Below are 143700 nucleotides of genomic sequence, written 5' to 3'. Positions count from 1 at the left end.
ATATTTACACCTAGATTATTTCCTTGAATATATATATATATATATATATATATATATTGACTAAACTAATATTGTAAGAAATACAATTGGAAATAGGACCTTGATTTGGTCAATTAATCAGAAAGATTATTTCCTGATTTCTGTGAATCATGTCAGGATTCTCAACAATCCTATTTCCAATTGTATTTCTAAAAAAAAATAATTCTACTTAAACACAAATTAGGAAAACCCATGACCTAATCCAACTCTAATTTAAACTGAATTTGGCTCCACAATCTCAACAATCTCCCACTTGGAGACTAATTCAACATGTCTTCAATTCTTCACTTCCATCAGCAGCAGCATCAACTTCTCTTTCTTCAAGCGAGAAGTCCAACTGAAGTTGTACACAACTTCAGTTTCTCAATGGTAACCACCTTCGTAAACATATCAGTTGGAGTTTTACTCCCTTCAATTTTCTCGAGAGCTATAACTCCTTCCAAAACTGAGCATATGAAATGGTAACGAACTTCTATGTGTTTTGTCCTAGCATCTTTGTTAGGTGAACTACACTTTGATTATCACAATACAAATCGCTTCTCTCATAATTCTGACCCAATTCTTCTAGGAACCGTTGTAACCATATTAGCTCTTTACTAGCTTCTGTCATAGTAACATACTCTACCTTTGTAGTAGAAAGAGCGACAATCTTCTGTAATTTTGAAACCCAACTGACTATTATACCACCTAACGTAAAGACATAACTTATGGTACTCTTGTGGTTATCAATGTCACCAGTCATATCAGTATCCACATAACCTTGTAACTCTAAGTCTGACTTCCTAAAGCATAATGTTGAATCTTTAATACCTTTCAAATATCCAAGAATCCACTTTATTGCTTCCCAATGTTGCTTTCTCGGATTGATCATGTATCTACTATTAGTATATGCCGTAGGAACCAATCGTGTTGTCGGTTTCAGAGCATTATATCTTGTAAATACTCTTTTGAGAATGGAAGAAAGAGTTTTGTTTTCACATGTTGTTTACTGCTTCATTTATACTATTTATAATGCATGTGAAATATTCGGATGATACAGATCTTTTGAAGATCAAATCATCGAAGCATTCCCTACATAAGTAATGTTAATTAGGCAATAACATTGCATAGTAGACATGTTGAATGCCCCCAGTGAATATCATGTGATGGTATTAGTGTGGGTGATTATAAGAGGTATATCACAAGGCATTAGCATGGATAAAAGGTTGATGAACTGTTTATTAAATATGACCGATTACAATGAATCACATGGATATTTAGAATGTGGTCAATGATACATCGTAGGATCGTATACCACTAATCCTTAGACCTGAGACATCATGGTTGGACTCGACATAGGATGCATATGATTCATATGGTGTATATACACGAGACTAATCATGTTTTGTGTAAGAAGCTGGTTTGGTCATATGTTATTCATGTACGAGGACAAGTGATGGTCAAGATGAGATTCGTTGACTTGAAATAGTTTAGTCCCGAGTTCCCAGACGAATGTCAATAAACATTGGAAAAATGAAATCTCTGGCCATAGTACAAAATAGTCATATGAAAAGGAGTTTCATGATGACACGTTCCATTGTATTGATTGACAATTTAGATAAAGATTAAGTTAAGGGTTTTGACATATCATGAACCTATACTTAATCAGGATTAAACGACAGAGGGATTTTATTACATAAAACGTACAATCGGGAAAAAAAGGTTCATTGGAGTTTAACTTCATTGTGGCTTAGGGGTTATGGAGCATTGCTAGATGCCTACCATGATCGGTGGGAGTCTTGATCACAAAGAGTTATGAAAAAATATATCGGATTGCGATATTGGACCCACGGCTAGGTTACAGTGAACCTAAGTGGTCACGCTAAAAAACAAGTATGAGAAGAGAGAGTAATACATATCGTTAAAGGTTAATGATATTCAGATGTAAACGTGTGTGTCTGAATTTATGTATTTGTGAGAAATGATTACTCATGGAAGCTAGCACTTACTAAGGGTAATAAGGTAATCTATTCATCATTGGATTAGATTCAATTATGGACTAAAATATGTTATTAAATTGACTTCAGTAATGAGTCAAATATTAAATGGGATTATTTTATATGCCTTGATTATAAATTTGTTTAAATCAAGGATTTAATATTAAGAAGTTAATATTAAATTGAAATTGTTTCAAGGACTTAGGATCAATAACGATTTAATATTAAGAGTTAATATTAAATTGAAATTAGTTCAAAGACTTGAAATGAATTTGTATTAAGTGTTAATATAGGATTCATATTAATTCAAGGACTTGAGAACAATTTTAAATTATTACAAAATGGTCCTTGTATATAAATAAGTGGTATTCCCAAATTTAATCTAATATTCATTTTTTGATTGAAAATCTATCTCTTAAGCTCTCATGGCCAGCTCTCTCTCTTCTTCATCTTGGGGTGGACTTTACTTTGAGGATTTTCATCAAATTTGTTGAAGATCTTGAAATCCTTCTCAAGTTACAAAAGTTGTAAAGCATAAAAGGTAACAATTTCACCTTTTTAGTTTCAATAACATGTCATATGACCTTATACCATGTTTTACACCAATTTTACCGTTTCTAAGCATGAATTCTTTCACCTACTCACAACTCCCACTACATGTGCTATGTCTGGCCTTGAACACAACTTCAGTTTCTCAATGGTAACCACTTTCGTAAACATATCAGCTGGATTTTTACTCCTTTCAATCTTCTCGAGAGCTATAACTCCTTCTTCCAAAACTGAGCGTATGAAATGGTAACGAACTTCTATGTGTTTTGTCCTAGCATGGTAGACTGGGTTCTTTGCCAGGTGAATTGCACTTTGACTATCACAATACAAAGCGTTTCTCTCATAATTCTAACCCAATTCTTTTAGGAACCATTGTAACCATATTAGCTCATTACTAGCTTTTGTAATAGCAACATACTTCGCCTCTGTAATAGAAAGAGCAACAATCTTCTGTAACTTTAAAACCCAACTGATTGTTGTACCACCTAACGTAAAGACATAACCTGTGATACTTTTATAGTTATCAATGTCACCAGCCATATCAGCATCCACATTACCTTGTAGCTCTAAGTCTGACTTCCTAAAGTATAATGTTGAATCTTTAGTACCTTTCAAATATTTAAGAATCCACTTTACTGTTTCCCAATGTTGCTTTCCTGGATTGCTCATGTACCTACTCACAACTCCCTCTACATGTGTTATGTTTGGCCTTGTACACACCATGACATACATAAGACTACCAATCACTGATGCATAAGGTACCTTCGCCATGTAGTCTCGCTCATGCTCTATTGTAGGTGACTAATCTTTGGATAATTTAAAGTGACTAGCCAAAGGAGTACTTACTGGCTTTGCTCCATCCATGTTGAACCTATTGAGTATTTTCGTCACATACTCTTTTTGTGACAACTTCAAGAAACCCTTGGCTCTGGCTTTGGTAATCCTCATACCAAGGATTTGTTTTGCAGCTCTCAAATCCTTCATAGCAAACTCCTTTGACAATTGCCTTTTTAGCTTGTCTATTTCTTGTTTACAAGCCCTGCAATCACATGTCATCTACATATAATAATAGGATGATATAGGAGTTACCAAGTTTCTTGAAATAACAGCAATGGTCTATTTGGCATCTTAGGAAACCGTTACTACACATGAACCCATTAAACTTCTTATACCACTGTCTAGGCACCTGTTTTAGCTCATATAGGCTCTTTGGAAGTTTGTACACTATTCTCTTCTTTCCTTGTACTTTAAAAACCTGTGGCTGCTGTATATAAATTTCTTCATCCAGTTCTCCATGAAGAAACATTGTCTTTACATCTAACTGCTCAAGATGAATGTCTTCTTTTGCCATTAACCCAAGTACTGTTCTTATTGTAGTCAACTTGACAACTAGAGAGAAAATTTCAGTGTAATCAATGCCTTCTTTCTGCTGAAATCCTTTCACGACCAGTCTTGCTTTATATCGTTTGTTGTCATCATGTTCATCTTTCACCCGATAAACTCACTTGTTTTGCAATGCCTTCTTTCCTTACGGTAGCTCTGTCAACTGTCAGGTTTGATTTGTTAATAATGAGTCCATCTCATTTTTCATAGCTAGCTCCCACTTGATTGAGTCATCAACTTGCATTGCTTCCTCCTAACACTCTAGTTCACCACCATTAGTTAGTAAATATAATTCAATGAAGGGGAGTACCTTTGTGGTGGTCTTATAGTCTTGGAAGATCTTCTAGGTTCAAATACAAGCGTTTGTGGTTCAACTTTTGGAGCTATATTATCTTGATCTTCTTGGTCATTGTCTTGCATGTCATTCCTCAGGAAGTCTTTCAAAGGAACTACCTCTTGCTTCTTCACTTCAGTGTTTGGATTTTCTAACTTCATGTTGAGTCTATCCTTGTACATCACTTCTTCATTGAATATGAAATCTCTTCTTTTTTATAATCTTAAGGTTTTGGTCATCCCAAAAATGATAACCAAACTCAGCGTCACCATAACTAATAAAAAACATTTGTTAGAATTAGCATCAAGCTTACTTCTAAGAGTAAAGTCAATGTGAACATATGCTAAACAACCAAACACTCTTAAGAAAGAATAATTTACCTCTTTGCCACTCCAAACTTCTTCTGGGATCTTACAATTTAGTGGTACAAAGGGTCCTCTATTGAGCAAGTAGGTTGCAGTATTAATTGCGTCAGCCCAAAATGTTTGTGGTAGTCTAACATGCAATCTCATGCTTCTTGCACGCTCATTTAGGGTTCTGTTCATCCTTTCAACGACACCATTCTGTTAAGGAGTTGCAGAAATGGTCTTCTCCATCTTGATCCCATTATTGGTAAAATATTCCTTGAACCCTTGATCAATGTACTCTCCCCCATTGTCGGATCAGAAGCACTTCACCCTTAGGTTTGTCTCATTTTCAACCATGGCTCTCCACTTTTAAAAGTATCAAAAACATCAAATTTATTTTTCAGAAAATAAACTCATACCTTTTTGCTCGAGTCATTAATGAACGTCACATAGTACTTTGAGCCTCCAAGGGATGACACAAGAGCGGGTCCCCACACGTCTGTATGAACCAACTCTAACTTATTTGCCTTTGGTTCCCTTGCTACTTTGAAAGAATGTACTCTTCTCTATCTGCCAAAGATGCAATCTTCACACAAACTATGATAATCGACTTCAACTCTGGTAGTTTTCCCTTTGATTGAAGCTCCTTAATTCCTTTCACGCTCATATGCCCAAGTCTACAATGCCACAAACTCGAGGTAACACTAGCATCTACGACTACAATTGAATCTCTACAACTAGAAGTCATGTAAAGAGTTTCAGTTTTATTTCCACGAGCAACCACCATGGCTCCTTTAGTAACTTTCCATACACTACCTAGAAATGACACACTATGCCCTTCATCGTCAAGTTGCCCAACTTATATTAAATTGTCCATTAATTTTGGTACATGCCTTACTTTCTAGATTTTTCACACAGATCCATTAGTCATCTTCAACCTAACATCAACCATACCGACAATATCCAAAGGCTCTTCATCTGCTAGGTATACCTTTCCATGATTTCTAGCCACATAATTTTCTAGAATTTCACGGTGTGCAGTGGTATGAAATGAAGCTCCTGAATCTAAAACCCAAGAGTCAATAGAATTATCAATAAATAAAAGTAAAGCATCTTATACCTCTTCAGTTACGGCATTGGCGGCGTCATTATCGTTGTTCTCCTCTTTCTTTAATGCTTTGCAATTCCTCTGTATGTGGCCTTTGTTGCCACAATTCTAGCACTCAACTTTTTTTCCAAAGCTGGACTTGCTTCTTTCGTTCCTTCATTTTGATCTTCCTCTACCTCGGTTTAAATTTTTATCATAGCCCCTGCTTCTTGTTTCAACATTCAAAGCATTCAATGTTATCTCACCTGAATCTTTCCTGCGAACCTCCTCAGTGAGAATTTTATCCCTGATATCAGTGAGTTTTAATTTCACACTACCTGTTGAATTACTAACTACTACTCTCATATGCTCCCAACTATTTGGTAGAGAGGCCATAAGAATTAGGGCATGAACTTCTTCATCAAAATCAATTTTTACAAATGACAGTTGATTAATAATTGTATTAAAATCATACCTATGCTCTGTCACGGAAGCACCTTCTTTCATCTTAAGATTAAATAATTTTTTTTCATAAGATGTACCTTGTTATTCACAGAAGGCTTCTTATACATATTAGACAAGATCTTCATCAACCCTATTGTGGTTGTCTCCTTCACCACGTTACTTGCCACGTTCTTGGTCAATGTCAATTGAATGACTCTTAATACTTGTCTATCGAGGAGTGCCCAATCTTCATTTGACATTCTTTTGGGTTTTGCTCCTAAGAGAGGTAGATATAATTTTCTGCCATACAGATGATCTTCAATATGCATCTTCAGAATGCGTAATATGTTCCATCAAACTTGTTGATCCCAAGTGCAGATCCTTCTTCTTCTCTAACCATCACTTTCTTTCTCAAACCTTGCTCTGATACTAGTTGTTGGGGGGATTTAATTGAATATTAGCAAATCCTAAATCCCTGAAATAAAAAAATAGTGCAAACAAAGGACACAAAATAACCACCACAAACACAAGATTTATAGTGGTTCACTCTCCGTATGAGAGCTACGTCCACTTTCTCGCTGCAGAATTTCACTATGAAGAAGTAGAAAAGAAATTACAAGAATCTCTGAAGCCTCACAAATTGGCTCACTCACTAAATCTTATTTGGTGGCTCTCACTCTCTAATTGTGGCTTTGCCTTCTATTCTTTTTGTGATATCTAACTCTATGACTTAACCCCTTTTTATAGGTAATACATGGGACACAGTTCTTAATATGACTCAAATCACATATCCTAATAGGAATTATATTTTAATTTCTAATACAATTATAATCCTATTTCCAATTGTATTCCTAAAAGAAAATAATTCTACTTAAACATAAATTAGGAAAACCCATGTCCTAATCCAACTCTAATTTGGACTGAATTTGGCTCCACAATCTCAACAATATAGACATTTTTCAATATCAAAAATTCAATGTTGTGCAGTGTTGAAGCAAAAATACACCAACTAGAGCGATCTGATCGACCTTGATGAGATCGAAATTGATGTGTGCGTGATTATGGATAACCAGTAATGTATTAACGGAAAATGCAATAAAGTAAATGACACAATGAGCTTTTAAAGTGGTTTGACAAGTTATACTCTTGAGCGTACGTCCACTATTTTTGTATTTGTTGTGAGAACTTACAATAGTAATCCTATAACAATTTGTTAACCCCTTGCTCATCGTTGGAGGGGATTTATATACAAATTTTGTACAAAAGAAATAGCAAAAATAAAGGGATTACAATTAAGATTGAAATGCAACTTTGATATTCTCGCGATTGAGCGTTGAGGTTGCGCTAGAATTGTTGTCGATCTGATCCCTTCCGAGATATCCGGGATCTGAAGTTATTTGTGAGCTGGTTGATCAACTATAAGGATTGGTTGCGACTAACTTGTGCTAGGTCAAGCTACAACTCAACGAGCTTATGTTGGGTCGGATAATCGATCAAGTTGAACTGATTCTGGATCGAGCTATAACCTCGTAATTTTCTGAGCTTGATGGAAAAATCACACACAACAAGCAGAGATGTATACATTGACCTTTCTATTTAAAGAAATTTTGTACGTAATATAAAAATGGATTATTTTAGCTATTAATTTAATTATTCACTCAATTCTAATAAAGGCAAGCTGGATTCTTGATTTCAACGACCTTGCCTTGTGGTTATGGGCGAGTGTGTAACATAGAGGCTGAATATTTATTAAATTTTGATACATTCCTCCCTTCACCACAATATAGTATTAATGTATTTTTAAATTCATTAGTCTATAATATTAGGCTGATTGAACCTACTTTACAGATCTGTAGATTTAACTGGATTAATTAATTGAATTATTTTTGTACTTGAAGTATGAAATAGGTATTGATGTATATCAAGTTGTTGGATGATAAAGACATTTCTAATTTTGTATTCGAAAGGATGTGATTTTAATTCATAAGTTTTATGTCCACAAATAAAAAAAATATTTTAAATAATAAAAAAATGCGGTTCTCTTATCAATCTATATTTCATAAAATTAAAGAGAAAAAATATAATAATACAAGAGTAAAGATAATAATTATTTAATTCTAATTAAAAATCCAAAGCTATATTGCATTGACTAAATACCAATTCTAATTAGGGTAATACTACATGTACAAAGAACCATATAAAGATTTTTTTGTACAAAGTGATGTGTCAGGAGATTAATGAAAGACTGAATATGATGAGTTTGACTTTCTGTATTCACTCTTCTATTCATTTCCTGTCACCTCACTTTGTACAAATAGTCTTTGTAAATTTCTTTGTATGTTTAGCATTATTGTTCTAATTATAACTAGGATAGAGAATGAATCACCGGGGCCCTGGCTGTGACTTTCCAAAGCTGAAGGGGGGAAAGAAAACTGTTTGCTAGCTTCTTCAAGTTTTTGACACCTGTGACCGTTTGCAATCTTATAATGATCCGAGTCTTCCTCACCGTCAAAGACGGGAAGAAGAATCTGCGAATAAAATGATCAAAGGAGCATTTAGAAGCCTGTATATGCGCAACACGTTGTTATGTTTTATTAAGAATGTTAGCTGCTAGACACTCAATACATCTATTGTCTATATACACCATTCAATGTGAAAGCAAAAGAAGAATGCAGCGGCTGCAGCTGCAGGAGTAATTAAATTATTAATTATCAGTATTATGGATGAACATATGAACTTATCTCTTAAAACAAACCGTTTCTTTTTCTTTTGCACGATTAAAGGCGGGTATTACTATTAGTTAAATGAGTGAGTATGAAAGAAAGGAAACTTGTGAATTAATCCAGAAAAGACTGGACTTGATGAATCTGATAAGAAAAAAGGTACATAGCATAGACAGTGGTTGACGTTTGTTGTCTGCAAAATTTTCTAAAGCAAGCACTTCTCTTTTACAAAATGATAACTCCAACCCAACCTAACTCCAACCCAACCTTTTTGAATCTAAACGTTTACGTTTCAACTGGGGTAGGTTTTCACTGTTTTATCTTTTTAAGCACAATTTACCTTCCCCAGTTATTCAACTCAACACAAACCTAATCATATGATCAGTGTTATTATGTCGGTGGAATAGTCAAATTTTTATTTTCCAAAAATCTACAGTAAAGTGCTGCGTTTCGACTTGGTTGTTGGGTAACCAAATGATATGACAAAAGAAGTTTCGTATGATACTTGTTAATTTCCTACAAAAGCTCCACAAATCTTGGAAAAATTTGCATTTTATCACACGTGTCATTCACTTCTTCTCTCCATCTTAAGATGAAGGGAGTCGGTTATTAGGGTACTGTTAGTGTTACCCGCTCCACTTAGGCAATAATCGAATAGCCCATCTTATTAATAATTAAGAACAAATTAAAGCCAACATTGGTCATAAAGGGTGGTAATGTTACTAGCACATTATCATAGTATTGTCCTAATTAAAATGAGATATTAACTATTCTAAGAATTTATTTAAAGAGAAAAAGGAAGGGCTATTAATAAAACACTTAGTAGAGTTGGGGAACATTATTGGATTTACTTTACAAGAAAATACTTAATAAAGTTAGATATATAGTTTATTGTCATTTGATGTGGTTGACTTAATAACACCCGTGCTATTCTTTATAATTCATAGTAAATGACCAACATTGTTCATGAACTTTACACAAAGGGTGGGTTAATTTGAGAAATTTTAATAAGTAATTGACCCATTCCCACCCAAGGTTTGACAAAATCCCAAGTTGGTACCTCTGGTTACATTTATTTCAGATTCTCACCCTTAAAGCGACGGAAAAGTGTTTGATGTAATGGTAAAGGGATAAATTGGTCATTTTGCATGGACGGTGCATGTTAGCAGATTGTCGCCTCTAACAATCCTTTAGCGCACGTTAGCAGACGACGTCTCTGATGTTTTTTGCCCTTTTTCCGGTGAATCTTCCATCCAAAATCACCCTTGTCACCACCATTTGAACCCCCATCCTCCCCTCTACAAAACCTTACCCTTCGCAACCCCTTATCACTCGTCGATCGCCGGCCACAGCAGCCGTGACATGCGACTGGTTTTTGTCGGTTTTCGTCCGTTTTGAACGGCGAAAACCTTAACCACCACCACCATTTGACTCCTCGCATCCTCCCCTACAAAACCCCTAACCTTCCCAGCCACGGCAACTTATCGTTTGTCGTCCACCACTTCACCAAAAAACGGCCGATGAACACAAACTCTCGCCCGGCAAACGGCAACTAAACAGTTGCTGGGGACATAGGGCTTTTATAGAGGGACATAAGGCTTTTATAGAGTTGGAGACGCTGGTTGCAGTGGTGGTATCCAATTGGATTTTCGCCGTCGCAATCTAGCGAAGAACAGTGAAACCCTAAGCCTAATGGCGTCGACGATTATAGGGGCCATTGAGTGGGGAACCATAGGGATTTTGGATGACGGACTATAGGGAAAGTGATTAAGGTGACCAAGGGATTCGACGGCATCGGAAATAGCCCAGATCAGGCAAAAATCGAGAGGGTGTGCAATGACCAAGGGTGTTATTGAGATAATTTGAAAATAAAATGGTGAGTTATAATTTTACTAATTTAAGGGTTAAAACATAATTTATTAATTTAGGGTTAAAGACATTATAGTAGTTACACCCTCTATATCCTAAAAATTGCTAACAGTATTATTTTAAGAGTGAAAATCTTGAATAAATGTAACTAGGATACCAACTGGGATTTCGTCAAACATTGGGTGGAAATATTTCGTTTACTAAATTTTAATATGGATTCATGCATCATTAATGACAACACATGAAAAAGACGCAAGAAACTGAGAGGGTATAACCAGACAAATCTAAATTAAACCGTGTGCTGTATGCTAGAATTCTCTTTGTTAAATGGCAAGTTCGTAAATTCCCATGGGGAAAATTGTAGGAGTTAGTTGGGCCCGAATTGATATGCTGGGCCCAACATCTTGAAAATGTTGGAAATCATTTGTCTTTCCACGGGGACATGTGGGCTAACGTGAGTGGTCACCAAGCTTTGTCTGGACCATTTGGGACAGGGAGTATCTTAAGTCTCATGTATTACTGCATCAATTTTCTATGCAATCAATATGATTGAATTTGAAACTAATATGTTAAAATCTAAACCGAATTAAAATGTTAAAAAAAAAGTTGGATTTTGTTTTATGCTCATGTAAATAATAAAACGCCCAATGGTTTTCTGACAAATGGAGATTCTAATTTCTGGTAAAATCTATCCCTTTTATAAATGAATCTTTTGTTGATGATAATGCTTTGAAAAAGGAAGCAACTAGGAGACTTCCTTAGTCTATCAAGTGGGGCACTACCAATGTAATGTTTTCCAGAACTGGGAAATGGGTAATTTATTGATTATTTTCAAACTGGGAAATATAAAAAAACATTTAATGGTTCTGGTTTATGTTAAGGTATTTGCTCTGATTTGCTTCCATGTGGTGTGCCGCAACAGGCAACGCCCTTTAGACGAGTGTAAAGACTATGTCTCGTTTGTAGGTTGAAAAAGTTGAACCACCAATCTTGAATTAAGACCATATTATGACAATGGGCCATCGTCTATTACTAAATTAATTAAAGTTTATAATGCTTCCTTATAGGTATTCAATTCTTGTCATGTTCATTGAAAAGGAATTTTTAATAATTAACTCAATCCACTCTCATTCTATAGAAAGTTGAATTAGACTTATTTAAAATATCCAAGACTAACGATTAATCACAATCAAACCAATGATAATTTAATAGTATCTCCAAATGACTCTTTAGATGACCCAAACTCTTTATTATAAAAAGTTTATCCATAAAAATAATAATACAATTGACTATTTATTCTTTAAATATAAATTAAAAAGTTGGTTTAGCTCTCTACATCTAGAGAGTCAAATTTTACTCTTTATCCTTATTTTATTTAATAAATTACAAGTTTTTATGTCTTTTATTATTGATTCTTCCTCCTATTAAGTTTTTCTTTTATTTATTAAGTCTAATTTAAAGAGTTTATTAGATTTAAATACAAATTTTATTTTTTATATTTAAAAATTAATAAAAAAATTATTTATATGAAATATACTCTTTAAAATAACAACATCATTGAAACAATGTTTTAAAAGATAATATTAGTGGAACCTGAAACACAAACACGTACTATTTTAAGCATGAGAAACTAATGTAGCACGGAGTAAATTATTGTGGGCATTGGCTGGCCCCAGTTGTATAGTACTTTGGCACTTTGCCAAGCCATTTCATGATAAGATGCAACCCATAAATGGTACGATAAGCAACGTGGGTTAGAATTTAGGCTGGATTTTTTTTTTTTTTTTTACCTGCCCACCAATAATCAACAGGCAAGATAAGTGGACGGCCATGGCCCTCCTCCTCCTTTCTTCAAACACTGAATCTATTGCAAAATTATTCCAATCAAGATGGGGACCATAACACTGTTTTCATACTCAATAGGTGTATAAATGCTGTGTGTTTGTCATTTTCATAAAGCTATTAACTCTAAAGATTCATTATTTTGAGTAGGTATCCAAAGAGCGCCTAAAAAATTGACAAACTCGGAAAATATAGCAGTCCAAGACCCACTTAACAAATTCAAATGTATATGTTTTGCACGTGAGTTGTAACCTTAAGGTCCTCAACTACCATTGTGGACCAATGGATATTCCATTCCCTAATTAATTCATGACTCAAGTCAATCACATTGTTTATTGCTTTCAAATTTTATATAATTTTTTTTATCTGTTCATAAAATAATGTCAGCAATACTCATAACATACAATATAATTCATACTAAATTTGGTATTTTCTTAAGAAAAATGCATTTGTATATTCCAATAGAATCAATTTACCCAGCCCAGTACAACCACCCTTACAGGGCCCAAGCATATTCGATGAACAAGCCCATAGGTAAAATCCAGNAAAAAAAAAAAAAATATGAGTTAGCCCACCTACAAAGTTAAGAGTAATATTAAAATTAAATAATCTTAATATTTATTTATTTATTTATAATATCGTCAATATCCCATTACTATTATTCAATAATTTACTAAATTTATAATGTTTTTTCATAATATAATGTTTTTCATTTTTACTAACTAACATAGAAAATCAATATTCTTCATTAATTAAATACACAAAGAAAAAAAGATATCTTTACACTTGAACTAATAAATAATTCAGCAAAAACTTTGATTTAACTAAATTTTAATTTATAATAAACTAATTAAGAAATAAACTATTTAAGGGTATTTTCGTCTTTTCAATCAAATATTAACAGAAAACACTAATACAATCTGACGAAGGGTGGAAAAGTGTCATTTTGAAACTTAACGGGTAAAAAAGTGTCGTTTCGCCAAACCTTGGGTGAGAAAATGTCATTCCTCCAATAAGTTAACTTAACCTTATTGAAGTATTACTTAGAAATAGCATAAATAATCATATGAGTATTTTTAATTTCTTCCATTCTTCCCATCTTCTAGCTCACGAAATGTCTAATTTTGAGAAAATATTTATTAAAATTACTTATGACTAAACCCATAACATCTCAAAAGATCACTAGTTTATTTACTTTTCCTGTTGGAATTGAACACCGCTATCTAATTAATTTACAACGTACTATATATACAGTAGTACCAACATCTTATCTTCTGATGATTTTGTGAATATTTCTTAAGGTGTTTATTGTTCATATATAGATTTCGAAACCAAAAAATAACTGCATAGTTGGTAAGCTTTTGATCAATGGCATCAAAGCAGATCTTATATCCGTCAAGAGGTGAGTCAAATCGGACAAAGACATTGTCGGATGTGTATGGTATATCAGATATGATTCTACTCATCTTTTGGAAATTGACAGACACTGTAATGTTACTTTTAATTCGAAGATTACTGTGTATGTATATCTAACGGTAGTTTTAATTCGAAGACTATGGTATGTATGTATAAATTATAGTTTTTTATCAGGTAGATCACCCATATGATGAATTTAGTCTTAATCCTGAGTAATAAAACAAAAAAAAAAAAGGAGTGATTTCCTTTATAATAATATCTTTTGAAGTGAAGAACTATCGCTCTTTATAATTTAACTTTTATATGATTATATATGTATAATCAACCCCTTTTGAACATGAATCAAATCAGAGGTTTAATTCACAGAAAGAGAATGTAATAAAGTGAGAAAAGAAGAGAGTAAATAAATCAAAAGTAAAGAGGAGTCGTGTATGCATGAATAATGGACCAAAAAAATATCAGTAGTAAACAGTGATGCATGGTTAATTTTTCTTCTCCTCTATTATTAAACAAATCACGTCAGGGTTTCCTGCTCTACCAAACTCAAACAAAAAGAAAAAAAACAGAAAAGGTAAAGTGATAATACTCAAGGTTGCCCTTGCATGGTAAGACAAGTTACCAACCAGAAAGAGATGGAGGAAGATGGATATGGATGAAAATTGAAAACAAGCCAAGATTCTAATTTCTAAATGAGTAAAGCAAATTTTTATTATGATGTGCATGCAGAGAAGCATTTGGGAGAGAGGGGTGAGTGTGTGTACACTGTACAATATTAGAATTCCACACCGACTAGACACGCTCAAGTCTATTAGATTATAAGAGGGGGTAAACATTCTATTCAATAAGGCTTTATTAGATGATGAGTCAAGCTTATCTCAAATTATATAATGGTATCAAAACCCAAGTTCAGTTGAACTGAGTGTTTGATTAGCGGGTGAGGAGTTAGAGCCGACAATTACCTCTAATAATAGACATGACCCAACATATGAGCTTGATCATGAGAGAAAGTATTGGAGTCCTATATCGACAAAGCACGCTCAAGCCTACTAGGTTATAAAATGGGTAATCCTATTATCTAATAAGATCTTATTGGATAAGGAGTTGAACTCACCTTAAATTTGACCTATAAAAGAGAAGAGAAAAAAAAAAAAAGGAAGAGAGAGAGAGATAGGGAGAAGGGACACCAATTTTTATGTTCCCTATAAAAGCAACCTTGTGAAAAGATAGTAATTGCTTACCTGTTTCTCTATATGCTTAATTAGCTCCCCTTAATTTAAGGTTTGGTTTGTTGGATAAAGATGCTGTCTTTATCTCTTAATTTATCACCTCACTTAATTTAAATTGACACACCCACTTGTATTTTTTTTTATTTTTTAATCTTAAAAGATGTATGAACCAATTTACACATACCTTAACTAATCTCTTCAAACTTTGAAATTGTTGGTCTGGTAAAAGTTTTAGTAGCTACTTCTATTAACAACTGAGGAGAGATTCGAACTTAAAACTTTTTAGAGCATCTCTAAAGAACTCCATATATGATTCAAACTCTTCATTATAAATAGTTTGTCCATAAAAATAAGAGTTCAATAGACTCTTTATTCTTTAAATATAAATTAAAGAGTGAGTTATTCTCTACATCTAGATAATCAAATTTCACTCTCTATCCCTATTTTATTTAATAAATTATAAGTTTCCTTACATTTTATTATTAATTCTCTCTCTTATTAAGTTTCTCTCTTATTTATCAAGTCTAATTTAAAGAGTCTATTAGGTTTAAATATAATTTTTATTCTTTATATTTAGAAATTAATGAAAATATTCTTTATTTATGTGAAATATATCCTTTAAAATAAAAAAATACTATTGAAGATGCTTTTAAAGTCATTATCAAACCGCTCGACTATCTAGATAGAGATAGTTTCTTCTTCTTCCTACTATTTGTTTCCTTATTTTGTGTTACTTGTTAACCCTTCCCTTCCCTTGGTCCCAACACAATTAAACATAATTGATGTCGATGGGGTTTTTCACACCCCTATCATATCAACCTCTCATATCTTCAATACTTTCCTCCCTTTTGTTTTTTTATGCGTAAATGGTGCTTAGGTACCTAAGTTTGATATCCCGTGAGAAGGTTTTGTATGGTTTATGACTATTATTAAATATATTTGTGCATATATACATACAAGGATGTATGCATTGTAGTTTGAAGCTTGGTGAGAGTATTGAAAAGTGGAATTAAATCTTAAATATTTCTCATAATTCTAAATCTGAAAACCCATATGATGATGGATCATCATAAGATAATAGGAAGACACTAAAACATTATGGTATATGAATTGTTTACTCAAATTAGACCCCATTTAATGAAGGAAGGTCCATATTAATGGAGGTTGTTTTCTGTTTATTGAAAAGTATCATTAACTTTGATAATGGTTTCATTATTTATGATTGTCTTTTGGCTAAACAAAGGAAGAGTACATGTATATATACAAGTGGTGACCCAACAACTCCATATTGTTTATTCTTTTCCTAATCAATGATTGGTAAGAACGGGGCCTAGCTAAATGTTCCATCAAATGAACATTTCAAAACATTAATTTCAAAACAAATAATTGAGTTCCAAATGTGGAACTTTATCCCTAGAATCCAAAAGGGTTCGATTATTAACTCCGAACATATAAGGTTAGGCTATGCTTAATTATATTAGACTCAACAATCTAACATTTAATAAATAAATTAGAATATATTAGACTATGTTAAATATGCATGTAATTAAAGGGAAGCATATATAAACAACTATTTGGTGGCTTGATGGTGAAAGAACAAAGGGTAATCTATCATGCTCTCTCAAGTTCGAGCCTCCTTGATGGTAAAAGAGTAATAGGAGGATCTAACATACCCCTAATTATGGGTGGGCAAAATTTTAGGATAGAACTTGAACTGACGGGTATCCGGGTGTCGGCTCTGATTCCTCGGAACCAGTCGTAACAGGGTAGGTTTCGGTTCCAAAAAATTGGAACCGATACTGTACGGTTCCGGTCCCGGTTCCACATCAAAGGAACCGAAAACCAGGACTAAATTGATATAATATTAAAGAATAGGGGTTTTTTTTTATATATTTTGCATATGGGGTTTTTTATATTTTGCATATCATACAAATATATAAGAAAATTTTGATTTTTTTTTATCTTAGTATCAAAAGTCTTATTTATTTTCATTAAAAGATTAGTTTTTCAAAATATTCTTATTAATATTTAAGTTTTACTTATTACTTAATTAAGTTTTACTTATTTACGTTAAATAATAACTTTTAAATGTTTATTATCGGTGAAAACAAGCAATTAAATACTTGTAATCAAGTATCAAACATCAAGAAAATATAAACAAATATATTATTTAATGTTTTGCACTTAATTGTTAGGGGTGTAATTGTAATTTTATAAGGGTTTATTTTTCATTTTAAAAAAATAGGGGGTAATTGATATTTTTTAGGGTACCTGGAACCAGAACCGGAACCTGTAACACAAGTTCTGGTTCCAAGTTTTTAGGAATCGAAACCAACGGTTCCGATTCTGATTCAAAATCAAAGGAACTGGTCGGTTCCAATTCCGGTTCCTTTGATTTTGGACGGGTATCTGGACCCGTTCATTCCCTATCCTTAATAAGGGTGGCCATTGGAACTCTTACTCAACTGATAATTCTAAGATCCTAAGGGATTAGTTGAGGTACGTGCGAGCTGGCTTAGATACCTTCGATCATAAAAAAAAAGTTGTTCTAAGTCCTAAAAGATTAGTTGAAGTATACACAAACTGATCTAGATACTATCTGTCATTACTCATTAATTTAAAAAAAAAAAGGAAGTACATATATGTGCACTAGAATTGATTATTACGATGAAGCTTAGGAAGTGATTAACGAATGAGAGGTAGGGAACTAATAATTTATATAGCCGTATAAAGTTGAAGAATGGAGATGGTGATCATAAAATATTTTGACAATTTGTCCTTAGCGAAGACAAGGTCCACTTCATATTAAACTTTATATTAGGGAGGGGATGTATTTATACATCAAATTTATATATTAATATAAATTTATATGTCAAGGTCCCACGAACAGGCTGCAAAGCTAACAAGTTGGGTGCATGATTGAATTATCCTCAGGTCGTGTTGAAACATTTAATTATATAACATTATATTGTTGAATTTTATACAACAATTCATATGTGGTATATTTTGTCTCCCTCTTTGTCTAGCAAGCTAGTACTGTGCTTTGGTACTAAAAATGGGTTTCTTCAACATGTCAATAACAACAGTGAAGTACTATGCTTCATCCATATGTATAATAAATATATATGCTGCATCTTTTATCTCTTTTTTTTTAATCAGGGTGTTCAAGCCAGTTTATACACACCTTGATTATTAAAAAAGAGGACTATAACACGAAAACTTTTCAGAAGGTTACCCATCCTAATACTAATACTGTTCTTGCCCAAACATACTTCATTTCGAAGTTCTGATGAGATCCGATACATTAGTGTTGATATGGTTACACCCTATGCTACATCTTATTGATCATTCTCTTCTGCAAAAGTTTTGATTTCTTCTAAAATTCAAATAAGAAACCGTGATGTGAAAAATAAATATTGATTCTAGTTTTAAAAATCAGAGAGAGTGTTAGTGATAATCCTTGTTCACTCGACACATATCATAAAACGGTAGTACTTGTGGCGTAGTTGCAGTTGCTAGCACTTCTAAAATCAGAATATCCTCCTGTTGAAATTTTTTATAAATCTTATGCACATCTTATCTCATCTTAGCTCATCAAATCTCTATTTCTTTATCCATTAACTATATGAACAGGAAGGAAGTCCCTAGGTTGAAGTAAAAATATACAGCAGAAAAAATGAATGATATGATGGAGAATTAGAGTGAGCATGATTTCCATGAGGGGGAAGTAAAAGTTTGAAAAATCAAAAGGTGTCGACAAGATCACAGCTTTAAATCAAAGATGGGCAAAGGCGAAGGGAGCACATCATCTTTCAACTCACCACTCAAATCCACCACCCCCATTCTGATATGACCAATTTTTTCTCCATATTTAAAAGAAAGCAACATCGATCATCTGTCCCTTTCCACCAAGATTTTATTTTCATATTTCCATCAGAGAATAATGCTATCTAAATTATTGCCGCTTTAATTTTTTTAATCCATTTGACGTAATATCATCCTTATATATATATATATATACTTTCTTATACCAAGACACGGTTATCACTCATCAACAAGATTCATCGCTCTAGCTTTGACAATGATTTAGGTGAGTTTTTCACTTGTAATGACGTAATATACAAAGACTTTCTCTTATTCTCGTTGGGTTAAGGTTTTACTAAATATATTAATTTATGGTTGGTAGGAGATCATATATAACGAAAAACATACTTCCCAGATTAATAATTATTGATAGGTGATTTTGATACCAACGAAATACACGTGTCAAATGTTGAGTTGGCCTAAAAGACACAGGTAAATGGAAAGGAAAATGACACTAAATGCAGTGAGAAAGGAGTTTTAAAGTGGTTCGGATGCTAAGGAAGCAAATCCTATGTCCACTGATGTTTTTATTAATGATAAGGGTCGGGTCGTTTTAGACGGCTATCAAAGACTATCTATTCTAGAGAGAGAGAGTTTTGTCAAGAATAAAATGTGTGAATCCCCTTAATGAGAGAGGAGCTCCCATTTTATAGTGAGATGCCTTGAGGTAATGATTATTGAATCTGTAAGTTGGTGGGATGATCCGTGCAAATCCTTCTTTTAGAGTAATTCACGTGATTTGCTGCAGGGATTGGACACGCGGGATCATCACGACTCTTGGCCGGCCTGACGTGCTCCCATTATTCTGACGGAAGCAAGCTATGGGTGTTACCATGATCACACGACGCGGCTCCGCCAGAATGCCAGTAAGCTCTTCCTGAGGTTTGACCTTTCGCACTTAACGGGGTGCCACGTCAGCCTTATTTTCCCAGGCATAACAATAATATAAAGATAAAATCACGGTTTTATTAAATATATTAACTCATCGTGTTAGGAGATTGTGTAACAAAAAACATACATTCGAGATTAATAATATATAAATAAAATAACGTCACACAAAAGACACTATATTTACGTCGTTTGACATGACTCGTCTACATCTACGAATGAGAAAAATCTACTATAGTTTTATGAACACGATATAATAAGTATACAACACTATAAACCTGATACATAATCAACCTAGTACCTTGAGCAAAAACAATCTCAATTTCTAAGGCGCTCTATCATAGTGTTTAATAATCTTTACGTTAAATACCTTATGTTCTTACATTCTCTCGTAACCTTGAATTAGTTCGCACTTCTATATTTATATATAGTATATGAGACATTCTATTTTTAATATAATTCATATTTTAATTCTTAATAGACTCCTATAATTCTATTATCTAGAACTGTATTCATTATTAAATAGAAACAAATAGGAAAACAAGCCACAATATCCTAACAATCATAATCAAGATAAATATCAACGTTACAATCGAGGTTGCTTCATGTTTAAAATAGAGACGTAACCACTTGGTGTGTGACTAGATGACAAGACTTCTGGGTGAGTTATCCATAGATTTTATGTTCGAGTCCCACATAGTAATCACCTATTACATTTGTGACTTCCTTAATCTATAGTGTTTATAGAATATTTAATAGATTTTGAGGATTAATTAAGCATATAAATTGGTCTAAACATCCGTTGTCAAAAAAAAAAAAAAAAAAAAAAAAAGAGAGCGAGATGATGGTGGAAGAAAATCAATAGGATAAAAGCAAAGGAATGATAAAAAGGAAAAGAAATTTTGAAGTTAAAAAAAAGAAAAGGAACAAAGCACATCGGAAAGAGGAATCTTTAAACAGTGATGAATGATTACAAAAACAAAAAAAGAGAAAGAAAAGAGAACATTTTTACTGAGAATCATGAAATAAAAGAGACAAATAAAATTCTGAGATGCATGCAGTGAAAACTAGAAAATAAAAAAAAGGAAGAGAGAAGAAAGAAGAGAAAAACAGGGACAGGACAAGTTGTTTAAGTTTTAAGAGAAGAAGCCAGAGAAACCCATGTGCTTCCTCCTTGAGTTTGCATGAAATGTCTCACCAAATTTTAATGGTGCAGGCACTGGCATGAATCATTCATATGGGGTCCCGGTCCCTAGCTATTCCCTCTCTACATCTCATTAATAAATTATAAATTTAAGTCAGACTTACACGAAGAGAGAGACACCAGGCCTGGGACGTGGGCTTTCGTGGATGTGACTCTGCCTTGTTGCATTTGTCTCAGTTTACTTCCTTAAACCTGCTGGTTAATTATATATACGTATGCATAATACTGTATATATATATAGCCTAGAATTCCCCAGCATTATAATTGAGCTCAAAATGAGGCATCTGTCTCCCTTATCCTATCATCTTTTCATTATTGATGTGATGTATTTTTAGATGATTCACTGATGATTGATCAAGTTTAGGAGAGTTCATTCCAGGAGAAGATTCTATATATATATATATATATATATATATGATGTTCAAAGTCTTATCTGTGCTGAGAAAGACGGATCGTCTTAGTGAGAAAATGTTGAATGACATGTCGTCCAAACAGTCCAAACATCATGTTGTTACTTGTTCAATCAAAGATGGAATCTGTAAAGTTAAATTTATGAGCAGAAAATGAATTAGGGATAGGGCCAAGTTTCAGTTGCAGCCACAGCCACAGCTAGCCTCCCAACCAAATAGTAAACCAACCACACTTAATTCATAAATTTTGGTGTGTGAGTGTGACGAATATGTGGAGGACCATGATTAGAATGATAGCTTAAAGGTTCCATATTCTTCATTTTTATAATCAATCAAGATAATATACATTCTTTTTCAGATCAAATAGAAAAATTTCAAGTCTCTTTCATGTTATTGTCACCCATGAGTTGAATAAAATACTTGTCTATATAGAATTGATAAAGTACTTGATCAGCCTACTACGATCAACTACAAGAATTTCTCATTAAAACAATACCCAATTGATGCCTTATTGTCCTTTTTGTTGAAACCGGGTATCTTCATGTATAATATGAAAAATTCTTGAAATTTTTTAATGTATAAAGTATGAACTGAAGATGGTTAACCAGTTGCTAGCTTTGATTTGGAATTTGTTAAGCTAATCATCGGTTGCTATAGATAAGGGCTTACTCAATTTTGAGGATTTTAAGGGACAAAGTATTGGGCTAGGCCTAGTTCTATTCTGTATGATTCATTGTCCATGGTTTGTGGAACACCCACATCAACCAATTGCTGGTCCATTTTAGCCCAATTCAAGGTGCAGTCAAAATGAAAGCCTGCAAAATTGAACTTGGAGAAGAAAAGGTTTTGTTTGGAGCCTAGAGCCAATCCTTTTGTTTTGCAGCACCTGGAAATTGCAATTGATAATAATTTGGCAGGATGGCAGTGACAAAATCATATTGGTCTTGTGCTAACTTTTAGACTAAACACATTTGAGATTATGCAAAAAACCAAATACTCTTCAATAAAGGACTGCTCTTCACAAACTTATCAAACTAAGTTTTGATTCATTTCAATCTCTCAGTTCTTGACCCTAATACTAACAGTTGCATTTAGTTCTGCTGAATACAGGGGCATAGAGTAGATGTAGTTTTCCATTCAGCTTGAATTCAATCAAGAAATAATCACAAAAGGTTTCCAACAAGGAGCAGCAGATTTTTTATACACAACTTCAATGTACAAATTCATAGACACGGACAAGAGAAAGTGTTTTCTAAAAAATAGGTGTCTTACAAGCTGCTCAGAGATATCAAAATGAAAAAGTTCTGTCCTCAAGCACAAAGTTTCTATTGAGCTAAAGCTGTTCTGCACAATGCACAATATGTATAGATTTACAGTGACAACATTTGGATATCTATATCAGCATTTTAGTATCTACAACAGTTAAGCTACTCCTGTATTCCTGACTCAGGTAAATTATTGACATTAGTGGATGGAAGATAATCTTACAAAATCTTTCACTTTGGTTATTCAGCTTGAGATGCAGATGATACCATTGCTTCAACCGCGTCCAAAGTCTGTCCTTGATCAGCATTCATTATATGATCATGTCTGTTTGCTTGACAATCTATAATGGCAGGATGGCAATTTCCTTCCCGTGATGCTACCATTTTCCCATTTCCACCAATATCAGCGTGTGACGATGGCCCTGCTTGTGGATCAAAGCATGGTAGATCACTCTGACACCGAAGGCCAATTGTTCCACCAGTAGACAGCACACCACAATCATCTTCCTTCCAGACAGTAGAGGTATCACACTGCTTTTGGAATGGGAAAATACCCAACTCATCATCAATTTTTGCTTTAAGGTGTGCCAAAAGGCCTCTCAACCTCGCAACCTCAGCTTCAAGAATTGCTTGCCCCTGCAATTTCCTGACTAGTTGTTGGTTCAACAAGCGCAATTTCTTGACTTCCTCTTCTAAATAAGCTGTGTGGGCCTTCTTTTTCTCCCTATACTTTCGAACAGCTTCTCTGTTACCCTTTGGCCTTCTTGGTTTTAAACTAGAATGCTCCCCATCATTCGAGTGATCGTGATCGTGATCGTGATCTTCTTCAGATGGAATAACTCGAGTGTGTGTATGGTAGCATGTATGCGTATGAACCGCCAGATCAGGACCAGGTGGGTTGCAAGTGTGAGTGTGAGTACATGTTCTAGTGGTCTTCAACAATTCATCGAGAAATAAGTCTACAGAAGCAGAATTATCTGTATTTGGCATTAGAGCTTTATCTGAAAGCTCTACCTCTCCATTATCCATGTGTTTATGCATAACAACAAAAGTGAATGAACTTACCTGAAACACCCAATTATCTTCACACGACTACTCCAACAAGGCAATAATCTCTATGTAAGACTAAACTAATTAATGTTCTATAGAACCAATTCTTACTATTCTCAATCAAAAGTCAAAAGTATGATTCTGATAATGGAAATAATATTATTAATTTCAAGAATATATGCAAAGAATCACAGCCAGCATGCAGAACATTATCCATTAATTGTCCACAGCATCAATTGTCATATTTAACACACTAACAAGCACAGGAAAACCCTGAAATCAATCAAGAGTTGAGGGTCAAACATAAGAAAACTAAGCTTGATGAGTAATCTGAAGAATATCCAGATGGAGATTCTTGGCAAGAAGATAAAAGCAAAGCATAAAGGCAAGAGTTTTGAAGTGGAACTCAGTCAACTACTGAAGAGAATCGAAGCTTCAAGTGGGGCAAGATGATAAAGTTGTGGACTTGAACAGAACAAGAAATAGAAAAAAATCTGGATTCTTCGGTATAACTTTTGTAAGTTTACCTGATTTTTTTTCCAGTGAGATTCTATCACTATGATGATTTCACCCATCAGCCACCTTCACCCATTTCTGATTTACAATTGTACACTATTTTTTGGTTTTATCTGTTTAAAACATGTATGAAAGTCAACTTTAGGTAGCGTAACCTGGCCAAAAAAAAAAGAAAGCACAAGGGTAGAGATAACAGTGGTTCAGAAAATAAGAGAGAATTTTGTCATTGATTATTTTTTATTTGGCTTTCCATTGATTCTGTCGTCATTTTATATCATATTTCGAATGTCGAATCCATTGACTTTTTAGTCTTATAACTAATAATGTTATCCCCTATAGTTTTGGACTAAAGTGTTTTGTTTCTGTATTTTTCTAATATCTGAACAGTCCTTTCCATTGCACAAACAATTACAAGACATTCATTAACTAAGACTAATTATTCCCCTGGAATGGGAGGAGCAAATGCATGCTTTACAACAAGGCTGCGGCCCATTAAATGCATTTCTTTTAACCACCCCATTCAAATTCAGCTGAATAAAGAACATCTTGTTCTTCCAATTAGCATCAAAAGCATCTTTTAAGAAGGTGGGTGAGACTCTGCAGCTTAGATACTAAAAGTATAGGCCGAACGACTTGCGCATATTTAAGGTTTGTCAAAACGATAAGTTGGTATCTAAAAAGTTTTGAAATGACAAACATGTACCTTCCGTCATGTGTTATTAGTGATTTCTGTTTGTTAATAGTGAAAAGACTAAAATGCCCTTGAAGTTTGATATTTTAGTTTTTTAAAAATTTCTAAAAAACCCCTTAGGTTTGCTAATTTAACTAAACACCCCCATATATAAAAGGTTTGTTAAATGACAAAAACACCCCCACCACTGCAGTGCCAGATTCCAGCCACCACCATCGGAATCTGGCCGGAAATTGCGTTACGACACAGACCCTGTCGGATCTGTGTCATAACGCGCTGATCTGGCCTTTTTCGGCCAGATCCATGGTTGATCTAGCTGGAAAAGGCCAGATCTGGCCGTCGAGGCAACAGATGGAGTTATGCAGCCTTGACGGCCAGATCTGGCCTTTTTCGGCCAGATCCGTGGGTGATCTGGCCGGAAAATGCCAGATCTATGGCTAGATCTGGCCGTCATGGCCGCAAAACTCCATCTGTGGAGTCGACGGCCAGATCTAGCCGTAAATCTGGTCTTCTCTGGCCAGATCAGCCATGGATCTGGCCGAAAAAGGCCAGATCGGCGCTTTACGACACAGATCCGACGGGGTCTATGTCGTAACGTAATTTCTAGCAAGATTCCGACGGTGGTGGCTGGGATCTAGCCGCAGGTGGTGGGGGTGTTTTTGTCATTTAACAAACTTTTTATATATGAGGTGTTTAGTTAAATTAGCAAACCTAGGGAGTTTTTTAAAAATTTTTAAAAAACTAAAATATCAAACTTCAAGGGCATTTTAGTCTTTTCACTGTTAACAAACAGAAATCACTAACAGCACATGACGGAAGATACTTGTTTGTCGTTTCAAAACCTTTTGGGTACCAACTTATTGTTCTGGCAAACCTTGGGTATGCGCAAGTCATTTGGTCAAAAGTATATTCCAAAGAGATAAAAAAAAAATCACTTTAATTCTTTATGTATAGATTCACAAATGGAACATGATATTTTCATCCTCCTTATTTCAGTTTTGGCATATTTAAGATTGAGCTGGGATTAGTGCAATTCGGCTAATGTGGGTAAACTCTGAAACAAGATTTCAGGAGAGAAATAGAGAGTTGGTTAGCAAACTTAATTGGCTCAAAATGTTTGGTCAAACAAAGTTGACAATGAAGTATGAACAACATAACAAAGATTTAGGGAAATGCCACATTTTCAATATTGTCTTGACTAGCAAACGTGTTAACTCCGTATTGAAAATGTTAAGAGTTTCTTTTGCGTAAAGATAACTATCTCTTCTGGGTTCAACTTCTCTGTAACCAAAACTACAATATCATTTTACTTTGTTGCTCTCATTCTTTGTCATCTATCTTCTGGGGAAGACAGAAAGGTCAAAATCAAGACTAATTTATAGTGATTAGATCAAGAAAACTGGCTGGTTGCAAGCAACTACAAATGGTTCTTATTGCAGAAAATCATCCATCTCATTCAGAAAAAGAATCTGGTTAATCCATGAAATCATTGAGTTGGCGCTAGATTATGCACTCTGACATCCATGTCAAGGGGACAAATGTAAAGAGATAAATCAACCAAAGCTTCATCTCATAGTCACATGGCTATTTCTAGTTCTGCATTTTTCTTCCAAGCTGTGTCAAACTGTCAACAATTTCTCTTTCAAATTTAGCATATAAAATAATTTATAAGATTTAAAATAAAAGTTTAATTAATTTAAACAATTTTTTTTTAATTACAAATAGGGTTGGGTGACAAATGAAAGAACAACTGAAAGTACAAGCATTTAGATCACGAGGTACAAGTGCTCCAAGCGTGGTTGGATTTTTCTAGTAAAGCAACTATTTTTTTTTTTCAATATTCAACAGAAAATAAAGAAAATACAATAAAAGTTGGATTTTTTCTTGGCTTTGAGAGGAAGAAGAAGCTTTCAAGCAACCGAATTCTTCTCTCTATAAGTTCCATTGCAATCCTTCACACTCTAATGAAACTTCTGTCTCCAAATTAAAGGTAAAATAACCAGACATTTTATAGTATTTGTTTATTGATTACGTTTACTTGATTTTTATTTTTAAATTTTATTGGTCTGGTGATTTGTATGTTGTAGTAAGCAATTGTAAACAAGTGTATGAGCTTATACTTTTCTTCTCTCTCCTTTTTTTGGTGTGAATTCAAGGTTAGTTTATTTAAAATCTAGTTCTAGTAATTTCTGGTTATGTCTGGTTTGCTTTTTCTATTTTTCTTGAAAGTCTGTTTGGTTGCTAGGAAATGATGGAAAAGAAAGAAAATAAGACTTTAGAAATTTTTCATTGATAATTTTGAGTTGAGAAGGATGATTTGTTTTTTGATTTGGCCTAAGAATTGTGTTGGATTGGGTTGTGCTATTTTCTTAAGCTTTTGGTAACTAATATTATATGAATCATAACGTTAAATTTGTTTTTTGTTTTTTATTGTTCATTGTTTCCTGCAACTAGATAGAGGGTCAAGTTAAACTATTGCTCAAGTATTTGCTTTGGGTGATCATTACAGTAAAAAGTTTCTGGGTATGGAAATTATCTCATACAATTGCCCGCTGAGCTGTCATGTTGTAAACTTGAGGTGGAAATTTGTCGAGAGAAGTTCGAGTTCATGCCAGTCAAAGCTTACATCATTTAGGAAACACAATANAAAAGTATATTCCAAAGAGATAAAAAAAAAATCACTTTAATTCTTTATGTATAGATTCACAAATGGAACATGATATTTTCATCCTCCTTATTTCAGTTTTGGCATATTTAAGATTGAGCTGGCCTGGGATTAGTGCAATTCGGCTAATGTGGGTAAACTGTGAAACAAGATTTCAGGAGAGAAATAGAGAGTTGGTTAGCAAACTTAATTGGCTCAAAATGTTTGGTCAAACAAAGTTGACAATGAAGTATGAACAACATAACAAAGATTTAGGGAAATGCCACATTTTCAATATTGTCTTGACTAGCAAACGTGTTAACTCCGTATTGAAAATGTTGAGTTTCTTTTGCGTAAAGATAACTATCTCTTCTGGGTTCAATTTCTCTGTAACCAAAACTACAATATCATTTTACTTTGTTGCTCTCATTCTTTGTCATCTATCTTCTGGGGAAGACAGAAAGGTCAAAATCAAGACTAATTTATAGTGATTAGATCAAGAAAACAGGCTGGTTGCAAGCAACTACAAATGGTTCTTATTGCAGAAAATCATCCATCTCATTCAGAAGAAGAATCTGGTTAACCCATGAAATCATTGAGTTGGCGCTAGATTATGCACTCTGACATCCATGTCAAGGGGACAAATGTAAAGAGATAAAACAACCAAAGCTTCATCTGATAGTCACATGGCTATTTCTAGTTCTGCATTTTTCTTCCAAGCTGTGTCAAACTGTCAACAATTTCTCTTTCAAATTTAGCATATAACATAATTTATAAGATTTAAAATAAAAGTTTAATTAATTTAAATTTTTTTTTTTTTCAATTACAAATAGGGGTTGGGTGACAAATGAAAGAACAACTGAAAGTACAAGCATTTAGATCACGAGGTACAAGTGCTCCAAGCGTGGTTGGATTTTTCTAGTAAAGCAACTATTTTTTTTTTTCAATATTCAACAGAAAATAACGAAAATACAATAAAAGTTGGATTTTTTTCTTGGCTTTGAGAGGAAGAAGAAGCTTTCAAGCAACCGAATTCTTCTCTCTATAAGTTCCATAGCAATCCTTCACACTCTAATGAAACTTCTGTCTCCAAATTAAAGGTAAAATAACAAGACATTTTATAGTATTTCTTTATTGATTACGTTTACTTGATTTTTATTTTTAAATTTTATTGGTCTGGTGATTTGTATGTTGTAGTAAGCAATTGTAAACAAGTGTATGAGCTTATACTTTTCTTCTCTCTCCTTTTTTTGGTGTGAATTCAAGGTTAGTTTATTTAAAATCTAGTTCTAGTAATTTCTGGTTATGTCTGGTTTGCTTTTTCTATTTTTCTTGAAAGTCTGTTTGGTTGCTAGGAAATGATGGAAAAGAAAGAAAATAAGACTTTAGAAATTTTTCATTGATATTTTTGAGTTGAGAAGGATGATTTGTTTTTTGATTTGGCCTAAGAATTGTGTTGGATTGGGTTGTGCTATTTTCTTAAGCTTTTGGCAACTGATATTATATGAATCATGACGTTAAATTTGTTTTTTGTTTCTTATTGTTAATTGTTTTCTGCAACTAGATAGAGGGTCAAGTTAAACTATTGCTCAAGTATTTACTTTGGGTGATCATTACAGTAAAAAGTTTCTGGGTATGGAAATTATCTCATACAATTGCCCGCTGAGCAGTCATGTTGTAAACTTGAGATGGAAATTTGTCGAGAGAAGTTCGAGTTCATGCCAGTCAAAGCTTACATCATTTAGGAAACACAATATTTCGTGTACTAGGATTCATTTCAGAAGTGGGTTTCCAAGATATTCTGATAGTAACCAGTTATACTTAAAGAATCTTGATCATGGGAAAGGTTCTCATTCATTAAAAGCTGTTGAAGGGTTTAAAAAGGTCTTTTCAAAGGTATCGAGTGGGAACTATGATGGATATGTAATTGGTGGGGAAGAGGGTGCTGGAAATATTTCGAAAGATGGGGCACCGATACCCAAGGTTTTAATTCCAGGCTTGCCANCTGCAACTAGATAGAGGGTCAAGTTAAACTATTGCTCAAGTATTTGCTTTGGGTGATCATTACAGTAAAAAGTTTCTGGGTATGGAAATTATCTCATACAATTGCCCGCTGAGCTGTCATGTTGTAAACTTGAGGTGGAAATTTGTCGAGAGAAGTTCGAGTTCATGCCAGTCAAAGCTTACATCATTTAGGAAACACAATACTTTGTGTACTAGGATTTATTTCAGAAGTGGGTTTCCCAGATATTCTGATAGTAACCAGTCATTCTTAAAGAATCTTGCTCATGGGAAAGGTTCTCATTCATTAAAAGCTGTTGAAGGGTTTAAAAAGGTCTTTTCAAAGGTATCGAGTGGGAACTATGATGGATATGTAATTGGTGGGGAAGAGGGTGCTGGAAATATTTCGAAAGATGGGGCACTGATACCCAAGGTTTTAATTCCAGGCTTGCCAGATGAATCCAATGGTGAATGTGCTGCACCTATAAGTAGTTGCTTCTGGGAGTGGAAACCTAAATTTACTGTGCATTATGAGAAGGCAGGGTGTGAAAATGTAAATTCCCCACCTGTGCTGTTTCTTCCTGGCTTTGGGGTTGGTTCTTTTCATTATGAGAAGCAACTGAAAGATTTGGGCAGGGACTATAGAGTATGGGCAATTGACTTTCTTGGGCAAGGCATGTCATTGCCATTTGAAGATCCTACTGCACGGTCTAACAAAGGAGGTACAACAGAAAGGAAGGATAAAGTGTGGGGATTTGGAGATGACGTTGAACCATGGGCGAGTCAGCTTGTTTTTTCTATGGATTTATGGCAGGATCAGGTTCGTTATTTCATAGAAGAGGTCATTCGTGAACCAGTATATATTGTGGGGAACTCACTTGGAGGATTTGTTGCAGTTTACTTTGCTGCATGCAACCCTCAACTAGTGAAGGGTGTTACATTGCTTAATGCAACACCCTTTTGGGGATTTTTACCCAATCCTGTTAAGTCTCCCAGACTAGCAAAGATATTTCCATGGTCTGGAACATTTCCTCTTCCTGCAAGTGTGCGGAAGCTCACAGAATTGATGTAAGTTTTTCTTTAATTGGTTAATTAGATCATATGATGTTATTTGTGAACCTGTATACTTTTAATTCACCTGAGGTATTTTTCAATGAAGATCTGGTAAAGTATTCTTTTTTATGTTTTTAACTTGTAAATTCAGAAAAAATAGGTTTTATGGATGTTGGTAATGTTTAATAATATGTTATCTGGATAAAGCAATTGTATTTTCTCTTTTCCACTCTAGTTCAACTTATTGTTATTTTTTGTCATTGTAGTTGGCAGAAAATTAGTGATCCGGGAAGTATTGCCGAGGTACTTAAACAGGTTTATGTAGATCATTCTACTAATGCAGACAAAGTTTTCTCTCGTATTCTTGAGACAACCCAACATCCTGCAGCTGCTGCATCATTTGCGTCAATTATGTTTGCTCCACAGGGACAATTATCCTTCAGGGAGGCTTTATCTAGGTAAGTGGTACTGAAATCTCCAACTGTGAGAAAATATATTCCAGTCTTGTATTACCACTTTTCCTAGCTCCAAGTTAAGTGTTTCCAGTTCTTTATATATTTAGGTGTCAGATGAATGATGTTCCAATCTGTCTCATGTATGGAAAAGAAGACCCCTGGGTTAAGCCTATCTGGGGCCTTCAGGTGAAAAGGCAGCTGCCTGAAGCTCCATACTATGAGCTCAGTCCAGCTGGTCACTGCCCTCACGATGAAGTTCCTGAGGTATGTAGCTTGTTGCTAATCAGTGAAGCAGTGTATTTGATAAAGCGGTTGTCTTGCGCCAGTATTTTCCTCTTGGCCTTCTTTCTTTTCTTCTTTGACATTGGACTGTCATCGTTTATACAGGTTGTGAACTATTTGCTGCGTGGGTGGATAAAAAACCTGGAGTCCGAGGGTTCAGTGGTGTTACCTCTGCTTGACGACATAGACAGAATTCAGTATAGCATTGCCAAGGACTTGGAATTTGTTAGAGAAGGATCAAAAAAATCAGTAAGAGTACAATTCCATGGATCCAGTTTCTCACTCTGGAACCGGATTGGCTCCTTTATTACATCTCGCTTTCAGAAATTAGAGACTAAACCTTGATCACTGACACAGAGCTTACTTTTAGTTCTCCAGAAGTGATGTAAATTCTTAAATGTAACATATTTGTTTGATGTATCATAGAAAAGATATCAGATTAATTAAATGATTCATAGTATTAAATTATCTGAAAGTTGTTCTGTTGACTTGGGAGTTTTAACTTACTGTTCCAATCAGTTATTAAATATAACATCACATAAAATAACTGAAGCTCTTCATAGATTGACTGTGAGCATACATGAAATAACTTATTTTATCTAAAATGATGAGAAGATTATATGCCTGAAAAAAAAAATGTACTTTGCCAGTTTGCCCGAATGGTTGGAGTTGACTTTCAGCTAAATTATAAAGCTCTGACAATCTCTTTAGCTCTCCTTACTTTCTCCAAGAGTTTCCAAGTAATTTCAAGGAAACAATGTTACAAATACACCTTCACCTTTTATAATGCAGTGTCAGGGAACCTTCAGTTTTCATAATGCAGTTTCTAGGAACCTCGACTCTTTTATATAATGCATTTTCAAGGAGAGTGGGATTCTGGACCTTGTGCTAGCAGGAGCTTGAGAGAAATTTCTTGGTTACAATTATCATTTTTCCCTCTTTCTGTATCACCAACAAAATAGAGAAAAAAAAAAAAACAAGTGTCCCTTAATCTTAAATTCTTGTTTTAGATTAACACGTCACATTGATGATCTCCTGACTAAAGCTCAAAACAAATGTTTGCGAATTTCAAAGTAGACTGGTAATGGTGATGATCTTTTTGCATAATGGACAACAAAGGGGCCCCATCAAGCATTAAATTTAGATTAAGATTTATGAAATCCAAAACGCGGTATAGTTTGTCAGCGACCTTAAAGTCAAGTGCTTGCTATGCCCATGTAATGTGGTGTCTAGAGCCAAACAGTCAAACACTTAACAAAGAGGTTTTCATTTCCTCCCGATTCTCCTTTTCCCTAAGCATCAGTAATGGCGGAAGCAGTCCTTTCTGCTCTCCTTCAGGTGGTTTTTGAGAAATCCTCTCAAATCTTTGACGAGTGTGCAGCTTTATATGGCACTAGGAAAGAGATGAAAAGGCTTCAAGGTGTGCTGTCTACAATTCAAGCTGTCCTGGAAGATGCAGAAGATCGGCAAGTAACGGACAAGGCAGTGAAAATTTGGTTGCTAAAGCTTAAAGACGTAGCTTATGATCTTGATGACTTGTTGGATGAGTATATGACAGAAGCATTACGGCGCAAATTGAAGTTTCATGATCACATGGAGTTCAGGGGTTGCATCGTCAGTGAGGTACGCAATCTCTGTTCACCCTCAAATCCTTTACTCTACCATTATAGAATGAAAAACAAGTTGGAGAAGACGGTGGATAAATTAAATGGGATTGCGGATGAGAGGTTCAATTATCATCTGAGAGTTGTATCTACTGACCCTGGTGGGGAATCCTTTGCAAGACTGCAAACGGATTCATACTTAGTAGAATCTGAAGTTTTTGGTAGAGATGCGGACAAAGAAAAGATTGTACAGTTTCTTATTAGTCCAACCGGTAAAGAAGATGTTTCAGTACTTCCCATAGTTGGACTGGGCGGGATAGGAAAGACAACGCTTGCCAAGTTGGTCTACAATGATGAAAGGGTGCAGGAGCATTTTGAGCGAAGAATCTGGGTTTGTGTATCTGAAAACTTTGATGTGAAAAGGCTTATGAAAGCAGTTATAGAATCTGTGACAGGGAATAGATGTTACCTTCAAGAGATGGAAACAATTCACCGTCAAGTTCAAGAACTGACAATGGGGCAGAAAGTTTTACTAGTTTTGGATGATATATGGAATGATGATCACGAAAAGTGGGATAGATTGAAGAATTCTCTTAGGCATGGTTCTGAAGGGAGCAAAATCTTAGTAACAACTCGCAGTGAGAAGGTTGCACTGGTAATGGGCAGCGTCACTAGTTACTGCTTAGAGGGTCTGTCAGATGACGTCTGTTGGTCATTGTTTGAACAACGAGCATTCAGACGTGGAAAGCCAGATGAATCTTCAAATATAATAGCAATTGGAAAGGAAATTGTGAAAAAGTGCAGGGGTGTGCCTTTGGCAGCAAAGGCTTTAGGAAGCGTAATGTGCTTAAAGAAAAGGAGGAGTGAGTGGTTGTCTGTTAAAGACAGTGAAATATGGAATATTTTTGAGGAGGAAAATGGAATTTTATCGGTGTTAAGGCTAAGCTATGATAACTTACCATCACGTCTGAAGCAATGTTTTGCTTATTGCTCTCTGTTTCCGAAGGACTGGAGGATCAACAAGGAGAAACTAATCCAATTGTGGATGGCAGAAGGTTTTATTCAATCATCTCAAGGAAAGTCACTGGAAGAAGTTGGGAGTGAGTATTTCAATGAACTAATGTGGAGGTCTTTCTTTCATAATGCAACCAAAGACAGCAGTGGTAGCATAGTGGCCTGTGAAATGCATCATCTCCTTCATGATCTTGCAAAATCTGTGGCTAGTACCAGTTGCTTGACAGTGGATGCCGGCAGGAAAATGCATGTTCCTACCGGCACACGCTATATGTCAGTAGTTTGTACTGAGAATAAACTCCGAGTGGGTTCTAAAAAAGCTTGCAAGTTGCGCTCTCTTCTTCTGTTACATGGGCAGACGCAGATTGTCAAAGTATCTCGCAGTTTGATCTTGAAATTCAAATCTTTGCGTAGTTTATGTCTAAGCAGTACCAGAATAAAAAAGTTGTCCAAGTCAATTGGTGCAATGAAACATTTAAGGTACATTGACCTCTCAAATACCCTCCTCAAAAGGTTACCAAACTCTATCTGTAGCCTTGTCAATTTACAATCTTTAGTTCTTACACATTGCAACCGTCTGGAGAGTCTGCCTACAGGTATGAGAAAGTTGATCAACCTCAGGCATCTAAATCTAGATGGATGTGAACAGCTGACTGAACTGCCAAAGGGAATTGGAGAGCTAAGCTTGCTTCGAACATTACCATTATTCGTCGTTGGTCTGGAAACAGCATGTAGCATCGCTGAATTGGAGAATCTAGACCTCCAAGGAGAATTGAAGATCAAGAACCTTGAAAATTTGATGAATGCAACACTTGCCAAGTGTGCTAATTTGAAGGCAAAGAGAGATCTCCAGTCATTGAAGTTATTGTGGGGGCATACTGATGAGCTGAATGTAAGAGAAAATGTTGAGCGTGTTATTGAAGTCCTCCAACCAAATTCTGATGTAAGGAAGTTACTGATTGAGAACTATATGGGCTCAAAATTTCCCAGTTGGTTGATGAATCCATCTGTCATAAATCTTGTAGAACTCTCATTAATCAGATGCCAGAGATGTGTGGAACTGCCACCACTACCAAAGCTACCATTTCTTGAGGTTCTAACAATTGATGGAATGGATGCCACAATGTATTTCTGCAATGATTCCAGAGAATATTGTGTTACCAAATTTTTGTTGCTCAAAAAATTGGTAATCAAGAATATGCATAATCTGTTAGGATGGTCAGTCGTCGAAGGAAATATTGTACTTCCTTGCCTAGAGGAATTGGTGATTGAGAGTTGTCCGAGCTTGATCAAACTGCCAGATCTTCCATCTATCAAATCTTTGAAGCTGGATGATTGTCGATTTGACCTCTTAAGGATGGCAGCAAAGATAAGTTCTCTTTCCAATCTCGTTATGACTGACATCTCTGAGCTAATACATTTGCCAGACGGTTTGCTCAAAAACAATCCACATTTGTTGTCTCTGGAAATCAGAAACTGTACCCAGCTGAAAAATCTTTTTCGTGAGCTTGAGAATCTTAGTGCCCTTCAGTCATTAAGCATTACCGGCTGTCCGGAACTTGAAGCATTGTCTGCATTGGAAAGCCTCAGTTCTCTCAAATCCTTGGTGATAGATAGCTGCAATATTCTAGCTTCATATCTAGAAGATGGATTAAGAGGTTTAAACTCTCTTCAACATCTATCACTATCAAACTGTGAGGAGCTAGCAGCCTTGCCCGATGCAATGCAGCATTTTACAAGTCTCAAAATATTGCACATTTGGAGTTGTCCTCAATTGGAGACTCTGCCTGAATGGCTAGGAAACCTTGCTTCTCTCCGAGAGATGGAACTTTGGTACTGTGAAAACTTGCGTTGTCTTCCAGAATCCATGACTCAACTTACTGCTCTTCAGTTTCTGTCAATTTGGAGCTGTCCTCGCTTGACCGTGCTCTGTCAGAAAGAGGAAGGGACAGAATGGCGCAAGATACAGCACATTCCATTCATCAAGATAAATGGTCCTTACATTCAAGCCATAAGGGCCTAACTGGTAAGTGGTTTCTTTAAACAAATCTACAAAAATGAAAATTTTCCTGTGTTCTCATAGCATTTGAAAATTGAAATGAGTTCAGCATGAACTATAACTACAGTATTTAATAAGAAAAAAATTTAAACGGCCCGCCAAGATTCAACGTTAACGGCTCTTTGGGTTATGAACAAACCTATATAAACAGTGTTGAAATAAATATAAAGAACCACAAACGAGAGAGATGAGGCTTCTCTCTCAAACTTTTCGATCTGTGAAACTTTCAAACCCTAACCCATCAAAACCATCGTCATCATCTTCATCACCAATATCAAGGATATCAAAATCACAATTACAACCAAGTCCAAATTCGAAATCTAAATCAAGATCATGGTGTGTGTATCTCATTATCTCTACCAACACCCCCATCAAGACCTACGTTGGTGTCACCAGCAATTTCTCTCGCCGGTACGCTTGAATCTTTTGAATTTTTTTGAGAAATTACACCGTTTTTTTCACAATTTAGTTTATCGGGATTTATTTGAGAACTTATTGAAATTGGGCATCTGGGTATGATTCCAAAGTTTTATTTTTTCTTAAACAACTTGGATTTTTATTTGTTTGAACGGCTGAATCTGCATTCTAAACATTCTTTGTGTGTTGAGTTTGGGTATTTGTCAAGTCTGGATATCTGCTTACTTGGGTAGAACTGGATCAAATTGAGATGGTTTTTTCTTATTTAATGGCTGAATTGTGCTGTGTGTTACCCTTTTTGGCTGAGAAAAATTGCAAACAAACCTCGTTTGATTCATAATTTCGTTAAAACTTTTTGATCTAGGAGCCAGATGTTTGGGTGGCCTGAATGTATTTTCTACTTTTTTCATCTGCTGTCTTATTGTGTTATTCAGTAAAATAAGCATAATAAAATAAGCTGGGTACTCTTTGCAGCTTGAAACAACATAATGGTGAACTAAAAGGGGGAGCAAAAGCATCCCGTGCAGGAAGACCATGGGTTTGTGCATGCTTAATTCGAGGTTTCCACGATCAAAGTGAAGGTAATTTTTCTAATATATATCTGTTGCCTCGAAAGATTTTATTTTATTTATTTTATTTTTTTTTTGGTGGTTGATTGATAGAGAAGAAGGAATTTTATTCCTTTGAATATGTTGATGTTAAACAATATAGTTTCTGTCAAGTACTTGTTGAAAGACACGTTTATTGAATTATTTCATTGGAATGTTGCAGCTTTAACTGTATCTATAAATTTTCTCTCTGTGCTTTGCTTCTTTATATATAACAGTGGATTCTTGGAATTTTGTTGTCATCAAATTCCCCATTAGATTTGTTCCAACAAGTTTGGCAACTCTCTAAATGGCCATAATATTTCCAACCTTATCTCACATACGATCACCTTTGTTCTGCCTTTCTCTGTTCCCTCCTGGGATTTCCGCAACCACTTCCAGAATCTACAACAGTATCCGTTACTCCCTTTAAAGTCATCTTTCCAGAGAGGCTGCATTTATTTATCAAATTATTTGACATTGCTGATGATTCTGCAAGACCATTTTATGGCTGCTACAAGATATTTATAATTATGGAATTCCTTGACCAATGTTTTCTCATTAGCGATTGCCATGAATCTGGCTCTATTGAAGTGTTTGATGATTATATGCAATTTTTGTGGCCTGCCCTTGAATCTTTTGCTTTATAGAAAGGCTGAAAGCTCCATAACTTAGTCACAAATATTTACAATGATTATGACAAGAGTTAATAGGTATAGCTTTAACATGACCGTCACACAATGTTATTATCGGAAACTTTCTAATTTCTGTTGCTTCTTGAGATTCTACTTTATATATGATGTATGTTATTATCTTGTTTAGAGTGGCAGATACTACGAATTCTTATGCAATGTTTCCTTGAATTATATATGTAGCTTGTGAATTTGAATCAAAATGGAAAAATTTCTCACGGAAATTGCCACGCAAAAGGAATAGCGAAGACACGATGAAGCAGATGAATGATAGGTCACTGCCATTGCTGCAACACAGGCAAACAGCTCTAAATAGAGTGAAAGCATCTCTTGATTGCAGTCACTTAGAAATTGATTGGCAATTGAACCCTTTCTAAATTGTTGTAAGTATTCCACAGTGTCTCAATATTTCTTGACCCGATAACCTAATCAGTATGTTAAGTTAATGAAAAGTGTATAATGTAGGGTAAAGAAACACCCATGTCCATCATTCTTGTACACTGTATTAATTTTCTTTATCCCAATAATGAAAAGCATGTATTATTTTCATGTAGAAACAACAAAAATCAATTCTTCAATGGTACAAAAATAATTATAATCCGTGGATGAAGTTTAGAATCATTAATCCTTGTTTAATAAGGATTCAAATACTAATTAGATCTCTAATTCAACAAGGAATCAAATACTAATTCTCATGTATCTAATCCTTCTTCAATAAGGGATAAAACAAAACGGGTTGGTTTTATATATATATGCTTTGGCGTCAGGAGCTGAACAAGGTGTTTCTCATTATAGGCATAGGTTTAAAAATGTCGAAACCAGCTTCTTGTTCCTTTGATATGTGGCAACAAGACGAGATCGCCCCTCCAAGTCACCACACTGGTAAATTCTATATTCTATTGCGAGTTTATTTCATTGTTGAATACACTCCACAACACTACAAGATGAATGTTTATTCAAAGAAGAGTTATGGGTATCTTGAACGAAGTGACTTGGTAGACGACTTGAAGCTGCCTGAAACCATTTCAAGGATGATGAAACTCCTTCCTGTAACTGAAGAGGACAAAGAGAAGATCATAAAGATTGTTGGCTCCAAGGCTAAGTTGATGGATTGTAATGATTCTAATGCGGGTCGTGATGTTATATCTGCTGTTATGTCACTTGGGATTTTTTATAAACAAAAGTATAATCAAGAAGTGGAGCTTGCTTGGGCTACAAGATTGGGAAAGTCCCTAGGAGAATGCGTGCCGGCCATGGAATTAGCCGTTATGGATTTAAACAAGTTGGTGTTTGAGAAGAATTGTTGCCTTGAGAGTCAATGTGGGATTTGTTTAGAAGGGTTTTGTGAGGGAGAGGAGATTACTCGGTTGCCTTGCTCGCATGATTTTCATGGAGGTTGCATTGTGAAGTGGCTTAAAAAGAGTCACTTGTGTCCATTCTGTAGATTTCCACTGCAAGTTTGCGGAGAGACAGAAGCTTTATGCCCGTTCAAGGAGGAGAAGATGAGTAAGGATCGTGTGTATCGAAAACCAAGGAGGCGTGTTGGGCAGCCATGGCTCCGGAGTCGTCCTTATGGTGGGCTAAACATCGTTGATCCTCTTGGTTAGCCAAAATTAAATTGAAGGTCTCAAGCGTTGGTAGAAAATTTTGTGAATACAGCCAAGTCCAAAGTCCAAATCTAAATCAAGATCATCTGTCTATCTCATTCTCTCTACCAACGTCCCCATCAAGAACTACATTGGTGTCACCATCAATTTCTCTCGCCTGTACCCTTGAATTTGAAATCTATACAAGCTTATGTTATGAATTTGAATGTTTGTTCAGTCTAGCTATCCAGACTTGTAATGCTTATTTGGGTCAAAATGTTGATGTTAAACAACAGTTTCTGCCAAGTACTTGTTGAAAATCACTAGTTTATTGAAGTATTCGATCAGAATGTTGCTTATTTTGATGTATCTGGAAATTTTCTTTCTGTGCTCTGCTTGTTATTGACACGGTGAATTCTTGGAATTTGGTTCTCATCAATATCCCTATTACATTTGTTCGATTTTCAGTTTTCTCCTAGAACTTCTGCAACCATTTCCAGAACTCACCTATAATTCATCGCTCTCCTTCCAAGTCATTCTAAAAGATAAAGCAACTACCACAAATTGAAACAATTAAACTAAAACATAAATTGACGGATACGAAGATAAGAGTAATACTCTAACAAACACTTCTCACTAATTTTCTCTTACAAATACGATGTGTCAGCTAGTAATAGGTCTCACCTCACCAAATGTGAATTAATCAATTGCGAGCTATCATGTCACGTTTGTGAGAGAAAGTTAGAGAGAAGTGTTTATCAGCCTATCTTGATTCATGAAGATAAATGCCTCTCCTACCTAAGACAAAGAGTGAAAGCTTGAAGTTGTCATGCGGTGGGATGAAAACCGAGCCTAGACGCTCGAGCTCGGCTCAACTTTGGCTCGAATTCAACTCGGCATTAGTCGAGTCGAGTTCGAGTAGCTTAACTAATCCCACGAGTCGAGTTTGATTACTATATAAAAAACTCGACTAAAACTCGATTAACAAACTCGAATTTAATTTTTAGGTATCGAGTTCAAGTTTGAACTTGATTCATTAGGCTTAAACTCGAACTCAGCAATTGAGTCGAGTTCGAATACCCAACTCGATTTGATTTCACCCCTAGACTCATGCCACTGGTTATCCAAAAAAACATAACAGTCTTCTTTCTGTCTTTCTTTAAAGGGAGAACGACTTACACATACCCAAGGTTTGCCGTAACGACAAATTGGTACTTAAAAGGTTTTGAAACGATAAATAGATACCTTCCGTCATGTTCTGTTAATGATTTCTGTTTATTAATAGTGAAAAGACTTAAATGCCCTTAAAAGTTTGAATTTTAGTTTTTTATAAATTTAAAAATTTCTAAAAAACCCCCTAGGTTTACAAATTTAACTAAATAACCCAATATATAAAATTTTTGTAAAATAACAAAGACACCCCCGCGACCCTGCAATGCCAATTCCGGCCACCACCGCCGGAATCTGGCCGGAAAGTTGCATTACGACACAGACCCGTCGGATCTGTGTCGTAACGCGGCGATCTGGCTTTTTCCGACCAGATCAAAGCTTATTGAAATTGGGCATCTGGGTATGATTCCAAAGTTTTATTTTTTCTTAAACAACTTGGATTTTTATTTGTTTGAACGGCTGAATCTGCATTCTAAACATTCTTTGTGTGTTGAGTTTGGGTATTTGTCAAGTCTGGATATCTGCTTACTTGGGTAGAACTGGATCAAATTGAGATGGTTTTTTCTTATTTAATGGCTGAATTGTGCTGTGTGTTACCCTTTTTGGCTGAGAAAAATTGCAAACAAACCTCGTTTGATTCATAATTTCGTTAAAACTTTTTGATCTAGGAGCCAGATGTTTGGGTGGCCTGAATGTATTTTCTACTTTTTTCATCTGCTGTCTTATTGTGTTATTCAGTAAAATAAGCATAATAAAATAAGCTGGGTACTCTTTGCAGCTTGAAACAACATAATGGTGAACTAAAAGGGGGAGCAAAAGCATCCCGTGCAGGAAGACCATGGGTTTGTGCATGCTTAATTCGAGGTTTCCACGATCAAAGTGAAGGTAATTTTTCTAATATATATCTGTTGCCTCGAAAGATTTTATTTTATTTATTTTATTTTTTTTTTGGTGGTTGATTGATAGAGAAGAAGGAATTTTATTCCTTTGAATATGTTGATGTTAAACAATATAGTTTCTGTCAAGTACTTGTTGAAAGACACGTTTATTGAATTATTTCATTGGAATGTTGCAGCTTTAACTGTATCTATAAATTTTCTCTCTGTGCTTTGCTTCTTTATATATAACAGTGGATTCTTGGAATTTTGTTGTCATCAAATTCCCCATTAGATTTGTTCCAACAAGTTTGGCAACTCTCTAAATGGCCATAATATTTCCAACCTTATCTCACATACGATCACCTTTGTTCTGCCTTTCTCTGTTCCCTCCTGGGATTTCCGCAACCACTTCCAGAATCTACAACAGTATCCGTTACTCCCTTTAAAGTCATCTTTCCAGAGAGGCTGCATTTATTTATCAAATTATTTGACATTGCTGATGATTCTGCAAGACCATTTTATGGCTGCTACAAGATATTTATAATTATGGAATTCCTTGACCAATGTTTTCTCATTAGCGATTGCCATGAATCTGGCTCTATTGAAGTGTTTGATGATTATATGCAATTTTTGTGGCCTGCCCTTGAATCTTTTGCTTTATAGAAAGGCTGAAAGCTCCATAACTTAGTCACAAATATTTACAATGATTATGACAAGAGTTAATAGGTATAGCTTTAACATGACCGTCACACAATGTTATTATCGGAAACTTTCTAATTTCTGTTGCTTCTTGAGATTCTACTTTATATATGATGTATGTTATTATCTTGTTTAGAGTGGCAGATACTACGAATTCTTATGCAATGTTTCCTTGAATTATATATGTAGCTTGTGAATTTGAATCAAAATGGAAAAATTTCTCACGGAAATTGCCACGCAAAAGGAATAGCGAAGACACGATGAAGCAGATGAATGATAGGTCACTGCCATTGCTGCAACACAGGCAAACAGCTCTAAATAGAGTGAAAGCATCTCTTGATTGCAGTCACTTAGAAATTGATTGGCAATTGAACCCTTTCTAAATTGTTGTAAGTATTCCACAGTGTCTCAATATTTCTTGACCCGATAACCTAATCAGTATGTTAAGTTAATGAAAAGTGTATAATGTAGGGTAAAGAAACACCCATGTCCATCATTCTTGTACACTGTATTAATTTTCTTTATCCCAATAATGAAAAGCATGTATTATTTTCATGTAGAAACAACAAAAATCAATTCTTCAATGGTACAAAAATAATTATAATCCGTGGATGAAGTTTAGAATCATTAATCCTTGTTTAATAAGGATTCAAATACTAATTAGATCTCTAATTCAACAAGGAATCAAATACTAATTCTCATGTATCTAATCCTTCTTCAATAAGGGATAAAACAAAACGGGTTGGTTTTATATATATATGCTTTGGCGTCAGGAGCTGAACAAGGTGTTTCTCATTATAGGCATAGGTTTAAAAATGTCGAAACCAGCTTCTTGTTCCTTTGATATGTGGCAACAAGACGAGATCGCCCCTCCAAGTCACCACACTGGTAAATTCTATATTCTATTGCGAGTTTATTTCATTGTTGAATACACTCCACAACACTACAAGATGAATGTTTATTCAAAGAAGAGTTATGGGTATCTTGAACGAAGTGACTTGGTAGACGACTTGAAGCTGCCTGAAACCATTTCAAGGATGATGAAACTCCTTCCTGTAACTGAAGAGGACAAAGAGAAGATCATAAAGATTGTTGGCTCCAAGGCTAAGTTGATGGATTGTAATGATTCTAATGCGGGTCGTGATGTTATATCTGCTGTTATGTCACTTGGGATTTTTTATAAACAAAAGTATAATCAAGAAGTGGAGCTTGCTTGGGCTACAAGATTGGGAAAGTCCCTAGGAGAATGCGTGCCGGCCATGGAATTAGCCGTTATGGATTTAAACAAGTTGGTGTTTGAGAAGAATTGTTGCCTTGAGAGTCAATGTGGGATTTGTTTAGAAGGGTTTTGTGAGGGAGAGGAGATTACTCGGTTGCCTTGCTCGCATGATTTTCATGGAGGTTGCATTGTGAAGTGGCTTAAAAAGAGTCACTTGTGTCCATTCTGTAGATTTCCACTGCAAGTTTGCGGAGAGACAGAAGCTTTATGCCCGTTCAAGGAGGAGAAGATGAGTAAGGATCGTGTGTATCGAAAACCAAGGAGGCGTGTTGGGCAGCCATGGCTCCGGAGTCGTCCTTATGGTGGGCTAAACATCGTTGATCCTCTTGGTTAGCCAAAATTAAATTGAAGGTCTCAAGCGTTGGTAGAAAATTTTGTGAATACAGCCAAGTCCAAAGTCCAAATCTAAATCAAGATCATCTGTCTATCTCATTCTCTCTACCAACGTCCCCATCAAGAACTACATTGGTGTCACCATCAATTTCTCTCGCCTGTACCCTTGAATTTGAAATCTATACAAGCTTATGTTATGAATTTGAATGTTTGTTCAGTCTAGCTATCCAGACTTGTAATGCTTGTTTGGGTCAAAATGTTGATGTTAAACAACAGTTTCTGCCAAGTTCTTGTTGAAAATCACTAGCTTATTGAAGTATTCGATCAGAATGTTGCTTATTTTGATGTATCTGGAAATTTTCTTTCTGTGCTCTGCTTGTTATTGACACAGTGAATTCTTGGAATTTGGTTCTCATCAATATCCCTATTACATTTGTTCGATTTTCTGTTTTCTCCTAGAACTTCTGCAACCATTTCCAGAACTCACCTATAATTCATCGCTCTCTTTCCAAGTCATTCTAAAAGATAAAAGCAACTACCACAAATTGAAACAATTAAACTAAAACATAAATTGACGGATAGGAAGATAAGAGTAATACTCTGACAAACACTTCTCACTAATTTTCTCTTACAAACGCGACGTGTCAGCTCGTAATAGGTTTCACCTGACCAAATGTGAATTAATCAATTGCGAGCTATCATGTCACGTTTATAAGAGAAAGTTAAAGAGAAGTGTTTGTCAGTCTATCTTGATTCATGAAGATAAAGGCCTCTCCTACCTAAAACAAAGAGTGAAAGCTTGAAGTTGTCATGCGCTGGGATGAAAATCGAGCCTAGACGCTCGAGCTCGGCTCAACTTTGGCTTGAATTCAACTCGACATTAGTCGCGTCGAGTTCGAGTAGCTTAACTAATCCCACGAGTCGAGTTTGATCACTATACAAAAAACTTGACTAAAACTCGATTAACCAAGCTCGAATTCAACTTTTAGATATCGAGTTCAAGTTTGAACTTGATTCATTAGGCTTAAACTCGAACTCAGTATTGTAGCAATCGAGTCGAGTTTGAATATCCAACTTGATTTGATTTCACCCCTAGACTCATGCCACTGATTATCCAAAAAAAACATAACAGTCTTCTTTCTGTCTTTCTTTAAATCATCAATCGTGTATATATATATATATATTTCATTGTAAATTGACTTTGATATCTCTGACAAAAATGGGACGTTTGACAAAAAATTTCTTCATGTGATACTACCTTTAGAGATCGATGACAGGTAATTTGTAAGTGTTGGTGATTTTTTTATTTAATTTTCACCCAACAGGTGTTGTTATTTTTAGCCAATGATACTAATCAATCATTCAATTATTTAATCTTGATGAAATTTGACTTCTAAACCTGCATTAGATCAGAAGTTTGGTCAACTCGCCGACAAATTAAGTTGTGTAAACGTGACATGATGGTCTGTCTTTAGACATTAGTGGTTTCTTTTATTATTATGTTATTCTACATGTGATTCTTCATTTCCTCTATTGGCCAATCAATGCTAGTAATCTTAGAATTCCAGAAAAGCATACCAAGAAATTCTTTATTCTGAATTCCCAATGTTTTTATTATGACCTATTTCCTAATATGAACTTGTTGATGCATGAACATTGATTGGTCAAGAGATACACGTGATTATGGATAGAAAAATATGAAATAAATGCGATGAGAGCTTTTTAAAGTGGTTCGGATGCTAAGGTAATAAGTCCTACGTCCACTGATTTGTATTAGATTAGTGGGTCAAGTCGCAACAGCGAACTGACTTACAAATGATTAGGAAAAGTAAATACAAAGTTTGCAAGAGAGAGAGTTCAAATGTAAAAATGACCGAATCCCCTTAATGAAGGGGTTTTCCTCTTTTTATAACGAGATGAATGCGTGTAATCATTATTAAATCCTTAGGTGTGAATGTCAGGACATAATCCGACTTTACATCCCATTGCCCACTTCCCAAGCTGATTTCACGCGATTTGGAGCAGGGAAATGGACACATGGGAGCTCCATAGCGTTTGGCAGGTCTAACGTGTATTTACCGTTCTGACGGGAACAGATCACACTTCATCACGTGACTTTTCACGTCAGCCCTTGTTTTCCCAGGCATAACAGAACAAATCCAGTAATATAAACAATTGATCAAGAATCCTGTTTTTCTTTCTCATACTTTTTAACAAGATGGTAGAACATTCTTAATTCATACACTAACAAAAACAAGCCAGAGGATTTTTACGTCCACTGTAGATTTCCCCAAACCAGTAAGTATACACTTTAGACTTTCCATTGTAAAAAAGGTCCACTAAGTAGAGAAAAAACTAATACAAAAATCGGAATCCAATGACCAAAAAGGTTCAGTCGATCAGCAGCACCATCTCCAATTCAAGCCTACCCACTTTGATATTTTATTGACATATACTTTTATAACACGCTTTCATATGTGGGAAATTAACAGACTTTCCATTTTCTATATATATGCACTGACTTTGAGACTTGAGAGATGCACAAACTACTGATCTTGTTCTTTTATCAGCAGCAGAAATATTAAGATCTGAAATAAACAAGATTAATGGAAGGTGGTGAGAATGAGATCAAAAACTTTGTGAAGGTATGGCTGTCAGTTGCATTGTGTTTATGCTATTGTTATGTCATTGGTAAAATGGTTCCCAGAGGTGCAAAAAGACTCATTTTTGTGCTACCAATTGTGGCCGTTTTTCTTTATCTTCCCCTCGTTCTTTCTTCGGCTCATCTCGGTGGCATCACTGCGTTTTTCATTGCTTGGCTTGCCAATTTCAAGCTCTTACTCTTTGCCTTCGGCTTTGGCCCTTTATGTTCAGATCCATCCATCTCTCTCCCTCTTTTTATAACCGTCTCTTGCCTCCCCATCAAGATCCAACTCAGCCCACCTCAAAATGGCCATAGAAAACAAACCCCATCTCAAAAAACTCTTGAAAATGGTAAAAAAAAAGGCCCTATGAATTACGCAATAAAGGCTCTACTTTTGGCTGGTTTTGTAAAGGCTTATGATTATAGCGACCGTATGCACCCCAAAATGATCCTCCTTCTCTACGCTTTCCACGTTTATTTCCTGCTTGAACTCATCCTCGCCCTGAGTGCAGTCATGGCTCGAACCGTCCTTGGACTTGAGCTCGAGCGGCAGTTCAATGAGCCGTTTCTTTCCACTTCTCTTCAAGACTTTTGGGGCAATAGATGGAACCTTATGGTCTCTGGTATCCTGCGCCCTACCGTATACAAACCCATCCTCAATTTCTTCACACGTGTCGCTGGTCGGAAGTGGGCTCCACTCCCAGCAGTTTTCGGCACCTTTGTGGTATCCGGTTTCATGCACGAGCTTCAGTTTTTCTACCTGGGCCAGGGCCGGGTGAAGCCCAATTGGGAGATCACTTGGTTCTTTGTTCTTCATGGGTTTTGTTTAACGGCTGAGATTGCTCTAAAGAAGGCCGTAACCGGGAAGTTCCGGCTGCCGAGTTTGATATCGAGGCCGTTGACGGTTGTTTTCGTGATGGTCACCGGTTGCTGGCTGTTTTTCCCGCATTTTAGCCGGTATGAAGTTGATGTTAGGGCGTTTGAAGAGTACGCGGCTTTGGGAGCATACATGAAGAATGTGAGTCACAGTATAGTTAGTGTTATGTAAGGCAGAATTATACCATTTTTCTGAAATTTTGTAGCAAAAACACAAAATTTAATTTTATACATCAAAATAGGAGGTGGGTATTGCATCATTATCTCATATATGATTGTATGGAGAGGTCTAGGACTCATCTAACTTATGAGAAATCATGTTCATGGCCGCCCTGTATTTGTGATTATTGTTATCGCTTCTTCCTGAACTTGTAGTGGATGAAATTAATCCTGGTGTAAAGCTTAAATCTTGTCTTTTCATGTTAAGAAAGGACACATGCAATACTTATATAGTACATAAATACAAACTAGCAAGAACATATCATCGCAGATTCTAACTCTTCCCAGATATTAGTCGCCCAATTTTTGACAGACAATCTGCATGGTTGGCCTGGATTCTGGATTCACATTTAAGCATAAAAGGGCCACTTCCATGATGGATATTAGGTTCCCATGGAGACCAAGGGAGGGAGATGAGAGTCGTGAGTCTGACATATCATCAAGCAATACGTTCACATTTGAAGCTAAAGATGAAGGTGAGGAAATATAATCTCTTGGATGCTTCCCTGCAAGCACCTCCAAAGCTAACACTCCAAAGCTATAAACGTCACATTTTTCGGTTACTTTCATCGTGTAAGCGAGTTCTACAAAATGAAAAAAAGCATATGATAATCATATAACATCGATGTTTTATACGATAAATAAATTATATACCTGGTGCGAGATATCCATATGTACCCACGAGTTCGCTCCAATTAGACGAGTTTGGGTTGAGAAATTTGGCCGTTCCAAATTCTGAAACATGAGCTTCATATTCTTCATCCAACAACACATTTTTGCTTGATATATCTCGATGGACAATCGGTACCACACAATCATGATGCAGGTAACATAAAGCATTACTCACACCTTTTATGATATTTATTCTCTTACTCCAATCTAGTTCCATCGCAGCCGTTTTATTTATCAGGAGTTTGGCCAAGCAACCTCTTTCAAGGTATTCATAAATTAAAAATGAGTGACGGGCATGTGAACAAAATCCATACAGTTTTACAATATTCCGATGTCGTATTTGTGTCAATGCCATTACCTCAGTCGAGAACTCTTTTTGATTGTTGCTATCACTGATGATATGAGAGTGGATTTTCTTAACAGCTACAATGTCTCCCGATGATAGCTCAGCTTTGTAAACACTTCCAGATCCACCCTCTCCAGTGCAATACTTGGCATCAAAATTCTTTGTTGCTCTAAGGATCTCATCATACACCAGTTTTCCTTGGAACATTGATTTTGAAAGCAATTCTTCGTTGTTGTCATTGCTTTGTTGCATTTCTGGGAGTCTCTTCCTTCGTCGGAATCTACAGAAAATCAAAACTAGCCCACTTGAAAGAGCAAATGCTCCCAAAAGAGGAAGCACAATTACAAACATTATAGTCAAGCCTTTTCCCAAGGCATGTTTGTGTGACTTAACAGCTTTGCAAGGTTGTAATCCGCCATTAAAATCACCACACAGTCCTCTGTTTCCTTGTAATGCTTCCATGGGAGCATCTCGAAATGCTTTGCTATTGGGAACAGGACCCTGCAACTCATTAAAGGATATGTCAATGCATGATAAACCATGCATATTGTTGAAACAGCTTGGTATAAAACCAGAGAAGTTATTGTGAGAGAGATTCAGATTCTCCAAGCTCTCCAAACTGCACAACTGTGAGGGTATCTCTCCTTTCAGCAAGTTGTGACTTAAATCTAGCTCTGATAATTGAATTAACTTCCCTAATTGAACCGGAATTTTTTGATCAAACTGATTATGGCTCACATTCAAGTAGTGCAATTTCAACAGGCGTCCAAGAGTTTCTGGTATTCTCTTGGTCAATCTGTTTGCGGACAAGTCAAGGTACTCAAGTTCTGTGAGTAATCCAAGCTCTAAAGGTATTCCACCTGTAAGTTGATTTCCGCTCAAAATCAGATTATTTAGAAATGTCAACTTTCCAAGTTCATTTGGAATCTCCCCAGNATACAGTTTTACAATATTCCGATGTCGTATTTGTGTCAATGCCATTACCTCAGTCGAGAACTCTTTTTGATTGTTGCTATCACGGATGATATGAGAGTGGATTTTCTTAACAGCTACAATGTCTCCCGATGATAGCTCAGCTTTGTAAACACTTCCAGATCCACCCTCTCCAATGCAATACTTGGCATCAAAATTCTTTGTTGCTCTAAGGATCTCATCATACACCAGTTTTCCTTGGAACATTGATTTTGAAAGCAATTCTTCGTTGTTGTCATTGCTTTGTTGCATTTCTGGGAGTCTCTTCCTTCGTCGGAATCTACAGAAAATCACAACTAGCCCACTTGAAAGAGCAAATGCTCCCAAAAGAGGAAGCACAATTACAAACATTATAGTCAAGCCTTTTCCCAAGGCATGTTTGTGTGACTTAACAGCTTTGCAAGGTTGTAATCGGCCATTAAAATCACCACACAATCCTCTGTTTCCTTGTAATGCTTCCATGGGAGCATCTCGAAATGCTTTGCTATTGGGAACAGGACCCTGCAACTCATTAAAGGATATGTCAATGCATGATAAACCATGCATATTGTTGAAACAGCTTGGTATAAAACCAGAGAAGTTATTGTGAGAGAGATTCAGATTCTCCAAGCTCTCCAAACTGCACAACTGAGAGGGTATCTCTCCTTTCAGCAAGTTATGACTTAAATCTAGCTCTGATAATTGAATTAACTTTCCTAATTGAACCGGAATTCCTCGATCAAACTGATTATGGCTCACATTCAAGTAGTGCAATTTCAACAAGCGTCCAAGAGTTTCTGGAATTCTCTTGGTCAATCTTTTTGCGGACAAGTCAAGGTACTCAAGTTCTGTGAGTAATCCAAGCTCTAAAGGTATTCCACCTGTAAGTTGATTTCCGCTCAAAATCAGATTATTTAGAAATGTCAACTTTCCAAGTTCATTTGGAATCTCCCCAGCTAGATGATTTGAAGAAAGATTAAGGAGATGAAGTTGAGTCAGGTTTCCAATTTCTGGGGGAATGCCTCCACTAATATTATTTCCTGCTATTTTTAGGGTGCTCAATTGTTGAAACTTTCCCCAATTAGATGAGATTTCACCATGAAATCTATTGGAGCTGAGATCTAAGAACTCCAAGTTTGGATAGATGCCAAAATCTTTATATATGTTGCCAATGAGTTGGTTTCTATCCAAGCGGACTCTTACTAGGCTTGTACAATATTTAAAGCTTTCAGGGATTGGACCTGAAAAATGGTTGTCATTTATAGTAAAGAACTCAAGTGATCCACCCCGGCAAATATTTTGAGGCAAATTACCAGTGAAATGGTTTCCACCAAGAGAAAGCCTAGTTAATTTCTTAAAATTTCCAAAATCTTCAGGAAGGGAACCAGAAAGTTCATTTCTGAAGAGGTGCAAACCTTGTAAGTTGCTCAGATTTGTAAAAGAAAGAGGGATAGAACCACTTAGTTGATTTTGGCTTAATCCTAAATCGAGAAGTGACTTCAAATTTCCTACCTCTTCAGGAATGGAGCCAAAAAGTTGATTGTCGTCTAGAAGAAGACGAGTGAGGTTTCTCAAATCTCCTAGTGATGATGGGATTGAACCAGAAAGTTTATTTTTTTGAAGGCATAAACTGGTGAGGGACTCCAAATTTCCTATCTCGCAAGGAATGGAACCAGAAAGTTGATTGTCAGCCATGTGCAACTTACTTAGCTTTGTTAGGTTTGCAAAACCTGAAAAAATGGGACCATTTAGATGGTTTCCGCCAATGTAAAGTTTAACCAGATTAAAGAGATTTCCCATGTTTAAAGGAATGGCGCCAGAAAGTGAATTGTTATAAAGATACAAACAGGCCAAGTTGCTTAAATTACCCAAAGAAGCTGGTATTGAACCCTCCAAATGGTTACCATCCAGAGCAAGATCATTAAGAGAACCTAACTGACCTATTTCTTCTGGAATTGAGCCATTCAACTGATTCACAAAGAGGTGGAGGATTTGCAGACGGGGTAGGAGACCAATTTCTGGTGGTATTTTCCCAGAAAAGTAATTAGCTGACAAATTAAGGTACTTGAGTTTGGTGAGGTTACTGATTGGAGGTGGAATGGTACCAAAGAGTTGATTCAGGCTAAGATCAAGATATGCAAGATGGGGAAATAATGGGAATGAAAATTCATGAAGCGTACCTTTTAAACTTGTATTGGTCAGGTTAATTCTAACAATTCTTCCACCATGGTTGCAGGAGATACCAGACCAAGTACATGAGCTATTGCTAGTGGCATTAAGAGGATAAAGAAACCATGAAGGTAGGAGAGAAGGGCTATGATTTTGAAGGCTGGCTTTCCATTTTAACAGAGCATGAGCTTCTTCGATAGAATCAGAAGAAACAATTAGTGAATTATGATGTAGCATAACAAACAAGATCAGAGAAACAAGTGAGAATACTGTGTTTAAGGTTGGAAACCACATTATTTTCAGGCTGCTAATGGATTTCATAATTCAGGAGTCTGAATCTGATGTATATACAATTCATCTTCAACCTTGAAAAGTCTCCAACCATCTTTCAATCCGGGTTTTGTTTGTTGAGAAAGTTAATGTCCAAGTAAATCTTCTGCATTTACTGCTTGGCCTGTCCTTAATTTAGCCAAGAAAAGGACCACCATGAGCTCTTATATTACAGAAGAGAATATCTCTAAGCTCAAATGCATTAAATTTGAAGACTTGATTAAAAACGTCTTTATCTTGCAATTAATGTTTGGTCTAATTTAATATCTGATTGATGACATTCTAATTAACTTACAGACATAGCCAACTCCGGAGAGTTTCAGCAAGGCTACAGAGAAATTTTCTGCAAATTGGTCCTGCATGTGGGCACTGATTTCGACCATCCTCCCAATTAGAAAATTTGATATTAATGTTAAAGAATGGAAACCAACAACATTTTTAAGTCAAGGTCTTTATCTTCTTAAGACTATAGATGAGATTATTATCCTGTGAGTGACTGTGGTTTTAAATGAATTTTCATAAATCGGACTGTGGTTTTATCAATCAAATTATTCTAATTTTTAAACATCATATATTCAATTTTTGTAACAATTTTGGAATAGATGATCTCAAACTCTCAAGTTTTAGATGAAGTTTCTTTGAGAGTTGAGACCCACTTTTGATTGGGCCTCATGTGACGTCGCCTATGGCCCTATGCCAATTCAAATACATGAGCTTAGGTATGGCTAACCCTAATGGTTAAAGGGTTAGTCATCAGGGGAAGACTGGAAGAGGTATTTTTTTTATGTGAATTTTTCAATAATATATACTTAAATAAGGTTGTTTTATAGAAGTATAGCAGAAATGGACATGGTCACATGAAAAATAGTAGACTGTTCTTATGCCATAGGAGTTATTTTTATGAACATTTACTCATATGAGGTGAATATTTTCCTTAAGAGAAAGAAATATATAATTAATAACTTGTAGTACAAAAGAATTTATTAGACTTGTCTTTTTGTATGCCAGAAAGTGGTTACTAACCTGTCTTATTAAAGTTCTACCAGCCTTTTCCAGGAAAAAAATCCGTCAACTTTCTTGTCCTTAATTTAAGCAGCCCTAGAAGCCCTTGATTAATATAATATTAATCACTTCAAATCATCTACTTAATTCCATCTAATTACTTATATAATTAAGTTTAAGGTCATGCATGATAAACCACTAATAAAAACTTCCAGAAAAGCTGGAAAAAAAGTATCACCAAGGCTTCATGACTACTCAAAAGTAGTGAAATATGATCTTACATGCACAAGTTTCTTGTTCTTGAGGGAATCGAATTTCCTTTAAAAAAAAAAAAATTCTTTTGAAACTTTTCAATACATCTGTCATTGAACCAACTACTTATTTTGCTTTCAAGCATTTTTAAGAGCATGGCTTATTATTGAAGGTGAAATTCTTACGTTTATGTTCCTGTGATGATGGCTTGGTGAAGGATAACTTGTCCTTATCAAAGCAGAAATAAACATGTTCAAGTCATCTATGGAAGCAGTTGGATTGGCTTTAACAGAGAGATTTTTTTTGATAACGTCTAGTAGCTAAATCCATGATTTGGTTTGGATGTGACTTAACCGTGCTTCTAACCAATAGAAAGAAAGATTGGAGACGATAAATCAAGCCCCCTGTGTGCTAAAGACAAAGCTAGGTAGTTTTTGGATATGAATGAGCTGGACGTTTGGTGCCCATTGCCCAATTATGAAGCCACGTTTTGGTCCAGTTTGATTGATTGATTTTGAGGTGGGGTTTTCTTGAGGGGCCTCTCTCAATTGGTAATAATTATTTTTCTTGTATTCTATTTCTATACGTGTAAAATATGGGTTTTACCGGTCAATTTGTTGATAATGAAACTCTTATACAGAGATGTCCCTGTGATTATTATTCTTATCTTCTTCATTTTACAGGTTAAGTTGCTGATAATGAAAGATATTTAGATGAAATTTTGAAGACGTGATTGTGATTCAGTTTTAGTTTTATCCTTTTCTGTACTTGGTAGTATTGTAGAGTTCTACTTGTTTGACTGGTTATAATATGTTGTTTTTATACTACCAATCACATACACTTTTTAATGGCAACAAGAAGTAGCTTGGGAATTCCACTTTGGTGGGCTCCCTGTTCAACACCCCAAGATATCCCTTACCTTCATTTTTCATCAATCTCTCTCTCCCTTTCATGCACCGCATCTTTTAAAGCAGTTTCTTAATCTGACTTCAATCCCAACAAGGCAACAACTGTTTTTTAGTTTTACAACTCAATTTCAAGTCATTAAAACACAACAAACCCGAAGTTTTCAACTTTTGTAACAACAACTTGGTCTTGCCTGTTCTTTACTCGTTGTAATGAGCTCTTGATTTATATCTCATCAAAGCAGCAAATTATTACAAACCCATTTTGTAAGATCTCTTACCTCACCCAAAAATCAAATCTTGATGGGGTACCTTTCTTGCAAGGCTGACTCGGCTATCTCTGTAATCTCCACAAAGTCTGTTGCTTCACAGCAAACTCAGTCCTCAAAAACTAGTCAAAAGCAAGAGAAGCCTATCAAGATCCAACAGTTTTTTTACAGTGACCTTGAAGCGGCCACCAATGGTTTTTCTGACCAAAGACTTCTGGGTAAAGGCAGCCATGGATGTGTCTACAAGGCTGTTCTACGTGGTCGTCAAGTGGCTATCAAGAAACCCTCCAAGAATCAAGAGATCAGCCTTGAAGTTGATAATGAGATTGAAATCTTGTCCAATATTAATAGCCCTCGATTGGTGAATCTCTTGGGCTTTTCTAATGACTCAAAAGATCGTTTGTTGGTCGTTGAGTTTATGTCTAATGGTACTCTATACGATGTTCTTCATTCAAATCATAGGCCATTGAATTGGGGTAGAAGAATAAGGTTGGCTTTGCAAGTTGCTAAAGCTATTGAAATACTTCATTCAGAAAAGCCTCCAATTATTCATAGAGATATTAAGTCAGCAAATGTGTTGATTGATAGGAATTTCAATGCTAGATTAGGTGATTTTGGGTTGGCTTTAAGGTGTGGCGTTGACAATTATAGGCTTAGATCAACTCCACCTGCTGGGACTATTGGATATCTAGATCCATGTTATGTGACCCCTGATAATTTGAGTACAAAAACGGATGTGTTCAGTTTTGGAATTTTGTTGCTGGAGATTATTAGTGGAAGAAAAGCCATTGATGTTGGATTTTCTCCACCTTCCATTGTGGATTGGGCGACTCCTTTGATAAAGAAAGGGAAGATTGTTGCTGTCTTTGACCCGCGAATTCCACCTCCTAAGGATCCTATTGTTAGGAAACAATTAGCTGTGATTGCGGCAAGGTGTGTGAGGTCTTGTAGGGAAAGGAGGCCTACAATGAAAGAGGTTGTTGGTTGGTTAACTGGGTTGAGTAAATTGGTTCCTCTGCATTCGTGGAATGGGTTTAACAATCCATGTTTGATGGTGGAGACAATGGGGCGCCCGGTTGAAGTTAGAAAAACACCACAAGATGGTGTTGGAGGAGAGAGTTTGGATGTGGTAGACGGTAGATTCAATAGGATGACAATGAGAGACTCGCGGAGAGTGTATTCAGATTTGGGTTTGAGGAGCAATTTGATGGAACTCATGGCTGGTACTGATGAGGAGCAGGAATTTCGAGAAGGGGCTGACGGTGTTGAGCCAAATATGAAGTCAGCGAAACGGGTTTCTAGTTCAAGATTTGGTAGTGGAAGATACATTAACAAAGGGAGAGCTCAAGCACGGGCTCAAGTTAATGACAAAGGTGGCTTCTCCAGCTTCAGGAGAAACCAATCTGTTGGGGATGGTTCAGAATTGTTTTCAAGAAGAGCTGACAAGAATACTCAGTTGATTATTAGTTCTCGGGCAACTAATGAAGTGTAGTATTGCTGCAAACATTTGATTCAAGTGATTCGGGTATGGAGCAAAGTTGTGAATGTAAGCTTGTCATCCTTGCAAATAACATTCATGGTATCTAATTTCTCTGTGGGATTTTCTACCGTTTTGTCATTTTTTTCCAGTGTTCTTTCAATTGTTAATGTACTGTCAATTTTAGCATAGATATAGATCCAGTGGACATTTCTCATGTTCCCTATAGGTTGTTAATCCTTTTTGTTTTTCTCATCTTCATTCGGCAAAGCTTTTGTATGATAAAAAAACTCTGTTCTTACATACATAAAGCTGTATCAAAATTCATCAGCTGAGTGCTAATCCAATTATTGTTCTTCAACTGATTCCATACTGTTTTTGTATCAAACATTTAGTGTCTGCCAAATTGTTGCATAACTCACACTGTTTTTGCCCCCAGAGTCCGGGGAGATTAGTTCATGGCATGAATATGAAAGTGTTAAGACTTGAAGAATATTTTCCTAGATTATGTGACTCACTATGCACACTTCCAAACAATTTGTCTGGGTTTTTACCTGGACTCATTCAAGTAAGTTTTTTTTTTTTTTTTTTTTTTTTAAACTATCAGGATAACAAATATCCCGCATTTCCTGAAACTTAATTCTTGATATTCCTTTGTTTGTGTCTATCCACATGTGAGTATGTTATAGATGATATGGTTTTCAGAAATTCTGGAGCACAGGAATGAATAAGCTTATCTGATGAATAGAAGTCCAAATTGACAAGAAAAAACAGAGAGTAAAACAGATTTTCATATTTGATTCCTCAGGCTAGCTTCAACTTTGTCAGTATCTGTATATTTTCTTGTTGCAAAGGATCAATGTGGATCCTCGACTCTGTTCTCCGCAATCTCATGAAAACTGGGAAGTGCTACTTTACTTCAGTCATACACCAGTGGACCAGGAAAATTAGTCACACAGTAACATAACCAAGTTTTACTTATCTTAAGTTAAAAGAAAATGCTAAGGTGGTTGTAATATTCAAATGTGGATTTAAGATTTCTTCAACTTTGGATTTCTTATTTTTATTAGTAGTCTATCTCAGTCTATGGTGACCTGTTACAGAATCTAGTGGCATCTGGAGAACTTCTGCTGTCAAGTATAAACCATGTGCCATGAATAGCTTTGTTGTTATGTGGTTGGTGACCAATAAAACTGCTGTTCTGTAGCCATTGAGATCATTATGCTTGGTTAAACAAATTGTAAATCGCCATAATGGTTGTTGGTGTCTCTATAATTAGCTAATATTCCATCCCCTATAATGAACAAGTTATCTTATATAATTGAGATCATAATCTCTCTCTGCCTGCCCTCTATCGACCTAAAATTATCCATCCTTGAGAATGATCACAGAAGCACCTAACTCAAATCATGAGCCGGCATTAGCTCTCAGTTACCTCACCCTCTTGTTCAATTAAAAGTATTTGATACCCTTCTAGTTTCACTGCTTTGTTTTTGTTTACTATGAATGATAATGGCACTTTCACTTTGAACCTTTTTTCTTCTTTAACATTCCAAGTGAATTTAGGTAAAACCCTTTTGGTAATAATGTTGTTGTGTGATCTTTCCAATACAAATAAACCTTTTAGACCAAACCCAGATGGCAGAAAACTTGTTAGAACCTTTATTAAGCATACTGTGTTCTTGATTTAATTGCCATTTGGAATTCCAAGAAAGAAACTTGCAAACATAAAATTTGAGGCAATATTCACTTGCATCCAAAACAAGCCCTTTTTGTTTTGTTTCATTGTGATTAGAATTAAAACTTTAGTAATAAACTAATAATTAAAATTCACTGGGAGTCAATTACTGGATGCAAAATTTTCAGGTACAGTTTTTGAAGTCCAAGAAAGGGACTACACACTCTGCAAATGGCTATAAATTTCGTTGCAGCCAGAAACTCCAAATTACAAAAGACAAAAATGGTATCGATTTACCAAAGCAAGAAGAAGCTGGCCCAAGAATTTGTTTCATGCTTCTAAACAAGCAGAAAAGAGTGTGTGTCTGTAGCTGATAGCAACAAGCAGGAAAATTTATATTCTCTTTTTTTGCAAATTTCAAGGCTTTTTTACAGCTCAAACATGGCATATCCACGTGCTTCTTCTTTGAAATGGTGAAGGGTGTCCTGTGTTATAGTTGAATTATATGACCAAAACATAACATATTTTTCAAAGGGAAACACATCAATCAAATATTCAATCAGGGTAGACATTGTAATTAATTAGAATTTATGAGAAGAAGAGCCACTTTGGTGAAAAGGAGTTAGGTGTCATCATATGGTAGAAAAATGAGGTGGGTTTTACTTTTACTTTTACCAAAGCTAGGCAAAAATGTCAAAACTTATTTTGTAGTTAGCACTGTCGAGAGCCTGTTCTTATTCTTTTGTCTTTATATCTTTTGGCTCTCTGTATTTGAAATGAATCATATTTTTGAAGTGTTAAACTATTAATATCTTGTTCATCTAAATTCACAGTAGTTGACATCCACCCAGTAGAGTTTCTAGAAAAAAACAATAACTGTAACCTATAAAGAGTGTTGGATATTTTTCGGCACCAACCAATTGTCACGTGGGTTTTGTTCTTTGATGAATTAACGCACGTGATAATGGGTATATGAAATGAAATAAATGCTAGGAAAACTTTTAAAGTGGTTCGGATGCTAAGGTAGCAGTCCTACATCCACTGAGTTGTATTGATTTAGTGTTGGTCAGGTCGCTAAAGCTACTGACGTACAAAAAGTTATGAAAAGTGAGCTACCTTTCTCTTTTTACAAGTGAGAGAGTTGTCTTTTGGTCATGAATGAACCAACCCCCTTAATGGTGAGGTTTTCTACATTTTATATCGAATGGAAGCGTGTATCATCATTAAATCTATGGGTGGGTGTGATTGTCACCACGTCATCCATCTCACGTCCCGTTTTCCCTTTTTCCAAGCTGACTTTGCATGACTTGCTGCAGAGAGATGGACGCGTGTAAGCTCCATGTTTATTCGCAGGTCTGACGTGCGCACATTGCCCTGACAGGGCAGGTCCCCCGTAGCGTGACTCATCCTACGTCAGCCCATTGTTTTCCCGGGTATAACAGAAGCCCCCGTTTTTAAGGTTCGAGGAACGAGCCTTGGAAACTAAGTCACACTGGAGACTTTGGTCGCTACGACCTGGATGGGACGAGCTCGCCTAAAGGCCACACGAACACGGCTCTGCGCGACCTCGCGCGATCCCTTGCCCAAGCGACCTGACGATCTTTATCTCTGCGACCTGGCCTTGATGGACGCTCCTTAGTAGTTCAATGAATCTGTCCCTGCGCTGTCAGGCGCTCTGCATGCGTTACAGCGCGTGTCAGACACATTAAATGCGCGGTATGACCCGACGCCGTTTGACAGTATTGACCGTTTAACGCGTTTGAAACTGACAGCCCTAACTGCTGCATTTAATCGACGTGGGTTTGAAATGGCGCCCCTTTTTACGGCATTTAATGCGACGTGGGGCGCATTTAATGCGGAGGGTGAGGGAACTGCCGTTTCGACTCCGAGGGGTGGTAACCGTCGTTTCGCTATCCATATAAAAACTTGGTATTTTCAGATGAAGTCACCGAAATTTCTTTCGCTTTGAGTGACAAACTTTGGCAAACCAAGAACCATTTTCTCCCGATCGACGCTTTTCAGGCGACCGGAACGAGTCTCGGCCCTAGCTCCATATACCACAGAGTAAGGTTCTCTCTTTTTTTTTTTTTTTTTTTTTTTTTTTGTATGGTTTGGTCGAACCACGGCGTTGGGTCTTCCGTGTTTCACCGGAGTTTCGACGCCGTTATTGGTTCCGAGCCGTGGATGGCGGCTTGAATCACCTCTAGGTTTTAAGTATTTGTCCCTTGCTGCCGCACGGGACAAACAAGAGGCCCAAATACCATGTCTGTCGATGTTGCAGACTGGAATGGAACCGTCAACATCCAGGACCGAGGAGGAGCCAGCTCGTCCTCGCGGGAGCTCCCGAGGACGCAGCTCTCGACGTCTATTCGTTCCTTACTCCGAGGAATATGCCAGAATAAAGCGGCAGTTCGATATCCGTAACGGGTGTTCCCGACCACACTAGCCGTCACGGCGCCCACCGCGGGCCTTGCCGCGATCTCTGAGGAGACTTCAAGGGTGGAGGGAGATTCCCTTCCATCCTTTCATCAGGTCGGTCCTGGATCATTTCGGATCGCACCAATGCAGCTGACGCCAAACGCGTATGTCATCGCCGTTGCGATGTACATTGCGTGCTGCGAGAACGGTTTGGGCGAGCCGTCGGCACTGGAGCTCGGTGTCGCCTTACACCTGAAGAAGAGTAGGGACAAGGATTCTTACTACTTGTCTCGGCGACCTACATTGCTGCGGATACACAGCTATCCCACAATGCGGGGGCTTACGAGACAAAGTTTTTCTTTTCTTTTAAACGGTCACCGCCATTTCCAGGATCCAGTAGGTTTTCTTTGCTGGATTTGTTAATTGCTCGCACGTCGTTAGCTAACGACCTGTTTTCTTATGCAGTTAATAGAACGACCAACCAAGATTTACTCGCCACCCGAGCAGGCTCTTATCCTTCGGGATACTAGGCGGGACAGCGGGACGCGAGGAACTTGTGACGACCGCGAACCTGCGAAGTACGGTTTTTTCACCGACAAGGCATCATTAGAACCCTTGGACGTTGATTTATGCTGGTAACTTTTTGGTCGTGGTATAAATTCCCTTACTGACAAAGTTTAAATGCAGAGACCATGCCCCCAAAGGAGTCCGGGCAGTCCCGCCGAGCGCCATTGTTTCCCTCGATCAAGGAGGGAAAGGAAGGGAAAGGAGGCCGAGGCTGCTCGTGCCATTCCCGCACAACCGCTACGAACTTCTGCGCCTTCGCCCTCGCCCTGCACAAGAAGCGACCAGAACGAACAGGTCGCTCCAGCACCTCCTGCTCGCCCCAGGCGGAAGGCTCCGCCCAAAGGTCCAAAAGGAAACAGGTCCAGGTCGAAGAATCTGAGACCGAATCCGAGGAGGAGCCCCTCAGACGCCCAAGAACCAGGAGGCCGGGAAAGGAACCTGCGAGCGGGGCGGTGACTGCGCCAAGGCGAAGACGCCCCGTTCTGGCTCGTTCGGAGTCTGCCCGAGTACTTGCAGCCAATCGTATATGCCTGCTCGAGAGCAGCTATCGGGGTCGTATAATGAATTTGCAGACGCGGGTGACGACCTGATGGCCACCTCGTTTCAGCATCTGAGCAAGGTAAACCAGCTGTACCTTGAATTCCTATTTTGGCTTATTTAACTCGTATACTGCTCGCAGGGTTTGCTGCGATGAGGATGTCCATGGAGAAGACGCGGCTGGGGCCGCAAAGGGAACGAGCGCCCTGGAGGCGGGGTCGTGAAACGTAAGCAGAACTTGAGTCCATTGAGGCGGAAAGAACCCAAGCGTTTGAAGCAGCGAATAGGTATCTGAACCAGAAGGACGCTGCTCACGAACAGTAGACTTCCAAAGCAAGCTCGATCGGCGTGCCGAGGAATTCAAGAACTTCAAAGGACGACCGCCAGGCTTTCTAGAGAGGTCGGAAAAAGGACCAGAGCTTCAGGCGACCTTTGCACGGCTCAGCGAGCTGAAGAGATAGGCGGGTCTCCGAGCAGGAAAGGCTAGCTCTTGAGGCCGAGCTCCAGGAGAGTCAAGCGAAGGTCGCTTCTCTGACTGATGAAATGCAGAATCATCGGAGGAGCTGGAAGAGAGCCGCGGACTGGGCGATTGGGTGTATCTACACCCTGCGAGCTAGGAACCCGGACTGGACATGTCCGCCCTCCCGGAGGGTTGGCAGGCCCTTGCGGTTATGGCCGAAGAGGACGACCAGGCTGCCGCGGCCGCCAGGAGCCCACCAGGCGTGGTCTCTGGCTCGAAGGATCTCCCCGACCAACCTTAGGTGTGTGAACTGTCTTTGTTGTAATCGGGTTTTTTGAATTTTCCTTGTAAATGAAGTTATCTATTCAACTCACAGTTCGCTTTTTTCATATATTGCGTGTACATTTTACTTGTGATTTCATAATTGTCACAAACGCGAACAGAACACATACGAACTGTTTTAAGCGAACAAAGTAACACTTAAAAAGGAAATTTACAAAAAAGAGTTGAGTTCGGATTACTGATAGTACGGCCGAGGTGCTCGCGCATTCCAAGCTCGGGGTACTTTGGAACCGTTCATCCTTTTAGATGGTAGGTCCCCGGTCTGATTACCTTGTCGACCCGGTATGGACCTTCCCATTAGGTCCTAGTACCCCCGCACTCGGTTCTCTGGTCCCGAGGAAAACCTCCTTTACACAAGGTCTCCGACCTGAAAGTCTCTTCGTTTGACCTTTGAGTCGAAGAATCTTTTTGCTCGCTGTGTGTAGGCCGCTATCCTTAGCGAGGCCTTGTTGCGGTGCTCTTCGACCAGATCCAAACTTGCTCTCATTAGCGCTTCGTTTCCGTCCTCATCGTACAGTCCCTCCGAAGAGACCCGGTTCCGACCTCTACAGGGATCATGGCTTCACAGCCGTAAGCTAGCGAAAATGGAGTTTCCGAGGTGGAGGTCCTTGGAGTTGCCTGTACCGCCCACAAGACTTCGGGGAGGTCGTCAGCCCAATTTCTTTGGCTGCCCCGACTTGGCTTTCAAGGTGTGCTTATGGTCTGTTTACTGCTTCAACTTGGCCATTCCTGCGGTCTGGCGACTGAGGCAAATTTTTTATGGATGCCCAGCTCGTCCAGAACTGTTTGAACTCCTCATTATCGAACTGTTTTCCATTGTCTGAGATAAGGTGTAGGAATTCCGTAGCGGCACACTATGTTCTTGAAAACGAAGTCCTTTGCTTCCTGGTCGTGATCGCGGCTAACGTTCGGCTTCGACCCATTTAGTGAAGTAGTCTACCGCGACCACGCATACTTGACTCCTCCCTTTCCAACCGGCATGGGCCGATGAGTCGATCCCCCACATGGAAAACGGCCATGGGCTAGTCATAGTGATCAGCTCGTGAGATGGGGCTCGCGGATTGTTCGCGAACCGTTGGCATTTGTCGCATTTCTTGACGAAGTTGTTCGCATCTTCTTGGATGCGGGCCAGTTAATCCCTGGCGAACAATCTTGTTCGCCAGAGACCGAGCTGCTGTGTGGTTACCGCAGATCCCCTCATGAATTTCCCTCATGATGTAGTCTGCGTCCTCGCTGGTTACACATCGGAGGAGCGGGGCCTGAATCCCCTCCTGTACAATTGGTCCCCGATAGCGTAAAGCAGCAGACCTTGTTCGCAGGACCCTCACCTCGACTTTATCGTTGGGTAAGGTCCCGTCTTTGAGGTACTGTACAAGGGTTCATCCAGGAATCCGTCTGAACCTCGTTCACGGCCTGCTCGCCGAGCTGACAGTCGGAGCATTGACAAAACGAACAGGAATGTTATCAGGAGCCTCCGAATCTAGTGATGAGGCATCTTTGCCAAGGCGTCCGCTATTGAGTTGCTCTCCCTGGGATCTGAGCGATCTCAAAGTGCTTGAACGATCCCAAAGAGGCTTTAGCTTCTTTCAGGTAGCGATCATGTTCTCTTCCTTAGCTTGTACTCCCCTAGGATCTGGTTGACGACCAACATGGAGTCGCTATAAATACTGATCGCGGTCGCACCCATTTTCTAGCGAGTCGCAACCCGGCGAGCAGAGCCTCGTATTCGGACTCATTGTTGGTCCTTTAAACCCGAATCGGAGAATACCATGGATTCGGATCCCCTCGACTCACTAGGAGAAACCCGCACCAGCTCTTTTTCTGTTCGATGACCCGTCGACGTAGAGGTTCCACTCGACAGGTTTCGGATAGTTTCTTGCCCGACCTCGCTAGACTGCTGCTCGCTCGGGAGATAGGAGATTCCAGATAAAGTCTGCAACAGCTTGCCCTTTGATGGCCGACCTAGGCTTGTACCTTAAGTCGAACTGGCTCAATTCCATGGCCCATCTGAGCAGCTTACCCAGGCCTCTGGTTTCTGAGGACCTGCCTGAGAGGGTAGCTCGCTATTACATTAATCGGTGTGGCATGGAAGTGTCGCAACTTTCTGGACGCGACCAGCAGGGCAAAGCTATCGTTCCATTTCCGGGTACCGCATCTCGGCATCCGATAGACGCTTACTTGCATAGTATACCGGCCACTGAACTTTTTCCTCTTCTCGTATCAAAGCTGCGCTGACCCGAACTGAACACGGACGGGAGACGAGCAGGATTTCTTGTGGAAGTGGCTTAGAGAGGAGTGGTGGCTTCCCAAGATGCTCTTTTATACTTTGGAATGCCTGCTCGCATTCGGAAGTCCACTCGAATTTCTTATTGGCTTTCACTACGTTGAGAAATGGTAACAGCGGTCTGTTAGCCTCGATATGAAGCGACTAGTGCCGCTATTCGCCGTTCAACTCATGACCTGCTTTTTGCTGGTCGGACTTTTCATATCGAGTAGGGCTTGGATTTTTTCAGGGTTCACCTCTATGCCTCGCTGATTTACCATATCCCCTAGGAACTTTCCTGATGATACTCCGAACGAGCATTTAAGAGGGTTCAGCTTCATTCTGTAGAGTCGGAGTATGTCAACAATCTCAGCGAGATGCGAAATATGGTCCGTGGCGGCCTGGGATTTGACCACATGTCGTCCACGTAGACTTCCATTGTCCTTCCGATCTGGTCGAGAACATTCGGTGGACTAACCTCTGGTAGGTCGCACCTGCATTCTTGAGGCCGAAGGGCATGACCTTGTAGCAGTATAGCCCCCGGTCCGTGATGAAGGTAGTATGCTCCATCTGGCTTATACATCGGATTTGGTTGTATCCCGAATATGCATCCATAAAGCTTAACAGCTCGTGCCCCGAAGTGGCGTCAACGAGCTGGTCTATCTTGGGAGAGGGAAGCTTGTCTTTCGGCAAGCCTTATCAGGTCGCTGAAGTCTACACAGGTTCGCCACTTGCCGTTTGGCTTTTTGACCAGAACCGGTTAGCAACCCAGGTCGGATAGAGAGCCTCGCGAATAGACCCTTGCGGAGAAGGTTCTCCACTTCCGATTTTAACGCGGCGTACCGCTCCGGATCCATTGCCCTTCTCTTCTGGCGAACTGGCTTAGCTTCACTGTTGACGTTCAGTGTGACAAATAACGTTCGGGTCGATCCCGACCATGTCTGCATGCGACAGGCGAACAATCAATGTTCTCCTTCAAGAAGCTTATTAGCTCAGAGGCGAGCTCGGGGCTGAGACAGCTTCCGATCTTTAGCGTTCGGCTCGGTTCCTTTGGATCAACCGACACCTGCGACAGATCTCCACCGACCGCTCGGGGAATTTCCTGAACTCCGCGATCTATGTTATCCTCTGCCGGACCAGGCTGTGGCTCGGTCCGCTGATCGCCATAGCGTGGCGTGTGCACATCGCGTGACGCCCTCCTTTGTCGGCCACTGGACCGATTTTACATAGCATTCGCGAGATGCGCTCTGCATCCGCTTACCTCCCCTATCCCCGTTGGAGTGGGAACTTCATTTTGAGGTGATAAATGGAAGTGACTGCCCTGAAAGTTCTCATAGAGGTCGCCCTAAATCCCATTAAAGGCTGATGGGCAGTCCACGACCAAGAATTCTGTAACCCTGTCACTTCACGTAATCGCCGAGCGTGACTGGGAGCTGGATCGTTCCATTGGGATCAGGTGATCCCCTGTAAAACCATACAGGCATCGAGGCTGGCTTCAGGTCGGCCTCGACCAGTTCATTCTATCGAAAGCGGATTTGAACAGGATGTTCACAGCGCTTCCGTTGTCTACAAGCATTCGCAGACATTATGACACCCTATCAGGGGCGTGATTACCAGAGCATCCTCGTGAGGGTGGTGCAAGCGAGCTGCCTCTTTCTCACAGAAGGTGATCGGTTCCTCTTTTCGGGCTTTTGAGTCGCTCCGATGTATTCATTACCCTAATCGGTCGTGGCGAGCTTCGCGAGCATACTTTCCTGCGCTCCTCGGGTGTTTCCCGCGAGGTGAGGACCTCCAAAGATTATATTAACGCTGTCGTACCCGCTGCGATGACGGCGCTTCTTCTTTCGCTCCCCTTGGTTTTCTTTGGGGAGTCATCAATGTACTCTTTGAAGTGCCCCTTCTTGATGAGCTCTTCGATAGCCTGCTTTAGAGCTCGGCACTCATCAGTGAGGTGCCCATTACCCCGATGGTAACGGCAATACTTTTTGCTGTTCCTGGCCGTACAGGTGTTTTCATGGGCTCGGCTCCCGGCAAGCTGGCCTCCTCGGATTTGTCGAGAGTTGCGGATACGACACATTCAGCGGAGTATATTGGGTCGCGTCGCGATCGCGACGAGGAATAGGAGCATATGACTTTTTCTGCTCATAGCGGGGTTTTTTCCCTTTTCGCTGATCGGCGTATCTCCTTTGCGATCAGCTCGCCTGTTATCTTCCCGACCAGGCGTGCTGCTGGATGTGCCGTGGTCGCGACGACGGAGTGCTGCCAATGAATTCTCTATCCGGAGATGCTTTTCTGCCAGGCTATGAGACCTGTGTGAGGAAATGTTGTCCTCACCTGCAGTTCTTTCCACAGGTCGGTTTGCGGGCGAACTCCAGCTATTATAAGAGTTCGGATGACTCTTCTGGTGCGTGAGCCACTTTGTTGAGCTCCCTGTGGAAACGATCAATATAAGACTGCAGGGATTCGTCTCTCTCTTGCCTTATATTGCTGAGGTAGCTCAAAGGCATTGAAAATTTTCGGTTGGCTTGGAAATGCCGGAGGAACGCTGTGCTCATCTGAGCCCACGAACCAGATATCCCGCCGAGAGCACCTAAACCAACGCTTGGCATGAAGAGTCATGTCACGGCCAAGCAGCGGCACTTCGCAAGTCCGAAACCTGGTGGAGCTCCATCAGGTCGTTGAACTCATATAAGATCCTGCGGATCGTAGTTTCCATCGAACGGTCGCATATCTGGCATTCTGAACCCTGGTGGAAGCGGAGCAGCCAATATTTCAGGAGAAAACGGGGATCAGAGGCGACCTGCGCCTGCTCGTTTTGCTGCTCCTTTAGCCATCCAGAGCTCGCTGGAGCTCCTCAATCTGCGGTAAAGAGTCAAATGGGGGTCGTTTTCACCCATGCGAGCCCGGCCCTCTCGTTCGGTTCAGGACAGTTCGGAGGTCGGATTCCTCCTCACCTCGGCTCGCATTTCCAGCCGCGCTCGACACACGCTGACTAGAGACGCGCGAAGTGGGTGGATAACGCGGGGCACTTTCACGACCCTCGCGGTGGTATGAACCGCCCCGCGAGGTGTGGTGGCCACCCGCATGAGAACGACGGGATCGTTCTGCTGGTGGTGATCGAATCATCGCGCCCAGCATTTTCGCTCAGGTTTGGTTGCGACTTGGCGTGGGACAGCTCGGGATCTACTTTTTCACCGAGTCTCAGCTTTGCTGACACCCTGCTCGGGGCGCCCTTTGTATTCGCTGGCCCTTGGGAGCCTGTAGGCTTACTTTTTGCCACTTGCTTACCCTTGCGTTTACGCGCTGCAGTGCTCGCGCGGCGGGCTATCGCCCTTTGCCGCGCTTTCGCGCGACCTGCTGGCGTTTTTGGCGGTTGCACCGCACCGGCTGTCGCGGACGACATGCCTTGGTCCAGACGGTCTAACCTCTGGTTGACCGTCTGGAGAGTATTGTCGAACCTCTCCAGGTAGCTTCGGATGGCAGGGTCCAGTTGCGGAGCCGCCGGGGTATTCCCGACAGCATTTTGCGATACTGGAGGTATGCTGGAAGGGTTGTCCCTCGGGTCGCGGGGACTCCTTCTGCATGTTGATTCCCCTGCTCCGGTTCAGATTGGCGGGCCATTGTAGCTGTCAGACCAGTAGGTCCAAGGTTTTCCTGATGAAGGATAGACGCTAAATCAGCCCCTCCTTCTAGCGCCAAACTGTTGATGCTGTTTTTCGGCACCAACCAATTGTCACGTGGGTTTTGTTCTTTGATGAATTAACGCCCGTGATAATGGGTATATAATGAAATAAATGCTAGGAAAACTTAAAGTGGTTCGGATGCTAAGGTGCAAGTCCTACATCCACTGAGTTGTATTGATTTTAGTGTTGGTCAGGTCGCTAAAGCGTACTGACGTACAAAAGTTATGAAAAGTGAGCTACTCTTCTCTTTTTTACAAGTGAGAGAGTTGTCTTTTGGTCATGAATGAACCAACCCCCTTAATGGTGAGTTTTTCTACATTTTATATCGAATGGAAGCGTGTAACATCATTAATCTATGGGTTGGTGTGATTGTCAGCACGTCATCCATCTTCACGTCCCGTTTTCCCTTTTTCCAAGCTGACTTTGCATGACTTGCTGCAGAGAGATGGACGCGTGTAAGCTCCATGTTTATTCGCAGGTCTGACGTGCGCACATTGCCCTGACAGGGGCAGGTCACCCAGCGTGACTCATCCTACGTCAGCCCATTGTTTTCCCGGGTATAACAAAGAGTATTCAAATTTCAAACCCATATATTAGAGCTTTTAACCGTATGAGAATCAATGAGGGAATTCAAACCTAAATACCGTGAGAACGAATCACAGGTTTAACCATCCTGCTAACCCCTTGTAGGGCATTTAAGTATCAAAATTTACTTTACATGACGCGAACAACATGAATCCATTATTTTTCTGGTAAAAATTATGAACACTGCCTGGAGAAATAGAGGCATGGCAAAACCTTGAGGAAGAATGGAATGCATAAGCAAAATGAAAAGAGGAAAAAGTAAGCAATATTATTAAACCCGGATAGTTGATAGAATAGAATCACATGGGTGGTAAAATTGTTGGCCACACAGAAATAATAAAAACAAAAAAAAAAAAAAAAAGGTGACAAAAACCAGATCAACTAAACACTAGCGGACTTGAGGCCCCAAAAAAATTAAGAGCGAAAAAAAACATTTTATAAAACTAAATAAACCAAACTCTATTTGCTCAAAAATACTACAAAATATCAACTGAATAACAAAATCAATGGCCAAGTTCATTGATGTTCTGAAAACTATCTTCACTAACTGCCCTCCCAAATTGAGAATTTGATGTGAAACCCAGTCAATATCCTGTAAGTAAGAAAACCAAAGGACCAAAATCCTGTTGTTGCAATTGAGTGAGCAGTTCTTGTGTACATCCAATATAAGATCAGTGCCCCAAGTAGATCACCAAATATGTGAAAAAAAAAAGCAAAAAATATGCAAACAGGGGATTAATTCCCTGAGGATTCTGTCCGTTCTTAACTTAGTCTTACATTCTGCCTTGTCTTGATCATTCTTTTAAGTGTAGCTAGCCAGAAATTGCACTCATCCCACTCACTAGTGGTGAGAAGTACCTGTTCCACGCAGAGTGAAGAAATAAATAATCATTTGAGCTACCAACACTAGCAATAAAATAATAATAATAATCTTGTACTTCCTGTTTTTACCTGGATTTGTAGGGCTGTACCAAAATCATTATTGTCCAAAGCTTGGCAAAGCTGAACAAGCTTATCCGCGGCATTTTTAGAGATGTCCCCACTGTTAAGTTTGGCAAACAAGGCACCTATTTTCTTTGAATTATCTTCAATTTCACGCTTTTTGGCTGGATTAGCACGGGCACCTCCCAGTGCTTCTGCTGTCTCGTTATAAAGTCTTGTCAATGTCATGATGACTGGTTTTTGATGAGCTGCAGAAAACATGCAAAATCAACTCAAGTTCATAAGATTCATCAAATCAAGAAATAATTAAAGAATATGGAGAGCTAGCTAACAAAGCAGAGGCATTATTTCTCTTGTAAAACTGAAGAAATAGAAATATTCTTTAACCCGTAAAAGACCAGAATCAGGACTTCCGATGACTCTAAAAGTGAGCTACTTCATACCACATATTGTTACACAAACCAAATCATTTGCTTTTGTTCAACGCTCTCTTTGAAGAAGAGAAGGCAACAAGATACTTCTTTTCATTTGTTGTGACAAGCATATATACATCTATGGAAGACACAGATATTGTGGCAAAATACACGCCTACAGCCACCATCGATTGTGTATAATGCCTCAAAGGCGACTGGAGTTCTTTTACATTTCAAGTGATATTCCAACATGTTTATATGACATCAACTTTGGCCACAACCATCAGGGCTACCAGATCTGATTTTAAAAACCCTTGATATAAATTCATTTCTCCACCAACTAAAAAGAAAAAATAAATTACCAGGCACATTTGAAGTGTCAACGGTCTGTATTGTAGGTGGTGGTGCTGCAGGTGTTACAGCTGGTTGTACAGGTGCTGCCTGAGTAGGACTAGTTGGTTGCATTGATCCCATCCCAGGTCTTTGAACAACCCCTGAACCAGTCATTGGCATAAATCCCATCGGTGCAGTTGTGGGAGCCACAACCTTTGGGCCAGGAACAGATCCCAGATGTGATGGCCCATGTGCATCAGGCCCTGGCGGTACAGGATGATAACCTGGGTTAGAAGTTCCCTGAAAAAATTCATGCAAACAGTTTCTTCAGTATACCAGTCAGAAAACAATATATACCACAAAAAGACATTCAAATCTTAAGTAGATATACTGACAGGATACAATTGAGAACCCAATGTTGGTTGCTGATATTGATCTGCATTTCTCAGCACGGGAGGAGTTGAAGGAATAAAGGGTCTCATAGCAGGCTGTGTGGTAGCAGGAGAAGGAGCAAAATTTGGCTACATGAAAAGGGATATAAATTTGATTAATCATAGAAAAAAGATTCCACAGAATATATTTACTTTCACTGACAAGGTATATCTTACAAAACAAATCTGAGAAATGATAGTGCACTGTAAGCAAAAACTATACTCCAAAGCCACAAATTTTTCCAGATAAGTAACAAGAAAGAATCTTTTGTCCAATAGTGATTAATATGAAGATGAAAAGAAATAAACCAAGTAATTCGGAGTACCTGAGTTGCTGGAGATGGTATAAATAAGCTAGGTTGTTGCGCAGGCTGATACTGTACAGGAGCACCAAATCCTCTCCCATTCCCATAAGGAGCCAATGGTTGTTGATAATTGTCACCATAGCCAGGAACTGTCTGATGCAATTGGGCAGGTGCTGGTTCCTGAGCAATACACAAGACAAGACAAAAGTGTAATTCAGAGAAGACAGCACAAAATCGAACCTGAACTGTAACAAGAACAAAATTCTAGAAATAAACAGTAGATATAATCACCTGATAATATTGATGAGAGGAGTCAACCATGCCAAATTTGGATTGATCAACACCACCATGCACTGCTCTATCTTGTACTTCAGAGTTCTCATAAGCCATAGCAGTAGCTTCTTTCTCTGTAACAATGAATCAGAAGAAATAATCAGCTGGTATTAAATACTGCAAGTAGCAAGATATATGTGTGTGGGGGGGCTATAGACCTATAATAACCCTTGTTCCATCTAAACCATCACATGGAACCAGCTGAAACCAACAATGACAGTAATTTGGACTCATCAACTTGAGAAATATTATGTAATGGTCATTTTGTGAAACACAATTGGGAGATTAGTAATACAGACTGATAAAATAATAGGAAAGTTAGACGTACAAATTACACATACAGTTTGAGAAATACAAGGACTAGGAATACAAACCTCAGAAGGCACCAGGTTTATTCCCTTTAGGTTCAGAAAAGGATGCACCATGCTACCAACATTTTTAAGAAATTTGACTAGAAAATATTTGTGCTATTACACAAAACTCTGAATACATTTGATATCCAGTTCTCGAAAGAAAATAAGTGTTGTTGAAAAAGCACAGCTACCACCTCAATTAGAAGAAATTTAGATAATATGTCCATTAGTACCAAAAACAAGATAAAGCAGAAGCACATACCAGGTTCGATAGAGCAAGCAATACGATCTCTTAAGACCGTAAGTTCAGGTGACAATTCATCTGATCCCAAAAGTTTCAAGTACTCCATTGCAGTTGTTAGAAGCCCTTGGCTAGCTAAAATTTCAGCATACTTCTCAACAAGCTTGCACAGAGATGCGCTAAATCTCTTCTGTCCAGTTGCCAAAGCTAAAACAATAGTCTTCTCCATCAATTCCTAACCAAAAGAAACATTGTTCAAATATAACAACTTCCTACCAAAAGATGTGTTGAATATTACTAAAGGTAGCGCACATACCTGAAGAAGATCAACATAGGATTTCCCTTCATGCTCAGCTGCCAGGCTCCTTGACCAAATTTCCACTGTTTTGTCAATGTTATTTGCACATATATAGCAGAGAGTTGCCGCCAGTGTATTACCAGCTGCCATTAGCTTTGAAGCAAGTGCATCACAGAGCACAGTCCATTCCTCTCTCTGAGCAAACTGAATGAAGACAAGAAAGACATCAGTTGTCAGCAAGCACATAAATTTGAGACGAAATCTCAAACATTCTATGTGATAATTTTTTTTTTTTTTTTTCCATAAAGAGCTAATAATAATGTCACAAGTGACTAGGTAATCAATGGGATTGTATGACTTGCGCAAGTATAAGCAAAAGCACTAGGCCAAAATCAATTCAAGCAGATCATATCATCTGCTAAGTTTTTTCAGCAACATTCAGCATAAAAAGGTACAGTAACTCTCAAGCATTTTCAGAAAAGAGTAGGCCACTGATGTTATCAAGTCCAGCACCTCTAATTTTGCTCCAATGTTAAAGTATCGTGATATTTAGACGATCGTCAATATCAAGAAGAAGAAAATACAGATAATCTCATCAATGTAATATGCAATGCATTCTCACAGCATTATAAATTCTATATTTTCTTCCCAGAATTCAGAATCTTACCGTACAGAGAAGAGCAAGTGTTTCTTTCCAGAATTTCAGAGGCCTGGTGTTCACAAGGCTCAGGAGATCATTATTCACCATTGCAGACACAACCTGAAAGCAAACGATCAATGTTTAAGTTCTTTAAAGCACAAGCCCAGTTGCAAACATTCAATAATTCATGAGATGAAAATGTCGCTATCCAATCTTAATTAAGCAAAAAATCAACAGATCCGCTAAATACAAGAGTAAAATTTAAGCTACCTTTAGATAAGGTGAACGACTCATCTTGAGATATTGATCGCGTGTGCTCTCCCACAAGGCACCACCACCAACATGGGCAATAACTAAAGCATCAGCCATTTTATTTGCAGATATGCACTGTGCAACTGCCCCCTTGTAGTCTCCCACAACCAAAGCACGTTGAACACTGTCATCAAATGATGGATCAGAACTCTCCTCCAGTCGATCCGTTACTTCCTGCATTTCTTGTGCACTAAGAACAGAATCCTCAACAAAAGTATTGACAGAAGTTGATACAGGTGTGTCAGCTTTGGGACTTGGAAGATTATTAAAGAAATCTTCCCCATTATCAGTAGCAAAGATTGAGGCTCCTTTATCCCCCTCGTCTACCACTTTATCTGTTGCTGATTCCTCCAGTGTAACAGCATTTACTTCCTCGGAAAGATCATCTGGAACAGTATCTTTTTCCTCTTTAGGTAAACTAAAACCAAAGTGGGTAATCAACTTTGTCCTCGCATCATCTTCAAACATAACTTTCAAGAAACCCCAAGTTTCACGGTCATCCTCAGACCTGTTTGGAAACTCAAAGGAATGAATAGAGAGTTATAAGCAGGCAAAGAAGAAAGAAGATTTGTATCCAACACAACCAACATACTTGCTCTCTTGCGATTTTTTCTCACATAAAATCCTCAGTGAAGACCTCTCTCCATTCTGTATTGATTCTTCAAATTCAGATGAACGACTCACCAAACTGTCTTCTGTAACTAAGTTGTGCACAGAGATCTGAAAAAGAAACACAGAACAATAATAATTAGAGAAAAGTCACTGAAGCTGAAGTGAATAGGAACCTTGCAATAAAATTACCTCTGAAGCACCAGATGACTTGGGATGAAATGAAACAAGCTTTCCTCCAAAGCCAAAAGATGCTCCAATGGGACGTTTATACCACTTCGGGGCTCTCAAAGGAGCTGCATAGAAAGGATAGCATGTAAGGAGATTTGAAAACTTATTCTCTTGTGAACAACAAAAGCAAATACAGAACGGAAGCCACAAAGAGAGCTAGAAAATAAAATTTTAGAACATTAAAAAAAAGTTGCCCGTTATCTGATTTGAAAATTGCAATTTATTTCCAGTTGTAAACACTTTCAATCACCAACTCTCTACCAAATAGAAACTCAAAAATCAGCAATTACAATTATTTAAAACATATTATTTTGGTAAAATATGAGGCATTATCATTTTCATGCCTGTTTATTTTTTATATATGAAAAAATAACTAAATTACCTGCACCAAATTCATTCTCCCCCACACCATATCTGCTGCAACCCTGTGGAGTGAAAAATAAATACCCATGCAAAATAAGGCCAAAATGATTTCTATAACATCATCAAAGGAAACTATAATATTTCTCCTATGCTGAGTCAGGGAAACAAAGAAAAAAAATGAAAAAAGTTTATATAAAATACAACCCTTCTCAGTTATCAACAAGTTTTCAGATTCTATGTTTGGACAATCTTCTGGGACAGAAATCTAAAATTTCGTCTAACATACACAAATACAAGCCAGCCTTATTCACAAATTCAAAATAAGGTGCATAAAATACGAATGTATCTTCCAGAAAGAAGTTTCCATAATATTCCACTATTTTATAACATGAAACTTGAATATTGTCCACATTCAGAAAGTAGTTGGAATCCTTCAATATTACCATGTTATAGATATTTCACTGGTTTCATAGCAATGAGCTGAAAACAATTTCTTCTGGAAAGACACAGTAAGACCATACCTCAACATTATAAATTCCAATTTTTCCATCAAATGATGATGCAGATATCACTCCAGGTATCTTTGGATACCAATGCACATCAAAATTCCAGTTGTTTCCAGCTGGCAGTTCAGTGACAATCTGCATTGAAGTTTAAAAAATAATAATAATAATAATCAGTATAATAAATGTCACCATAGAAAAAAGTTCTGTCAACACATGAAGAACATCACAATAAAAATACATGCTGAAGAGTAATTCAGACCAAAAATTACATGGTTTCTAAAGGAAAGGAGGAGGACCAAAACTCACAAACAGATTCCCCTACCTCACCAGTAACTGTGTCCCAGCAAATGGTACGGTTATCCTTTGCACAAGTAAGCAAATAGGAACTGTCAATTGGACACCAGGACATTGCAATTACACCTGGTGAAAGATAAGCAGTTAAACATAAGAACCTTGAAACTAAGTACATTCCCCTATGAAAACATATAGTACTATTGACAATGGGGAACCTTCATTGCAATCAAGGAAAAGTGCAGTCTCAGAAAAGCAGTAAACATAAATTAACTAGCTAAAGTGTCACTGACAGGCAAGCTGGCAAAACATCAATAAATTTACAATGAGAATCATTTTGCAGAGCGTCATACCTTTCGTGTGCCCCACAAACTCCCTAACCGGTGACATGACATTCCGCATATCCCAAAGCTGCTCCCAAAAACATCATTAAAAGTTTACAAAGTTTAACATCAGTCCACAGGTAAAACTAATAATAATATTATAAGCATACAAGAGTGTGTGTGTGTGTGTGTGTGCATCATTACCCTCAGAGCAGGTGAACCATCTTCGTCAGATGCAACAACAAGCTGAGTGGCAACATCAGGATTCCACTGTAGAACTGAGCACCGCCTCCGAATTGAATCGGTAAAACTGCCAATTAACAGAAACACATTAATTACAAATTGCAAACACAATCATATGAAGGGAATCATGCAAAAATACACAGAAAGTTTAAGCAATAAACATTAAAATCAAGCCCTTACCTTATTACAGGTTTTTGCTTCTTTAGGTCCCAAACCACTGAAAATAGAAGAAAAATGTTCAAATTATCAATAAAAAGAATAATAAAGTAACAAATAAATCTAAGGTTTTCCATTTCCTCACCAGTTGTTCCATTATAGGAAGTGGATGCTAATATGTGTTGAACCTTGCTATTCCAAGAAAGAAAGGAAATTTCACCTTGAGCAGCAGAACCACTACCCTGCATAAAGATGTTACAGACCATGTCAGATCCCATGTAGATTTATATAAAGGAGAAAAATATCTCAGGTTAACCAAGGAAGACAGCAAAAGAAAAACACAAAAACAGGCAGTTTTTTAGATAGAGATCCTATGTCTAGTGTCAGATAAATATTCCTAGAACATTTCAATAGCAGCAAAAGGTGCTCAACTTTGAATATATTACAAAATTAATTACCCAAAAAAAAAATATATATATATATATTACAACATTAGCATTAAATCAAGTCAAATACAACAGCAAAGACACAATTAAACTATTATTTATAGATGCAGGTATCTTAAAATCGAGAAATATCCCCGGAAGTAGAGTATTCTTTTCAAGTAAATAATCCAATTACTCTAATTTACCCTGAAATCATAAAATGGTTCTGATGGAGGCGAGAGAAAAATATCCTCAAACAGATCTTTCCATAGTATTACAGCTTATAATGTAAAATTTTATCATATTATAGACACATTTCACAATCTCAGCAATTAAATATCTACAAAAGCTGGCAAAAGCAGAATTTCCTAAAGTGGTGAGCAGCAAGATGAATACATGAAAAACAAATTTATCCAGAGATATAGGAGGCAACTTACCTTGAGTGGAGGAAAATGAGAAGGTTGAGTTGGTTCTGCCAAATCCCAAATGCATATTTCACCATCATCGGCCCCAGAGGCAAGCAAGTTTGGGGCAATGGCATTAAATTCAAGACCACGAACCTGACATTGAGGAAACAAAATTACATAGAGAGAAATAAGTTTGTCATCCAATCATTACATATTTGAAGATCAAACAAAACACATCTAACACACAGAGAACAGTAACCTAATTAGAAAAAAAGAAACTCACAGGTCCTTTGTGCCTTGAAAGATGTCCAACAAGAGGATTTCCAGCTGTTCCAGCAGAACTGAGAAAAAAATTATAAATAAATCATTTTGGTCTCGAAGTACAAGAGCATTTTATTCCTACCATTGGCTAGTATAACTGAAAAGCATCCTTACAGCCAGACAACAGATTAATTACATACTGTTTTTAACATTTGAAGTAAAACATCATTGCCAAGCTGTAAAAACCCAAAATTTAAATGAGCACTATACACTAAAATCTACATAAACAAGAGTTCAAACTGCCATAATTACCAGTATTTCTGATTAATTGCAACAACAGCTTGTCTTGAGCTTTATAATAACAAACACAGGATAATGCTGAAATTAAACATGACGTGGATACTAAACTCAAAGTAACCCCTAGTTTGGAACTTGTGAACAAAGAGAGACTACAGTCTACAAAAGAAAAAAATCGAAGACATTTGAAATGCCTAAAATTTGCAATGAAGAAATATGGAGAAACAAATTAAGCACCTTAACGGCACAGGTTTACAAATGCAGTTACTATAAGTGATGAATTCCAATAGAACCCGTATGTCAAGAACTAAATAAACCATAATTCAAATTCATCAAATTTAACCAAATTTCATGCGGCTAACATCAATACAACGGCCTTACCAAATACAAACAAAAACAACAAATCAGAACCGAGCTAGATCAGTACAATTACCCAAATTTTCAATTCATTATATTTTTCAGAATGCAATAACCAAATCATAACATTACCCCCAATTCACCAAAATTTCCAACAAATAGAATTAAAATAAATCCGAAATTATTAAAATTTTCAACAAAATAATAATTAATTACCGGATCAGAGTGAGAGGGTTCCAGAGATCGATACTCCCATCGACGAGCCCACCAGCCACAAGCCCAAGGGAGAACTCCTCCGAACCGGATCCATTTTTACCCCAAGCAAGCCGGTTGAACCGTTCCGAGCTCGGCGACTCGCCAACCACGGGGAGATCACGATCTTCCGATTGAAAATCAAGTTTGAAGATCTCGAGATTGGCCGAGGAGCTAAATGACAGATCAACGGCTCCTGCCATCGTCCCCGCCGCCATGTAAGGCGCGTCCGGCGCCAACGCCACCGACGCCGATCTATTCACTCCTTTTATACACGCCATCGCACACAAAATTAACTACACCAATTTCGATCCGTGAGTAAGTTTGTGAATTCACCACGCGGATCTGAGAAATGATTATTTCTGGTTTTGAAGAATTTTAGGGTTTGATTTTGATTTTGATTTGATCTGATTTTTAAGACGAAGAAGAGAAGAGAGAGGTGTAACACTCTATCTCTCTTTCTTTCTATTATCTATCTCTCTCTGTGTGTCTCGACTCTTTCTGTGTGTGATTTTTGGTTTGTTGTTTTTAATAATTTATTTAATTCTACGTTTTTGATGAGTGGTTTTGTTCCGCTGTGGCTGTGCTCCATTTTTATTTGTGCTTTGTCTGTGTTGTACCTTGGGCGAGACTGAGCTTAAGAGGGTACTTTTGTACTGTTTGTATTAGATATTGTAAAGTATTTGGCTTTGTTCTTTATGTCCCATTATTTGCATAATGTATTGAAAACCCCTTATTGTTAGTGATAATTTTTTTTTTATATTCATTTAAAATATGTAAATCTATTTTTACCCATTTAGATCACTTAAGAAAATTAAAATGTTTCATTTACCTCTTTTCTTTTAATTATTTTGTTAAATTATTCTCTTAATTATAAAGGTGTTCAAATATGACCATGTGTAACATGGTGACTTAAGATACAGCATGACCATGCATTTCCATCTTCGACTAAACCGCATTATCATAATGAATTCTCTTTTATAGTTTTTAATTCATAAGATCGAGAAAATTAGGGCTAGAAAGAGGAAGAAAAGAGAAAGGAAAGAAAGATAGAAGAAAAAGAATGCCTTTAGACATTAGTTTTATGTTCACTTGAAATATTAAAATGCCCTTCAAAAGTTTTAAATGTCACCAAATTAGTAGTAACAATAAAGGGGTTTCTAATAATTTTAAAAAATACCAGGTACTAACAGGATTAAATGATTTCTCAAAAGGGTATATAAAATTTACCCAGAGTTTTTGATGTAGTCATGTTCTCCAATGAGCTCATGACGAGTGTATCATCTTAATTTATTTTTATGTTTCAATTAGTTAAAAACTGAACAGACAAAAAAGCCCTTAATTTTTCCCTAATTTTATGTGATTTAGTATAAAACAGTTTGTCTTTCAGAATAAAATTGAGGGCAAATAGGTAATAAAAAGAACTCGCTTCCACAGAAAGTTTCGGTATCAGCATTTGCAGAAAATCTATTCGTTTCAGCAAGGCTGAAGCGTGTTGTCAGCTTGTCCAATAGTATAGTGACAAGTGTAATTTTAATGTTTCATATTTACTTAAATGAAAGGGGTTGATAATGGCTGCACTTAATAACAAATATTAATACCGATAAAATAAATAATAACTTTTGCAAATAATATCTCAAAATTTTAATTTATAAACTACAATTCAATAAATAAATAAATTGCAGCCTTAAATTTTGATTTTTTTTTTCATATAGAGATGGCGCAGGGCCAGCGGGTTTCATATTTCCCGTCCCCGCCTTATCCCCGCTATGGGGATGATGGTCCACGCTTCGTGTTGGGAAGGAGGTCACGAGGATGATGGTCCATGCTTCCTGCGGGGAAGGGGTGACTCCCGTCCCCACCTTGCCTACTCCCAGCCTAGTCCTAGATGTAGGGTTTTTCCCAGCTTCATTCCTTACACCACGGGAAGAAAATCTCTGGACTACGTCGTTAGTGATTGGAGGCTGGAGAGGAAGGACAACATCGATGACTAGGTTGTGGCTATGGAGACTTGAGCAGCGACTGTGGGATGTTTAGGATTGAGTGAGTGTGGAAAAAGTGGAATATATATATGGAAGACATTTATGTAATTAAATAAATATACCAAAGGTTATTTTGTAATTTAAAAGGGTTTGGGGTGGGGCGGGGAGACATTTATCTCGTTGCTGCTAAGGCTACAAACGAACCGAATACGAATGAACACCCCCGTTCAAAAAATCGTTCGATAAGCACAGAAGGGTGTTCAAACTTGAACGAATACATAATGGCCATTCGAGTTCATTCAACTAATAAAACGAGCAGTTCGCGATCATTTGATTAATTGTTCGAATAACTTGTAAATACATGTTCGAATAACTCATTTGAATACCTGTTTTAAAATTTGGGTTGTGCGGGTAAGGGAAAATGTGGAATTGAGTTTGAATTTTTGTTTTAAAATTTGGGCTGGCCAGGTTTGTTTGTTGGTTATTTGGTTCATATATATGTGTGTGTATATATATATATATAGATAATGTGTAACTGTGTATATACAAAATTATCATGATACATATATATTAATAATAGATTAAATATGTTTAATATGTTATTAAATTATCAAAATTATAGGTTATCATATATATATTATCATTACATAAATTATCATAAATATTTTAAATATCTACATATATATTTTATATCAACACCCATAAATTTATAATGGAATAAGAGCAATGGCGGATCCAGCCACTTTTTGGGCCACCCTCAATTTTTTTTTTAATATTAATATGTATAATTTATATATTTTGGCCTACCCTATTAATGAACAAAAATAGTAATGTATAATAAATTTTTATTTTGGCCAACCCTAAAAAAAATTTTTGGATCCGCTATTGAATAAGAGTGTATTGTAATATATGATAAAAAAAATGTGTAATTAATTTGATTATAATATATATATTATATATTTTATTTCGCCCACTCTAAAAAAAATTCCTAGTCCGCTATTGAATAAGAGTGTATTGTAATATTGATAAAAAAATGTGTAATTAATTTGTTATATATTATAATGTAATTGTGTATATACAAATTATTATTATAAATATTAATCATATATTAAATATGTTTAATATGTTTTAAATTATCAATATTATATATTATTATTATCATTACTATCTACATATATATTTTGTATCAATACCCATAAATTCATAGTGATATGAGAGTCATTGTAATATATATCAATACAAATGTGTGATTATTTATGTTAATATATATATATTTTATATATTATATATATGATTGGTCATGGCATATATCATTTGATTATACAATATATTATATTCATAAATTCATCATACTATATTTAATTAAGTTATTATGTTATTAAATTTGTTATGCTATATATCACTTGATTACACAATATGTTACGTTCATCAATTTACCATACTATATTTATTATTTATTAATTGAAATGTTATCTCATAATATTTAATTATTGATTACATTTGAAAAAATATGAAGCTATTATGTTATTAGATTTGTAAAATTATATATCCCTTGATTTTACAATCTATTATATTATTAAATTTGTTATGCTATGTATCATAATAATTTATTATTTTTTAATTAAAATATTACATACTTATATATTTAATTATTGATGACATTTGAAAAAAAAAAAATTCAAACATATTATATATATAAAAAAACAAAAATATCATAATATTTTATTATTGATTACCATTGAAAAAAATTCATCCAAACTAAACTAAACATAATATAAAAAATAAAAAAACTGAAAAAATATAAATATAAATAACAATATACACCATGTTTTCGAACATAAACGAACAAATCAGCAAACAGATTGTTCACAAACGGATGGATCAGTCAAACGCAATATGTTCGCAAACATAATCAAACGAACACCCCATGTTCGAACTCGAATTGAACATATTATCGAACGAACATTGAACTGTTCACTAACAGTTTGTTATCGAGTTGAATTGAGCTATTATCGAATGAACATTGAGCTGTTTGCGAACATCTCAGTTCGTTTTAACCCTAGTCGTTGCTTTTTTGGGGAGGGACGGTGGTAGGATAGGTCCCCGAATTTCCTGGGACAGCACCTATCTCTAATTCAAGACATTAATATTTGGAGTTAACGACTTTTTCTCAACCAAATAATGGCTTGACACTTTTTCATATACCAGCTTTTAAAATACCACTTTATTACCCAAATTTATATTCTGGCAAAGAGTAGAGAGCAAAATCGGTATAAGCTATTGGGGTTTTTGAAAAGGAAAGACCGATAAGTCTTTTGGTGATGGAAGATTAGATTTGGATGGTTGGGATTGATCGAAATTTGACTTGAGAGGGGCAGTTGCACAAACCTTAATCGCTCAACTGCCGGCAATTAGCAGAGTCGACTAGAGTAAAGTTTGAGGGGTTTTGGTGAGTTATGATTGGCTAAGAGAATGATAGTAGTGTGGAGTCGCAACCATGCCGGAATCAGAAGCAGAATATAAGTTTGGATAATAAAGTAGTATTTTAAAAGTATGTGGGTGGGAAAGTTCATGAAGCCATTATTTGGGTGGAAAAAGGCGTTTACTCTTAATTTTTGTTATTAATTAATTTTAAAATAAAAATTAGATCATAAAATAAATTAAAAAGTGGAAAATTCTGGACAAAAATTGAAGTCAAAACATAAAATTATGCAATACGATCACACTTAAAATAACTGAAAACAAGTTAGAATCCTAAATTTATCAAAGCAAAAACATCAGTAATTAGGGTAGGATCTAATTAGTTGCATGATCATCGTCACCATTTCTGGTTTCAACTGGTGGGTTATGCCTGTCGAATGGGAGCTTTATTTGGCCCAAGGAACCAGCAGGAACAAGCTTAAGATTTTCACAGTTACATATCTCGATCATGAATCCATCTGGATCGTTGAAAAACAGCTGATCGATTGCAGTTCCACTTTCATCATCCTCCACTGTTCTCTTCATGTACTTTATGTTAAACTCCTTCAATCTCTTCTCGATTGCTCCCATGTCTTCACACTGCAAAAATACTTCAAATTCAAATTAAACAACAGTACTCATTTATGAAATATAATCTGATTATTAAAATCTAATTTAAATTAACCTGGAAAGAGATGTGGTTATCCATGGGATCCAGATGATCAGTATCAGGGAGCCTATCTTCATCCTTGGACTGCACCAGGTGAATTCCAACTCCATAGTTGAACAACCACGCACCATCGAAATCAAAAGCCGGTGGTCTTTCAATCAACACAAAACCAAGAACCTTGGTGTAGAAATCTATGGATTCCTTCACATTTCTGCACAGCCTCGACACGTGATTCAGAGCCATCAAAGGGAGTTCTTTTCCTTCATTGTTTTTCTCCTCAGCTTCCTCTTTGTCTCTTCTTGCTTGAACTTGATCCCCATTGGCCTTACTGTTCTCCCCCATCGTCCTGTGAATAGTACGTACGTACTTCAATAACTTGTTTAACTAATGTTGCTGCGTTTTCTGAAGAATGGTGTGGAGGCAGGACTAGGAACGAGGCGGCGGGCGACAGGTGGAGAGGACTGAGAGGACTGAGGAGGAGATAGAAGAAGACACGCGGAGGATTGCATGAAATGGACGCTTATATTTTGTCCAGCTGACAAGTTACATTCTGAGTTTCAGTGAAGATTTTCTATTCCAAGTTAGTTTAAAACAAAGAATTTAGAGTTCGGTGAATGAAGGCATCTCTATTTCAAGAAATACAGTATTTGTATTTGTATTATATAATTTGATTTGAATAATAAACTTCGTTAGTTACATTGAAACATGATATATTTTTATTTGAATACGCGTAACCAAATATATTCTCATTGACCCATCTCTCATAAAGACCAATCATTTAATATATATATATATATACACACACGATTTCTCCCCGACCCACCTCCCTAAAGACCTTATTCATCCACCTCTTATAAAAACCAATTATCCACTACGTATATGATTCCTTACCAACTGACCTCCTAGAAAGACTAATTATACAATATGTATATACGGTATCTTTCTAACCCATCTTCCATAAAAACCAATTATATAATATATCTCGCAAAAAGTTGACCTAATGGTCAAAGAGGTTTGCTCCCTTCCTTGGGTTCCTATGTTCAAACCTTGAGACCACCTATCACAATAATATTGTGACTTACCTGATCTATCATTTGAGCTTGTAGGGTGTTCAATAAATCTTGGAGATTAGTTAAAGTACGCTCAAACTAGCCAAAATATTCCGGTTACAAAAAAAAAAAAAAGAAACCTAATTATACAATATATATATATATATATACACACACACACACACACATACACGATTCCTCATCGACTCACCTACCATAAAGACCAATTATGCAATATATATTGTCAAGTGAACTTGAACTTGAATATTTAGGTAATCATTTTACGTGATTCGAATACAAAATCTTTGAATAATTTATAGCTTTGCCCTCCTACCACAAACCAGGGATTGTTATAACAGTAATGCTAGTTTTATAAAGATATATACAAAGAGAGCATATAAAGACAATCCCCACACTTGATTTTCATGATTTCTTTCTTTCTATCTTTTTCTTTTTTCGTTTTTTCTTTATTTTTTTCTTCTGAATAATTTATAACCCTCTTTATATGGGTCTTTATAAAGGTATCATTTTTCTTGTTATAATACACTATTATACATTATCATTGTATGATCCACTATTCTACACTATTGTTCGCATGATACACATATCCAATGAAAGGTCTCCGAGTGGTGGGACGTACGTAAAAAAACTTTTTCGATGAAAATAATGTACTTGGTTAAGTTGACTTAGGTAGTACTCAAACATTCAATTCCACGACCGGAGGCAGGTGAGGCTTCTTCTTATGTAAGGCTAAATTTAACCAACACAATCTAGGGCCCACTACGGCCCAAAACTAAACTCACCCCCACACGCACTCTCACGCTCAGCTGCAAACGCCATCAGTATCACTTCTCGTGTCTTGTCTCCACCCAAGCGGAAAACCGGACGACCCGAAATTCGAATCGGATCGAATCAAACCAAACCCCAACCTCAACCCGAACCAAACATGTACCGAGACGTCTCCAGCTGCAACACCTACAACTACGGTGACGCGCTCTACTGGGACGCGCGCTACGTGCAGGAGACCGGTTCCTTCGACTGGTACCAGCGTTACTCTGCTCTCCGTCCTTTTGTTCGCAAGTACATCCCTACCTCTTCGCGTATTCTCATGGTCGGCTGTGGCAATGCCCGTAATTTCTCACTTACTTTCTGTCTCTATTTATATCTTCCTTTTGATTCCAAGATTTAGTAATTTTTTCAATTATGATAATTTTTGTAATTTTCAGTTTTGTTTGCTAGGGAAGTGTGAGAAATTGTTGTGATTTTTATAATTAATTGTGCTTTGTGTTTGGTTTATGAGAAAGTGTTGATTTTTTCAGAGAATGTGTTTGATATTATTAGAAAACTTTTATGTTCTCATAAGATTTCTTGTTTCCTGTGTTTTAAAAAACAAAGAATCGTATGTACTTTATGCTTTGTTGAAGTTCGTTTCGACGTCTGTGATGATGTTACATATCACTAATTGTGGCTTCATTATTTGCAATGTCATTTAAGTTTGGTCATGTTTAATTGGTTCTTCTCGAGAAATATTATAATGGAAAATTTATTTAAATGCTTTGCAGTTATGTCTGAGGACATGGTCAAGGATGGGTATGAAGACATAATGAATATTGATATTTCTGCAGTGGCCATTGAGATGATGAAGAGAAAATATGAGTATATCCCTCAGCTAAAATGTATCCTGTTAAAGAAACTTCTGAATTAGTGTCGGTTGCGAATTCTTTATTTGTTTTTTACTCATGTAACCATGCCTACTTCTGTCTTTGTTTTCTTTATTGATCTCAATAGACATGCAATTGGTGAAATATATCATTTGATTATATAATATATTATGTTCATAAATTTATCATACTATATTTAATGAAATTATTATGTTATTAAATTTGTCATGCTATATATCACTTGATTACACAATATGTTATGTTCATCAATTTACCGTACTATATTTATTATTTATTAATTGAAATGCTATCTCATAATATTTAATTATTGATTACATTTGAAAAAATATGAAGATATTATGTTATTAGATTTGTTATATTATATATCACTTGATTATACAATCTATTATGTTATTAAATTTGTTATGCTATGTATCATCATAATTTATTATTTTTTAATTAAAATGTTACATACTTATATATTTAATTATTGATGACATTTGAAAAAAAAAAATTCAAACATATTATATATATTAAAAAAAAAACAAAAACATCATAATATTTTATTATTGATTACCATTGAAAAAAATTCATCCAAACTAAACCAAACATAATATAAAAAATAAAAAACCGAAAAAATATAAATATAAATAACAATATATACCATGTTTTCGAACATAAACGAACAAATCAGAAAACAGGTTGTTCACGAATGGATGGATCAATCAAACGCAATATGTTCGCGAACATAATCAAACGAATACCCCATGTTCGAACTTGAATTGAACACATTATCGAACGAACATCGAACTATTCACTAATAGTTTGCTATCGAGTCGAATTGAGCTATTATCAAATAAACATTGAGCTGTTTGCGAACATCTCAGTTCGTTTCAACCCTAGTCATTGCTTTTTTGGGGAGGGACGGTGGCAGGATAGGTCCCCGAATTTCCTAGGACAGCACCCATCTCTAATTCAAGAGATTAATATTTGGAGTTAATGACTTTTTCCCAGCCAAATAATGGCTTAACGCTTTTTCATCTACAAACTTTTAAAATACCACTTTACTACCCAAATTTATATTCTAGCAAAGGTTAGAGAGCAAAATCGGTATAAGCTATTGGGGTTTTTAAAAAGGAAAGGCCGATGAGTCTTTTGGTGATGGAATATTGGATTTGGATGGTTGGGATTGATCAAAATTTGATTTGGGAGGGGCAGTTACACAAACCCTAATCGCTCAACTGCCGGCAATTAGCAGAGTTAACTAGAGTAGAGTTTGAGGGGATTTGGTGAGTTATGATTGGCGAAGAGAATGGTAGTGGTGTGGAGTTGCAACGATGCCGGAATCAGAAGTAGAATATAAGTTTGGATAATAAAGAGGTATTTTAAAAGTATGTGGGTGGAAAAGTTCATGAAGCCATTATTTGGGTGGAAAAAGGCGTTTACTATTAATTTTTGTTATTAATTAATTTTAAAATAAAAATTAGATCATAAAATATATTAAAAAATGGAAAATTCTGGACAAAAAATGAAGTTAAAACATAAAATTATGCAATACGATCACACTTAAAACAACTGAAAACAAGTTAGAATCCTAAATTTATCAAAGCAAAAACATCAGTAATTAGCGTAGGATCTAGTTAGTTGCATGATCATCGTCACCATTTCTGGTTTCAACTGGTGGGTTATGCCTGTCGAATGGGAGCTTTATTTGGCCCAAGGAACCAGCAGGAACAAGCTTAAGATTTTCACAGTTACATATCTCGATCATGAATCCATCTGGATCGTTGAAAAACAGCTGATCGATTGCAGTTCCACTTTCATCATCCTCCACTGTTCTCTTCATGTACTTTATGTTAAACTCCTTCAATCTCTTCTCGATTGCTCCCATGTCTTCACACTGCAAAAATACTTCAAATTCAAATTAAACAACAGTACTCATTTATGAAATATAATCTGATTATTAAAATCTAATTTAAATTAACCTGGAAAGAGATGTGGTTATCCATGGGATCCAGATGATCAGTATCAGGGAGCCTATCTTCATCCTTGGACTGCACCAGGTGAATTCCAACTCCATAGTTGAACAACCACGCACCATCGAAATCAAAAGCCGGTGGTCTTTCAATCAACACAAAACCAAGAACCTTGGTGTAGAAATCTATGGATTCCTTCACATTTCTGCACAGCCTCGACACGTGATTCAGAGCCATCAAAGGGAGTTCTTTTCCTTCATTGTTTTTCTCCTCAGCTTCCTCTTTGTCTCTTCTTGCTTGAACTTGATCCCCATTGGCCTTACTGTTCTCCCCCATCGTCCTGTGAATAGTACGTACGTACTTCAATAACTTGTTTAACTAATGTTGCTGCGTTTTCTAAAGAATGGTGTGGAGGCAGGACTAGGAACGAGGCGGCGGGCGACAGGTGGAGAGGACTGAGAGGACTGAGGAGGAGATAGAAGATGACACGTGGAGGATTGCATGAAATGGACGCTTATGTTTTGTCCAGCAGCTGACAAGTTACATTATGAGTTTCAGTGAAGATTTTATGTTCCAAGATAAAGGTAGAAGTTGACTAGAAAGTACTACCAAATAAAATACTAGCCAGTTAAATAGGAAAGTATTACGAAGTAAAATTTAAAAATTTATAAAAAAACTTCTTAAGTTTGTTAATTTAACTAAATACCTTAATATATAAAATTTTTGTAAAATAATAAAAACATCCTCACCCACCCTCAGTGCCAAATTCTGGCTACCACCATCAGAATCTAGCCAAAAAATGATGTTACGATGCAGACCGGTCAGATCTGATAGATAGGGTGTCGATAAAACCTTTTCTAGCCAGATCTACCATGAATCTGGTCAGAAAAGGTCAGATCTACGGCCAGATCTGGCCTTCGACGGTCGAAAAAGTCTAGATCTAGCCGTCAGCGACGACCAAAGATATGACACCATTAATGACAGTCAAAGAGCCGGAAAAGGCCAGATCGGTGAATTACCAGCCAGTTCCGGTGTTTTGTAGGCCGTTGTGATGGTGGTTGCCAGAATCTGGCAAGTATGGGTGGATGTGGGTGTTTTTGTTAATTTTTAAACTTTTTCTGGGGGTATTTGATGAAATTAATAAACTTAAGAGGTCTAAAAGTAATTAAAAAATATTAATATTTCTCAAATAACAAAATAAACAATATTTTGGGAATAGGATTGGGAATATAGATAGAAATAATGTGCCAAACACATGTTCGGTGAAGGAAGGCATCTCTATTCCAAGAAATACAATATTTGTATTTGTATTATATAATTTGATTTGAATAATAAACTTCGTTAATTACATTGAAACATAATATATTTTTATTTGAATACACATATCCAATACGATCACTTATATCTACGATGTCTCATCGATNAGTACGTACGTACTTCAATAACTTGTTTAACTAATGTTGCTGCGTTTTCTGAAGAATGGTGTGGAGGCAGGACTAGGAACGAGGCGGCGGGCGACAGGTGGAGAGGACTGAGAGGACTGAGGAGGAGATAGAAGAAGACACGCGGAGGATTGCATGAAATGGACGCTTATATTTTGTCCAGCTGACAAGTTACATTCTGAGTTTCAGTGAAGATTTTCTATTCCAAGTTAGTTTAAAACAAAGAATTTAGAGTTCGGTGAATGAAGGCATCTCTATTTCAAGAAATACAGTATTTGTATTTGTATTATATAATTTGATTTGAATAATAAACTTCGTTAGTTACATTGAAACATGATATATTTTTATTTGAATACGCGTAACCAAATATATTCTCATTGACCCATCTCTCATAAAGACCAATCATTTAATATATATATATATATATACACACACGATTTCTCCCCGACCCACCTCCCTAAAGACCTTATTCATCCACCTCTTATAAAAACCAATTATCCACTACGTATATGATTCCTTACCAACTGACCTCCTAGAAAGACTAATTATACAATATGTATATACGGTATCTTTCTAACCCATCTTCCATAAAAACCAATTATATAATATATCTCGCAAAAAGTTGACCTAATGGTCAAAGAGGTTTGCTCCCTTCCTTGGGTTCCTATGTTCAAACCTTGAGACCACCTATCACAATAATATTGTGACTTACCTGATCTATCATTTGAGCTTGTAGGGTGTTCAATAAATCTTGGAGATTAGTTAAAGTACGCTCAAACTAGCCAAAATATTCCGGTTACAAAAAAAAAAAAAAGAAACCTAATTATACAATATATATATATATATATACACACACACACACACACATACACGATTCCTCATCGACTCACCTACCATAAAGACCAATTATGCAATATATATTGTCAAGTGAACTTGAACTTGAATATTTAGGTAATCATTTTACGTGATTCGAATACAAAATCTTTGAATAATTTATAGCTTTGCCCTCCTACCACAAACCAGGGATTGTTATAACAGTAATGCTAGTTTTATAAAGATATATACAAAGAGAGCATATAAAGACAATCCCCACACTTGATTTTCATGATTTCTTTCTTTCTATCTTTTTCTTTTTTCGTTTTTTCTTTATTTTTTTCTTCTGAATAATTTATAACCCTCTTTATATGGGTCTTTATAAAGGTATCATTTTTCTTGTTATAATACACTATTATACATTATCATTGTATGATCCACTATTCTACACTATTGTTCGCATGATACACATATCCAATGAAAGGTCTCCGAGTGGTGGGACGTACGTAAAAAAACTTTTTCGATGAAAATAATGTACTTGGTTAAGTTGACTTAGGTAGTACTCAAACATTCAATTCCACGACCAGAGGCAGGTAAGGCTTCTTATGTAAGGCTAAAATTAACCGACACAATCTAGGGCCCACTACGGCCCAAAACTAAACTCACCCCCACACGCACTCTCACGCTCAGCTGCAAACGCCATCAGTATCACTTCTCGTGTCTTGTCTCCACCCAAGCGGAAAACCGGACGACCCGAAATTCGAATCGGATCGAATCAAACCAAACCCCAACCTCAACCCGAACCAAACATGTACCGAGACGTCTCCAGCTGCAACACCTACAACTACGGTGACGCGCTCTACTGGGACGCGCGCTACGTGCAGGAGACCGGTTCCTTCGACTGGTACCAGCGTTACTCTGCTCTCCGTCCTTTTGTTCGCAAGTACATCCCTACCTCTTCGCGTATTCTCATGGTCGGCTGTGGCAATGCCCGTAATTTCTCACTTACTTTCTGTCTCTATTTATATCTTCCTTTTGATTCCAAGATTTAGTAATTTTTTCAATTATGATAATTTTTGTAATTTTCAGTTTTGTTTGCTAGGGAAGTGTGAGAAATTGTTGTGATTTTTATAATTAATTTTGCTTTGTGTTTGGTTTATGAGAAAGTGTTGATTTTTTCAGAGAATGTGTTTGATATTATTAGAAAACTTTTATGTTCTCATAAGATTTCTTGTTTCCTGTGTTTTAAAAAACAAAGAATCGTATGTACTTTATGCTTTGTTGAAGTTCGTTTCGACGTCTGTGATGATGTTACATATCACTAATTGTGGCTTCATTATTTGCAATGTCATTTAAGTTTGGTCATGTTTAATTGGTTCTTCTCGAGAATTATTATAATGGAAAATTTATTTAAATGCTTTGCAGTTATGTCTGAGGACATGGTCAAGGATGGGTATGAAGACATAATGAATATTGATATTTCTGCAGTGGCCATTGAGATGATGAAGAGAAAATATGAGTATATCCCTCAGCTAAAATGTATCCTGTTAAAGAAACTTCTGAATTAGTGTCGGTTGCGAATTCTTTATTTGTTTTTTACTCATGTAACCATGCCTACTTCTTTCTTTGTTTTCTTTATTGATCTCAATAGACATGCAATTGGATGTTAGAGATATGAGTTTCTTTCCGGACGATTCTTTTGATAGTGTCGTTGATAAAGGTAAGGCTTGACCCTTGTGTTACATTCTTGTTGAAAGTTGTAAACGTCGGTATTGAGTTAGTTCCTTATATGTTGGTGTTACTTTGTTGTTGCTGCTGAATCTACAAACATGGCTTGCTGATCCGCAATCTAGGAACTCTTGATTCTTTGATGGTACGATGAATATTCATATGTTCTCATGATTCCATTTGTTCATTATGTAGCATCTGCAATTATTTACCCTGTCTAATGGGGCATTGGCATGTTTTAATTCTTTTCTTGTGCTTATATTTTAGTGTGGCTCCGATGCTCCTATTAGTGCGGCTCAAATGCTGGGTGAAGTGAGCAGGTTATAGACTTCATTTCACTTTAAAATTTTGATTCTTTGTTTTGCATAAGCTTTCAATGTTTTGCTTTTATCAAACCTAGAATTTTATTGAGTGCTCACACACCCATGCACACACTAATAAAGTGTTCTTTGTTACATATCTCTGTGTGTGTGCCAAGTGTCTGCTTACTCATTTATCTTCTATTTTTTTAGTCTTTCTGAATATCATTTTCTTTTCTCATGTAGGCTTCTTAAACCTGGAGGGATCTATATGTTGGTAACCATGATCCCAAAGATTTAGCTATATTTTGTCATTGTTCATTAATTTATTGGAGTAGTTCCAAATATATGATGTGTTCTTAATTTGTTATCAACAGATAACTTATGGTGATCCTAAAGTAAGGATGATTCATTTGAACCGCTCGGTATACAATTGGAAAATTTTATTGTACATAATACGTAAGTTTCCTTTTCCATTTTTACTTCTTTAGTTGTACACATTGTTTTACTTTCCCATTCATAAGTATTATTATTATTTGGGTGTGATGGTGTGTCATCCTTATGGAGCTTTTAGATAAATATTTACTTCATGAAAGGAAAGAAAAATATATCTGCCCGCAGAGGGTAGTAAAATAGGGACGGAAAGACAGAGTTAAAAAAAGATTGTCTTAAATTCTTTTCCTTATTCCATCTTATTCTTTATTCTTGCCCTGTCTTTCCCTATCCTTTTTTTCTCACTTGTCAAATTGGCTCCCTGATTAACATTATGCATATCAACTGGAGTTCATATTACCTTTTCGTTATCTCATATCTTGAATTATATAATATACTTGTTCCTAAATATTATGGATATAGATATATATATATATATGTATATATTGAGATAACTTAATAAGATCTACATGTTATTTGTTTTTTAATATGTTTATTTACATTTTTGCTTTCCGTTTGACCATCTCGTTGTGGTTGTACACTGTTTCTATTTATGTTCTCTTCTGTTGAAATGAGATTGGAGGTCAATAATGTGTTTAGGGCTGGTAGAAGTGTCAGTGGGACTTTGAGCATACATAATTTTGAATCTGGTGGGTCCACCTGGCCCGTTGATAGCTTGAATGTAAATGGGCTAGAAAAGAGGCTTGGGGTTTTTTTCCAAGTAAATTGAAAGGGCTTGGAGGGCCTAGTACAATTAATCATGTGTTTGGGATCAGGTTTTCTTTTTCAGTTTTGAGTTGAGAAGGTGTTGCTATCCTAAATCCTAATTGGTTTCACCCGTAGCAATAAATAATATGCTACATCATAAAGGCTCTTGACATTCCATGGCATGTATGTAAGAGAAAAATCAGAATGATTTTGTATCGAGGAAATATGTGTTCCGATTTTCCTTGGTATCCGTTGATTTACTGGATTTTCTTTTGTCTTGCCTTGATTTGTTGCATTGGCTTTATGATTTTATCAATTTGACACAATAAATTTTCATAACAAATTGAGAGAAAGGAATAGTGGTTTTTGTTTTGATATCCTTTTTTTGTTGTCCTCTTGCAGCTAGACCGGGGTTTGAAAGACTTGAAAGTGGTAGTTCTTCAATGAAATCATATTTGGAGCCTATTCCGACCAATGAGAATGGCCACCTTCCAGCAGACTTCGTAATGGACGATCCCGATTCTCACTTCATATATGTGTGTAAAAAGATGGATGAAATGGATCTGAGTAATAAACCCACCCATCCAATGGAAGCCGATATTCTATAGGAGCGATTTCGGATGAAATGCAAGGTGCTCTGCTACAAGCTTCAATATGCAGCAGCATATAAATTATAATAACTAGTACCATTTATTTTCACTTGTACAACCAGGAATAGTGAGTAGGCATTCGTACAGTTTTTGTAACTTAAGATGGTATTTTTATGATTCCACTTGGTAGGTTAACTTCTGGATTTGCCAAATAAATACGGACAGAAATCCATAGAGACTTCAGTGGCAGTAAACTCAGTCTTCTTATCTTGTCATGAGAAGCAGTTTAATTTTGGTTTTCAATTCATCATTCAAGTCAATATTGTGCTTCTTTTTTGATATTATTATTATATTAGCTGTTACGTCAATTTATTATAAGAACAAATGGTATGTATAATTATTTTATACGTGTAGACTGAAAGTATTGACAGAATACAAGTAATTTATTATGCTATAAGTTTTTAAAGTTTTTGGGTAAAAGAAAAAGAAAGAAGAAACTTACAAGGTAAGACAATGTTGTATTGTTGATGAAGTGCGTAAAATTTCTTGATGAAATCTACATAAGGGTATTTAGTAAACTGGTATTTTGATGCTAAATTAGTATGAAAATAATCAGCAAATACAAAGAGTAAACAATTTTTAAAGTGGTTCGAATATAAGATGCAAATGTTACGTTATTTTATTACTTTTTTTGTATATTTTTCACCTATAAGCGAGCTTAGCTTTTAGCATAAATGAGGCGGTCTTCAATAACAAAAGAAAAATGGTTGAAAAAATACCCTGATTAAGATGAGAGATCTATTTATATACTGTTACATTGGTAGACTTACAAATGAAGTAATCCTAACATAGAGTAACACATGATTTGAGTGATAGCATAACCTTAAGACTTACCAAATTGAAATAGCCCTTGTAGACTTAAAAATGAAGTAACCTTTTTATAGATAACACGGGACCTGAATGATAGAACAACCTGGATACGTGGCGTGAATGCATGCTGCATAAATTTACCACATAATAGATAATCATCTCTAATGTATTGATGTTTATAGCAAATTCTGTTCTCATAACCTGACGCGTTTGTTCTTTATCTTAATTTTCATACATTCTACCCGTATATTCGGTGTATTGTTATTTCTAAACAACAACAATCCAGCTTTCTAAATTAACTATAAATGGTATAAACCGTTGTAAGCGTGTATATATATTAGTTTACATCCACCGTCACCCTCTCAGACCACCTTTTACCAGAGTTTTTGTTTTTCAGTTTTTAATGTCTACAAGCATTGTAAAAGACCCTGGAGAAAGCATTTTGAGTAGATTTGACTCCTTGGACATTGAATCTCTAAAAATTTCTGCCCGTGATGGCTGTAAGGTAATGATTATGATCTCTTTTACGTACCAAATAAAGTTTGAAAGAACTTGTTTTGTTTTTGTTAATTGTTGTTTGTTTGTTTGTATGTAAGGTTATGAAATGGNGATAGAATACAAGTAATTTATTATGCTATAAGTTTCTAAAGTTTTTGGGTAAGAGAAAAAGAAAAATAAGATACTTAACGTGGTAAGACAATGTTGTATTGTTGATGAAGTGCGTAAAATTTCTTGATGAAATCTACATAAGGGTATTTAGTAAACTGGTCTTTTGATGCTAAATTAGTATGAAAATAATCAGCAAACACAAAGAGTAAACAATTTTTAACGTGGTTCGAATGCTATATTATTTTATTATTTTTCTTGTATATTTTTCACCTACAAGCGAGTCTAGTTTTTAGCATAAACGAGGCGGTTTTCAATAACAGAAGAAAAAAAGTTGTAAAAATCCTCTTATTAGGGTGAAAGATCCGTTTATATATTGTTACATTGGTAGACTTACAAATAAAGTAATTCTAACATAAAGTGACACGTGGTCTGATTGATAGCACAACCTTAAGACTTACCAAATTGAAATAATCTTTAGTAGACTTAAAAATGAAGTAACCCTCTTATAAATAACACGCAACCTGAATGACAGTACAAACCTAGGATACGTGTCGTGAATCCATGCTGCATAAATTTAGCACATAACAGATAATCATCTCTAATGTATTGAAGTTTATAGCAAATTCTGTTGTTCTCAGAACCTGACGCGTTTGTTATATATCTTAATTTTCATACATTCTACCCGTAATTTCGGTGTATTTTTATTTCTAAACAACAACAATCCAGCTTTCTAAATTAACTATAAATGGTATAAACCGTTGTAAGCGTGTATATATATTAGTTTACATCCACCTTCACCCTCACGACCACCTTTTACCAGAGTTTTTGTTTTTCAGTTTTTAATGTCTACAAGCATTGTAAAAGACCCTGGTGAAAGCATTTTGAGTAGATTTGACTCCTTGGACATTGAATCTCTCAAAATTTCTGCCCGTGATGGCTGTAAGGTAATGATTATGATTTCTTTTACGTACCAAATAAAGTTTGAAAGAACTTGTTTTGTTTTTGTTAATTGTTGTTTGTTTGTTTGTGTGTAAGGTCATGAAATGGTCGATAATCCTGCAACTGGCGTTTCAGAGTATTGGGGTCGTGTATGGAGATATTGGCACATCACCCCTATACGTTTATTCCAGTGTATTCAGTAGTGGTATCAATCATATTGATGATATTCTGGGTGTTCTCTCTTTGATCTTTTACACCCTCACTTTGATCCCTTTAATCAAATATACTTTCATCGTTTTGCAAGCCAATGACAATGGCGATGGTAAGGTTATTTATTAATTATAAGATCTGCATGGTATCTGTCTTATCAAGTATATTTATTCATAGTTATTTGTATTATATTAGGAGGGACATTTGCTCTATACTCTTTAATATGCCGATATGCCAACGTGGGCTTGCTCCCGAGTCGACAAGCCGAGGACTCTAATGTATCGAATTTCCAGCTTGAGTTGCCTAGTATCAGTAAACGTATGAGACTGGCATCAACACTCAAGTCGAAGCTTGAGAAAAGTGGCTTTGCCAAGTTTTTCCTATTCTTTGTTACATTGCTTGGTACTTCCATGGTGATTGGAGATGGTATCCTCACCCCTGCTATCTCAGGTTTGCCACTTCTCTTAATTTTTGCTTTAGTATCAGTCAGTTGTTTCGCTGTTGCAGAAATAGATCATATATTATGTTCCTCTCATATAAATTATAACTTGTGACAATGAAATATCTATTATTCCATAATGGACAGTTTTATCAGCTGTGGGAGGTCTCAAGGAAGCTACACCTGCGATGACACAAGGTACATCCTCATTTTATCTTATATTCAAAGGTGTTTTCGTATTATTTCTGTGCTGAATACACTACTATTATTGCGTGAAGCATTTATTTGTTTTCTCTTTTGTGTATACAGAGAAGATTGTTTGGATATCAGTGGCCATACTGGTCTTCCTCTTCATGATTCAAAGACTTGGAACTGACAAAGTAGGCTACAGTTTTGCTCCTATACTCATTGTTTGGTTCGCATTCATTAGTGGCATTGGGGTTTATAATATCATAAAATTTGACCCAGCAGTAGTCAAAGCTGTAAATCCGATGTACATAATTGATTATTTTAGTAGAAACAAAAAAGAAGCTTGGATTTCCCTTGGTGGCATTGTCCTCTGTACAACAGGTATTATTCTCTTCAGGTTTTCAACTTGTAAATACTTATTTGAGTAAGTCTTTCATTTTGCTAAATGAAATATGATTTGTTAATAGGATCCGAAGCATTATTTGCCGATTTGGGTCACTTCACAGTTCGGTCTATACAAATAAGCATGTGCTCTGTGGTATACCCTGCCCTCATCTTGGCATACACTGGACAAGCTTCCTTCCTTCGAAAGCACCCTGATCTTGTTGGAGATAGCTTTTTCAAGTCCATACCAGGTGAAGAATAAATATACAGTTCTGGTTCTTTTTCTTCAGAGTTCTATTTTAAACCAAATTATCTATATTTTGATCCATTAATTATTTCTTTGTTGGTTAAACAACTCAGATGCCGTTTACTGGCCAATGTTCGTGGTGGCCGTATTGGCAGCAATAATAGCAAGTCAAGCCATGATTTCAGGAACTTTCTCCATCATTCAACAATCACTTTCATTAGGGTGTTTCCCTCGTGTGAGAATTGTACATACATCAGCTAAGTATGAAGGGCAAGTTTACATTCCTGAAATGAATTACCTACTCATGCTGGCTTGTGTAGGCATTACTCTGGGTTTCCAGGACACTACAAAGATTGGCAATGCATATGGTAATTCCACAACTCGGTTATAATGATGCAAAAATTTAATTGCACTCAGTCTACCAATCATATAACAAATGAACTGATGAATTTGTTGCTGCTACAGGATTGCGGTGGTATTTGTAATGACACTAACAACATCCTATTGGCACTCATCATGATAATGATATGGAGATCCAACATACTTTTAGTAGTCTTCTATCTTCTGATCATTGGTTCTGTGGAGTTTGTTTATTTAAGTTCAGTTTTCTACAAGTTTGATCAAGGAGTATCTTACCCTCGCTTTTGCTGCGTTTCTAATGACCTATGTATGTTTGGACAATGTGTATCGAAAAGAATTTATTAGAACTTCAGCACAAGATTTCCCCAGTAAGCTATACGAGATAACTGTGACATAAATTGTTGTGGATTTCTGGATTGGCTATGTTCTACTCAGAGCTTGTTCATGGCATCCCACCTATCTTCCAACATATGCCATGAATGTACGCATTGCACTCAGTTCTTGTCTTCGTTTCTCTCAAATCACTACCCATTAGCAAGGTCCCCATAGAGGAGCGATTCATTTTCCGTAGGGTAACTCGAATGAGCTTAATGTGTTGTTGTGTTGCGAGATACGGATACACTGATGTACGCAATGAAGAAGAATCCTTTGAAAGAATGCTGTTCAAAAATTGAAGGACTTTATAAGGAAGATTATATGATCTCTCACACGCAAACATGAATATCGAGGATATACTAAAGTGGATACTGAATTGCCGTCGATTAGACAGTGACGAGAATGTGAATGATAATGTAATCAGGAGAGAATCTAAAAGAGGAAATGGAGAGAGATATAGAAATGTGGAGAAAGCATGGAATGTGGGTTGTTCACTTGGTTGGTGAGACAGAGGTGGTAGCAACAGAAGGGTCTGGCATTTGGAAGAGAATATGATAAATCATGCATACAATTTCTTGAAGAATGTTTTGAAAAAGTGATAAAGTGTTTGATGTCCAACACAGAAAATGCTCAAAGTGGGAATGACTTATGAGCTTAAATTACCACAACATAACTAAGCTGGTGGAACTGGAATAGAGCCTTGGAATTGAAGAGGTAGCTGAAAAATTATCCGTTACAAGGTTCAGTTTTTCAGTTTCAGATTCTTCAATGGTAGATGGTGGTCTCTTCTGATAAGCAATACACTTTGTACAAGTAAAATGTTAATAGATATGTTAAATTTTGAGACAGCATTTGGTTTGACGAACCTGTTGAAGGGGTTAAGAGCCTTTGATGTTTAATTTTATTATTTGATGTAAACGAGAACCTGGTTCGTTCTAAATTAGAGAAGTACATCAGCATTGAAGAGAGGTTTTTATTCAGTGTTCAGAAAACTGCAGCAATACATAATCCATGCAAATATGAACAGATCCAACAAGAAAAATTCAAAACATGTCTGAATGACAAATAATAGCAATTGCATTCAGTTGCCTGATCAAGAAACCATCCTGCATAGTAAGTTCTGTAAATTATCTTTTTTCGAAAAGTGAAGTCATTCTCCAATTGCAATGAAACAAGTACATTGGACATAATTCACGGCTAAAATGGGTCCAAAATCAAGATGAAAGCTGCCCAAATCAAAAGGAAAGAATCTATATGCAATTACTTACAAGATCAACAGATTCTCTTAACTTCCATTCTCTGCCTTTGCTTCAAACCAATAGAACCATTGCACATTGCTCCATTTTGACTTTAATTAACTTGGTTTAATCTCTTTACATCAAAATTTTGAACTTATATCACATATTATAAAAAAAAACCAATCGAATAGACTCATGATTGATCCATAATTAACAGTTTCTTGGTGTTCATTAACAAAATGTTTATAAGTTTGATTTTCTAATTAATAATTCATGGGGAGACTCTAAGATAAAACAAACCCTACCTCAATTAATTAAACTAAACCCAACCAATTTCATCTTCACTTCCATTTCCAGATAAAGCCTGTGCCTATGTGTTTCCAATTTATTTTGAAAAAAAAAAAAAAAAAAAAAAAAAAAAAAAAAAAAAACAGAAGCTAGCCAATGTATGCTGTGAATGTCTAAAAGAAATTTTAGCAGCACTAAGCTTTGCTTTAGATTAATTAAAGAGCTTTGAAAATGTATCAATTCATTCGAATTACACCAACTTCTGGTAGAAAGAGTCTTAACAAGGAGCAGCTACAGAAGTAGAAGATAATGACTTTGGTTTTAAATAAAGTTACAGTTCGGCCAAGAAGAAATGTAGCCCCAGCAGCAGCAGCTGCACCAACAGAATCAGCAAGAAAGTCCACTGGCAGGCCAAAAAGATAACCACCACCAAGCTGAAAGAAGACCAAAATTCAAAAACTATCCCAATTTCCAGAAACTAACACTCAAATCTAGAGAAGTGAAGTCAGAATAGGTTGCAAGTCTAGCTAAAGCATCAGATTAGAGTTTAATACTTACAGTAAGCACGGATGCTGGAACAGCCAAAGCTCTCAGAGGAATTTATGCAACAGCCCTACATATCAACCACTGAAAATCAGTTTACAATTTTAAAAAAATAAAGTAAAACTTCCAGCATTGTCATTTGCAGTTAACAAATCTAGTACCTAAGACTGTTTACACATACAAAATATGGCGCAGACTGTTAGTAATCACACATAAGAACAGGGTTTCATTGACCAAAGGTGATAAATTAAAAGTTCTAAAAAATTCAGATGTGGATCTTGTCCCCCAAATCTTAGGACACAGAACACTGCTTCAATTAAAGATGTCTGATTTTGCCTTTTAAGCCCCAGTAAGATAGCATATCCAGTAATCCTAAAGAGAGGAATAAAAAGAGAGATGTCTTTTACCTTGCTCAATCGGCAGACGTTGTAAGTTATGCAGAAGCTGAAGACTCCGACGGACCCATGGGCGGCAGCTGGTAGTTGGGACTCGGTGCAGTTATGTAGAGAGAAAGGGAGTCAATCGTCTTTTGATTCACTGATTTAGGATATTATAAGAAATAGAAACTTAGGCTTTACTGTTCAGAACTTTAGATTTACTGATTTGGCCATTTACGATTTTATATAAAACTGGTTTTTAAAACCAGTTTCAGTTAACCGGTTTATATTATGAACTGAACTGATAACCAAACCGGAAAACTGTTTCAGTCATTTTCCTGAACTGAAACCGAACCGGTTTCGAAAAAAAAAAAAAACCAGATTTCTGGTTCGGTTTTGGTCCGGTTTTCCGGTTTGGTTTTCGGTTTTTTTTGTCCACCCCTACTAATCTGCATCTTTTGTAAACAAATATGCCCTGCAATAGAGCTAGTGAAAATAGTTTGCTCAACTACACGCAAGGCTTCTTTTCCATTCTATTGAATCTATGAAGACTTATGAATTAATTGTTACAGTTCCATGTTGGCATCATCTCCTGCAATAAAACCAAAATTAGCTCCTGGGTTCTTCTTTTGCAATACATAAACTAGTACTATTATTCACTACTAGAGCAAATAAAAGAAACTTTCTAAAAGTCATGAATAAGTTAGCTTCTCCACAATATAATCCACATGGATGTCAATAAATTTGTAACTTAAGAATCCACATTATCAGCAAAACTTACTGAATATTTTTAGAATGTTTCTTTAGATAGGAATAAACAAACACATGACCAACAAAGTGTTCTAATCAATTGGGATCACTCTAGAGTAACGAATTCATTAGTTCGGATATAAAATTGATAACATCACATTGTAAATCAATAGCAATGCGCGGAACCACAGTATTGAGATACTATTATGTTCTTTTGATTCACTTCGGTTGTCAAAAGTATCCTATTATATTATTAGACTATAAAACAAATTTCATGTACTGAGTCAAGTGTATGGTGATATATTTTGGAAGCAGAAACAGATGCCATTCATAGTGAAAAGGAAGCAGAAGAATCTAGTTATATTCCAAGAACATTAACATTCCAACATTGGCTTTTCTAATTTTCATTTGGACACAGTATGAATGTTGAGATTCATTACAACAATTTCATAGCTTAATGTTATATCAAAACATTCATCCTAGCGTAAAAGAACTACAGATCCAACACTTGGTATACCAAAAATGGCTTAAATTAGCGACTACCACAAAAAAAAAAAAAAAATTATTTATATTGAAAACAGTTCAAAGAGTTGAACCTGTTTCATTTCACATTCCTCTGAAATCCAGGGGAGGCGTCCAGAATATCGATTTTGCCCTGATATACATCTAAAAACTGAGGAACTTCTTATTGAAATTTGGTTACATACCTCTCAATAAATTTGCTCTGCCCAAGACATAAGAAACTGTATGGACATATATTTTCTTTGATCAATCCTTCGGAAAGCAGAACCTGAAAAATAAAACACGTCGGAGCAATCCTCTCTCTCTAAGCTGAAGAAGAGAACAGTTTGCGATTTGGAAATATTTTGAGACAAGCAACCCATTTTGTTCACAAGGAAGTCCATAGTTCTTGTAATATTCTCCTCAGATAGTTGCATACAAGCGTCTTTCAGGAATACTTGAAATGACTCGTGGGTGTGCTCTCACAACTTTAGAGATCTGGGTTTAGAACCCTAAGGACTGAGTCCGCTCTTTCAGTGTTCTTCAATTGAATCAACTTAGAAGCAGAAACAGCAGATTTTAAAGACAACCCACATGAGTTTATCAAGTATGAAGCCGCGAAAGACTCTCCTGTTCACTTTGTTTGGTTTTTAACGATCTCTTCTCTACAAGCGAAGATGATGAAAGAAACCTAAGAGTCTTTGACAGTTTCATACTTGATAAACTCCTGTTCTTGCTTTGAGAAAAAGCCCAGTTGAGTAGTTGTGAGATTCAGAACTAAATCCCTATCAGCAATTACCTTTCTTGTTGTTCTACAAAGAAAACGAAACATAATGAACTTAACTCTACTCTAAACTGCATTCCGGAAACTTCTTCAATTCAAACTGCCAATGCCAAGACTACGAAGGCTGAAGCTGAATATAGAGAATAAGATGTGGTTGGAATTCGACATTTTGGCGGCGGAATAAAGTTAATTGGGACAAGATAGGGTGGTGTTGGTGATTGGACAGCCGGTAGTATGGTAGAAGTGTAGAGAATCGGAAGTGCGAAAGAGAGATCTAGGTTAAGAAGGATGTGGGTTATGGTTATATAGATTCGTAATCCTGTGTGGGGATGTGTATACTAAACTTATTTACATGACCCCATAGGAAACTGACACATATTTTTCTTTCTTTGAAAAATGGAGTTCGGGTCAAGAAATGGTGAACAAAGAATTGTCAGGTCGGTTTCGGTCTTATCACTTGACCCGACACCGGCCGAAAAATCTGGTCACCATTTTCTTGACCCGATCTATACCTGGATCTAATTTTAACCCCATCTTTTGGATCCAAGATCACACAGTAATTTGCCTGTTCAAAGTAAATGGTAGGGATTTGCCGAAAAACACAGAACGTATCCAATGCCAGTCCTTGAGCTGCTCTTCTTCTTCCTCCTTCCTAAAATCTCCACTAAATTAAAGCAAAAATTTATCTGTATATTTCTAAGGACTGAGTCGTGGGTGTGCTCTCACAAGTCACAACTTTAGAGATCTGGGTTTTGGTGAAACCATGGTCGCTGAGAAACCTAAGGACTGAGTGCGCTCTTTCAGTGTTCTTCAATTGAATCAACTTAGAAGCAGAAACAGCAAATTTTAAAGAAAACCCACATGAGTTTATCAAGTATGAAACTGCCAAAGACTCTTCCTGTTCACTTTGTTTAGTTTTAAACCATCTCTTCTCTATATGCGAAGATGATGAAAGAAATCTCAGAGTCTTTGACAGTTTCATGCTAGATAAACTCCTGGTCTTATTTTGAGAAACCCAGTTGAGTAGTTGTGAGATTTAGAGCTAAATCCCTATCAGCAATTACTTTTCTTGTTGTTCTACAAAGAAAACGAAACATAATGAAGTTAACTGCATTCCGGAAACTTCTTCAATTCCAACTGCCAATGCCAAGCTGAATATTTATTTTAGTTGGTAGTTGAAATCCGACATTTCGGTGGTTCTTGATAGTTAAGTACATTTTAGTCCCTAACGTTTAGTCACCATAATTCAATAGAATTTTGGAAACTTTCTGTAAGTTATAAGAAAATAAAAATTAAATCAATAGGGGTATTTTAGACTTTTCGAAACTTAAACATTGCTAACGAACTGGTCTGGCAAGAATGTACTTAACTTGTGTTCCTAATACTTCATTTGTTATAATTTTTGTTCCCCTTCCTACTTTTCAAATTTGGCAATGTACACCCTATTAATATTTTCCCCTGCCTAATAGTTTGAACTTCTTACATTTTTACCCCTCCATATTCTCCAATCCACCTTTTTTTTTATTTTATTAAATACGTTTTGTATTAAAACTAAACTTTAATGGAAATACTCTTTTGTTCCTCCAATTACTATTTACCTATTTCTTCCCGATCCTTATTATCTACATTATACCTAGTTTCCAACTTTCCATATATTCACACCCTTTCTCTTTCTCATCAATTTTTTTTTTTTTTAATATACATTTTATATCTAAGATTAATAACGTTATGCCTAAAAAATCAGGGTTATCGTAAGCTCACGCCAACAAGGGTCAATCAGAGTTCATGAAGGTTTTGTGTTGTCCAAACACTGCCATGTCGCTCAAGGACGGAAGAGGTAAACTGTTGTCAGTGTGGNAATTTCAACTTTTCTTAATAAAAAAGAAACCGGAAGACAAATCCCAGTGAAGGAAAGTGAACCTCGTTCATTGAACCAATTGCAAATATCCTCTTCTTCCTTCTCATCACACTTCTCATCACATAAAGATCTACTTCTTATCATACTGCATATTTTTTTGTCTATGTTCCAATCCTCAAGCGAAGACTTCACACTTTCATAGACATCATCTATGTCTGCTTCCAAGAAAATAATCCTATCTTTCCGTTCCCAACTATCACCAATAAACCAGATTCTCATTAACCACATTTCCACTACAGGCAACCGCTCAATTGTCACATTAAATCGACATGGGAGTTTATCTAAATATCCACGAAGCTCATCCTTCTCTTGTTGATAAACATCAACTATATCATTCTTTATGTCTTTTATCCCATACTTAATAATCTTTCGCACCAAATCAGAGCCATTCAATTCTGGATCAATCAAACTTTTCTCTTTTGCTTTATCAACACCTCCACCTGGATTTCTCAAACATGGGCAGCTTTTTAAATGATTTCTGAGATGTGTGGTTCCACTCTTACTTGATCCGACAAACTCTTTCTTACAGTGTTTACACCGAGCCCATTCCTTCCCATCTTTGACATGATATATGAAGTCTTCCCAAACCTTTGACCATCTTTTCCGTGTAGAAAATGATGAATTCTCCACATTTGTATTCAAAACCATATCAATCTCTTTATTTTGTTCTCTTATTTGGGCAATTTCCTGTTAATATACAAATAGTTCTATCACTTAATAAACAATAAAAAGCAAATTTAATTGACCTCGATGAGACAGAATGAATACAAGTATTTTAGGTGACCAAGTCTATTTCTATAGTTTGCTATTGAAAACCTTTTGAAGAAGAAAGAGACGAATAGAGAAAGTTTTAAGAAAAGAATTTTCAGAAATGTTCACTAATGATTCATTTGTTTTAGTTTGAATATAAGCAAGATGACAGCTCATTGATCCTTCCATCAATCATTGTGAGCCAAAGATGAACAGCTGAGATTAAGTATTCTAGATTTCCTCTTATTAATATGTATAAGAGAGAGAAAGAGAAAGAGTTACTTGTCCATAGCGCAGATTTGTTGTATTGATATTGGAAGATACATGTGCTTCTCTCAGTTGTGCTAAAGATTCAATCTCCTATATATTTTAAAGGTAAAAAAATGTAATATCATGAATTATTTCCTTCACCAAAACCATCAAAACAGAGAATCCAAATCAACTCTAATTTACCTTTCGTTAAACAAACTCAAGGAAAGCAACATATGGGAAAATTATCCAATATACTCTTATTCCATTACTTGTATAATTTTCTATAGCAACATATGTGTGGTAAATTATTTAATTAATTATATAACATACCATTAATAATATAAATATGTAATTAATAAATAATTTTAATTTAATAATATTATTATAGCCTATAATTAATACAAATATTAGTTAGAACTAAAACCAGTGAAGTGTTAAAAAAAATTAAATAATAAAAAAAAACCCCTTAGTATGCAAAGGTTACCTGTACTGCTTGTCGTTGAAGAGATTGAAGATAGGTCATGATTTCATTAACCCTTCCAGCACTTTCTGTGGTCAAGTTGTCCTTGTACCATTCTACTAAATCTTTCAAACACTTCATTCCCTCACTGATTTTTATCTTTCCCATCTGCATAAATTACAGAGACGAGAGAGAGAAAATTTAGTGGAGAGGTGGAGATTGAACATGAATGAGAAAAGACATACTTACTTGAAAACAAAGATGAGGATCAGATGCAATGGATATCGCTTCCATCTCTTTCCTTACAAATGAGCCTAATTAAATCAATGTGTAAGTTTTTGAGCGATAAAATTAGAGCAATCCTTGAGTGTATCTATAGAAATTAGGGTGAGCGAGTGGTTCTTTCTGAGAAAATTTAGCTGCCCGGTCCCCCCAAGTCTGCATTTAAGAAAATGGCCTTGATACTGTTCATAAAATATTTTATAATTTAGAGAAGATGACGTGGCATAGTTAGGATTAATTAAACACGTAAAATGGGTTAAAATGAAAAGATTAAAACATATGTGGGCCGAATCAGAAATAATGAAAGTTTTCAAAATTTGAAATTTCGCAAAACAAGCCCCACACTCTATTCACGTCGCTTAATCGAAATTCATCAGTTGAAAACGCGATTTCTTGAACGAAAGGGAGACGCGATTTTTTCCGATCCAACACCAATTGATTTGCACCCTAAATCAATTTCTTGAACCCTAAACCGAATACAGTCGCGATTTTCGGCNTTGGGTTTGTTTGCAACAATTTCGGGTTTGTGGGAATATAGTATAATTTTGAAAAGATTACATAATACTTCTTTAATCATAATTAAGCACTAATCAAGTTTAATTACCCTTAATCAATAATATGACTATTTACTTAAAACTTTAAAACTTGATAGCTTTTTAATTAAATTAAAACTTGAGAGGTTGTTTTAATAAACTCCCCCCTTAAGAAAATGGTCTTGAAAATGTTTTTTGTTTTTTTTTTTTTATTTAGAGAAGATGACGTGGCATAATTGGTCTTGAAAATGTTTTTTGTTTTGTTTTTTTTTATTTAGAAAAGATGATATGACATAGTTAGAATTAATTAAACATATAAAATGGGTTAAAATGAAAAGATTAAAATATATGTGGGCCGAATCATAAATAATGAAAGTTTTTAAAATTTGAAATTTATCAAAACAAGTCCCATCTATTCACCTCGCTTAATCGAAATTCATTAGGGCAAAAAGTGATTTCCTGAACCAAAGGGAGACACTGCGATTTTTTCTGATCGAACCTGTAAATTTACACCCTAAAATCAATTTCTTGAACCCTAAACGGAATACAGTCACGATTTTCAGCGATATAGTCATGATTTCCGATCGATTTCTTGAACCCTAAACGGAATCTGTGTGATTTCTGATGATACAGTCCACATTTTCGATCAAAACTGCAAACTTTGACACCAAATTCAATCCAAAACCATGGCTGACAATCACAATGAGGATCCGATCAGTGAAGGTGGTCCATAGCAGAGGAGACGATGGCGGCACAAGAACAGAGAGAAGAATCAGCAAACGATTCTGAAGATGAGGAGTCAGGCGAGAATTCAGGCCAGGAGGAGTCGTCCGAGGATTCAGGCGACGAGGAGGAGGCCGGCTAGAATGCAGTCGACGAGGAGCCCGGCGAAGAAAGGGTACGTATTTGTTTTGGGAATATTGCTTGTACTGTCACTTAAGCGATCATTTGTATCGCTTAAGCGATTAATCTCTTTTACTCATTATCGCTTAAGCGATTGATTCAGTTTACTCTTGGTCGCTTAAGTGATCTTGTCGAAGCAGAATCACATATATAAGATCGCTCTTAAGAGATTCTTTCAGTTTACTCTTGGTCGCTTAAGCGATTTCAGATCGCTTAAGAGATCTTGCACGAGGCAGAGTCAAGATCTCTTAAGCGATCTGAAATTGCTTAAGCGACCACAGAGGTAATTTTTTGTTGCTGATATTTTGTTTATTAGTTGTTTTGGTTTATTTTTGTTGCTGACATTTTGTTTAAATCGATTGTGCAGATTGTGTGGACCGTAAACTGTAGAGACTACGAGTTGGAGCTTATAAGTGATAAGGTACCCTACTTCCCTGCAAGGGTGACGGTGAGGTCGAGTTGGGATGTTTTTGACAGAATAAGGGACATTTTAGCTGGAATGAGGCATGGTGTAAGAGATTTCCGTCGCACTTGTTTCAGTTAGTTTTTAAGAATCGGCACAAATTGGAAAAAGGCATTTTGGGGGTAGGGAGTGCATTACATGTTGCTGCACTCAGTAAAATGCAATAACAAAAAAGAAATGTGGTTCGTGGTGGACGGAAAGCCACTACGTTTTGGGATGATAGAGTATGTCTTGGTGACGGGCTTAGGATGTGGGGAAGTGCCAGATAAGGTAGAGGCAGACGCAATAAGGACGAGTCCGGGAGCCAAAAGGTTTCGTAAGAAGGTTTTGCAGGGGGCAAAGTCTATTACAGGACATGTTTTAGAGAAGAGGCTACAAANGGGGGGGGGGGGGGGGGGGGGGGGGGGGGAGGAGCAACAGTTTGGATGTGCAACAGCAATTTCCTAGGATGTTGCGGTGGCATGTTGAGAGGTGTACCCATTGGGACTACGACCAAATAGATATTAAGATTGAAGCGGCTAGGGTAAGATTAAAGAATTAAGCTTTTGAATATGCAGTTGCTTTAAAATATCGCTTCAAACTGATTGATTTTGTTTCTTATTGCAGGGAGTCGTTCGTCCCTTTCTCACCGCTACTGGGGATGAAGCGGAAAAGGACTATGTCACATCTTTCAAAGCACTGGAGGATGAAAGGGATGAACGGATAGACCGCTTGATGCGGGACCTAAAAAGGGTCACGCATGCGACGACAGTTGCAGGGCCACTGCTTGACAAAGTGGTTGATGCCGAGGATGATGAAGCTCCAATCGGCGGGAGGCCCGAGGATGAGGAGGAGAAGAGGGAGGAAGAGGTTCGTATGCCTCAGCAAACCGGTACAACAAATACCACTTTGCCGAGACATCGGTGCAGGAGAATGAGGTGGTTGACCTCATAAACGGTCTGTTTGAGAGTTTTACAACAACCGTTTATGACAGGTTTGACAAGATGGAAGAGCGTATGAAAATGGTGGAGGAGAAAGTGGATAAGTTGGCAGAGAAAGTTGGTACAGTGGAGGAGGAAATTGGTGGAGAATTAAAGGCGGTTGAAGTGCAAACTAGGCTGAAAAGAGAGAGCCGAAAGAGCAAGTTTGTGCAATCGCCTTACATGGTAGTGACACAGGTAAAGAAGAGGAAAATTAAGAAACAAATAGAGGAAGAACCAGAAATGGAGGAGGTTGGTGGAGGAAGTAGGGCGGTGATAGTGGAGGAAGTGGGGCGGTGATAATGGAGGAGGGCGAGGTGGGAGGCAAAGGAAGCTGGCATGTAAAAATGGAGGAAGGGGGAGGAAGTGGGTAAGCGAAAATGGACTCAAATGTCAATTTGTATAGGCCAATAGCGGAAAAGAAAAAACTCTTCAATGCCTATTACAATGGATCAGGAAGTAATGCCCATATAAAGTGTAAGACAGGGGATTATCCCCGGGAATGGTTTGAAAAGTTGTTGACGATGGGCACGTGGCTTGAGGACTCGGTGAGTTATTTTCGCTTAATTTTCCTTATTTTTGCCTATGTTTTCCATACTTATCTTGTTGTTTTTATTTGATGCAGCACATCGATGAGATATTGGCACTGATGAGGCTACGATAGACTACTGATGGTGATCTATTGTATCCCGACTGTGCCATCACCGATGTGACGTTTGGCCAAACGCTTGTTTCGGTATATCGTACTTTAATTAAAAATGTCGTTGCTAGTGGTGCAGCAAAAGGACCGAAGCGAAAAAAGATTGGCCCCATAACAGTTGGCCTGCATCCTTGATGATTTTCATTTTGATGATAGGATTATGCAGTATATATGGGGGGATCGGCCCAAATATGGCCACGGTTAGGCCTTTGTTAAAAGAGTGTACTGCATCATCCTCGTCAAACAGATGCACTGGATAGCAGTCGTCGCGTATCTAGAGGAGGGGTTGCTAAAGATCCTTGACTGCAACCCAACTATTTATCAAGACAAGCAATTGGAGGTCGAGTTTGAGCCACTGTCCAGGTTGTTCCCGCGGCTGTTGCGTGACAGTAGGATGTTTGGGCACTTGGGTGATCAAGTACTAACCGGAAAGTGGCCAATTAAGCGCTCTACCGACCCAATAAATGAGTTAAGGTAAATTTTTTATAAAACTAACTTACATAATACAATTGTTCTATAAGTTTATTTTAATGCTAATGTCTTCTTCCTATTGTAGTGCTGAATGTGGGGCATATGCCTTGAAATTTATTGAGTTCGACATGACCAATAGCCCGATGGACGGCTTGAATGACGAAACAATGAGAGACTGTCGGGAGGGTTGGGCTATTGACTGCTTCCATAGGCAGAGATGGATCCGTTTTGAGAGAGCAAAACCCAATCAAAATGTATGAAAGTTAGATTTTGAATTTTGTAGTTTATGTGATGTTGATGTTGATACTTGGGTTGTGGTGCTGATGCTGCAGGTGTCATGCTTATATGGAGCTTTACCGAAAGAGACAGACTGAGTGAACTTCTCACCTACCTACTTTGTAACTTTTTTACGTGTTTTTTTTTATTTACAAAAGTTGACATGTCTGCAGGTGTGTGCCAAATAATTTTTATAGGTTCCTGGCAAACAATGAGAGGAAACTTCTCAAAGGTTGGTTGGCAAGAGGAGGCATTTGCAATAAAGCCTGCTGGGAAGGCATGGTACCAAACAATGATCTCAGACAGGTTGCTGGCAAACAGAATTCGAAAACTTCTCAAAGGCTGGTTGGCAGGATGAGGCATCTGCAATAAAGGGATTGTGCAAAGGTGTTAGTGACATTAAACTCTTTGGCATAAAAAAGTAAATTAAAGGCAGTGTATAGAAACTTCTCAAGTCCAGATCATTGTGCTGTGGCTCTTCTTGTGGCAGCCAAAAGCCTTGTGCCTGCAGAATCATTGTAAAGAATTGGATCTGACATTTGGGAGATATTTTTTTTTTTGTCCATATAAGATATCTCATTAGCAGTTTGAATTTACTATGTATGGTGTGATCATTTGCTTCACCCAAGTTGGATAATAGTTTTTTAGCATTTTGTTTCATTTTGTGTATCACTACAACGTGTGATGTACTGGTGTGATTATTTGATTCACCACAGTTGGGGCTAATGGTCAGATTGTCCAAATATTTCGATATTTGCCGCATCCTATGCCTATTTTTATTTTGTGTTTCGATAAACATGTTATATTGATGTCTCTTATATTTTAATTTGTGATGAATTAGATTGATATAAATTACTTAATTTTGCGATACAAATTCTTTTCAGATTTGGTAGGGAAATGAGTGATGTACAAATGTTTCCCAATCACAGTCATTTCGAAATTAATTAACTTAAAGAATGGCATGGTACCAAACAATTACGTATATGACCGACCACATATATCTTTTAAACGACCAAGACTTTTCTAGAAATGATCGCTTAAGCGATCTCAAATCGCTTAAGCGACCAAGAGTCTATTACAAAGCATCGTTTAAGCGATCATAGATCTGGGCAGATATTCATTTTGCCTCGGACAAGATTGCTTAAGTGATCTCAGATCGCTTAAGCGACCAAGAGTCTTTTACAAAAATCGCTTAAGCGATCATAGATCTGGGCAGATTCATTCTACCTTGGCCAAGATCGCTTAAACGATCTCAAATCGCTTAAGCGATCAAGAGTCTTTTACGAAAATCGCTTAAGCGATACAAATGGATCGCTTAAGCGATCATAGATCTGGGCAGATTCATTCTGCCTTGGCCAAGATCGCTTAAGCGATCAAGAGTCTTTTACGAAAATCGCTTAAGCGATACAAATGGATAGCTTAAGCGATTTTCGATTTGGACATCTGCTGCGGACTAGATCGCTTAAGCGATTACCGATCGTTTAAGCGACCAGGAGTGAAAGCAAAGAATCGCTTAAGCGATGCAGACGGATCATTTAAGTGACCAGGAGTGAAAGCAAAGAATCTCTTAAGCGATACAGACGGATCGCTTAAGCGACCAGAGTAAAAGCAAAAAATCGCTTAAGCGATACAGACGGATCTCTTAACCGACTATGTAAATACAGAGGATTGCTTAAGTGATCCTATGTATTCGGATATTATTTATTGTATTTTCAGTTTGATGACAGGATTATGCAGTATGTACGGGGGGATCGGCCCAAATATGGCCACGGTTGGGCCTTTGTTAAAAGAGTGTACTGCATCATCCTTGTCAAACAAATGCACTGGATAGTAGTCGTCGCGCATCTAGAGGAGGAGTTGCTAAAGATCCTTGACTGCAACCCAAGTATTTGTCGAGACAATTAGTTGGAGGTCAAGTTGGAGGCACTATCCAGGTTGTTCCTACGGCTGTTGCATACCAGCAGGATGTTTGCGCACTTGGGTGATCAAGTACTGACCGGAAAGTGGCTACTTAAGCGTTCTACATGCCCAATAAATGAGTCAAGGCAAATTTTGTATAAAACTAACTTACATAATACAATTGTTCTATAAGTTTATTATAATGCTAATGTCTTCTTCCTATTGTAGTGCTGAATGTGGGGCATATGCCCTGAAATTTATTCAGTTTGACATGAGCAACACCCCGATGGATGGCTTGAATGACGAAACAATAAGAGACTGTCAGGAGCGCTGGGCTGTCGACTGCTTCCATGGGCAGATGGATCTTTAAGAGACAACAATGGGGCTTTTGGCATTCTAAAGGATCAATCTTTCCCGCTTCAATTAGTTGCTAGATTTGCACTATTTTGTATACATAGTTCTTTTCGGATTTGGGAAGGAAATGAGTGATGTATAAATGTTTCCTAATCATAGTCATTAAGAAATTAATTAACTTAAAGACAGGCATGGTACCAAACAATTACGTATATGACCGACCACATATATCTCTTAAACGACCAAGACTTTTCCAGAAATGATCGCTTAAGTGATCTCAAATCACTTAAGCGACCAAGAGTCTATTACGAAGCATCGCTTAAGCGATAATAGATCTGGGCAGATATTCATTCTGCCTCGGACAAGATCGCTTAAGTGACCAAGAGTCTTTTACTAAAATCGCTTAATGGATTGCTTAAGCGATGTTCGTAAATCTGGGTAGATTCAGTCTCGGACGAGATCGCTTAAGCGACCAATAGTCTTTTACGAAAATCGATTTTTAATCTGAGCATCTGACTTGGACTTGATCATGGCCAGATCTGGCCGTCGTGACCAGAGTAAAATCAACCAGAATTCGCTGTGACCAGAGTAAAAGCGACCAGAGTACGTTGCGACGAGCGTAAAAGCGGCCTAAAAGGCCAGATCTAGCCATTGCCAGACAGAAAAGTCCACATCAGGCCGTCATTGTCTATCAATGATGCCCATCAATTTGGCCGTCGTTGACCGTCAACGTTGGTCATTTCTTTCAAAGTCGATAACGGCCAGATGTGGCCTTTTCCAGCCAGATCCGTAGTGGATCTAGCCAGAAAAGGACACAACTGTGAATAACCGGCCATTTTCGATCGTTTGTAGCTGTCGGTGGTAGCCGAAATCTGGGAATTTGGGTGGGTGGGGGTGTTTTTGTTAATTTTTAAACTTTTTCAAGCGGTATTAATGAAATTAATTCACTTAATGGGTCTAAAATTATTTAAAAAAATACTAAAATTTCCTAAATAATTAAACAAAGAAACATTTTGGGAATAAGATTTGTAATATTTATAGGAATATTCAACCAAACACACCCTTTATGTTATAAACAAAGAAGAAGAACATATGTTCACTAAGATTCCATGGTTACTACACCTTATATGTTTCATACTGACGTAAAAGAACCATATGTTTAATATTAATATAATGACGGTCATGGTCGACTGAATGAATCGTAAATCCTATATGTTTAGCATTGACGTAAAGGTTACTACACCTTATATGTTTCATACTGACGTAAAAAAACTATATGTTTAATATTAATATAATGATAGTCATGGTCTACTGAACGAATTGTAAACCCTATATGTTTACCATTGACGTAAAGGTTACAACACCTTATATGTTTCATACTGACATAAAAGAACTATATGTTTAATATTAATATGATGACGGTCATGGTCCACTGAACGAATCGTAAACCCTATATGTTTACCATTGACGTAAAGGTTACTACACCTTATATGTTTCATACTGGCGTAAAAGAACTATATGTTTAATATTAATATAATGACGATCATGGTCCACTGAACGAATCGTAAACCTTATATGCTAAGAGTTCGAGCAATAAAATTCTGTTTAATAGTCAAAGGAACTTCGGTTGCAAGGGGTCGCTTAAGCGATCGTAGATATCACTTAAGCGATGCTTTTCTTTTTAACTTGGTCGATTAAGCGATCATAGATATCGCATAAGCGATCATGTGATTGGAAGAATCGAATCGATCTGAAATGCACGATCAGTTAAGTGATCCGTGATATCGCTTAAGCGATTCTTGTCTTTTTCACTTGGTCGATTAAGCTATCGTAGATATCGCTTAAGTGATCATGTGATTGGCAGAATCAAATCTGCCCAGGTGCATGATCGCTTAAGCGATCCGTGATATCGCTTAAGCGATTCTTGTCTTTTTCACTTGGTCGATTAAGCTATCGTAGATATCGCTTAAGTGATCATGTGATTGGCAGAATCAAATCTGCCCAGGTGCATGATCGCTTAAGCGATCCGTGATATCGCTTAAGCGATTCTTGTCTTTTTCACTTGGTCGATTAAGCAATCGTAGATATCACTTAAGCGATCATGTGATTGGCAGAATCAAATTTGCTTAGGTGCACGATCGCTTAAGCGATCAGTGATATCGCTTAAGCGATTCTTGTCTTTTTCACTTGGTCGATTAAGCAATCGTAGATATCGCTTAAGCGATCATGTGATTGACAGAGTCAAACTAAAATTACCAACACGTATTAATTCCATACTTTCTCCTCAATTTGACAACCTAATACCAAACTAGAATCACCAACAAATATTCAGGCTATGTAACAAGAATACTAAATATAAAGAATGATTTATTAAAGGTAACAATAAAATTTAAAACATCAATAATTGAACACAGTAACTCATCAACGGTTGGCCTTGGCAACTCCCTGAATTTCATCCTTCTTTGAACCTAATTTTCTGAATCTGCATGTGATTGCTTCTGGCAACTGCTTCTCTTATGGTCAGGTTGCTTGCAAATTGAGCACTTATTCATCTTCCGGGGAATCTCAAAGGCTGATGGAACATGCTTAACTCTTTTTCTCCCCTTTGCTGTCTTCTTGAATGGCGGCTGGATGATAAAGTCAGCCAACTGTGGCGGCACTACCCACTGCTCTTCTGGAGGCACTGGATATATCGTTTTTGAATAAGCTAGCATATAGTGATTTGTCATATAAAGAGGGGAGCAAAGTTCCATGTAAATTCTTGAACCAAAATCTGGCTTTCGTTGGTGTTTTAGTGCTGCTAGTGCATAAGGAGAAGGTAAACATTGAATGTCAAGCACTTTACAGTTGCAAGTTTTTCTAACAAGGTTAACCAGGGCATCTGGACCATAGCCGTGCATAGTGAACTCTTGAGCATTAAGAGGATAGGAAAACAGTGCATTTGATAGTTCCATACGTTCTCACAATAATTTTTCAGCTGACAGAACAAGGGTTGTAGTAAAATTATCTAACTCCGTACAACACTCATGGAACCACCGCGATAATGTCCTCTGGATTGCATCAAAAAGTGCAACTATTGGAAACTCTCTTTCTATTAACAACTTCGAATTTATGGACTCGGCTATGTTCATGGTCACGACATCAAACCTTCTTCCAGGAAAGTAAGCTCTACTTCATCGCTCAAAAACAACATCATGCTCAAGATACTTAGCAACTCTATCGTCCTTGATTCGGATTGGCTGGAAGTGCTCCTCGAACTCATCAACTCGATAAGCTTTTGCTGCCATGTAGTATGTCTGAAGGAGGCTAGTACACTTAAATGTTTGTTTTATGTTCTCACCAAGGTGCCTCATACAGAATTCGTGATGTGCTTGACGGTAAATAGTGGCAATCCCCTTCTTTATAGAGTTGTGCCTATCGGATATTATGCACAACTTGTCACTGTCAGGCACTATCGTACATAATTGTTGAAAAAACCAAGTCCACGACTCATCATTCTCATAGCCAACCACACACCATGCAATAGGATATGTGTGATTCTCGCTGTCCTGTGCAGTGGCCACCAACAATGTACCTCCATACTTTTCCGTCAGAAAGCAACCATCAACAGCCAACACCTTTTTCATGTTTACAAAACCCCTTATAGCAGAACCGTAATCAACAAAAAAATATCTAAACATCATATTCCTGTCCCACTTCAAAGCTGTCTTGCTACCTTGGTTTGTCAACTCAACCATATAATGGTACGCTTCTAATACTGTGTACCCGTGCTCCGGCGTGCTCCTCACAAAATCTTGTGCATGTTGTCTTCCTTTTCAGCATTTCCAGTAACTAATAGCACATCCCAACTCTATGCGCACAAGTCTCTGAATGTCTTTAGGAGATGGACCTTTCCCTTCAACGAACCGACTTTTGACAAATTGTCCAATAACATCAGCAGACACTTGTCGATGCTCACCTGAAATATGTCCGAAATCACATGTGTGCTCATAGGTATATGTGTTAAGAATAAATTTTTCCGACTCCACCAACCTTCTACACTAAACCCGCCACTTGCACTTTTAGTCACGACATGCAACTGTCACAGCCAATGAATTTGACTTTTTGGTGATGAACTCAAAATTACCTTTCACGGCAACAAGTTTTAGCTTCCTCACCACTTCCTCTTTGTTGTCAAATAAATACCCTATGCACAACTCCGATCCATCCGTAAAGACATGAGCTAATTCACTACTACCTCCAATTGCCCCATCTGAACCTGCATAAACAACCATAGTGTTCTCTTCCTCACAATCTACGCCTTCTGTGTAATATGTATTTAAAGGAATCTCTACATCTGTGGGAACATGTATGGGGTCCTCCTCCTCAACATTTTCATTCTGCCCCCCATCACCAAACTCTTCTATAGTGTCCTCCTCACCACCTAATTCACCGTCTACTCTTGATTTTTCAACTAAAAAAATCAATGGCCTTGTAGTTCAAATTAAAACAAGGCAAATCTCCATCTACTTCCTCGTTGTCCCCTTCCTTTGAACCAACTTCCAATGGTTTTTCTATAAAAGAAACCCTTAAAATCGGCCTCGAACCATTATCGGCCACATCAATCATATATAACTTCATACTTTCATCCGACTTTAATATAGCATGAGGTACCTTATAATGTTCAGGAACTTTGCTTAAAACATACTTCACAACTATATCACTACGCGAGCAACTCAAATTACCTCTTCTAATTATTTCATCAATCAACTCATCAAAACTAACCTCTGTGCTCACAGCAATTGGTATAACTTCTTTGCTCTTCCCAATCCACTTCCAACTACTTTCTTCCTATATTCAACACCCAAAACAACTTGTCCCATGTGTAATAATAGCCAACTACCTGTAATGCAAGAAAAAAAATATTCTTAAATGCTGTACTAAGGGTTCAAATATTTTAAAAAGAATCTACACAGTCACTTATATGGTCTGTTGTATCGCTTAAGTGATCTTATGCCATTTACTGATCGCTTAAGCGATCTGCTCCTATACACCAGACTTTTACCAGATCGCTTAAGCGATCTTATGCCACATACCTGATCACTTAAGCGATCTATCTGCTGCATTACCAGACCTACCAGATCGCTTAAGCGATACACCAGATCGCTTAAGCAATCCATCATACCCAGAATGCATTTTCAGTCATCTCTACCTACAATCGATCCATCATACCTAGAACACATACCCAAAACAAATTTTCAATAAATTTCACTCCTTTCAACTTGCATTACATCAAACACAACCCAACAACCTAAACAACTAAATCAAAATCATAACCCAAACCCCATCCATTATTAAATCTTTGTAAATCTAAATATAAAATGTAAAGAGGAGATACACATACTTACATGAAATGTCAGGAGGAGGAGGAGGAGAAGGAGGAGAAGGAGGAGGGGGATCTTTGGCGGAGAAGAGGTTAATGGTGGAGGAAGAAGAAAGTGTTAATGGCGGAGGAACAAGAAGATATAGAGGAATGAGGAAGAAGAAGATGTAGAGGAATGAGGAAGAAGAAGATGTAGATGAAGAAGAAGATGCAGAAGAAGAAGAAGATGTGGATGAAGCTAAGAAGAAACAGCAACCAAGGTAGAGATGCGTTAATGGCGGGAGGAAGATGAAGGTGTTTGGTTTTGTTTGTAAGAATTTTGGGTTTTTGGGAATATAGTATAATTTTTAAAAGATTACATAATACTTCATTAATCATAATAAAACACTAATCAAGTTTAATTACCCTTAATCAATAATATGGCTATTTAGTTAACACTTTAAAACTTGATAGCCTTTTAATTAAATTCAAACTCCAGATGGCCTTTTAATAAACTGCCCCCTTATATAGCAGCTATAAGATGAACAAAATGTCACCGTATGACAATCAAGTTCCGATCTTTGACAAAACAGACCCCAAGCTTTGATCTTTTACATAAACACCCTTCTCACTCACTTTATACTCAATATCCTCCCTTAAACCAAAGTACTTGATATTGATACAGTACTTGGAAACACTATCTTATACCAACACTAATTAACCCAATTCTTGTTATTTATTCCTCACACTACCCCCTTCAGCAAGCCTTTCCATATATTGTAAATATAATTTAAAAAAAAAAATACATTAACAAAAACCATGAGTGATTGAATATGAGATCATCATCAACAGACCTCTTGGAGTCAACAGCTTTTTTCCATCCAAATAATGGTTAAATCATAAATGATACTTTTCCACCCACATACTTTTAAAATATCATTTTACTATCTAAATTTATATTCGGTTCCTAATTCCAGCATTGTTGCGACCCGTTACCACCACAATTTTCTTCTCCAATCATTAGTCACTAAAACCCTGCATACCATATTCTCGTCGATCTCGCCAATCATTGGCAATCGAGAGATTAGAGTTTGCACAGCCACCCCTCCCAAGTCAAATTATGATCAATTCCAACTATCAAAAGACTCATTGGCCTCCTCTCTTCAAAAGCTCCAATAACCTGGACCAAGTTTGTTTTATGTTCACTATAAAAATATAAATGTGACATTTTAAAAGTTTGCAAGTGGAAAAGTTCCGACTATATCGACAATACAAATTATTTACCACATTCAAATATGCTTGTTTCTGAGATCCTTACTAATGTTTACAATAAGCTGACTTTACATCCCGCAAAAAGTTCACATGTTCTTGCTTTTACAAATGATTTTTGATAGCTTATAAGTATTTTCATTATTATATAGGTCTTTCAACATTAATTAAATCTCTCATAACCATTTCTTCACTATTTATTTATCACAATGATTTGATATATTACTTGTTAGAGTAGGTGCCCTAGAGCCAATCAATTATTGTAGAATTGACTCTTTGAAATAATGTTCATTAATCAATAACAAAAGGCATTTTATTCTATATCGCGTAAGTAATTATTATTGCAATATGTATTGATATATGTCCTTAGAATGGTAGAACCATGACAAGGGTATCAAGTGTTTAAAATCTTGATAGTGAGAACCCTATGAGCACATATGGTGGCCATTCTAGAAATGTCCGTAGCCCCAGTATTATTCTAAAGTAAGGGCACAGATAATACGGTAAGGCTATCATAGTGTTGAATGACCCTGTCGAAAGGAAGTGATTGATCTCACTTCTCAAGGTTGTTTGGTGACAACCTGGTGCAACACAGGAGTGCTTGCTGTAGGCGAATTTACAACCGTAACAAGTTCACTAGACTGACCCCACCAGAGGATTCCATATAGATGTAACCCAGTGTCTATGGAAACAATCCTCTAACGAATGGTGGTGCATGTGATCCTTAGACTTGAGATCACCGGAGTGCCTTGTGCACCGATTGATGTAGTTTGACACTACCTAACACAGTTCTATTCAGAGCTGTCAATACAGTGGTGATTGCTCGCATCGAGGAGTGTATCAAAACTATGTGGATCGACAGAGGATTCATCACTCCCGTGCGGGAGAAGTTATCTCATGACGCATTCAGTATATGACAATGACCTAAAACTGTGGCCATAGTGGGATTGAGTTGTTGCTCTATCCAGTTTATAATACGGTTCATTAGTCCAGAAACTGAAATCTTAAATCAAGAGTACCAGTTGACACTATTTCTATGCCTTCGTCTCGTCGAGATAACGTATGATGAAGGTGCGAATTGCACGGTAACAATATCGTTGACAAGTAGCTACTTTGCTGAATCCGAAGCTATCGGGTGGCCATGTGCCTTGTTGGGGGCCAATCTTGGTCTGTGTATTAGTGAGATGATTAATTGGTGCTAATCGCAATACTATACACTCCGGTATGATGGGTCACACACATAAGATATTAAGACTCAGGAAGAAAGAAGGACATTTTCGTCCTTCTGGGCGAAAGGGTATTTGGTATTTCACAATGCAATTAAATTTGCTGAGTCGTAGCCTTTATTTAATTTATTAGAAAAATTAATAATGAAATTATTTTTAGTATGTGTTCCCATATATTTAATAAATTATCATATTGTTAAATGTTATATGTTATTAAAATATATATATTAATGATTTTAATTGAGATAATGATGAAATAAATTAAATATCTAATTGGGAGGGTTTGGTAACATGGGGTGTTTGGGTTGGAGCCTAAGCCTTTCCATAAGGGAATAGGGCAATTAGACATTACTATAAAAGAAATGTGTTAATTGTAAATGAAGGAGGTTTTTTCATTATGTCATTTGATTGAAAAGAGAAAGCCTCCAGCCACAAAAACACTCCCACGACAATATAGCTTTGTCCCAAAATCATTCATTTGATTTGTCTTCTTGATTCTTAAGGCTAAGGAGATCTAGCAAATCCCTCCTTATTTCCTTGTGATTGTCTTCTTGTGGACTACGTGGGTTCGTCCTACACTTGGATCAGCAAAACATGTTCAGAGACAAATGGAAGAGCCTCCAACGTGGGTATGGATTTCTAACCTCTAGTTTTATTTTCTGCAGATTCTTGTATTTATATAAACTGTAAAATTGTACCTTTGATCTTGGCTCAACGGGAACGATCCTGTTTATTATGATTTTGTTTTCCGCTGCGCTAATGGGTCGTTTCCTAACAGTGGTATCAGAGCCTATGGTACTAATTTTACAGTTTTTATGTGTATGGTTGATAACGTGTATTTGATGATAATATGTTGCCATATTGAATCTGCGTAAAATCTGCCTTAAAACATGTTTTAAGAAATTATTAATCGATTAATTTTTATTTGTTGATGTCAGCTGGTTTGGAATAACGGTTGATGATTTTTGTTGAGATCAATGTGTTTGATTGATTGCAAATCCGTTTAGAGTGCATTTGGTTACTTTAGAACGATACGAAGCTACAAATCTGGTTATGCTTGCTGCGGTGATATAACCCATCCCGCAGTAACGTTGTTCACACTCATGCTGTGATGCTCGCCACAACGATAGTCTTTTGGACAGTGCTGTATGAAACAGTGCTCGCCACAGCAATATAACCATCACCGTGGCGATCGTCCTTAGACAGGCGCTGTAAAAACACAATGCTCACCGCGTAATCTAACCCATCGCCGTGGCGATCGTCCTTAGGACAGGAGCTGTACACAATCGTCGTGGCGATACGTTAAGCATGAATGTCAAGTTACCAACGCACGATGTGGCGATCTAACTCATTGCCACAGCGAGTGCACTTCCTAGTGCACAGGGGCCAGAATGAAGTTTCAAAACTTTTAGACCAAACGTAATCTGTAAATATCAGGGGGTAAATGATAATTAACCCACAAATTCAAAAATTGATTGTTTTTTAAATGTATGCTTTGTACTTGTTTGTATATTGCATGGTGCCCGTACATGAGCCTTAGACCTAAGGTTGAATGTTTTAAAACTTTTTGGGTATGTATGGTTGTATATTTATTAAATAGGTCTCGTGCCTGCCTTTCTGGATGCCCCACTTGAGGTATTTTAAGATTTGATGAATGACTTGAATGTTTATTGATTTATCCTCATTTGAGTCTGTATGTTGTTATATTGTTTGGTTGGCCCTTGGTTGAAAGTTGTATTGGTTTGGTTGAGTGGTTGCCCTGAAAATTGTAAGACTTGGCGAAATCTTGATGTTCAGTCTTCGCCGGGGCAAGAAGTGTTACACCCCCATGTACCTGCTGAGTTTTCGCTGCGGCAGACTCGGCTGAAATTTCCCTTGAGTTTTTAGAGAATTCTTCCTTTTGGCTCAATGACCATTCTACCCCTAATTAGCAGGAAAAGTGGGGAGTGAATGCAAGGAAATTGCATGGAGAATAGTTTGAATGGGGATGTTTTTGCAAAGAATTAAGGGCATAGGTGGAATTTCTAAGAAGGAGTAAGGGATAATGGGAATGAGTGGAGAAAATATGAGATTTAAGGGTTTAGCTTTAGAAACCTTTTCATTCTCCCTTTCCACCGCCTCTTTCATCCTTCAATTCTCTCAAACTTTCATTCAATTTTCCAAGATCTTTAAAGAGCTTTTGACTGAAATTGACCAATTGATCCTAAGCACTTAAGGGTGAGATCCTTACTCAGATGTGAATTTTATTGGTAAAGAGTAGGATTCTTATTGAGTTTGTGTTTAAGGTTTAAGAGAATTATCACCCATCAGAGTAGAGGCTTAAGTGGATTCTACTTGACCTAGGTAAGTAAATCCACCTAATTTGTGATTTGCATGATTGAATGATGTGTAGAGATTTATATGATTAAGCTTGATTTTTATGTTTGAAATGAGTTGATGGATTTTGAATAAGTTTAATGTTGATTTTGAAGAAATTTCCACCATAAGAAGGGTGGATTGTGTTGATAAAAATTGGTAGAATATGGATAGAATTAGAAGAATTTGAGAGGAATATTTGAAGTATGCTTTCTTTGCAGGATGTGTGATGATTTAAAGGAGTTGAACTCCAATTTTGACGGTTAAGAAAGAAGTATAATTAAACTTAGAATAGAGTTTATGTATGCACACATATTGTTTGATGAAATCCTAAAGAAACATGAGTAGAAGTGAGAACCTTACTTTATCAACATAGCATATTTGCATTTCATGAATGCATATAAGAAAGTTCTGCATGACCATCCATATTATGTTTAATTAGTAATCACATAAGAAAGAAATATAAGAAATGAGAAAGAACCACTATAAGAATAGAGATAAAGAAGAACTATTCTCTTAGAATAAAGAGAAAGAAAGATTAGCACTAGAGATAAAATGAATAATAAGTGCTACAGAAGAAAAGAGAATAGGTGTGCAATGGGGAGCCCTGAGTGTAGAAATTATCTGCTGTAACCGCCATGAGAGAGTGGAATGAGAATGAGAAAAAGAATTCGTATAGCCATGAGAATACATGCGATGAGGGCTATATGCGTGAGAGAGAGTACACTACATGGCTAAGGTTTCCAAATCCACGCATCAACCAAAACAGATCGGTAAAGAATAAGAAAGAATAAGAATAAGAATAAGAGAAGAATAGAAAGAGAAAAAGAGAATGCATTGTTATGCTTAGTGTCTCATCCATGCATGGTTATGATATTCTCCATGGGTGATGAGAATAAGAAAGAAGAATAGTGAGAGCTAGAAGTAGAGAAAGAACAAGAGAGATTGAATTAGAGAAAGTGACAAGAGTACGAAAGAATTGAAGGTAATACACGGGGACTATAGAGTAGAAGATTTACTTACGGTCTTTGTGCTCACCCCGTTGTTTTTCCTATGTTTTACAGGACATAGGTGAGGACGTGGTCGGATGGACGTCTACAAGCGGGGAGACTTGGCTGCACTATCCACTGTTTTTTAGAGTCTTTTTGTACAAATGATGTTGTACTATGTAAAGAATGTATTTATTAAGTAAAGAAAATTTTTGGGCCCAACCATTTTGATAAATATACTTGTCTTTTTATTAATATATTTTATGAATATGATAGTAGAAAGAAGTTGTTACACTTTCTCCTCTTCTCGATGTACATTCTCTTCTCATCTAATTCTCCTCGAATGTAAATCGAGGTTTCTAAATTTATTGTTGTAAAGAATTTTGTATAATTATTCTTTTTTTAAATTTAAAAGTTTTTTTAATGTACTTGAAGGTGAAACAAAGAACGAGGCAACCATATTGAAGACTCGAGATGTTTATTATAGGACCCTTAGGTGACCCACCGATTCCTCTAGGCTAGAGGAAATCAATTTTAGTTGGGCCATTTACCGCCACGTTTTATATTTTGTTTAGAATGAATGCTAAGGTTGAATGTTCAATAACATGCCAAACAATGTCATTCTAACAAAGATAATACTCTGGTGAGACATTAAATAACAAAACCCTCAGCTAAAGTATATTAAGTCACGTAAGCCTTCCATCACCATGGTTTTAATTAAACCACTGTTCGTCGAAACCTTGTTCACCAAAGCGAAGGGTACACTTCTACCAGTGGGAGGTTAAAATGCATTGGAGTTTTCCTTAACGGTGATGGGTCGACTTAAAATGACAGTTTTTCTTGTTCGCCAAAGTGAAGGTTGATAAAGACGTCATAAGCATAGTAGAGAAGTACACATATTGTGTGTACATGGTGACATGTAGTGTCCACTCTACTGATACTGAGGATCGCACTTGAGGACAATGGTTGGAGCCATTGAATTGTGTGATTGGCTTGTTGGCTTTTTCACATTTGAGGTTGATAGTAGGAGCTATCAACTAGTGTGGATTAAGTTTGTTGGCCTACCGAATCAACTCATTTTGGCTTGTTCGCCAAAGCGAAGGTTTGAAATGGGCAGGATGGGATCTTAGTCCACTAGGAAAGCCAACGGGCTTTCCCAAGTTAATAGTGAGGGCTATTGACTTGAGTAAAATAGTGGGAGCATCGTTTAATAAAAGACCGTATTAAACAATAATGAACATGGTAATAACGGTTACTTATTCTGCATTTGCAGATTCACTTAAAATTGAGCAAAATGATCCCAACATCGATGCGACAAATCATCGAACTGGGAGAGAAATGGAATGGTGAAAATTTCATTAACTGGTATAGAAGTATAAACAATATACTTTAGTCAAGCGATAAATTATACACCATTGAGCAAGCTCTATCACTAGAGCCTGCTGATAGTTCTATCCATGAGACTAGGTATGTCTATGTGAAGCATACACATGATGCGAAAGCAAAAATGACTAGATACATTGTGCTTGCATCAATGGCACCATTACTGTGACAACAGTGACATAAAATGGATTTAGCTTTTATTCTTCATTTTCTTCATTGAAATGAGAAGCATATGGTGTCTCGGTCGTTATTCAAATATAGGATGGAAAAGGGTACCAAAATTGGTGATCATATACTCAAGTGGACCGAGTATGTGAACAAGCTTGAGATTTTGGGATGTGGACCTAATGAAGGTTTAGCGATAAACCTAATATTATGATCTTTGACAGATTCTTATTCTCAATTTGTCTATGACTTCATTAAGGAAGATAAGAAGAATACTCTTTCCGAGCTTCTGGATATGTTGAAGGCTACTAAGTCAAGCATGGAAATGTCAGAAACATTGATGTTGGTTGAAGCCAGCTCAAGTGAAAAGGAAAGGGCTCAGAAGTCATTAGAAAGAACTATTGCTGAAAGGAAAGGCATTTGTCCTCACTGTGGGAATCCCAGCCACTGGAGGAAACATTGCAAGGACTTCCTAGAAAGAGGGAAAAAGAATGTTACTTCTTCGTCAGGTACGTTTTTGAGATCAACCTATCCCGTTAGCATCTTGGGTTATTAACACAAGATGTGGTACTCACATTTGATTGATGTGTAGCAACTACGGTAGAGTAGATTGCTCGCCGAGGAGAGGTGGACCTATCAGTTGGAAATAAAGCACGTCCTGCTAAATTTGATGTAGGATCTTGTGGTCTGATTTAGCCGATAGGCTTGTTTCTTGGAACTTGTAAATTATTATGATCTTTTTCAGTTTTTAGAAATTATATTTCTATGTCCACTTAGGACAAATGAGAATAATAGTTTACTTATGGATTATTGTCCTTGAGTGTAAATAATATTCTTTATGGAACTGTTTCATAATAATATGTTCTTTAAGAAAGACAATAAGGATAATCTCAAAAATGACAATTATGCCAACTCGGGCAAGTTGAGCTAAACATACCTGAAGAGATGTGGGATATTATCACAACTCACCCCTCCTTATACACCCCAACACAATAGAGTGTTAGAAAGGAGGAACAGGACCTTACTCGATATGGTTAGGTCCATGATGAGTTTTAGTGACTTACCTGCATTATTTTGGGGTTATGCCTTAGAGACTGCGACTCACATTTTGAACCGTGTGCCATCAAAGTCTGTAGATAAGACTCCATATGAACTATGGAGTGGGCGAAAGCCCAATGCCTTAGAGACTGTGACTCACATTTTGAACCGTGTGCCGTCAAAGTCTGTAGATAAGACTCCATATGAACTATGGAGTGGGCGAAAGCCCAATGCCTTAGAGACTGTGACTCACATTTTGAACCGTGTGCCGTCAAAGTCTGTAGATAAGACTCCATATGAACTATGGAGTGGGCAAAAGCCCAACTTGTCTTATCTAAGGATTTGGGGTTGCGAAGCTTATGTTAAGAAATTGACTTCGAACAAGCTGGGCCCAAAATCCTGTAAATGTATATTTATGGGATATCCAAAAGATACTACTTCTACCACCCAAAAGAGCGCAAAATTTTTGTTGCTTGTTTTGGTGTCTTCCTAGAAAAGGAATTTTTTTCTAAGAAGTACTAGTGGAAGAAAAGTAGAACTCGATGAAGTTCTAGAGCCACAAATGATACTAGACGATAGACGGGAAGATGTGCCACATGAGGTGGTTGAGCATCATTAGGTTACTTCCCAACTTGTGGATCAAAGTAAACCACCTCAGGTAGTACAAGAGCTATGTAGATCTGGAAGAGTATGCCATTAGCCCAAGAAATATGGTTATCTCGTGACTCAAAATGGTGACATACTAGTTTACCAAGACAATGAACCCATAACCTACGAAGACACTATATCGGATCCAAATTCCGTTAAATGGCTTGAAGCCATGAAATCTGAGATGGACTCCATGTACCAGAACCAAGTGTGGTCTCTGGTGGAACCACCTGAAGGGGTAAAACCCATAGTGTGTAAATGGGTCTTTGATGCGCATTTACTACAACATGCAAAAATAGCAAGTATACTAGTCGCAAAAAGTAATAAAGTGATGGGTAGGATATCGTTCCCACGAGGACTGTAGCAAATCACTAAGTTTCCTAATGTTAACAAGTTGAAGTAATCGAATTCTTTGGATTGGTGGGAGCAATTTTTAATGAAAAAGGAAACAAAGCTGAAATTAAACAAAGAATTAAATCTTAACTAAGAAAGCAAAATGAAACACAGAATATCAAATTCAAGTAAAAAGGGCAGGGTTTTGACTTCGTTTGGACTTTTATGGGTTAAACCTAAGAGTTACACTATTTTCACATTCATGTGCGATGGTTGTAAATCGGATTCACTAATATGTTAACATACCCTCTCGGGCTATGTTTTCCTATTCAATCTTATTAACAATCCGCACCCAACAAATTGAAAGTTAATAATTCTAAATTCATTAAGCATAAGAATCCTAAAGTGATTTCATTAATTCTTGAATCTATCTCTAGCATCCAATACTATAATGGTGAAGACCCAAGAAGCCTAACATGAATTATTTCTCAATCTCATCATGTTCATCACATTCAGCATTTAAAAACAGAGTAACACACAACCAAAACTTATTCATATGGAAATAAAACCATCAAGTAATTAACCCATATAAAATCCAAACTACAATCAAAACCCTAACCCATAGAAAATTAGTTCATAACTAATTTAATACTACAAAAACGAAAAATAGAAATAAACAAGTTATACATAATAAAACTAAGATGAAAGATAAGAGATCTTCCCAAAAGATGAATCTTCTAGCAAAAATCTGAATCTTCCCTTCAATAATCCGCCAAACTACAAGCTTTACTCTAAGAAAAGTGTAAAAACGGCTAAACCTAGAAAGCTGAAGTCCCCTTACAAAAGAAAACGTTTTTCCTTTTATACTTAGTCCAAAAACCCAGCCAAAAACACGCACACGCGAAACTGTGCGTTTACAAAACTGAATAATTTGACTGTCGCCGCGGCGAAGAATGAAAAATCCCAATCGTCTCTGCCTAACTTCGCCGCGGCGAAGACAATTTCTTCGCCGGGGCGAAGCTCCTTCAAAAGTTCTGAAATTTACAGAACTGCCACTCTGCTTGCCTCTTCGTTCGATTCTTCGATTTTCGGCTCTCTACCTTGGAAACAAGCTTCATCGTGCGTTGTCCTGCTCCGGAACTCTCCTATCTTCTGAAATCCACTCAATTCTGAGTCAAAACTATCAAATTTTGTCTTTATTCGCTCAAAAAGTCCATTTTAACCTGAAACACGAAAAGTAAAGAATTAAGCACCAATTCAGGTAAAAATGCACTAGAAAGTACCTGAAATCCGACAAAAAGATCAAATAAAAACTGTACAATTTACGGATTATCAGTCTTCAAGAAGAAGACTGACATGGATGGCAAGGTGCATACTTATAAAGCACAACTGGTTGCCAAAGTTTTCAAACAAATTCACGGCATTGACTATGAAGAAACCTTTTCACCAGTTGCCATGATTAAATCCATCTGGATTATGCTTGCGATTGCTGGATATCATGACTATGAGATTTGGCAAATGGATGTCAAAACAGTTTTCCTGAATGGAAACCTTGAGGAGGATGTGTATATGACACAACCTGATGGTTTCATTCTTGATGGGCAAGCTGATAAGGTATGGAAGTTGCAGAGATCCATATATAGACTCAATCAAACTTCAAGGAGCTGGAACATTCGTTTTGATAAAGCCGTAAAAGAATTCGGTTTTATCAAGAACGAAGATGAGCCCTGTGTTTACAAGAAAGTGAGTGGAAGGGCAATAGCATTCCCAATGTTGTATGTCAATGACATACTTTTGATCGGGAATGATATACTGAACTTGTAGTCAGTAAAGACTTGGTTATCCAAATGCTTCTCCATAAAGGACTTAGTGAAGCAGCCTACATCCTTGGAATAAAGATCTATCGTGATAGATCGTGTAGGTTGCTCAAACTAAGTCAGAGTACATAGACAAGGTACTGAACGCATTCAGTATAGAAAAAATCCAAGAAGGGATTTCTTCTGATGGCATATGGTGTCTATCTCGGTAAGGATATGTGTCTTTAACCACGCAATGAGAAAGATAGAATGAAGAGGATCCCACATGCTTCAGCAAGTGGATCCATCTTGCATGCTCAGATTGATATCTAATGTGCATTCAGCACTTGTAGTGGATATCAATCAGGCTTAAGTGAGCAGTATGTTATGTACTTAGATTGATGTCTTATGTGCATTCAACAATAGTAGAAGATATCAACTAAATCCAAGTGAATGACACTGGATGAGTTTCAATGGACATTCTTAAGTACTTGAAAAGGGCTTAAGAATATATATTCTTGGATTATGGAGGAAAAATGAGCTCACTGTAAGAGAATATAGTGACGTTATTTCCAAACGGGAAAATGATGATTATAGTTCGCAATTTGGGATTACTCTTTTTGTCTCAATGCAACTGCAGTGAGCTGGAAGAGCTCAAATCAATGTACTATAGTGAATTCTACAATTGATGCTAAGTATATCGCATTATTTAATGCTGCCATGTAGGCGGTTTGGATCAAGAAGTTCATTACTGAACTTGATTTGGTTCAAGCATTGTTGATCCAGTATAGTTGTACTGCGATAACAATAGAGCCATCGTTGTGGTTGAGGAATCACAGTCTCACCAGTAATCCAAACACATACTTAGTTGATTCAATCTGATCTAAGAGGTTGATCAGATAAAGAACGTGCAGATTTGCAGAATACCTACAAACCCACAATTAAAGTTTTTGTTATAGCAGAAGCATGATAGGCACTTGGGTCATTCAATGTTGAGTGCATGAATGATTGGCTATAGTGCAAGTGGGAGATTGTTAGAGTAGGTGCCCTAGAGCCAATCAATTATTGTAGAATTGACTCTTTGTAATAATGTTCATTAATCAATAATAAAAGGCATTTTATTCTATATCGCGTAAATCATTATTATTGCAATATGTATTGATATACGTCCTTAGAATGGTAGAACCGTGACGAGGGTATCAAGTGTTTCAAATCTTGATAGTGAGAACCCTATGAGCACATATGGTGGCCATTCTAGAAACGTCTGTAGCCCTAGTATTATTCTGAAGTAGGGGCACAAATAATAAGGTAAGGCTATCATAGTGTTGAACGACCCTATCGAAAGGCAGTGACTGATCTCACTTGTTAAGGTTGTTTGGTGACAACCTGGTGCAACACATGGTTGTTTGCTGTATGTGATTACACTGCAGCAAGTTCACTAGACTGACCCACCAGAGGATTCCATATAGATGGTAACCCCAGTGTCTATGGAACAAATCCTCTAACGAATGGTGGTGAATGTGATCCTTAGACTTGAGATCACCGGAGTGCCTTGTGCACCGATTGGTATAGTTTAACACTAGCCTAACGCAGTTCTATTCAGAGCTATCAATATAGTGGTGATTAGCTGCATCGAGGAGTGTATCAAGACTATGGTGGATCAATAGATGATTCATCATTCCCGGGTACGGGAGAAGTTATCTCACGGGGCAATTCAATATATGGCAATGACACTAAAATTATGGCCACAGTGGGATAGAGTTGTTGCTTTATCTAGTTTATAATATGGGTCATTGGTCCAGAAACTGAATACTTAATATCGAGAGTAACCGAAGGTTGACACTATTTCTATGCCTTCGTCTCGTCGAGATAACGTATGATAAAAGGATCGAATTGGACGGTAACCATATCGTTGACAGGTAGCTACTTTGCTGAATCTGAATCTATCAGGTGGCCATGATGCCTTGTAAGGGGCCAATCTTGGTATGTGTATTAGTGAGACGATTAATTGGTGTTAATCGCGATACTATACACTGCTGATATGATGAGGAGCCTATGGGTCACACACATAAAAGATAATTTAAGACTCAGGAAGAAAGAAGGGCGTTTTCATCTTTTTGGGTGAAAGGGTATTTTGGTAATTTCATAGAGCAATTAAATTTGCTGAGGTCGTAGCCTTTATTTAATTTATTAGAAAAATTAAATAAGTGAAATTACGTTTAAATATGTGTTCGCATATATTTAAATAAATTATCATTATTGTTAAATGTTAATATATGTATTAAATATATATATATTAATGGATTTTAATTGAGATAATGATGAAATAAAAATTAAATATCTAATTGGCAGTGTTAGGTAACATGGGGTGTTTCGGTTGGAGCCCAAGCCTATTCCATAAGGGAATAGGGCAATTAGTCATTACTATAAAAGAAATGTGTTAATTGTAAATGAAGGAGGTTTTTTCATTATGTCATTTGATTGAAAAGAAAGAAAGCCTCCAGCCACAAAAACACTCCCACGGCAGTATTGCTTTGTGCCCAAAATCAATTCATTTGATTTGTCTTCCTGATTCTTAAGGCTAAGGAGGATCTAGCAAATCCCTCCTTAGTTCCTTGTGATTGTCTTCGTGTGGACTACGTGAGTTCAATCCTATACTTGGATCGGTAGCAAAACACGTTCAGAGACAAAATTGGAGGAGCCTCCAACGTGGGTATGGATATCTAAACTCCAGTTTCTTTTCTACAGGTTCTTGTATTTTTATAAACTGTAAAATTGTACCTTTGATCTTCGCTCAACGGGAATGATCCTTGTTATTATGATTTTGTTTTCCGTTGCGTTAACGGGTCGTTTCCTAACATTACTGAAGGCCAAAACCAAGCCATTCTTTGAGCAATTTCATTGCATCTTAGCTCATGCAACTTGAAATTTATAATATTTTTCAAAGACCAGAAGACTTGTGGGCAATCCAATCTCGGCCTATTTTCCCACGGCCACACAAAAAGCACAATCCTTCTTGGATAGCAATACAAAAGGTACCAATTTCTAGAGTTCGGCTCTCATCATATAAAAATTCTATGCTTAGAAAACTTTCATCTCCCATTGTATTAAATTTATATAATTTGATGCTATTTAAGATTTTAAATTTTATAGCTTTCTCCTCCTTTATTAATATCTCCATTTTTTTTTTTTTTTTCTCTTTTGGGGATAAACTATTGGAGCTTCATAGATCACTGGACGTGGAGAAAAAATTGGTCTACATCATTTTAAGCCGATAAAACGCTTGGGTTGTGGTGATACTGGCAGGTAATTTTTTCCCCTCACATGCTTAGTATCCCTGAGATTATCAAATTATGTTACCTTGATTTTCTTAACCCAACAAATGATACACTGTTGAAAATACGTACTCCTCAAAGTCTCAGTATAAATTTTTTATCTTCAATTGATAACTTCTAGTGTCTTGTTTCGTGAACTAAAATTTGAAAGTAGGTCAGAAAGGTAGAAGGGGTTTGGGGGAGATCCAGACCCAAAAGAAGTTTCAATGAGCTTCCTTAGCGGTGATTGAAATGGAGTCTTTATGGTGAAGAGTGAAAGAGAGAAAAAAAATGGATTCTGTATGGTTTAAATAATTTGGTTTTCTCAAACTTAAATAAGGAATCAACATTCCAGATTTAAGTTTAAAATCCTGGACGTTGTGGATAAGGCGCTTATTTATGCCTAAAAGAGTAGGGTGAGTTTCTAGCTAGGTTCCTGTAATACTTTGTGCATGGAGATTTACTTGCATTTCAAAATCTTGTCTCTTATATCTACGACTATATTACTAAGACTGCTGTTTAATTACTAAGTCCATGGTACATAAATTAGAGGTTTCTATTCTCTGCTTAAAATTCTATGGTATTTGTTGCAGCGTTCACTTGGTGGAACTGTAGGAGACTGGAAAACTGTATGCTATGAAAGCAATGGAAAAATCTATAATGATAAATCGTAACAAGGTCTGAATATATAGTATGATCAAACTCAACTTTTAAATAAAAGAACTTTAAAGAGAAATAATTGCTTCATAGTGCCAATTTTGTATAGAGAGTAATATTTAATCTTTGTTCTAGTGTTAGGTTCACCGAGCATGCGCTGAAACGGAAATCATGTCGTTACTCGATCATCCTTTTCTTTCGACACTCTATGCTTCCTTTCAGGTATTCTTAAGTTATCTGTCTATACCTTCATTTTCATAGCACTATAAAACTTTGCTTACTCCAAATGAAAAAGAGGAAAAATTAAAAACTTTTGTGCACATTTTTGTTGTCATAGTTTTCTTGTTGATGTTTTACATGCATCTATACCAAGTAAACTCAACTAAGGTCAATCTTGAAGTAAATAGGGAAGGAATGCTTTTGTTAGAGCCCAACACCTAGTTTTAGTTTTGTCCATGTCATACATGAAAGAGGTTGTTAGAGGAGCTTAATCCTAATGTGAAATATGTTGCTTGATTATTTCCCCAAGCAAGATGGGAATTTATACAATGTACAAGTTACATGAATTAGGAAAGAATTGATCCTAAATAATCAAGGATATACACACAATATTAGTCTACCATATTTACATAAATCAATATACTATCTCTATTTTCTTAATATATCTTAACAGTCAATCTAGGAAATTATATCTCCATTTTCCTAATATATGTTAACACTCCCCCTCAAGCTGGAGCATATATTTCATATGTTCCAAGCTTGTTACAAATGTATCCGATTTGGGAACCTCTAAGAGACTTAGTAAGAACATCTGCTAGCTGGTCATTTGAGTTGACAAAACTGGTGACAGTGCATCCAGATTCAATCTTCTATCGAATAAAATGACAATCAACCTCTATATGCTTTGTTCTTTCGTGAAAGATTGGATTTGAGGCAATATGCAGAGCAGCTTGATTGTCGCATATTAGTTTCTTCTGCTTCACTTCACTACACCCAAATTCTTGAAGAAGTTGTTTCAACTAGATGAGCTCACAAGTCGCAAGAGCCATAGCTTGATATTTTGCCTCTACACTTGATCTAGCTACTACATCTTGCTTCTTACTCTTCCAAGATATTAGATTACCTCCAATCATGATACAGTATCCAGAAGTAGATCGTTTATCTAATGGAGACCCTGCCCAATCAGCATCAGAATACCCAACAATTTGAGAATGACCATATTTTCATATAGCAAGCCTTGTCTTGGAGCTCCTTTAATATACTTGAGAATGCGAACTGTTGCGTCCCAATGACCACTACATGGGGCCTGGAGAAATTGGCTAACCACACTAACTACAAAGGAGATATCTGGTCTGGTGATCGTGAGATAATTCAGCTTACCAACCAATTTTTGATACCTTCCAAGGTCTTCTAATGGCTCCCCCTGTCCAGGAACAAGTTTGACATTGGGATCCATAGGAGAATCTACAGGCTTACAGTCTAACATACCTGTCTCCTCAAGAATGTCCAAGGCATACTTCCTTTGTGATATAGTAATACTAGCCTTAGACTGTGCTACCTCAATCCCCAGAAAATACTTTAGCTTCCCCAAGTCCTTTGTTTGAAAGTGGCTAAATAGATGCTTCTTCAGTTGAGAAATCCCATCTTGGTCATTACTTGTTATGACAATATCATCAACATAGACAACCAAGTATATAAATTTACCATGATCATTACGACAGAAAAATACTGAATAATCAACTATACTTCGCGACATCCCAAACTGTTGAATTACATAACTGAACTGTCCAAACCATGCTCTAGGTGACTGTTTAAGATCATATAAAGACTGGCGTAGATGACATACCAATCCTGATTCCCCTTGAGTGAAAAACACTAGTGATTGCACCATATACACTTCCTTGGCAAGTTTACTGTAACAACTTCTTTCTACTATCATATTCATAAAATATATTAATAAAAAGACAAGTATATTTATCAAAATGGTTGGGCCCAAAAATTTTCTTTACTTAATAAATACATTCTTTACATAGTACAGCATCATTTGTACAAAAAGACTCTAAAAAACAGTGGACATTGTAGCCAAGTCTCCCCGCTTGCCGACGTCCATCCGACCACGTCCTCACCTATGTCCTGTAAAACATAGAAAACAACAGGGTGAGCACAAAGATGCTCAGTAAGTAAATCTTCTACTCTATAGTCCCCATGTATTACTCTTCAATTCTTTTCGTACTCTTATCACTTTCTCTAATTCAATCTCTCTTGTTCTTTCTCTACTTCTAGAGCTCTAGCTCTCACTATTCTTTTCTTTCTTTCTATTCTCATCACCCATGGAGAATATCATAACCATGCATGGATGAGACACTAAAGCATAACAATGCATTTTCTCTATTTTCTTTTCTTTCTATTCTTCTCTTATTCTTATTCTTTCTTATTCTTTGCCGATCGGTTTTTGGTTGATGCGTGGATTCGGAACCCTTAGCCATGTGAGTGTATTGTCTCTCACGCATATAGCCCTCATCCGCCTGTATTCTCATGGCTATACGAATTCTTTTTCTCATTCTCATTCCGCTCTCTCATGGCAGTTACACGCGGATAATTTCTACACTCACGGGCTCCCCATCGCACAACCTATTCTCTTTTCTCTTCTGTAGCACTTATTATTCATTTTATTCTCTAGTTTTAATTCTTTCTTTCTCTTTATTCTAAGAGAATTAGTTCTTTTCTTTATCTCTATTCTTAGAGTGTTTCTTTCTCATTTCTCATATTTCTTTCTTATGTGATTACTCAATTAAACATATGCATATGGATGGCTCATGCCTAGAATCTTTCTTATATGCATTCATGAAATGCAAATATGCTATGTTGCATAAAGTAAGGTTCTCTACTTCTACTCATGCTTCTTTTAGGCATTTCATCAAACAATATGTGTGCATACATAAACTCTATTCTAACTTTAATTATACTTCTTTCTTAACCATCCAAAATTGGAGTTCAACTCCTTTAAATCATCACACATCCTGCAAAGAAAACACACTTCAAATATTCCTCTCAAATTCTTCTAATTCTATCCATACTTCTACCACAATTTATCAACACATTCCACCCTTCTCATGGTGGAAATTTCTCCATAAATCAATATTAAACTCATCCATAAATTCATCAACTCATTTCAAACATAAAAATTCAAGCATTAATCATATATAAATCTCTACACATCATTCAATCATGCAAATCACAACTTAGGTGGATTTACTTACCTTAGGCTCAAGTAGAATCCACTTAAGCTCTCTACTCTTGATGGCTTGATACTTTCTCTTAAACCTTAAACACAAACTCAATAAGGATCCTACTCTTTCACCAATAAAATTCACATCTAGAGTAAGGATTCTCACCTTTAAGTGCTTAGGATCAACTTGTATCAATTTCTAGTCAAAAGCTCTTCAAAGATCCTTGGAAAATTGAATGAAAGTTTGAGAGAATTGAAGGATGAAAGAGGCAGTGGAAAGGGAGAAATGAAAAGGTTTCTAAAGCTAAACCTTTAATATCTCATATTTTCTCCAATCTTTCCCATTATACCCTTACTTCTTCTTAGAAATTCCACCTATGCCCTTTAATTCTTTGCAAAAACATCCCCATGCAATTTCCTTGCATTTCACTCCCCACTTTTCCTGCTAATTAGGGGTAGAATGGTCATTGAGCCCCAAAAGGAAGAATTCTCTAAAAACTCAAGGGAAATTTCAGCCAAGTCTTCGCCGCGGCGAAGCTATTTCTTCACCCTGGTGAAAACTTATAGTAGCTACACGGGGATTGTAGCACTTCATCGTCGCGGCGAAGCTTCTTTTTCACCCCGGTGGAGACTGTAATATCAAGATTTCACCAAGTCTTACAATTTTTAGGGCAACCACTCAACAATCCAATACACCCTTTCAACCAAGGGCCAACCAAACAATATTAACAACATACAGACTCAAATAAGGATAAATCAATAAACATTCAAGCCATTCATCAAATCTTAACTACGTACCTCAAGTGGGGCATTACATTTACCATGCAAGAAGGCATTTTTAATATCCAACTGATGAAGAGGCCATTGATACATGGCCGCTAAAGAGAAAAAGAGGCGTACCGAAGTAATCTTAGCAACATGAGAGAAGGTATCACTGTAGTCGAGCCCATAGATCTGAGTGTACCTCTTTGTAACAAGGCAAGCCTTCAACCGATCAACTTTGCCATCAAGACCAATCTTAACAGTGTAAACCCAATGACACCCAACAACAGTCTTACCTGGCAATAAGGAAACCAACTTCCAAGTACCATTATGATTGGGAGCAGTTATCTCCTCAATCATGGCAGCTCTCCACCCTGGATGTGCCATTGCCTCGCTAACAGTGTTAGGTGTAGGGATAGAAGACAAGTTTGAAATAAAAGCAGAATAAAATGGAGATAAATGATCATAACTAAGAAAATTATAAATGGGATGTGGGTTTCGAGAAGATCAAATACCTTTGCGAAGGGCAAGTGGAGGAGTTGCCTTGTCTGCAGGAGACATGACTGGAGCAGGCGACGGAGGAACAGGAGATGGGTCATCAGGATTGACCAAGGTACCTGTATCAAGAAAGGAAGTACCATTGGGATTAGTAGGAGGACAAGGATAACGAGAATAAACTTAGAGAGAAAGACGATCCATCGACAAGGAAGGAGGGATGGCGATAGGTAAGGTGGTAGGGATAAGATTACTATTGACGATGTTTTCAGAAAAGTATGGAGATGTCTCAAAGAAAGTTACATCTGTAGAAACAAAATATTTGTTTGTGGTTGGGTCATAGGAACAGTAACCTTTTTGGAGACGAGAATATCCTAAGAAGATACACTTAACAGATTTAGACTGTAATTTGTCTTTGCCTGGAGTGTGATCATGAACAAAGCAAATGCAACCAAACACCCGTAAATGTATTAGGTATAGGTCTTTACCAAGAAACAGAATGGAGTGAGGACTCTTATGTTGTAAGACAAAAGAAAGCATATGGTTAATCAAGTAACAGGCGATGAGAACTGCATCCCCCCAAAATCGAAGAGGAACATGATGATGTATATGTAAGGTACGGGTTGTTTCAATAAGATGAAGATTTTTGCATTCGGCGACCCCATTCTGCTGAGGAGTATAGGCACATGAGGTCTGGTGAATAATACCCTGAGAAGACATATACTTAGTAAAGGGAGAAGATAGACATTCCTTAGCATTATCACTATGCAAAATCTTAATAGAAACACCAAATTGATTACAAATCTCAGCACAAAAATTTTGAAAGATAGAAAAAAACTCAGAACGAGTTTTCATTAAAAATACCCAAGTATAACGAGAATAGTCATCTATAAAAGTAATAAAATAATAGAAACCTAAAGTTGAATTGACACAACCAGGACCTCAGATGTCTGTGTGAACAATATCAAACATTAAGATGGCCCTATTATTGACTCGCTTGGGAAATGAAGCTCTAGTTTGTTTTCCAAGTTGACATGACTCACAATTAAAAGAAGATAATGTAGACAAACTAGGTACTAATTTAAGAAATTTGGCAAGACTTGGATGACCAAGACGGCTATGAAGAATGTTGGTAGATGCAGCGGAGGTGAAGGCAACTGGCAGATTTGGATCAGAGATGTGGTACAGTCTATGTGATTCATGTCCTGTTCCAATCGTCTGACCTATGTTCCGATCCTGCACCACAATAGAGTCAGCAAAAAAGGTGACAGAACAGTTAAGATATTTGGTTAACTTACTAATAGAAATTAGATTATATGGACATTCAAGGGCGAATAAAATTGAGTTTAAAGAAATGGAAGGAAGTGGNTTGCATAACCCAAAGGGCATCCTTCGATAAGTAAGGTGCCATATGGACAAGTGAAGGTCATCTTCTCTTGATCCTCAAGAGCGATGGCAATCTGATTATATCTTAAATAACCATCCAGGAAACAGTAATCGGCATGCCCTGCCAACCTCTCCAACATCTGATCAATGAAAGGAAGAGGAAAATGATCCTTCCTTGTCGCCTCATTCAATTTTTGGTAATCAATGCACACTCTCCAACCTGTGACCGTCCTAGTTGGTATCAATTCATTATTCTCATTCTTTACCACCGTGGTACCTCCCTTCTTCGGAACCACTTATACCGGGCTAAACCATGGACTATCAGAAATAAGATAAATTATCCCTACATCTAGGAGTTTCACCACCTCCTTTCTCTCCACTTCCTTCATCGAAGGATTCAATCTTCGCTGTGGTTGCACCCTAGGCTTGATATCATCCTCCATGAGTATCTTATGCATGCAGAATGATGGTGAAATGCCTCTAATGTCCGAAATAGTCCATCCAATTGCTAATATGTGTTCCCTCAACACCCTTATCAACCACTCTTCTTCCAATCTGCTCAAACTTGAACTAATAATTACTGGGAAGGTCTCTGATTCCCCAAGATACACATATTTGAGGTGGGAAGGTAAAGGTTTCAACTCAAGTTGTGGAGGTTCTTCATTTTTTTCCTTTTCCCTTTCTTTTTCAAAATCAAATTCCTCAAATTCTCGATCTTGGCTCTCATCAATCAGTTGAAGTGCTTCCAACAATCTAGCACATTCATTACTCGCCGACTCATCTACCTCTACTATTTTTGATTTGGCAATACAGGCCTCTAGAGGTAATTATGGGGTGTTCTCTTCAATAGATTCTGCTACTAGTTTATCCACCACATCAACACTAAAACATGAATCCGATTCAGATAGGAACTTCATAGCCTCAAAGACATTGAAAGTTACTGTTTCATCTTGAACTCTCAATAGTAACTTCCCTTCCTACACATCTATTAGCGCTTTTCCCGTGGCAAAAAATGGTCGGCCTAAAATAAGAGGAATTTCCTTATCCTCTTCCATGTCCAAAACAACAAAATCTACCGGGAAGATTATTTTATCCACTTTCACCAACACATCTTCCACTATCCCCCTCGGATGTTTTATGGACCTATCTGCAAGTTGCAACGACATGGTCGTTGGCTTCACTTCACCAATTCCCAATCTCCTGAAAACAGAAAAGGGCATTAGATTAATACTAGCACCTAAGTCACATAGAATACGATCAAATGTAGGGAATAGTGAAACTCCCTGGATCCTTGAGTTTCGGAGGTAGCTTCTTTTGGAGAATGGCACTGCACTCCTCTGTGAGCATCATCGTTTCCTCATCTTCTAACTTCCTCTTGTTCGATAAAATTTCCTTTTGAAATTTCGCGTAGCTTGACATCTATTGTAATGCATCTGCAAAAGGAATGTTAATATGCAATTTTTTAAATATTTCAATAAATTTGGAAAACTACTTATCTTGATTCTTTTTCTTCAGTCTTTGAGGAAAAGGCATGAGTGGAGTGTGATGTGCTAACTCTGGTGGTATCTCAGGAAATAGCAATTTCTCTTTCCTTTTCTTTTTCCCCTCTTCCCGTTTCTGTTCTTCTTCTGTAGAAATAGATGGTTTCTCTTTCGCAACTATTTCTTCATCTACTTACTTATCAGATTCTTCCTTTTCCTTTGGTGGGTTTTCTTCTTCTCTTGATTTTCCCACCTCTTCCAACACTGTCCCACTTCTCAAAATTATTGCATTCGCTTGCTCACGTGGGTTAGTCACTGTGTTGCTTGGTAGAGCACCCTGTGGTCTCTCATTTAGCTTTTCAGCCAATTGTCCCATTTGTACCTCAAGATTCCGAATGGATGCCCCTTGATTTCTGAAATTTGTCCTCGTCTCATTCATAAAACTTGTGGTTTCTTGCACAAACTTCCCAAACATGTCCTCCAATTTTGTCACTCTTGGGTCCCTTTGTTGGTTGTTCACCCCCGTTTGGTTATTTGGCAATGACCTTTGATTCCATTGACTGTTTTGCTGATTCTGTTGGTTTTGATTGCCCCAAGACAAGTTTGGGTGATTCCTCTAACCAGGATTAAATATGTTGGAGTATGGATTGTTCGGTTGCCTTTGATTTCCAGCCAAGTAGTTAACCTGCTCCGATGTTGACGATATTGAGGCAAACATGTTCCCTACTTGACATTCACTACTCACATGATTACCTACACAAAAATCACAAGTTAGTTGAGGAGCTTGAATGGAATTTACCTGCATACTTCCCAACTATTTCTGACGTGCTGTCAGTTGGGCTGAAATGGCTGTATATGCATCAACTTCATGAAGACCCATAGATTTCTTCGGTTGCACCCTCTCATTAGGTCTTTGATAGTTATTGCTTGCCGGAACCTCAAGCAACTCGTGAGCTTCTTTCGGAGTCTTATTCTGTAATGCTCCTCCCGAGGCTGCATCCACAATAGTTTGCACATTTACTGTTAATCCATTATAAAATGTTTGGACTAGCATCCAAACTGGTAACCCATGATGTGGACACCTTCTCAGTAATTTTTGTATCTCTCCCAAGCCTCATACAAAGATTCTGACTCTTCTTGAATGAATGACGTGATGTCATTTCTCAACTTTGCCGACTTTGCTGGAGGAAAGAATTTGGTCAGGAACTTCTGTACTAAATCATTCCATGTGGTGATTATTCCTATTGGTAGTGCCAGTAGCCATCCCTTAGCTTTATCCTTCAATGAAAATGGGAATAGTCTCAATCTGATTGCATCATCTGACACTCAGTTCGACTTGAAAGTATCACAAATCTCCAAGAAATTGGCAATGTGTAGATTTGGATCTTCCTTCGAATCCCCCTTGAACTGAACCGACTGTTGGATCATCTGGATGATTACCGGCTTTATCTCAAACGTGTTGGCTTGGACAACTGGTCTTGTAATGCTCGACCCATTGCCTTCAACTGAGGGATCAGAGAATTCCCTCAATGTTCTATTCTCTGCCATCTCTACAACTATTACTTCTAGTTCAACTGGAGCTTCTCTTTCTCTTCTTTCTCTGTTCAGTCTTCAAGTGGTTCTTTTAATCTTAGGATCAACAGGAACCACTGGCTGACATCTTGCTCTTCGCATAAACTACACAGAACAATAGCAAGAGTACAATCACACCAAACAAAGAAAATTAACAAAAATAAAACAAATAAGAATTAAGTAAAACAAATAACACTCCAATCTAGCTAACACAAGAAAATTTTAATGTTAACACAAAAATCAATCCCCGGCAACGGCGCCAAAAACTTGATGCGTGTTTATTACAACATGCAATATGTAGCAAGTATACTAATTGCACAAGTAATAGAGTGATGAGTGAGTATCGTTCCCACGAGCATTGGTTGCTAAGCACTAAGTTTTTCTACTATTTTCAAGTTGGAGCAATCGAATGGTTTGGATTTATGGGAGAAATTTAAACTAAACTAAATCAAAATTTCTAACTATTCAACTAAATTATGACGCAAGATTTAAAACACGGATAAAATCAATTCAAACAAATGGGTAGGTTTTGACTTCATTCGGACTCTCTGGGTTAAACCTAAGGATTACACTTATTCCAAAGTCACATGCAGTGATTGTAAATCGAACTCTCTAAAGTATAAAATATACCTTCTCAGGCTATATTTCTTTACTCTTTCCTATTAAAATTCCGCACCCAACAAAATGAAGATTAATAGTTCAAAGTTCATTAAGCACAAGAATCCTAGATTGATTTCATTGATTCTTAAATCTATCTCTAGCATTTAATACTACAATGGTGATTACCCAAGAAGCTTAACATGAATTATTTCTCAATCTCATCATGTTCATCACATAAAAACAATAAAAATAGAATAATCACACAATCAAAGCAAAATCATATGAAATTTATAATCATCAACTCTTTAACCCATTAGAATCCAAACTACATCAAAACCCTAACCCAAAATAGGTTAGTTCATGACTAAATCAACAATACTAATAAAAGAAATGAAAAATCCAAAGTTCAACATAACGAAAATAAGAGAAAAGGCAAGAAATCTCCCCAATTGACGAATCCACTGGTTTAATCTCAAATCTTCACCCTTTGCAATCAAAGTTTGCCCAAAACTAATCTAAGAAAATGTAAGAAGCTGGTCTCTTTAAGAAAAAAAGGAACTCCTTACAAAAATGACTAAGTTCCTCTTTTATACTGAACCAAAAACCTAGAAACAAATGCCTAAATGAAACTATGTGTTTTTGAAATTCCCAGACTTCGCCACAGCGAAGACGTGAATTAATCCCT

The 143700-nt window shown here is 37.0% G+C and overlaps 14 protein-coding genes, 1 long non-coding RNA gene, 1 other non-coding gene and 1 pseudogene across 21 annotated transcripts; 10 read left to right on the top strand and 7 right to left on the bottom strand.

Annotated features, from left to right (window-relative positions):
* Window positions 1-22899: 22899 nt before the first annotated feature.
* On the bottom strand, window positions 22900-24018 carry LOC116125836 (basic leucine zipper 24-like). Its single transcript, XM_031411543.1, has one exon. It carries the CDS (start codon window positions 23905-23907, stop codon window positions 23107-23109), a length of 801 nt encoding a protein of 266 aa, XP_031267403.1. The 5' UTR covers window positions 23908-24018; the 3' UTR covers window positions 22900-23106.
* Window positions 24019-26848: 2830 nt separating this feature from the next.
* LOC116125834 (pheophytinase, chloroplastic) lies at window positions 26849-32033 on the top strand. Of its 4 annotated transcripts, none has more exons than XM_031411538.1 (6): window positions 26849-27113; window positions 27633-27749; window positions 29955-30836; window positions 31088-31279; window positions 31384-31540; window positions 31664-32033. In XM_031411538.1, exons 2-6 carry the CDS (start codon window positions 27649-27651, stop codon window positions 31901-31903), a joined length of 1572 nt encoding a protein of 523 aa, XP_031267398.1. In that variant the 5' UTR covers window positions 26849-27113; window positions 27633-27648; the 3' UTR covers window positions 31904-32033. The 4 variants fall into 4 exon arrangements, with proteins under 4 accessions (XP_031267398.1, XP_031267400.1, XP_031267399.1 ...); XM_031411540.1 differs by having other exon boundaries at window positions 27582-27749; XM_031411539.1 differs by having other exon boundaries at window positions 27578-27749.
* Window positions 32034-32807: 774 nt separating this feature from the next.
* Window positions 32808-38146, top strand: LOC116125817 (putative disease resistance protein RGA3). The gene is made up of 3 exons (XM_031411523.1): window positions 32808-36202; window positions 37127-37233; window positions 38115-38146. The coding sequence occupies exon 1, from the start codon at window positions 32864-32866 to the stop codon at window positions 36197-36199; it is 3336 nt and encodes a 1111-aa protein (XP_031267383.1). The 5' UTR covers window positions 32808-32863; the 3' UTR covers window positions 36200-36202; window positions 37127-37233; window positions 38115-38146.
* A 594-nt stretch (window positions 38147-38740) lies between these two features.
* Window positions 38741-39538, top strand: LOC116125828. The gene has a single exon (XM_031411532.1). It carries the CDS (start codon window positions 38741-38743, stop codon window positions 39536-39538), a length of 798 nt encoding a protein of 265 aa, XP_031267392.1.
* A 1539-nt stretch (window positions 39539-41077) lies between these two features.
* LOC116125818 lies at window positions 41078-44113 on the top strand. 2 transcript variants are annotated; one of them, XM_031411524.1, is made up of 3 exons: window positions 41078-41572; window positions 42454-42653; window positions 43066-44113. In XM_031411524.1, exon 3 carries the CDS (start codon window positions 43080-43082, stop codon window positions 43875-43877), a length of 798 nt encoding a protein of 265 aa, XP_031267384.1. In that variant the 5' UTR covers window positions 41078-41572; window positions 42454-42653; window positions 43066-43079; the 3' UTR covers window positions 43878-44113. The 2 variants fall into 2 exon arrangements, with proteins under 2 accessions (XP_031267384.1, XP_031267385.1); XM_031411525.1 differs by having other exon boundaries at window positions 43038-44113.
* Window positions 44114-46333: 2220 nt separating this feature from the next.
* LOC116125832 (acyl-CoA--sterol O-acyltransferase 1) lies at window positions 46334-47861 on the top strand. Its single transcript, XM_031411536.1, has one exon. It carries the CDS (start codon window positions 46483-46485, stop codon window positions 47566-47568), a length of 1086 nt encoding a protein of 361 aa, XP_031267396.1. The 5' UTR covers window positions 46334-46482; the 3' UTR covers window positions 47569-47861.
* Window positions 47862-47889: 28 nt separating this feature from the next.
* On the bottom strand, window positions 47890-52240 carry LOC116125827 (MDIS1-interacting receptor like kinase 2-like). Its single transcript, XM_031411531.1, has 2 exons — window positions 48270-52240; window positions 47890-48199 (listed from the first exon to the last, which is right to left on the bottom strand). The coding sequence occupies exons 1-2, from the start codon at window positions 52072-52074 to the stop codon at window positions 47907-47909; spliced, it is 4098 nt and encodes a 1365-aa protein (XP_031267391.1). The 5' UTR covers window positions 52075-52240; the 3' UTR covers window positions 47890-47906.
* Window positions 52241-54213: 1973 nt separating this feature from the next.
* Window positions 54214-56318, top strand: LOC116125844 (serine/threonine-protein kinase-like protein At3g51990). Its single transcript, XM_031411552.1, has one exon. It carries the CDS (start codon window positions 54546-54548, stop codon window positions 56001-56003), a length of 1458 nt encoding a protein of 485 aa, XP_031267412.1. The 5' UTR covers window positions 54214-54545; the 3' UTR covers window positions 56004-56318.
* A 12617-nt stretch (window positions 56319-68935) lies between these two features.
* On the bottom strand, window positions 68936-78328 carry LOC116125831 (protein transport protein SEC31 homolog B). The gene is made up of 22 exons (XM_031411535.1): window positions 77808-78328; window positions 76960-77017; window positions 76707-76829; window positions 75990-76086; window positions 75869-75905; window positions 75650-75755; window positions 75476-75533; window positions 75154-75251; window positions 74847-74966; window positions 74345-74387; window positions 73924-74027; window positions 73715-73842; window positions 73081-73630; window positions 72838-72930; window positions 72189-72374; window positions 71894-72107; window positions 71237-71352; window positions 70967-71125; window positions 70605-70730; window positions 70239-70509; window positions 69473-69711; window positions 68936-69379 (listed from the first exon to the last, which is right to left on the bottom strand). The coding sequence occupies exons 1-22, from the start codon at window positions 78122-78124 to the stop codon at window positions 69284-69286; spliced, it is 3339 nt and encodes a 1112-aa protein (XP_031267395.1). The 5' UTR covers window positions 78125-78328; the 3' UTR covers window positions 68936-69283.
* A 4293-nt stretch (window positions 78329-82621) lies between these two features.
* On the bottom strand, window positions 82622-83297 carry LOC116125826 (lactoylglutathione lyase-like). The gene is made up of 2 exons (XM_031411529.1): window positions 82971-83297; window positions 82622-82885 (listed from the first exon to the last, which is right to left on the bottom strand). The coding sequence occupies exons 1-2, from the start codon at window positions 83295-83297 to the stop codon at window positions 82622-82624; spliced, it is 591 nt and encodes a 196-aa protein (XP_031267389.1).
* Window positions 83298-84723: 1426 nt separating this feature from the next.
* LOC116125825 (EEF1A lysine methyltransferase 4-like) lies at window positions 84724-85821 on the top strand. The gene is made up of 3 exons (XM_031411528.1): window positions 84724-85134; window positions 85567-85680; window positions 85793-85821. The coding sequence occupies exons 1-3, from the start codon at window positions 84951-84953 to the stop codon at window positions 85819-85821; spliced, it is 327 nt and encodes a 108-aa protein (XP_031267388.1). The 5' UTR covers window positions 84724-84950.
* Window positions 85822-87301: 1480 nt separating this feature from the next.
* LOC116125824 (lactoylglutathione lyase-like) lies at window positions 87302-87977 on the bottom strand. The gene is made up of 2 exons (XM_031411527.1): window positions 87651-87977; window positions 87302-87565 (listed from the first exon to the last, which is right to left on the bottom strand). The coding sequence occupies exons 1-2, from the start codon at window positions 87975-87977 to the stop codon at window positions 87302-87304; spliced, it is 591 nt and encodes a 196-aa protein (XP_031267387.1).
* A 2728-nt stretch (window positions 87978-90705) lies between these two features.
* On the top strand, window positions 90706-93671 carry LOC116125837 (EEF1A lysine methyltransferase 4-like). Its single transcript, XM_031411544.1, has 8 exons — window positions 90706-90889; window positions 91322-91435; window positions 91548-91616; window positions 91750-91769; window positions 91892-91944; window positions 92170-92200; window positions 92301-92382; window positions 93466-93671. Exons 1-8 carry the CDS (start codon window positions 90706-90708, stop codon window positions 93669-93671), a joined length of 759 nt encoding a protein of 252 aa, XP_031267404.1.
* A 2303-nt stretch (window positions 93672-95974) lies between these two features.
* LOC116125822 lies at window positions 95975-98574 on the top strand (annotated as a pseudogene).
* A 1422-nt stretch (window positions 98575-99996) lies between these two features.
* Window positions 99997-103048, bottom strand: LOC116125816. Of its 2 annotated transcripts, XR_004127391.1 has the most exons (4): window positions 102068-103048; window positions 100752-101313; window positions 100360-100414; window positions 99997-100235 (listed from the first exon to the last, which is right to left on the bottom strand). It is a non-coding gene; the product is annotated as an uncharacterized LOC116125816 (long non-coding RNA). The 2 variants fall into 2 exon arrangements; XR_004127390.1 differs by having other exon boundaries at window positions 100752-103046.
* Window positions 103049-104578: 1530 nt separating this feature from the next.
* LOC116125821 lies at window positions 104579-106517 on the bottom strand. Its single transcript, XM_031411526.1, has 4 exons — window positions 106386-106517; window positions 106161-106304; window positions 105707-105784; window positions 104579-105361 (listed from the first exon to the last, which is right to left on the bottom strand). Exons 1-4 carry the CDS (start codon window positions 106428-106430, stop codon window positions 104579-104581), a joined length of 1050 nt encoding a protein of 349 aa, XP_031267386.1. The 5' UTR covers window positions 106431-106517.
* Window positions 106518-141907: 35390 nt separating this feature from the next.
* LOC116125846 lies at window positions 141908-142013 on the top strand. Its single transcript, XR_004127392.1, has one exon. It is a non-coding gene; the product is annotated as a small nucleolar RNA R71 (small nucleolar RNA).
* Window positions 142014-143700: the final 1687 nt, after the last annotated feature.

Source organism: Pistacia vera, unplaced genomic scaffold, assembly GCF_008641045.1.
Source record: "Pistacia vera cultivar Batoury unplaced genomic scaffold, PisVer_v2 Contig172, whole genome shotgun sequence".
Classification (NCBI taxonomy): Eukaryota; Viridiplantae; Streptophyta; class Magnoliopsida; order Sapindales; family Anacardiaceae; genus Pistacia; species Pistacia vera.
This window is presented reverse-complemented; position numbering and strand designations above follow the sequence as displayed.

What these genes read in the sequence shown, in the direction of transcription:
- LOC116125836 (XM_031411543.1), bottom strand. Translation starts at nt 23,907, where the DNA reads ATGCATAAACACATGGATAATGGAGAGGTAGAGCTTTCAGATAAAGCT.
- LOC116125834 (XM_031411538.1), top strand. Translation starts at nt 27,649, where the DNA reads ATGGAAATTATCTCATACAATTGCCCGCTGAGCTGTCATGTTGTAAAC. An exon ending in TTCAGGGAGGCTTTATCTAG is followed by an intron (nt 31,280 to 31,383) that starts GTAAGTGGTACT and finishes TTATATATTTAG; the next exon opens with GTGTCAGATGAATGATGTTC. An exon ending in CTCACGATGAAGTTCCTGAG is followed by an intron (nt 31,541 to 31,663) that starts GTATGTAGCTTG and finishes TCGTTTATACAG; the next exon opens with GTTGTGAACTATTTGCTGCG.
- LOC116125817 (XM_031411523.1), top strand. Translation starts at nt 32,864, where the DNA reads ATGGCGGAAGCAGTCCTTTCTGCTCTCCTTCAGGTGGTTTTTGAGAAA.
- LOC116125828 (XM_031411532.1), top strand. Translation starts at nt 38,741, where the DNA reads ATGTCGAAACCAGCTTCTTGTTCCTTTGATATGTGGCAACAAGACGAG.
- LOC116125818 (XM_031411524.1), top strand. Translation starts at nt 43,080, where the DNA reads ATGTCGAAACCAGCTTCTTGTTCCTTTGATATGTGGCAACAAGACGAG.
- LOC116125832 (XM_031411536.1), top strand. Translation starts at nt 46,483, where the DNA reads ATGGAAGGTGGTGAGAATGAGATCAAAAACTTTGTGAAGGTATGGCTG.
- LOC116125844 (XM_031411552.1), top strand. Translation starts at nt 54,546, where the DNA reads ATGGGGTACCTTTCTTGCAAGGCTGACTCGGCTATCTCTGTAATCTCC.
- LOC116125831 (XM_031411535.1), bottom strand. Translation starts at nt 78,124, where the DNA reads ATGGCGTGTATAAAAGGAGTGAATAGATCGGCGTCGGTGGCGTTGGCG. An exon ending in GTCGTTCACCTTATCTAAAG is followed by an intron (nt 72,931 to 73,080) that starts GTAGCTTAAATT and finishes GTTTGCTTTCAG; the next exon opens with GTTGTGTCTGCAATGGTGAA. An exon ending in CCTATGTTGATCTTCTTCAG is followed by an intron (nt 72,108 to 72,188) that starts GTATGTGCGCTA and finishes TCTTTTGGTTAG; the next exon opens with GAATTGATGGAGAAGACTAT.
- LOC116125826 (XM_031411529.1), bottom strand. Translation starts at nt 83,297, where the DNA reads ATGGGGGAGAACAGTAAGGCCAATGGGGATCAAGTTCAAGCAAGAAGA. An exon ending in ATAACCACATCTCTTTCCAG is followed by an intron (nt 82,886 to 82,970) that starts GTTAATTTAAAT and finishes GTATTTTTGCAG; the next exon opens with TGTGAAGACATGGGAGCAAT.
- LOC116125825 (XM_031411528.1), top strand. Translation starts at nt 84,951, where the DNA reads ATGTACCGAGACGTCTCCAGCTGCAACACCTACAACTACGGTGACGCG. An exon ending in GGTCGGCTGTGGCAATGCCC is followed by an intron (nt 85,135 to 85,566) that starts GTAATTTCTCAC and finishes AATGCTTTGCAG; the next exon opens with TTATGTCTGAGGACATGGTC. An exon ending in GTATATCCCTCAGCTAAAAT is followed by an intron (nt 85,681 to 85,792) that starts GTATCCTGTTAA and finishes TGATCTCAATAG; the next exon opens with ACATGCAATTGGTGAAATAT.
- LOC116125824 (XM_031411527.1), bottom strand. Translation starts at nt 87,977, where the DNA reads ATGGGGGAGAACAGTAAGGCCAATGGGGATCAAGTTCAAGCAAGAAGA. An exon ending in ATAACCACATCTCTTTCCAG is followed by an intron (nt 87,566 to 87,650) that starts GTTAATTTAAAT and finishes GTATTTTTGCAG; the next exon opens with TGTGAAGACATGGGAGCAAT.
- LOC116125837 (XM_031411544.1), top strand. Translation starts at nt 90,706, where the DNA reads ATGTACCGAGACGTCTCCAGCTGCAACACCTACAACTACGGTGACGCG. An exon ending in TGATAGTGTCGTTGATAAAG is followed by an intron (nt 91,617 to 91,749) that starts GTAAGGCTTGAC and finishes TCCGCAATCTAG; the next exon opens with GAACTCTTGATTCTTTGATG. An exon ending in AATTTTATTGTACATAATAC is followed by an intron (nt 92,383 to 93,465) that starts GTAAGTTTCCTT and finishes GTCCTCTTGCAG; the next exon opens with CTAGACCGGGGTTTGAAAGA.